Raw genomic sequence first — 144,179 nt, 5'->3', positions numbered from 1 at the left:
ATCATGAAATATCCGTGTTCTAAAGTAGTAGAAAATCAGAGGGTGGTTGGAGGTAGTCGACAGGAAACCCTGGACCCGGGTTTCGTGCTACTTGGCACTCGTCAGCAAGGTGTACCTGTAATCTTGATGGAACTGGTGCTCCCTGACGGATTCGATCTCGTGTCACCCAGCTTCACAGTCAGAGACGTTACCACTGAGCTATCAGGGCCGCGACTGACCTGTTATATAATCACAATTGGTTGATCACTGGGTGGCGATCAACGTCATGTGTGTCAAGCCCTTATTCAGTGCAGACCGAATGCTATCGATCATGTTGCAATGTGGCCACCAGTCTAGGTGACTCGACACTGCGGGCACTATATATTGAGATTAGATGGTGGTTGGAGGTAGTCGACAGGATACCCTGGACCCGGGTTTCGTGCTACTTGGCACTTGTCAGCAATTGTAGCAAATCCTATAGTTTCTTAAGCATCATTAACTTTTTTACACTTATTTCATTGTATATGAACATCAGTTGCAATAAGCTCAAATTACTGTGATACGAAACTTATTAAGTAACATCTTTCTGGATAATATATTTTAATTTGATAATTCGGATGATTAAACTATTACAGATTTCCCTAAATTCATTAATTTCTAAAAATTAATTCATACTGGAATTTTATTATTAAAATAAATTATACAATCAAGTTAAACGAAAACTTTTCAGATGGTGGAAAAGATTTGTAACTCAGGTAGATGATTTTGATAGTTTTATTCTCTGAGCTGAAGTTTGTGCTGATGATGTCGTTCAGAAGAATGATGAACACTTCAAGATCAAACCATTCACCTCAGAGAACAAAACTCCATCAAAAATCTTTCATTTAGAGAGTATGTGGATTTTTAGGTTTTCATTTGTTTAAAATAGAAAACATTTTAGTAAGAATAACCATCAGTTGTGAGTGACATTTTTTAAATAATTATATTTTTTTTGTAAAATAAATATATCCTAAATCATTTTTATTATATGAGTTAAACTTTAAGCCTCAGAGACAGTTAAACATCAAGTTACTTCAAGTATCATTTGCAGAAATGAATAGGAAAAAGTCATTTTTAATACAGAAAATAATTGTATACACTTTGTGATTTTTAATGTACTAATGATAATCCGGTTGAAGAATTTGTAATATATATATATATATATATATATATATATATATATATAATACCCATGAAGACTGTAGCCACGCAATGTCTATTTTAATGTTAACTGAATATGGTGATAACAACCTAAATTAGCAAAATAGTATCGGTAAAAATTATAAAAGGCGACAATATACTCAGTCAATTTTTATTTACAATAAAAAAACGAACTAGAAGTAATTAAATATTTTTTTTAAAAATGAAGTTTCAGGATAAGAGTTCAGTGGAATGAAACTTTTTATTTATTATTATTACCGGATTGTTTTTGTTCTAACATAAATAGTTTGGACGCTACACATCATATATGTATGTTAACCAATTTTAACAATTATGAAATTTCAATTCAATTCTGAGATTTCAGCTAATAATGAGGGGAAAAATCACGTTCTTTATGGTTCATTAACGTTTAAGTAGATAAATATCAGTCTGAGTAGATGTGTATATGATCTCAGTAGGGCAGAATTAATAGAATAATTGTTTTTTGAAATCAGTACAAAAAACTAATAATAGCAATGTTTCAATGAACACATTATCAACATAATTACTGTTGTGTAGATTTACACTCTACTGTAGGATATTCTAAAAACGTACATCCATACATATTGTGGTGTGTGCTACTTATATTGACATAAGTAGCATATGATGTTAGTCGTGAACAGAAGGTCTGGCAACAAAGAGACAAGAGGATCGAACAGTAAAGAATGGAAACAGAATGCAATTTGTATGAAAGTACAAGAACAATGAAGCCTGAGTCATTTTAATATAAATTATGGATATTTTGCAAATTGAGCATTTACTTTATGATTTTTAGATTTTATTAACAAGTCCTGTAATTTTGTTTCGAATATATTCCATTTTACCCACCTGTGTTCTGTTCACTACAATATTAGTTAGTAAATGATTAGAATAAATGCAGTGTTAACATTGATGATAAATAAAATTTGAAGAACTATTGAATCATCCACTTTTTGATATTATTGCAGAAACTGTTGGATTGATTCCTAAATTGCGTGCACAAGTGGGAAGTGACTGCAGAATGAATGAATATGGGCTTCATAGATCGTTAACAAGCAGTAATTTAAACAATACAGTATCAGTCCTACATGATCCTTCCAGTAATAGCCGTTTCATTAACATGCCCTATGGTGGGTTCAAATCTAGTTACGCCCAAAGCAGAATGTTCAATTTGTGAATTTTCCATTTCACAGCATGACGATGTTCCTATCAAATGTTCATGAAATTGTGGAAATACCGAAGGATCAAGAAACTTAAGATTCCTTAAATGAAGCTCCATATTCAGAATTAAATAAAACTCTATTGGCCCTGGATAACTTTCAAGTTAAATTCCAGCCACCACAACTTATATTTTATGTGATATTTGTCCAAAAAGTTTGTAAGACTTGTATTCAGAAAATGATTTTAGAAGCACAATGCATACAAGTGTGTCACATGAAATTCAAAATCATTGTGAAACACATGTTTCAAATAGAGGTTGTCTTAATTGTTCACATATTTTTAGTGAAATTCCCTATAAAAACGAAGAAAATATGTCGGATGAATCAAATATTGATCGGAAATCTGATGCAATTTTTCTAGTGATTCATTATTCTTTAATGAAATTCCTAATAAATTTGAGCAAAATATTTTAGAAGAATCAAATCTTGGTTATGTCATATCAGATGTTATTTGTCCCCATAATTTATTTGTTTCTTGTGGAAAACGTGGTCAGTATGAATCATAAGTTATAACTAAATTCTAACCTAATTACAGTTCGGATGATTTCAAATCAAATGTTGTTTATCCTCATAATGCAGTCACTTTTAGTGAATCCCCTAGTAAGTATGAGAAATATGCTTTAACCAAAGCCACATTATTTGTTACGTGTGTGTATAAAGATACAAAATTGTTTCATAGGAGAGGAAAATGCAGGGAAATTGGAATTATCCATTTTTTAATCAGCATCTAACCCTATATGGGAGTGGACAAAATCATGTGAGAACCTCATCTTCCGGATCTTCAAAAAACGGTGTTATATTCGAATGAAGTATAAATGGATGGTAACTACTAGGAATTATTTATGGACCAATATTACACATATTCTTACTGGATAATTTATAAATAACTAGATTATATATATTCATATTTCTTTTATCATAAACTTTCATTTAACTTGCTGGCAACTGTTATACGATTTACCATTCAGAAATTATTCGCAATCTATTAGTTACAGTTTCTTACAATCATAGCCAATTTTTGCTCGCCCTTGCACAAATGTTATTATTTATTTAATGATGTGATGAGGTCTGGTTTGCTTGTTTATAAACTACATGTGGATGACATATATTATTCATACATTGGAGACTGAGATTGTGTTCTGGACTCAACTGGCAGGGTTAGGTGAGAAGTTACTATTTTGATGACCAATAAGGATTCTGGGTTAAATCAAGAATGCTAGTGCTAGTCGACGCGTCAATGGTTTAGTATCTACTGTCACCAAACATTATGTTACTCCACTTTAATGTTTTTAATCTTTCCCTGTTCCATAGTTCTACAGGAAATCGCTTTGGAAACGAAAAAGATTTAGCTTGTATGTCAGTTGCACAGATAATTTCCTTCCTTTCTGTCTGTCATTTGAACATACGAATCAAAGATTTCTCATCTGAAATAAGTCATTTACTTCTGTTGATATTTTTAATGGCGGATAATTATGATTGATTGCTCAATGGCGAAAAATGAGATGAGCAAAAGTCATGAGTGCACCAGCTGATCATTTATGTACAATGATCCGTATTACTTTAGAAAAAATGTATATATATTTATCCTACAAAAGTATTTTCAAATTGTTCTACCTTTAGCCTTTACATGCATATATATCCAAGAGTTTTGTCATATTTAAACCATTTAATATATATGAAAACTAACCACTACTAGTGAGAAAGGCATTATTTTACGATTGTTTAAGTTGAATGAATGGATATTCCAAGAAAATTATTGTTCTTTGAAATACAATTGAAAGTATTCTTGATTACAACAGTATTTATTCAACTTAATTATACTTATTAACATCAGTTGATTAAAATTAGGTAAGAATTTCACTATTTGTCACTTCTGTTAAACTTGGCACAATCTACGATGACTCAAATAAATTTTGCATCTGAATAAACATTATGAAGATAGTTTGTTTAACCATTTCATTTTTACACTCGAATAAGAATAACGTTTAAGAAGATGTAAAGATGATTTTATTGAAGAATTATTCATACAATGTTTTCGATATTATCGAATCTCACTGAATTAGCATACTTTGACTTACCAAACTAGATCTTAACGTTATCACCATATCCTTTATACAGTGAGTCTGTAACAATCATATTATCATCTAGTTTCAGGAAATAAAACATATGTATCATTAGATTGTGCTGCAAAAGATCTGTAGTAATGACATTGTTTTTACTGTGATGTCCTCTTTTAACTGTTAGTTTTTTATAACCATTATGTAAACTGGTAGTTGTCTGAATTGAATGTAAACATTATTAATGAAGAATTAGTGATAGATATATATCCATACTAAATATCAATTGATTGTTTCCATTAGGTACTGGTGGCCTAGAAAATAATGTAAAATGAGCTCATAATAATTTGAGCAAAAGTATTGTCAAGGCAGCCAATCAGGGCAACAATACCGCATTTCATTTGACGTTTGAATTCAATGTTTTCTCTGGCTATTAGTCATGTCTGTGATTCACTGGTCCACCCTGTGAAAAAATGTGCTAGGGTATTTTACAAAAAAAGCATTCATATCGAGGAATTGAGACTCAAAAGACTGGTAAATCTATTTATGACCAGTGATCGTTTAATAATCCCATTAAGATCACTATTGAAGACCAGAAAGCACTGAACAACGGAAAAGTTTCATACTGAAACGAAAATGGTGTCCAGTGTCTACTAATTTTCGATGGCTAAGATCAGTTCATGGTTTAAAGTTAGAGAATATCATTGACATTAAAACGAATGTACGAGTTACTTATTCACCCTAAAAATAATAATAAACATGCAAGGAGTGACAAGGTTATTTACAAACTATTAAATTAATAAGAATTATTAAGAATTTTCCATTTGATAACTATTCTTAAGTTGAATATAATGGTAAACACCTTGAATAATCGATCACGTAAGCTTTATAATATAATTTTAACGACAAAACTACTTTGCCATATAACTATAAAATATATTTAAGTAGTTTATTGAACGCTACATTATTTCTTTATGAAGTTAATTAAGAACATGTGACTAAATGCACTTTCCGATAATAAATAAAATGACATATCGAGAAAATAATTCGGATGAGAATGGTAATTTTACAGCTGACTGCTGATACCCTCTGTTTAGCACTACTATCCTAACTTAGAGGTCCAAAAGCGAAACCAAGAGGTTTAGGGTTTGATCCACATTGGGGTCGTGGATGTACGGTGTTGAAAAGTCTCCTACTAAGACGAAACAGATTTCCTATGCTTTCAGGTTTTCAGTGGTTGTCCAGCTAAAGTCGCTTGATGATATAAAACATGTGATAGATTATCAGTTTCTTTGGAAAAGGACTGACGATGAAGTTAATTCAACTGTTTTCATACTGAAGCTCATATACTTATGAACAATACAGTGGATACCCTTATTAAACGCTTCACTTCCAAGTACGTTTGTTAATTAATTGTGTAGAAATTCATCTAGATGTTCTGTAACATATCTGTGTTGCTGGCTGGAAATTGTATATAAGTACTTTGTTTGTTTTCTAAAATGTATGCAACATATATTCAAATATGATGCAGATATTAATTAATTGTCACTTACACAACGAAATATAGATTACTTATTTACCTATATTCTCACTACTGTTTACTAACATATTCTATTGTAAATTATTAGTCAGCCTAGCACTTGTGTATATACCACACTGTGATTTCTAGAGAAACCATTTATTATTTACCATTTGAACTCTCAAAATAAAACTGACATTAAAGTTTGCTTTTAAATACTTCATATTGAAATACATGAAAGCTGGGAAGTTTCAGGTACATGAAGATAAACAGAAGGAATCTTATGACTTTTCTTTTATCTCGATCAGCATCCTTTGTGGTGTGTTGTGAACGAAATAAACCCTAATTGAAGAATTATATTTATATTAGTCAAACGGTTGTATGCTTGATGATTTGGTCAAGTTGTGGGTTTGACAGTTGAAAATATACACATTGACACATGATATTAACTCAATCAAATGATGAAAATTTCGGTTGTTTTTTTAACATTGTTCATTTTCTAGCTGTCATGTATTATCCAACCACTAGATTGTTATTTATCTTACATTAATATAACATGACTGTAGATGATTCACAGACAAATCAAAATGTTGCGAAATCCACAGAAAATCACCAACTTGTATAAGAGTGATGTTTTTCATAGTGAGCTCTCGAAATTTTAGTATTAATTTATGGTGTATAGAGTAAATCAATTCTGAGTCGGTAGAGTTACTCACCCACTAACACTTAAAGATCATGAGGATCAATTGGAAATTTAAAATTTTTCGGAAAATGATGACAATAAATCGTTTAATCAATTTGCTAACTGATACTTTGGTATTTATAAGACCTGCAGGTTGTAAGCTGTGGACTCCTAAATGAAGAAATAACAGTTAACTACAAACTCCTATTTATTCATACCTCTACAACTCACCTCATTTTGCATTCAAATCTTTGAAAACTCAACTGTTTGTACGTTGTTTTGTTCGGAAAATATAATAATTTTAATTGGATGTTCAGTTTGGACAGGAAACATTATTGATAACTCAAAAAGTATTGAATTACAAAACTCATCAACTGGAGCTTTCGATGAAAATTATTTTCAGTCAACGATTATTTTTGTAAGTATTGTTATGTTCAGTTAATCGCAACATAGGAAATACTATCAACTTCCATTCTTTAGTAACCAATTTCTAACATGTTATTACACTAAATACCAAACTCTTTCAACAGTCTATGCATATTTTTAGCAAATATGGTCAGCGCTCTTTCAAATCACTAAAAATATATCAGTTCTAGTAAGTTTACAAATAAATCCTGTCGATAAAAGCGGTAGTTGAATACATATCGACGACTAACATAGTCTTAACTATTGAAATAAAAGTTTTGATGATAAACTGAGTTTATACGTAGAAATGAGTTATAATTTACAAATATGGATTTTTGACTTCAATTTTCCACAATATTTAAATAATTTTATGACCAATAGTTTTTCCTAAGTATTAAACTGTTTTCAATCATCATTTATTAATTTTGATTAATCAGTGTAAAATAAATTTAGATTGAAAATTAATTTCTACTTACAAAATGTAAATAATAGACATTATTTGTAAGTTCTGAATAAAAATGACCCACTTATATCAGCCACAAAATAATACCAATGCGTATGTGTATAAAACTGAAAACATAAAACAATTTCAATAGTTGAGACAGACAAGTTCTGAGTTCGAATCTCGCGAGGCGGGATCGTGGTTGCGCAATGCTGGGGAGTCCCATACTAGGACGAGACGGCAGTCCAGTGTCTCCAGGTTTTCCATGGTGGTCTAGCTTCAATCGACTCATGATCTCAACTATTGAAATTACTATCATATCCACAGAAACCCCTTCTGATATAAGACAATTTATCATATATATATATATATATATATATATATATATATATATATATATATAGCTTAACATAAATCAGATGATCTGGATAAGACTGGTGTTTTCTGTATATTTTGTGTAACGTAGAGCAAATTTTTCTCACGAATCGACATCACTTGAAAAAAAAAACATTAAAACACAGGAACAAGTGAAAAATTATTTTAACCTAGTTTAATACATCTCAACATTACCAAATTCGTCATTTTCAAATCTAAAATCAAGCACTATAGCTCAAATGATCTGAAACGTTGTAAATGTTTTATTTGCAAAACCGGTTATATTTTCATTCATTTAGTGATTCAGTACTATATATTAAATAAAGCGTAATTTGAATTAAATTTAATTGCAAGTGTCTGAAAGTTATGTGCAACTGACTGTTATGAAACATGTCAGTTCAGCGCATTATCATAGGGTTAATGAAAAATGTCAATGAAGTGAAAATTAGAGCTTGGTGTAAAATTATTTATTGAAAAAGAACAATCTAATAAGCAGCACTTATCTAGAAAATGAACAGGATGATGACAGAAAGTGGTGGGAGTAACACAATGAATATTAAAAACATTGAATATAGCATCAACCAAAATGATTTTGAAAGCATTCAATCACTAATATATACATTAATTTTATTCTTGATTAACTCCTGTCATGATTAAATTAAGTGAAGCGTGATATATGTCCAGAAATGAGTACAGAACATTTTAGCCAACTTTATATTAATTCCTTTTAATACTTGTATGAAAAAAGTACTTTTTAATTCGTATCTATTAATATTATACCAAAATCCATATGATCCATTTGCAATAATGATTAATGGGGGAAAAACAACAAATTCAACTAATTGAAATAGACTATAGTAATGATATAATACAGTGAAGTTATCCAAAACACAAAAGGGCTCTTTATCACGTGAACCACGGTAGTACTGGATTGTATTTAGATGGGTTATTTCCTATCTCTCTCTTTTATATATATATATATATATATATATATATATATATATATATATATATATATATATATAATTCAAAGGAATTTCGAAAAGAGCTCAAGGAAGATTTTAATTTATATCCAAGTGAATTCATTTATAAATTAATTGGATTATCAGTTACAGAGTTTTATTAACTGAGTACAAGACACTGGATACAAAACCAAGGAAAGATAATAAATCTGGTGGGAACAAAGCATAAAAAGGGACCGATTGGGTTTATGATAGCGCTTCTAGAATTTGTCTGAGTTTGTTCATCTATATTAACACAGAGATATTGTATTATAGCTGATGTCAGTTCGTGGTGAAAATTTTAACTTCAATTCCCCATCGCGACTCCTGACCAAAATTCCTAACCTTATCTTGAACTGGATAAGTGGTTTATATTTTACAAGGTCATTTAACATTATATGAGGTCTCCATATACTTAAGTTCCATCATGAACTTAAGGAAAAGTCGCTGAGAATCAAATAACTTATTACAACTCGAAAATCCCAAAAACCAAAGGATATACTATACAGTACGAGGTTCTATAGATTGCTGAATTTTATTGACACCGCGAACCGATCTAAGTTAGACAACCATTAAGAACCTTGAGGCACTGTATGGTCGTTTCATTCTAGTGTAGAACTCTTCAGCAGTGTACATCCATGACCTCACAACTAGGAATCAGACCGATGACTTTCCGACTAACGCATGAGTACTGAATAGGATATAATTCACTGAACAATTTAATACAACGAATATACTCGCGGCTGACTTGGCAAAATCCACTTTGAATCAGTGCGGAATCCAGAATAATTTCCTTTCTCTTACGTTTTATTCCCTACCTATACATGTGAGGTATTGTAATAATTCATAACCTGTAGACTAAATGTTCAAATTGCAAATAGTAACAATCGGATTCCGGTTAAATGGTTTTAAGGTATCATACTCATAATGAGATTTGAATCCCGTGGCTACTGTTCCTACTGGATGATGAATTTCCACTGAAAAAATCTACAAGCTAGTAAGAAACTAAACACCCACCAATTCCTAATTCCCAATGATTTATTCACTAATATCGACCTATATATTCCATACTAAGTTTCATCTAGGTCTTAGCTATTTATTATTTTTACTTAGTAATATTTACAACGAACGATGAATCATTTAAATGTATTCCCCTAATAACGTAGTAACTATAGTTTGAATACCCCCCCCTTCCTCTTTCTTCTGGTGGTCACTTAGATTATGAAGACTTCGACATCTGAAGGGAAGCACGGAATACAATGGACAGCATGGAATCAATAAGATTTGGACTTCATAGATGACCTGGCCTTTCTATTCCATACACACCAACAAATACATGTGAGGAAAGCCGGTGTAGCAGTAGCCTCTACATCAGTAGGCCTCAACATACACAAAGGAACGAGCAAGATCCTGAAATACAATACGAAGAACACCAACCTAATCACACTTGATGAAGAAGCCCTGGAAGATGCGGAATTTTTCACACAGCTAGGAAGGATCAGCTACAGACATAAAGGCGAGGATTGGCAAATCAAGGACTGCACTCCTACAGTTGAAGAACATATGGAACTCAAAACAACGGTCAACCAATATCTAATTCAGAATCTTCAATACGAACGTCAAGACAGTTATACTGTACGGAGCTGAAACGTGGAGACCACTACAACCATCATCAAAAAAGGTACAAGTATATATAAAAACAAATGTCTACGCAAGATAGTCAATGTCCGTTGCCGGCCGGAAACCATCAGCAACAGCCTACTGTGGGAGAGGACAAACCAACTCCCAGCTGAAGAGGAAATTGGGAGAAGACAGTGGAAGTGGATAGGACATACGTTGCGGAAATCACCGAACTGCAACACAAGGTAAGCGCTAACTTGGAATCCTGAAAGGAAACGAAAAAGAGGGAGGCCGAAGAACACGCCGGGTCGGGAATCGGAAGCAGACATGAAATGGACAAATAGGAACTGGAAACAAATGGAGATTATTGCCTAGGACAGGGTCGGGTGGAGAGTACTTATGAGCGGCCTATGGTCCTCGACGAGGGGTAACAGAAATAAGTGATGTGTAACTATAACAATGACTTCACTAGAATGATCGATCAATATAATATTGTCGGATATGTATGAATACGATAGAACTACGGATAATCTTAGTTGTTAATCTATGCATTATTACTGTCATTATCACTTTATTCTACCACTTTGCTTTATTAATAATCATCTTATCATAATATTTCAATATAGATAAATCGAAAGTTGCTTTCTTATCAACAGATATATTTTAACGAAATAATTGCCGAGAAAACGGGACACATACATCACTTAAGTTTATTGTTTCTATTATTATTACGAAATTGTACTATGAAATTCGTGAACCGTTCTTCTCGTAGGTACACTTGCGCACCTATTAATAATAAGGGGAGATTATGCTATGGATACACACAGAGTTAAATTAACTGATGTCAATTAATGGATTCTAGTATATTGACTAAGTAATAAATTCCTTCATTATGGTCATAATAAAATTGGTCGATTGTTTGTTTTTCATTAAATGTTAAGCTATAATGTAACACGTACCGGCAAGAATTAAGTCTGAAATATCTTAACTTTATCGCTGATAACTAACCCGCAAATTTCGTATCATAATTAAATGACTTCTTGGTTTGTTGTTCCGTCTTTTGATGACAATTTACTTAGGCACATTGAGCCAATAAGCATGGTTATGTAATTAATAGTTAACTGGTCATATTATTGACAGTAATCAGGAGAACTTGTCGACTTGACACCGGATGACCTCAAAATTTCTGAAAATTCGTAATCGGTTGAATTGGAATGTTAAATGATTAAATGAATTCGTCCATCATAAGGTTTCCAAGTCCATTGACTTTTTGGATAAAAAGTTTTCCTCAACACGTCAGCATACTTTTTAAATTAGGAGTTGACCTTTCTTTTTTATTCTTTCTAGACTAGCTACTTAATAAGAAAATAATAGTAATCTTACTCTTTGTAAATTTACTATCTTCACGTATTCATTATAGCTTGTTTCGCAAACTGCAAGAGGATCAGTAGGTTAGACATTTAAGGTATCTCTATTATTGTTAAATAGACTACCCTGACTCTGGAAGAAGACATAGTATGGATACACCCAGGCCACTGCAAACAATTTTAGGCCGTTTCAATCAACATCGCTGACCACACACTCATATAGTAGAACGGAGCAAACTGCATCACAGTAAACTTAACTGTTGATCAGGAGACAGACATCTTGTTCAGTGCACAAATGACGCACGTCAGCGAAAGTCAACCTAGATTTTCGAATGAGATTGTCCTAGGTCCCCAAATGCCCTGGTACAGTCGAGAGTGGGGAGAGTCCACTCTCCCTCTCGAAATGCTCTCATATGGCCACGCATATATAGCCACTGCCAGGGAAGTCCTACTCACTGCCTTCTCGCGACAGGGGTGTTGTTTACGAAATTGAGAGGATGAAAAGCGAATGTCCGGCACTTTAACCGGGTTGGTGGACACGGAGTCCACCTAGGGGAGTTGGAAAACCCTGATTCCAAACCAGTGGTGCACATGGGCTCCATTGTCCTGAGGGAACGAATGACATATGAACCAATTGTTGGTCACCGGCGACCATGGGACTGCATCTCCTTACGATGTTCCACTGCCTTGTGGGTTAGACCTTTAGGTCAAAGGCTCCGGGTGTAGCCCTAAGAAAACTGCCTGCTTCGGTTTGGGCACCCGGACTGTATCCCAGCCCTCACACAAATCGAATGACTAATGTGGCGCTCACCTATTTGATGCCTCCTTGTACCAATGTTCATGTGTTGAAATAAAGACACCGAACCCATCATGCCTGCTTAGGCTTTCAGGATAAGTGAAGTGATTGACACACTCAATTACTTCACTTCCAATGATTAGTCCAGGCATGGACTAAAACCAATTCTGGAGCAAAATTTTGCATTTTGAGGGTTAGAGAAACGCATTCCAAACATGCTAGTATTCTTGCTTGAGATGGTCAGAAAAGCCTATACATTATCAAGGTCTTTACCAAACAAGACTATATAATCTGAGTAACATAAGTCAGCAAGTGAATCTCCTGGTAGATCAACCACTGGAAAGTCAATTAAGTAATGTCCAGACTAATCAAGTAACTATGACGTTCACCTAGGGTACATAGGGTAAACATAAAGGAGGATGATACTTAAGTAACAACAATTTGGTGAGTTCCTTTGTATATTTTTAGTGAGTAGTGACTAAGTAGTTGCTTTATAATATTGTCAAATCCTCCCAATTGTAAGTTATCATCTTGTTTATTAAGTGTAGCTACATTTTTTATCTTTCATTAATTAGAGTCGATTGAATATTCGACATAAAGCTCTGCATCAAAGACGTCCTAGTGATGAAATTATCAAAGTTAATAAAACGTGATTCTCTTCTAGTTTTACATTTTACTTATTATTCTATAAAAAAGGCAATTGCTACCACTCTTTTGACCCTCTGATTGGAGGTTTAGAAAACTAGGAATTAGCACGGTGAATCGATCGTGTGACGAGTATATTTTAAGAAAATTAGTGGAGTAGGCAAGAAAACGGAATAAAGCCATAGAGATATGGTGGAATTTGGTTTGAAAGAGTATATGGGATTAGTACAATAGACAACTTTAACCGCCAGATTAGATCATTGATTTCGAATAAAAAGTGAACATCATAATGCGGAAGTAGGACAGAAAACGCCACTACACGGGAAAGTAAGACGATATCCATAGTCCCAGTACTAGAAAATAATCATAAATACCAAAGTCCTCACTAATGTACTTCAAGAAACATACCTAATTATGAACACATCCCTAAATGGTCATGAAATCTTTCTTTTTTCGATAGCCACAGTAGTAAATACTAAACGTTTAAGTGCCTTTTTAGCGTGTAAGCTGGTATTTTTGTAGCTATCATACTATAATCACATCCAGGTACAAGGGGGCACCAGATACATATGCGCCACACAAATCTCATTTGATTTGTATGAGGGCTGGGATACAGTCCGGGTGCCCAAACCGAAGCAGGCAGTTTTCTTAGGGCTACACCCGGAGCCTTTGACCTAAAGGTCTAACCCACAAGGCAGTGGAACATCGTAAGGAGATGCAGTCCCATGGTCGCCGGTGACCAACAATTGGTTCATATGTCATTCGTTCCCTCAGGACAATGGAGCCCATGTGCACCACTGGTTTGGAATCAGGGTTTTCCAACTCCCCTAGGTGGACTCCGTGTCCACCAACCCGGTTAAAGTGCCGGACATTCGCTTTTCATCCTCTCAATTTCGTAAACAACACCCCTGTCGCGAGAAGGCAGTGAGTAGGACTTCCCTGGCAGTGGCTATATATGCGTGGCCATATGAGAGCATTTCGAGAGGGAGAGTGGACTCTCCCCACTCTTGACTGTACCATGGCATTTGGGGTCACTCACTTATGAAACGGGAAGGAATTTTAAATTAATGTGTAGCCGTTTGGATGGAAATTGATACGTACATCCAAATAGCATTCCGCGAATACAACAAAATGCACCGCACGGATTACATTGCTATCCACTTATATTCATCCTACATAAGATTGTGTCATAATGGCCAAATCGACGGAATCCACACAGGACACATAAACTCCAACAAAGACTGGCCAAATCTCTTAAATCTTAGTTCGAAGGTGAGATGGAAGCGGAAACTCATGCAAACCCTTCCCATTAAATCTTCCAAGATAGAATAGGGTAAACTAGAAAGTAAGAACGACTTGAAAAAAAAGTGGATTTACTTTATTCAACCAAGTTATCACTATTGGGTTGATTATAACACAAATCTGAAAATTAGAAACAGTGCATGCACAATAATGTCGCGGTACAGCCAAATACAATTCTAAAACGGAGCATGACAATAGAAACAATGATGAAACTTGAAATAAAAGATGTTTAACATACAGAAAACTCTCGAATCAGTGTTACATTAAAAGTTGAGTAGACCTAATACAAAACGGCTCGCTTTGGAGGCATTGGTAATCTTTGATGATAGTTTGTTACAGGCATGGGAATATGATCAACCTTCTTATCCGAAAATGAGTTGGAGCTAAAATTTCCAGACGATTTATTTGCAAAAGAAAATACATTATATGCGTTTTCTTGAAGATTGTAGGAAATAGGCTCGGAAACAGACTCCTTTTTATTCCATTGTTTTCCAAACTCACAGGGAGTCAAATTCATTTCCCTTAAACTTTTACTTGTAGAAACGATCCTAACAATGGCTATTAATAGTGTAACACAACCAGCAAACACAATAGGGACAGCTGAATATGATATGGACAAATGAGCGTACGGTCCATCACTAAGCTGAGTGATACAAACACCTGAAACAATAAGAACGAAACCCAAAAGGACAGTACAAAAGCTTATGACTAAAAGAACTTTCTCAGGAGCACAGACGCTCAGGTAATCGGTTAAACATGTTCCAGAATTTCCCATTATAGAAACATCTTGGTGAGATGGTTTGAGACCTAGATTAGTAAATGCAGTAGAGTTACGTGATGTGAATGCAAGGAAATGCTAGTGAACAAAAGTACAAAAATACAGAGACCGTAAATGTATGCACATGACGACGGAGATAAATGATAGCGTCAGGTTTGCCAAACACTAACTACTTTCTGAAATAATTCTTTAGAGACCCATTAATTAAACTTTGAAGCAAACGCTTGGATGTAAAGCTTAGCTTTAAAAAATACGGGATATATATGTTGCTTGTATAAATTATCTTTCTTGTCTGATAAAGAATGATACTGCTAGGTACTTTGTAAACAAAAACAGCACTGTGAGTGTTCAGACATTTTCTAACATGATAAGGGTGTATTTGAACATCAGTTGGCCCGCAGAGTAGAGTGGGATTTGGTTTGTTGTCTAGAGAATACAAAGGCCAGTTACTAGGCTTTTAATGTTGATAGCCGGTTGAGAGGTTTTTATGTCCATCTAGACATTTAAAATAAAATAATGTACAATGTTAACACATACTTGAGATTAAGTCAGTTTAGTCAATGGTTCCATAAGATAAGCCAAAAGCTTATGGAGTCATTGTAATTTTTTAAGATGGTCTGATGTACACATATTTATGACTGCTGATTTACAAAAAAATGTTATGTGGTCTGAATGTCAAAGAAACACAATTAGTATAAAACCACTTACGTACCAAACTTCTCAACCACCTATAGAAACAAGCTGACAACTGAAAAACGCTAAGGACTACCTCGATTTTTTCAAGCCGACTTTTATGCAGTGAAGATATAGAACCTGTTGCAAAGCAACCAACGAGTCGAACATTTACGATTTTTATGTACAGGTTTCATTAAACCCACAGTCGAATCTCATTTTGCTGTACATGTTCACTGAGGATGTCAGCCTGTCCCAAAGCTGATTAAATTTACAAACGTATTAGTAAATCGTCTCGTGTTACTTTTACGGCTTTTTTCGCAAATGGCTGAAAAGTTGGTGAAATCTTACCAACATTAACGTCATTAATAATTATTAATGACGACCTCAGACAATATTGTCTGAGGTCGTTTTAGAACATATGTTCGAAAAACACCTGAAATTTTATAAGGCATCGGGATATAATCAACTACAGTTGGCAACACAAGATAACCATTCTTTAGTGTCTAAAATAATCAAGCGAGTACTTTGGGTTCCTTTTGGTACACATAAACATGGCGATCTTATATGGTTGGTTATGTAAGATCGCCACGTTTATATGTGAGGACTGAAACAGAAGAACAAGCCAGTGAACATCATTAACAATAACAAACAAGACCTAATGCATTCAACCTGACATTTACATCAAATAATGAAGCCAAATAAGAAACGACACCATGGATGTAAAATCAAATACGACCCTACGACCTTGAATGGATTTATCCAAGTCAGACGTTACGTGCTTGATGTGCTCGAGGTTGGCTAGACACATGTTAGCTTGCATGAGTCCCCATTTTTCTCACAACTGAGTAGTCTGTTGACATCTAAGAGCCCAGTTAAGTCGCGTAAAATCATTTTCAGTGTGCTACCTTTCTGTTTTAGTGTTAAGAGTAATTTTCCATCCGGAAGCTGCAGCTCTACCCGCTTCGGTGAAGATCGTATTAGATTTAGAAAAGAACGTCATACTGGTAAATAAAATGGCACGTAATCCTATGGACTGTTTATTTGGGTTGGTAGGAAAATGTCTTGCGCTGTGTCAAGCTTCCAGTTCAAATGGTTTTGGACAGAATAGAAGAAGCTTCTGTTTAACGGGCTTCTGTGTCTAGTAGCAGTGGATCATTAATACCTCCAGGCAGGAACCTAGGTATATCAACGATATTAGCGGAAAAAGAAACCGTTAAATCATAGTCAGATGCTATTCTTAGTCCTTAAGAATATTTCAAGTTTTTTCCTAAAGGACTCCTAAGAAGTCGCTTGGACTAGCTCATATGGCAGCGAATTCCACTACTTGACAACCCTTATGGAGTAGAGGTTGTGCCTACAGTCCGCTCTGTCGAGCTATGTCTTCACTTTCTGGGCGTCACCCTTAAGGTTTGTATTGGAATTAAAGTTAAGTGAGTGTCTAAGAGGATATACAGGAGTATTTAAGATGCTATAAGGCATTAGAAGGTCATCTCTAAGGCGCCTGTACCCTAATGGGCAAAGATCTAGCGATTGAAGGCGCTCTTCATAAGGCTTGAATATGAATCCCCAGACTGATTTCTTGACTCGCCGCTGGATACGCTCCAAAGTGTCCTTATACTTTTGGAATGAGGGAGGAAATACCATGTTTCCGTACTGTAAATGGGGACGAATAAAACTGTTGAAGATTGTGTGGAAAGTTCTTCCGTCATGCTATCCAAAAATGCGCTTCAATGTCATCAGTGCAAGGTTTACTCGAAAGACATTTTCGTCACAGTTAGCGTAAGACTTCAAATCGTAGGGTACCAGCACTCCTAAATCTTTTTCAACTTCGGATACTTCTAAAGGGGAGTTGCCTGATTTGTAGCTGTAGTCTTCAATATGTCTCAGATGGACTACTTCACACTTTGAAGTGTTAAAGGTAAGTCCGTTATCATCTGTCCAACTTCGAAGTCGATGCAGATTCTTCTGAAGTGCCAGTTCATCCTTTTGGTTGCTTATCCCTCTCTCTAAAGTTTCACATCATCAGCAAAAGTAATAAATCTGACGATACTTACTGTGGCGTGACGTCGGCGTTCCCCCTTGAGATTAAGGATGGTTGTCTATCTGTCCACAGCAGGTTGGTTATACAAGAATGACCCTTCCTGAAACCATGTTGTTGGGCTTGTAGCGGTAAATAAATCGCCAAAATAAATAGCTCTGTAAGTTTTCGACATCGGATGCTGACCACATTGGCTTTAATGGACTCACCTAGCTGAAGGCGCTCGTTCATGCATCCGGACCAGACCATGAATGGGAACGTCGTGCTCAACATCCCCTGCAATCGCTAGCCAGATTAGATCAGACGATACCCGATGTATTTATAGCCTATCAAATATGTCTTCGAACCTCCTCACTTCTGTCTTTTGATTTAACTTGGTGGGTACGATTCATATTAAAAGGTGTTACTATGTAAAGCATCGTCAAACTCCGAATACCTGTGGCTTCTTCATTGGTGAGCCCAACGTTATCTGGTACACCAAATTGTGAACTGTGAGTCTGTTTGTTGTATCCGGTGAAGATTAAATTACAGGTAACTTCCAAGGACTATTCATGGACTAATATTCTATGAATATTCTTATTGTATAACTACTCAACAATTACACTATGTATATTTATATTCCTTTTATGATAAGGTTTATTTTGACTTATAATTTATTATTGTACGATTTACGGTTCTCAAGCTATGCTCAGTCTATTAATTACTGTCCCCCTCATTCACAGCCACTTTTTGGCTTATTTGTGTACACATGTTATTTTCTATTTTATAGTACGTTGTGGTCTGTCTGATTGATGTATAAACCGAGTATGTCTGAAATAAACGATTCGATTCATATTACGGAAGCTGGTATTGTGTTCTGGACTCAAGTGGAAGGGCTCGGAGGACATAGGACCAATAAGGACGCTAAACTGCGCACACCGGTTGAACGTCATTGGTTGGCCTAGTGTGAAGATTCGTATAAGTCGTATTCGGATTGGTAGATAAATCGTGTGATAGAAAAGCCAGACGTCAAGGTCATAACGCTGTTCCTTTTTGGAATTCTGTATATTATTGCCTTATTTTAATTTTTTATATATTGTGATACTTTTATCCCGTGTTTTTGAAATATATATGTTTTATCACTCGTTCATTCTCGTACTTGTTATTTCACCATGACGGAACAGACACCGAAGGTACTTAAGCTAAGGACTATGTCCTCACCTTCGTTTCAACTAATGCCCTTCTGGCCAGACAACATCGACGCCTGGTTCTGCTACGCAGAAGCCGACTTCTACGAGCACTGCGTGAACGACTCACGTGCACAAGTCCTCGCAGTAGTCAAGGCACTAGTATGCGATTTTAACATGTACGTAGCACCTAGTATGTTTACTAGAGATGTTTCGGAACCTTACGAAACTCTTAAACGCGGAGACCTAACCGATAGACAAAGATTAGACCAACTCCTTGACAACATCGACCTGCAACACAATTCTGCGACGGACATGTTGCAACGAATGAGAGAGGTTATTGGCCAAAGAACCTTCGATGATGACCTATTCAAACATTTCTTATCCAAAATTCCTCAACAGATGCTAGCTGTGCTGGTCTCGTTTCAAAACAACGCCGTAGGTGGGGTGGCTGCATCTGCCGACCGCATTTTAGAAATCACGAAATCTAATGCCGAGGTTTTTTCAGTCGAAGAAAAGTCTCAAACGACCCAGAATAACATAACGGAGTTATGTCATACACTTAAACGTTATCTTATGTTCCGTAACGACCGTAAACGGTCGCACACCCCACGAAGAAGCACTGCACGTAAGCAATCTGTCTCAAGACTAAGACAGACTGATAACCCCGACTGGTGTTGGTATCATAACCAGCATGCAAGGTCCTCCAGAAATTGTAGAAAACTCTGCAATCTTCCCAACTCAAAATCGACCGACACGAAAAACAACTCGGGAAACTTCCAAGCCGGCACGCGTTAACGGTGACAGTAGCCGGCGAACATGGCCGTCTGTTATACGTCACAGATGTGATAACAAGAGTTCGCTACCTCGTCGATACTGGCGCAAAAGTTAGCGTTCTCCCTGCCAATTCTAACGACCGGCTTCATGAATCGGTGTTAAATCTACAGGCGGCAAACGGAAGGCCTATCGCCACATACGGTAAAAAGCACGTTTACCTCAACGTGGGCTTACGCAAACCCATACACTGGATCTTCGTTGTTGCAGATTTTTCTATGCCCATGATTAGCACAGACCTTCTACAACACCATAATCTACTCATCGATACGCGCAAACGGAGGCTAGTAGACGGAAACACTAATCTATCTATTTGCGTAACTTCTCTTTCTGGTTGCAGACTATCTCCAGTCACAATTAAGCGTACGATAGACCCATTTTATCAACCACTACTCGATAAGTTTCCTGGGAGGCACCAAACACTTCCGAAACTACCGTGTGTAACCAGCAACGTTACACATCAAATCACGACTACAGGACCACCTGTATTCTCTAAAACATGACGGCTAGCCCCCGAAAAGCTAAGGTTGGCGAAAAACAAGTTCTACCAAATGATAGACTTAGGAATCATAAGACCATCAAGCAGCCCATGGGCATTTCCGTCGCACATGGTCCCTAAAAAGGACAGCAACGATTGGCGTCCAACTGGTGACTATCGGCGATTGAATGAAAAAACCATTCCCGATCGTTACCCGTTGCCTCACATTCATGATTTGACAGCTACCTTGAAAAGTAAAACTGTCTTTTCGGAAATCGACTTGGTTAAAACGTATAACCGAATCCCTATGGCTACTGACGATATTCTGAAAACAGCTATCATAACTCCTTTCGGACTCTACGAATTTTTGCGAATGCCTTTCGGTCTAAGAAACGCTGCACAAACATTCCAAAGGTTCATAGACGATGTCTTTCGAGGTCTCAACTTCGTACATGTGTATGTTGGTGACTGTCTAATAGCAAGTCCGGACAGAGAATCGCATCTCCAGCATCTGGATCATGTTTTCAACCGACTACAAAAACATGACATTACTGTAAACATTCAGAAATGCCAAATCAGAACTGACTCATTAGACTTTCTAGGACACACTAAAGATGTGCAAGGCATTAGACCCCTTAGAACCAAAGTGCCGGCCATTCTGGATTACCCAGAACCGACCACCATCAAGCAATTACGCACGTTTAACGGCCTTGTAAGTTTCTATAGATGATTCATAATGTAATGCGTGTTGCTTGTGAGACCAGTTACCGACCAACTTCGTGGGAATGCGAAATCCACACTCTCCTTGTTTCACAGTGTGCTTGCTCGCTGTACGCTTGCGGATCTTATTTATCATTAACAATAAAATATCTCTACAACTGGTGTTCAGGCTTCTGAATAATCTCGAGTGAATCCATAATTCTACTAGGAGATTTGGCCTGCATTAAATACTCAGTTAACGGCAAAGCGCGCGCTTTTCGAAAGGGAAGTTTAGTCCTAACGTGATTTGCATTTATCAAACTTTTGCTGTGTTCTTACGCAACAAAAGTACCATTTCAGTTCTAAAAAATCTATCCTGAGCTATACGTTCGATAGATTACTTTTTTTTGAGTTTCACCATATTTAATAGTTATCTGTGGTTTTGACTCAGCTCACTATTCGGTTTTTTTGTTTTTCACGTATAGACTAGTTTAAGTTTATATCACTCGTTTTGTCCATTTTTATCCGTTTTCAGTGTGGTTTTTAGTGTTTTTTAAAAGGTCTTAGGCTTTTGCAAGCATCTATAACATAGTTTGCTTCAACATAGTCATGAAAAACTCATGCAAACGTCCGAGATGCCGTTTTGCTGTTACAACTGGCATGCAGTGCGATAACGGCAAAGGCTGGTTCCACGAAGCATGCACAGATCTGACAGCAACTGCTTACAACAGACTCAGCAAGTCAGACCAAAAGTGGGTATGTGTCACGTGCAGCACGGACGCTGTAGTCTTGCTGAGTAACATCATTGTCCTACTGACAGGTCTTCGGAATAAGTTGTCAGTTAACTTGGATAACGATAGAAAAAAACCAGTAGGCAAACAAGGTCGTGCGACGGATACAAAAATAGGAATGTCGACAGGTATACCACCGATGGAGCATCCATCAATACTAATGATGACGTGTCGAGGCTCAGCACCATCACTACGTCGGCGGTATTAGACTCCCTAAGCAAACTCGGGTCTGCTAGCTCAGGGTCCCTGAACACAACAGTGGTTCCCAAAAACCCTGTAGGTGATTCGACCCACGTTAAGAGAGCCCAAAAGAACCAGGCATCACCGCCTAAGCCGAGCAACCCAAGTGTTGCTGTACGGAAAATAACTGGTGATTTGGTCACACAGTCTACCCCCAAGACTGTTCGTCCGGTCAACAAAGAGCCCAAGACTCAAAAACGCCCACTGACCTCCAAGCGACAAGTTATTAAACCTGAACCCATCGTGAAACCTGGTAAATTAACAACAGTTCGTGACGATTCTCTCATTATCATGAACCTCGTTGACAATCCTGATCTTCCTCTCAGTCTGCAGGACAAAAACGACGGGATGCTCTGGGGTGAATTGAACAAGAAGCTCGAACTTCCTAGAATAGAGCCTTTGACGGTCACCCGGCTCACTCGAGGAAAGGATTCTAAGCATCTAAATCACCCGAGGCTTCTCCGAGTAACACTTAAGAATGCTACCGACGTTGGGGACGTCCTGCTAGCAAGTCACTTGTTGAAATCCGATGGTAACGTAAGGATATTGCCCGACACACCGTACTCTGAGCGCAATATCATACGGAACATCCCCAAAGAATCTCGCGAGAAGTTTTTCAGCGGAAGAAACATAATTGTGCAAGCTATACCGGAAAATGCAGACCCTACTCAATCAAATTCTGACATCAGGGAATGGAAATTCATCAAACGGTCCTTGAGGCTCAAACACATACTGACTCAGCATGTGACGAGACTAGACAAGAAGGACGGTGATCTTAGACCCCGTCTAATGAAGATAACCTTCCCCTCTTCCCACATGGCAGCTGCAGTTCTGGAAGCATTTCGTGCCAACAGACATCGATTGCCACCTGGAATCCACATGTACCCGGATAGGCCATATGAAGCTAGGACCAAGCACAAAGGCAAGTTAGAGCTGACCATTCCACTTGTGGACTGTCTAAATGATAAAAAACGTGTAAAGGACAGGGCCTACCACCTCGGCAAACCTCATATAGGTGGGCTACCTGTCCATTTACGTAAGGCTCATACAGAAAAACAGGACGAAGCTCACGCGTTCCAAATTGAAAGCATAAACTGCTTATATATGAACGCCACGAGTCTACCAAACAAACTGGATGAATTACGTGAACTTAGCAATGCTAATAAGGTCCATCTGATAGGAATATCCGAAACCTGGATATCTTCTCAGTTCTCGGACCAAGAGTTAGCATGACCTGGGATGACTTTGTTCCGCAACGACAGAAAAATAGGAATTGGGGGCGGAGTAGCCATACGCATAAGCTCTTGCTTGGGGGTGCACCAAGTTCACAACCTCGAGTTTAACAATCTTGAGGAATCCATATGGTGCTCTGTTAGATTGTCTAGTACTTCGAGGTGTCTAGTCGGAGTCATTTACAGGAAGCCAACTGCCGACATCGAGTACGATAGTCGTATGCTGGAAGGACTATCCTGCTCTACCCGTCTCGGTTTCACACACATTCTGATTCTAGGGGACTTTAATCTCCCTAGAGTCAACTTCGCGGAACATACGTACACTGGAGGCGACAACTCAATTGAAGCTCGGTTCTTCAACCCCATCGATGACTTGGGCTTATATGAAAATGTGAGGTCGGCAACTCGTTGGAGAAACGGTAAGACACCATAGCGCTTAGACTGTGTATTCACAAACGAAGAATTCCTAGTTGACAACCTCTCAATCCTGGCTCCTCTGGGAAAGAGCGATCATGCCGTCATAGCCTTCAGTTTTGTCATCAAAACTAAGCTAAGGTATCCCAACGATAATTTGCGTTGGAAATTTAAACGGCTTAGCGTGATGTTTTCACACTCGCTAAGCCGAGGCAAATTACCGGAAAATTGTAAGTTGGCTCACATCACACCAATTTTCAAAGGAGGTCGACGCAATGAACCTTCAAGTTATCGGCCGGTGGCTCTTCTGTCATTACCTTCAAAACTCATGGAGTCCCTGATATGCGACGGTTTAAACGACTATCTACTGTCCTTAAATTTCTTCTCACCCCAACAGCATGGTTTCAGGAAGGGTTACTCTTGTATAACCAACCTGCTGACTGCGGTGGACAGATGGACAAGCATCCTCGATCGCAAGGGAAAGGTTGGTATCATTTACCTTGATTTCTCAAAAGCTTTTGATAAGGCTAACCACTTGCGTCTTATCAATAAGCTCAAACGACTAGGTATCAAACTACCTCTAATCGATTGGCTTACTTCATACCTAAAAAATAGGCACTTTAAGGTTGGGGTTAATTTCACTTTTTCTCAGGCTATGGAATGTCTTAGTGGGGTCCCCTCAAGGCTCAGTACTAGGGCCTCTTCTCTTCTTGATCTACATAAATGATCTTTCTCAACAGGTAACGTCAGACTTATTACTTTCTGCCGACGACGTGAAACCTTAGAGAGAGATACTCAACCAAGACGATATACAGGCACTTCAGGAGGATCTGACTCAACTTCAAAGTTGGGCAGACGATAACGGACTTACCTTTAACACTTCAAAGTGTAAAGTAGTCCATCTGCAACATGTTGCAAACTACAGTTACAACTTAGGAAACTCCTCTCTAGTAGTATCCCAAGTCGAAAAAGATCTAGGAGACCTGGTGCCCCATGATTTAAAGTCTTACGCTAACTGTGATAAAAATGCCTTCCGAGCCAACCTTGCACTGGTAATGTTGAAGCGCATTTTTGGACAGTTTGACGGAAGAACTTTACATACAATCTTCAATAGTTTCATCCGTCCCCATTTAGAGTACGGAAACATAGTACTCCCCCCTCACTCCAAAAGGACAGAGTCACTTTGGAGCGTATCCAACGGCGAGCCACGAAATCAGTTCTAGGTCTGAAATCTAAACCTTACGAAGAACGCCTCCATTCACTAGACCTTTACCCATTAGAGTATAGGCGTCTTAGAGGTGATTTAATAATGGCTTATAGTATTCTTAACACTTCTGGACATCCTCTTAAACACCTACTTAAGCTTAGTTCGAATAATAACCTAGGGGGTAACACCCAGAAACTGGAAATACAACATAGCAAGACGGAATGTAGACACAACTTCTACTCCTTAAGAGTTGTTAAAAGCTGGAATTCGCTGCCGGCTGAGCTAGTCCAAGCGACTTCTCAGGAGTTCTTTAAGAGGTAACTTGACCTATTCTTAAGGACCAAGGACAGCATCACACTATGATTTACCAATTTCTTTTCCTCTTTTATTGTTAACATACATAGGTTCCTGCCTGGAGGATTTGGTGATCCCCTGCTACTAGACACGGAAGCCTGTTAAGCGAAAGCTTCTTCAATTCCGTCCACAACCATTTGAATCATTTGAACCATTTAGACCATCTGGAGTAACAATATGCAGACTTTTTAAATGCGGAATTCCCTTGAGTTTCGGTTGACCTTACGTCTTGCTCAGGACTTTCTTCCAAATTCAAAAAACATGGTTCTTATTATTTACTCGCAACCTAAACAGCTTGTACTATTCATCTCTTCATTTCCTGCAGCACATCATATTCTGCTTTCCCTAAGTGCTTCAGTGTTTCAGTTTTCTTCAGGAGCTGCATGTCTAGTTGAAATCTCACTTTCGTAAAGTTAGCTATTTCTCCGAGCAAAAGTTTGAGTACCACCTTAACTCCATGACAGGTTCCAAACACCAAACGGTTCCGTCAGAAAATCATCTTTCACAATCAATATCCACCATGCCACCTATTCCCTTCTATGAGAAGGGATGTTCCATTACGATCTACGGGTTTAGTGGTAAACCAGACGGATATTCTAAAACATCTGAACTGATTAGCCACGCCAGTAGACCCGAGCCATGACATACTGATCAAACGTTCTGATGTTCACTATTTCTCGCTTTCTCTGAGCTCCAAACGTTAAATTCGAATTGTCTCGGTCGTCATTTATTCTGTATCAAGGACCGTGCGGTAGAAGAATCAACATCACAACACTACTCTCCAACCAGAATCAACATGAAGTTTGTTCAATGAGAAACCAAGTGGAACTATCGCTCACCGGATGTTAAGATGGAACGAATAGGAACCCATGGGATGTTGGAAGACTGCAAAATAAATAAAAAACAAAGAGGCGGCAATCGGTCGGAAAACACGTGTAATATTTTCAAAGTGTTCCACTTCGTTCCGAACACTCACAAAATGAAAATACATGTACACATCATTCGACAGTTAGACAAACTGAATTATAATAGTACGGATTGGTTTAGTATAAAGTTGTCTGAACAAATGACATCTAAATGCATGACTATAGTCGATGAACAACCATGAACGTATGAACGTATAAACAATTCAAGTATTTAGTGCTCAAGTAAATAGTAATCGAAAAGAAAGAGAATCAATGCTGTAGCAATGTTGATATTAGCGCTTTCTTTGGTCTCTATTGGAAAGCCAGTCAATGCTTGTGCCAACATGCTGCTTGTATGTTCTGACTTCTAAGTGCATCTGCATTGTCAGGCCAACTGAATGAGTGGAAGTATCACTACGAAAGAGGAGAATTCCAACTAGTATTTCAGTTAGTTTACTGCATCTAATAAGGTTATGTAGTTACGGAGAGATTTTCTCGACTTCACCATTGCTTAACTGATATGGGATTTAATAGTGCTGCTAATATATATGAACTGTCATCAAGAATTCTCCTTATACCTGAGTAGCGTTGGTTAGTTAGTTAGTTTAACAACCTCTACTGTTTTATATGAGCTTATGTGTGTGCACTTCTTATCCTATTCATCACATACCTGTGACCTATTTTTTGGACTATGAATATATATCGATTCACGCTCGGTTAAATTAAGTCGACTCACATGCCTTCTCTACTGCACGTCATTTTGCTTCGCTCTTTTCTCTTCGCTTCCCTCACTTTGTCCCTCCGATTGCCTGTCCGGATCAGTGAGTGAACAAAATACACATATTCAAAGATCCATTCTCTTATTTGGCTTATCTTGTTCCGTTATTCACCAAGGTGAGTTAAGTAGATAATTATATGCGAGGATTGGAGACATATATTTCGACAGCAATCATGGAACAACAGTCATTCATAACATATAACTGGATACAGGTGTAGGGCCACTAAACCCGAAAATGCTGGTAATGTAAACTTTGGACAAACAACTGGCGGTAAGTCGTCGAAAATGCGTGCGTCTGCGAAAGACATGTTCAGGATTCAATGTTCTGACTTGCAATAAACCAATTATTTATGATCGTACTTACGGGTTGATGGTGCATGCAAGCTAGTCGCAAGTATGAAGTGGGAAATAAGGCAGAAATCAACTTATTTGCGATAGAGTGATAACAAGTTGTTGAATTCGCTAAAGCTCATATTATACAAATTGTACACGCTTTCACCCAAATAAGTCTTTTTAAGATGATAAACAGTGAGTGGGGTTTGTATGATCATCAGAAGTGCCATAAGTTGTAACCAAGGGGAGCACAACTCCCACCTTATGTCTAGGATGACGTCATGAATTTTTGTCAGTGTCAGTGTACATTTGCAACGGTCATTTAAGTGTATAGGAAACTTGCTTGGCTGCTTACACTGATGTTTGGCATGAATGATCTTTTCGCTAGACCTTTAGTTAGGCTGACAAGGTTCAAAGCCTTTTGGCGGGTAATAATAATGATTTATTGGGAATCTGGTAGGAAAATATACCAAAATCATTTATGTCAGATAAGGGCAACCAAGAGAAAACAATACTATTTCATGATTATTATCAGTTTATTTATCGACTGATGTTGTGAATGGTTTAATCAATTTTATCAATCATAATAAATAGTTGTCAGATGTTCACACTGCTATATGACGGTGTCGAAAAATCGTTATGATGTAGTTTATATGGTGTTTTTGAATTGTCAGCGCTCTGAAAACATTCAGCATTGCTCCAGATGTTTCGAACCGTTTACTTCTTTGCATTTGCCCTCAATAATTGCTAATTCATGATTTTACGGTGGGTTACGTGGCTTCATTGGAAGTTGTGATGCTGAAAAGGCTAGTCACTTGCTGCTTAGCTTTACGCTTAGAGATACACAGCTTAATGTGACTTAAGTGCACGAAGTTGGATAGTTACATTATGGTGTAATAACTTACTTACTTACGCCTGTTACTCCTCGTGAAGGAGCATAGGCCGCTCACTAGCATTCTCCATCCAACCCTGTCCTGCGCAATCCTTTCTAGCTCCGTCCAGTTGTAATTCATCGTTTTCATATCTGCTTCTATTATCCGACGCAATGTGTTCTTTGGCCTTCCTCTTTTTCGCTTCCCTTCAGGATTCCAAGTTAGGTGTAATAACACAACAGACTAAAGTGGATGTTTTGCGTCTGAGTATTACTGGCTTAACAATTGGATATGTATGATGACTATGATGGAGTTACAGAAGCCATTGAATGGTTTGGCAACTCATACTGAATACAAGTAAACTGAGAATGAAACTAACACCATACACGTACAGTTAAGAAGTTGAGTTATGGGCAATCCTCCGAGATAACAGTAAATGCACGACTTAACACAAGTGTAATTTATTGCCAATGAACACAAACTACATGAGACATACCAATTTACAGACAAGATCATGCATATATATATGACCACTCTGTTTAAAATGAACCAAGGAATGTTATTAAGCATCATAAACGTAGTATGAAATCATTTGATGCAATTGTGAAGCTCGCATGACTTACTTTCGCAGTTGCGTGATTAAAATTTGGATCACTCAGTTATGTAATTGATAGGACTTTTAATTGAAGGCCTGAATCGGCTTCCTAGACGCCTCTAATGACTTCAACCTAATGACAAGAGATCATTGTACTTCGAATGGCCTTGGGCTTCCAGAAGTCTCGGAGGCCATACTGAATATACCAACACGGTCAGAAACGTTACTCGTGACTCTTCACTTTCTATACGTTTCTGGGGAGCTCCTTTCCGACGCTGGTTAGTCAAAATATTTCCGAACGATTTAGAACCTGTCTGAACTTTTGCGAGAAATACTTTGGATCTCCCCAACACTAATACGAGATAAATCTTAGAGGATTTGGACGAGACATCATGTATCAATTGTTTCTTGGGTCTGTGTGGCATTGTGAATTGATTCAATATGGGTTGAAGAAGTAACTGAAATGAAATACGTAGCACGTGCTAAGCGAAAACTTTAGACGAAATCTAAGCTTTCAGGAAATTTAATATCCAAAAACAGCATAAATTTTCAGTATTCTGTTTGATCATGGAACTCGGAAACGGGAAATAAGTCTGTCATTAGACAAGTAAAAAATGTTGCAAGGGAGAGTTTCTGGCAGAAAATAGCATATAAAATGAAAAAGTAGTAGGATGAATTTATAATCGATGGCTGATTTGGTACTACTCATATGAAGTGAATAATTTACAGGCCGCTATATTTTCTCGTTGCTCTGTGGCCATACGTATGTATGGTTGATATTTTAACAGACGTAGTGCGCAAGAGCACTTAAATGCTGTGAATGCTTGTTAAATAACCATGAGAACCAATTACAATCGTAGTTTATTGACTATTTGCATCAATCGAGCGAGTTAAGTGAGTTCGAAAACTAATCGAAAATCGCAAAATGTCAATACATATGAGCATTAATCAACAGACTTACAGTACAATGTTTTGCAATAAGTAAAAAGTAGTCGACAAAGTTAAAGTGGATATGAGAATTAAAAATAGCTTGAGTCTGTTTAGTCGATCTCACCAAAATTAGAATAATGTGCATTTACGGTTATCATAAGTCTGGCCCAAAAATTGTTGATTTGTCATGATATGACAAACTTAGCCATGAGGTGGTTGTCTACACCGACTCATCTTATTGTGATATCCACCACTATGACCTTTAGGACCTCTAAGCTAAGGCCTGTTAACGAGACACAGTCAGTTGATCTACTCGTGACCTTCAACCAAAATGACGGGGAAAACGAATATCGGCTGAAGTACCAAAAGTTTATTCTCAACTCACAAGTAATCAACGGAAATAAATTGTCAGAATAATAATTGTAGGAATTGCGAAACAAACCGTCAACTTTTAAAATGCCAAACCTAAAACAGATTGAAGCCGGAAATATCTGAGTTCAAAGTTACTAAATAATAGGTTCAAAGGTTGAGTAAAGCATATTTATCCAAAACAGAGATAATATAGAGTCCATATACCAATTCTTCCTGTAACACAAGGATGAAATTATATACTCATTATGAAAAGGAAGTATTTATATGAGGTGATCACGCCTGTAGGCAGTAGCCATGATACTATGAATAGATTTTTCGACGTACGCCAACTCATATCTTTTCTGAGTATTAAATGTTAAATGCGAATCTTCACATTTATCGTGTATTCGGCATAAACGATCTTGTGGTTGAGAAGCAACACCGTAACGTGATCAATCTATGTATCATCTTGATATTTGCACCAAATATATTGTTATATCACCAGACGTAATATATTCTTTAAAGGTCCGTGAAAGCAACCTACGAGTGAAGACAGATCACTCGTAAACAGTCTGGTGAGGGTCTCCACAACCAAACATAGGTCACTAATTATTAAAAGTTGCTAGAAGAACTACGGAAATCATTTTTGTGGGATGGTGACATTATGGCTTCAAAATCTCCCAAACAAAAATATCTTATTGTTCATCGTCTTTCGAAACTTGACGGAAGAAACCAGCTTTTTGGAAAATGTGACTTCATGTACTTTATGGAATCCTAACAAATAAGCCATTTTCGTAAATCAAACAATGAAGTTTTGAAGTCTAGTTTTCCTAGATATGTTAAGACGAAATGATGTTTCACTTTTGCTGTTCAACACAGATCTAACTCAGCCACCAGTCACACTAACTTCACTCAATAACTTTTGTAGTATCTATTGTGGTTGTGTCGAATCTACTGTTGAAAACTGCAAAAGCTGGATATTCTAGATATGTACTCATATCTACTTAGTTTTCTGCAACAGTTATGTACCGATATGGTAATTGTGGGTAATAATAAATGTACTGCTGCTCTCCATCAGAGTTTGGTTTTCGAGAGTAGGCTACCATTTGACCTGCATTAGTGTGCGGTTGCATTGTTATTGTTATATTTTTCTCTTATTACAACCCAGCTATTCTTATTGTTTAGTATTCTTGGACTCCAATTTACTCGACAAGTCCCTAATTCAGAACACGATTGAATAGTTAAGAAATTATACTCCAAATAACAAGGGTAGATGGAAATAGAAAGCACAATAAAAAACCATAGCATAATTACAGTTTTTATATGAAGAGGTTCTAGAGTCTTCTCCAAGTATCGACTAGCGCTGATTGGTTACGAATTAGCCAGTCAGCATGCACCAACGCAACCGTGCATGAAGCATGCTTTAATCGAATTTAAATCCCGCTAACACTTACCTTTAAGCGTTTAAAAGTACTCAGGCTTCCGACGACAGACTGATTTTCCTGCTCCCCAGACCTGCAGAAGTATAGAAGAGAAATATATTTTAATGTAAGAGACGGAATATGCTCACTGAGACACAAAATAAGAAAGATTGGTTTAGCGACTAGTTCTTTTTTCGGTTAAGTAATTCTCAAAGCTGCACATTCACAAGCACATACTTAGTTTTCAGAATGATAATAATTGCAACAATAGTGACATCAAAAATTTGTTAAACATGGTGACAGTGAGGCAGAATAGACGAAGACACACAAACACTATTTTTATTAAGGAGGCTATTACCAATTATGTTGTTTACCACTACTGGTCCAAATAGGCAGTAAGCTTGCTGATCATTAATACTTTACCTATAACTTCTCCTCAGATGGTGGTCTAATGGGCCTAAACCTGATACCAGAGTTTCATTCAAGTCAAGAAATGAGTTTTTACGACATGAATAACTCCTAGGAATTAGTTTTGATCGTTCCAGACCGTGGGAAAATCTAAGACTAATAAACTCCAAGAAGATATAAAGCAAACCTGATAGGAAGCCTGCTTTATTGAACTCCTTACTTGTGAATTTTCCTTGTAAGTTTCGCGTTGATACTAACCTTGAGTAATTGGTCTATAGGATATCATAACTCCAAGGAAAACGAAAATAAAAGAATAGATAACTGGGTCATAAGTAGTTCGATTAATTCTATAAAAACACGGATATCATGAGAGCGATGGCTTTCACGAAGTTAGCTTGAGATGATTGTGTTTAAATTCGTCAAGTTGCATCACAAATCTGTGCGCCTTGAATAAAGAATGGGACTTGGATTTCGTTCTTAATTTGAGAGACTAGTATTGTTTTTGTTCAGCCATGAGTGATGAAGAGAATCTACAGAAACTTTTGCTGATGGGGTTTACGGATGAGGACAACATAAGGGCAGTTTTAAAGTCATGTAGTTCAGATGTAAATGAGGCGATATCTGTACTGTCTTCTGAAGGTGTATATACTAGAAATAGTTGCGCTTTTACTCCAGATAAGGTAAGGAGATGCTCAAAATAAGTTTTCTGTTTCCGCTCGTCATATTAACATTTAAACTGCTCATGGGTCAATGTTCAAACTAAACTATTGGGATGCATGTGACTTGGCTAAAGCCCCTCAAATGAAACAAGCAGCTTATTATAGGTTTTTAATCTAGAAAATATTGATTATTATGCTTGTGTGGTGTCGTGGTTATTGAGAAACGACATAGAATTGCAAGAAACCGACTGTTTACCTATCTGAAATGTACCTGGATTGACAAGGCATGGAGATTATTTCCCTCTTACACTTGTTACCATAGCTTGATATGTTTCTGTAATACGTTTTGGTTTTTACCAGGGTGTGTGTAGTCCTCCATATTTCTTTGCCACTGTATACCAAGGCTTTATCAGGTTCAGTTTTGTGTAGTGAGGACTAATTGTTGGTTGTACTTGTAGCTCATTGAGTTACGCCTCATATTCATTTGATACTCGAACGTCTTCAATACAGAAATTAGTAGTTTTTGCAGGGCACTACGATATGTAAGTAATTATTACGAAGTGCGATGTGAGGTACATGCGTTTTCATGACGGGTGTCATATTGTTGGTATGTAATCTTCTAAAAATGAGTAGATTTCTATATTGCGATTTGATTTTAAGTTATGTAATAACGTCCATATCCATCACTGTTTGTTCCTATTTCTTCGTTTTTAGAGTATGATACGCAGCAAGGAAACTTTAGAAGATGAATGTTCCGGGTCAGCAACTGTTTCATTGGATGAAAGCTCAGATCCACTTGATAAACTAGTTTTGGGGCATAACATAAGCATAGGATTTTCTTCTCTTGAGTTCAGTAGACTTCAAAGTCGTGTTTTAACAGAACAATGGGATATTCCGTGTCTAAGGTCACAATCTCTTGGTGTTTGCCTTATGGGTGCTGTTTATGAGATAAAAGTCAATGGTTTGAAGACATTCGATTTATACCCTGAAGTCCAACGCTTTCTTACTATATGTTTGAAGGAGTGTGTTACTAAGGTAGTTTAATGCATAATGAATTGGTGGTATTTTGTTTACTTTCACTCCAGCAAAAGTTAATTTTACGGTTTCATGATTTTTATTATCCTATTTTTACAGTCGTTTGCCACTCATTGACTGATGTCTCAAACGTATAATTAGATATCATTTTAAGCACTGCGATTTCCATGAAGCAGGCGCCATACATTACAAAGTGAAAGCTATAAGTTTAATTGATATACATCATAACCTACATTCCGTGTAATATTTTTGTTCATCTCAGTGATTTTGTCTTACTTGCGTGACTTATCTTCCTTAGAAGTAAAACTGAGATTTCTTTAGGATTCATTTACATAAAAGTCACGTTATTGTATGTGTCTCAGAGCTGATGCATTGATTAACTATTTACGTTTCTTGAATTTTTGTCATAACACACACTTAATGTCTGAATAAAGTGAGAGATTCGAAACAGTAGTTAGTTTACTGGTCACTTATGCATAAACTAATATACTGTATATCTCTGAAGGTTATAAATAAGTCAATAAAATTTTTACTTTCCAAGAGTAAATCGCCTTTCAAAATTGAAACATCGCTCTACAAGTGTATTCATTTTCCATAATAATATTATACTAAATCTAAACGTGAGAACAAGGATTCATGAAGATCAATCTGTACCTGAGCATGGATGCATAGACCAAATATTTGTCCTTCATCAGGTTCTCGAACACGGATATACCTCTCAATTTCCATCCATAGGTGTATTTGTCGACCTCATGGCGGCGTTCGTTTCCATAGATCGACAGGGTTTACGTATCTGTCATTGAAAAGCGTACTAATGAAGTATATTAACCTTGTACAGGATCTCTACTGAATCACTGCTGGTTAAGTTAGTGCTTATGTCAGGGTAGTTCACTTTCACCATTTTTACTTTGTCATAGATATTCTTTTAGAGATAACGATCTTATCGTCTGACTTTTCAGCAATCGATTTACCAAGAGATTCTTTTGTCGACTTATAATCCATAAATGGTAAAAACTGGTTTGGTAAATACGCTGACGGAATACAATGTTGTATTAACACCTCAAGCAAGAATGCTAATATGTTTGGAATGCGTTTTTTCCATGAATAGTTATAATAACTGTTATGTCCTCACCTTGTAGGATTACCACGAATACGATTGCCAAATTTAGATGCGCGAATTTATACGACCAAGAAATGACTCATATATCTGAACGAAGGACACTGGAATTCCGACTGATCCTTCTCCCTGCCTGTTAAGTTTATAACACAAATCTCAAACTCCGCGATATAAATCATGTATTTCAAGCATACTGGGTTTATATAGAAACCTGACACACCACATCACACCAGAAATAGAAAATAGCATTTGTACGAGATCGAGCCAAAAAGTGGCTGTGATTGAGATTGTAATTAATTAATTGGGTATAACGTAAGGATAGTAAGTCGTATAATAATAGTCTGTTGGTCAAAATAAAGCTCATAATTAGAGGAATATGGATACACATAAACTAGTTACTAGTTTTACATTAAAAAGTATACCTATAATATTAGTCCATAAATAGATCTCAGCAGCTACTTTTCGTTATTCTCGTTGGGATATAACAAAATCATCTGTAGATGTTTCCAGTCATTGATATCACTTTAGTCAGAGTTGGAAATCATAACTGGATGACTGTTTATCTCTTAAACGTCTGGTGGAAATTATTTAATTTTCGGACATATTGTGTTGTACAGTGGTTGCTGCAAATGGTAACCGTTAAAGTGTCGGGCACTGGTTTTTTATTTCAGTTAATTAACATTAAGTCTATCGTGGTGTTTAGGAGGTGAAATATCCTTTGTCTGTAAACCAGAAGTGAGGTGGAAAGACTGTCCAACAGTTTACTTTTAGTAGTCTTTCAGTCAGTGTTTTCCTTCGAATATGTCCGAAAAATTTAATGCAATACCTAAAGTAATATATTACTACTTTAAAAACTTTCAACTTATTTTTTTGCTAAGAAATTTAAGGAAACAAATCGGTGTTTTTCTTTCTATAAAGCTAATGACATCGCAGGCTGTATTCAATTGGGATCGTGATACTTTGGAAGGTGTACATAACATGTTAGAGTTAATAATTCGTCTAATTTGTGAGTATATGAGTACATTAAAAGTGGCCATTCTTGGAGAGATCAAAGAATACAATGGTAAAGTAAATGACAAAGAAGATTCTGTTGAATCACAACCTTTGAGAGATAAACATCTTCAATCTATTGGTGTTTTAGGCTGTGGAGCATTTTTATTCACTGAACTATTTCATATACTTTCAATGATTTTTGACTGTGAGACAAATTACCATCAATTATGTCGAGATAGAAATTGTAATACTGGAACCTATGCGTAAGTCAATCATTGAACATAATACCTTTACCTTGAACTTATATCTAATACACTTGATATTTACTTATAGTTTTAGATATATAAAGATTTAATTATTACTGAACTAATAGGTCAATAGTAAATGATGTCAATATTAATCTCGTTGTTAGCAAGAATTTAATCAATTTCGTAGATCTATTTACCTGACAAGCTCGGATTATCATCAAATTAAGATCCTGGATGACTTGCAAACCTTAAACAATAGAACTCCGATTTGAAGGATCGACATTATAACATTAGTTGTCATGCTTCTATGATGACATATTTTGCTTTTTTTACGTATGAAATTACTCTCGTAATCTTCATGATTATTACCATATTACGGTCTATATATTCCATCATAAACCGTGGCTCCAACTGTCTTATTTATGAATATCATTCTTTTGTATGCGTTTATGACTTTTCACGTAACCTATACTAATCAACCTTGATCCTCTAATTTGAAGCCTGCAGCCTATAAGTATGAAGTACTCTAGATTTAGCGAAATGATAATTAATGACTCTTGGTAACTTGGTTTTAAATTAGTTAAACTGGTATATATTTGCTATTCAGAATTTAAATAACCCTCATCTTACAATTCATTATTTTGTCAGCCTTTTATTCAAATCCTTTTGTATCAGGATCCAAATGCCCATTTTTCATTTGTTTCAAGGTTTAGCCAACCACGAACTCTTTAAGACTGGTGTAACTTTTGAGCTAAGTGAAGTAGCTTACACGTTCTTCTGTTTCGCTGTATATGTTAAGACTAGGCGTTGGCTCTAAGTAGCCCTAAAATATACAGGCATCATCACCAAGGTTTGACCTAATAATTCCAAATCAATGGAGCATCTGTGGATTGTTACTAATAAAAATAATGTATTTGTAATCTTCCAATGAATAGAAAAACTAAATTTTCTGACGTTTCACGACGCAGTGTATGCTACTTTTCCAGAGAATAAATAAGCAAATTAAATTAGCCCAAGTTAAAATGGTACAAAAGAACAGCAAAAATATTTAGTACGATCAATCAAAAGCAGGTCTGACCGAGTCAATGTTCTGTCACTCTAGTCAAGGCGATTTATGATTTAATCCTAAATATTATTTTGTACCTAGAGTAGGAGAAATATATCCCAAACATTAGGGATTGTTGTTTGAGATGTGTACAAGACTGAATTTTGTCAGCATTTTTGTATACTCAGTCCAGGTGAATTATAGATCAACTCCTAGAAGATTTTACAAAAAATATGTTTTTACTGTCTTGTACACTCCAATAAAGCACTGATTTCAAAAGAAACGGTATCACTTTGTGTTGTAGCTTCCCTCTACAGTGACGTGATATGGGTTTATATATAGAACAAAGAAGTAGGTTTTTTGTGGATCTTAGCTCTCTTTAAAAGTTTTCTTTATAACCTTTTTTTAAAGTGATCCATTCAATGACTGGAGTCAAATCGCTCATAAACATTTGGAAAATATCGTCTTTGCTGAGGCATTACCAACTCCAAGGAATTTTTATCTTGTCAATTTGCTCAATTGTTTTGGTGTTTACAATGGTTTCAGTCTGCTTAGTTGGTTTGCAACTCAATCCTGGTCTAATATAAATGTTAGTTAATGCTTTTAAATTCATACATTACCAGTGTGTTCGTTACTTTTTAGAAGCACTTATAATGAATGCTCTGTTTAAAATAATCACCATTTTCTTCAGTTACGAAGAGTTCATATCTGCTTTTTAGAACTGCTGTAAGCTTAGTATAGTTTTGTAGGCTCAGTCTTCTAGTTTCAAAATCACGACAGCTTTTCATTTTTCACACCGAATCGGGAATAACATATAGACAATTGTTAGCATTCCAAGATAAATAAAATAGTGTTGTAGTGTGGCGTTGAGTCGCCGTTGACTATGATCACCACTACAGGAAGACTACGTGCCAGTTAACCGACAAGATCCCCCCTAGGCCAAATATCAGAAGGCAGTTGGTGGCTTTAGTAGAGATGTATTTGTTGGCGATCTTGTGGTATCAAAATAATACCGAGATCGTGCCAGGTTACAAGTGTGGTTACTGAGCGTAACCGAATTCGTGCAAGGTCACAAGCAACGGAAGAATGTATGTGTTTTGGTACAGTTAAACAAACAAGTACGGTAAAACAATCCCCGGTACAATTGGTTATAATAATAATTGTTTCCATTACACCAATCGCGTTCTCTTGATAAAAGTAGGTCAATACAATGTAAAGAAATATCTTTGAAATATTTTGGTTGGTAGTTGTTAATGTTTTATTAGACAATGTTGACGCGTAATATAATGAAGTAGTAACATAACTTATTTACATGTAAAAATTTATATACTCCGGTTTGAACCCCACTGCCACTAACCTAATTTTATAAAAGTCGATTAACTTGAAGATAGTTTTTGTTTCGAGTTAAAATAATCGATTTATGCCGTAATCAAAACGGCAGTAAAGTTACATAGATGTTTCATCTTAGTGTAAAACAGCTTCTGGATATACCGTGCATTCATTCCCAAATGAATACTGAAATTAAGCTAATTAGTTATCACCAAAATTATCCCTATGAATCCCAACTTACTGACGGGAAATTGTCTATCCTATGTGAATTGAAAATACAGGAAGATAATCACAAGCAATCTGGATTCAGGAGTACTAATCCTGGAATCTCGATCCTGTTATTCAGTAGTAATGTTTACTCTGACTAGTTCATAGTTTTTTCCTCCTCTAAGTGTAAAAAAACTAGACAAAAGATTTCAACTATCCATGTATTCACATTTTTCTGTTTCTCGATTCACCTGTGAAGGAAGCAGATTTAAAAACTTTTCGAAATCGTTCATGTTTTCATTCCTTTCTAATACTTCTCTTTTTTCAGTCTAACCCAAGACACTTTTGTGCGCATCCATTGATTTTTTTAAAGTAGAAATTTCATATTTAATAAATGAGCTAATTAATTTCTATCGTTCACTAATTCACATTTACTAATGTCTACCATTCACATCCTTAAATTTGGTTTTTGATCCCGTTTATTTTTCTATTTCCGTTACTTGGTTGTTTGATTGTTTTATTTTATCAACCATATTGGCTTTCTAATGTTTTCTTGCTTCTACTTAGCTTACATCGATATTTCTTCTTCCAATGGCTAAATGCTGTGATTATTTAACTTTGTATACTCTGAAAAGTTATGCAGCCAAGGTTATGTATCGTGTTATTTGGCGTTTATCAAATTTATGTATAGAAGATTTTAAAGATAGAGTAAGTTAATTCGGTGATAAATAATCAATAGTTTCTACATTAAGGTATGTAACTGTACGTGTTTGATTTTACTAAAACCTAGCAGACTTATACACATTATTTTATCAGGCATTCGGTGAAGTTCAATTTGTGTTTTGTCAGTAGTCAATTTATTATTTCATTTACGGAATGATTAAGTTAGTAATTCAAAGATGAGTGGTTTGAATGGCATTAATAGTTAATTTATATTTAAACTTTTGATATCTTTTCTTGTACATATATCAGAGTTTCTTAGACAGGTTATAAATGGTTAAATCCACAAAATGTCCTTAATGTCATCTATTATTCTGCTATTCACCTTTTGCACATCTAAATATTTTTACTAGTTATTTTCTTTACATGAGCACTTCTCATTTGTTTTCTGATTACTCTTTGATGCGCTTATTTCACGCTCAACCTCCAGCGGCATTGTGAATGTATTTAAATGAGTATCTTTTCTCCTAACTCAATGTCTTTTAATCTATCCAATAAATCTACTGAGAAAAAATTGGATGTTTTTGATCAATATATTTGGAAGAGCGGAATGAATTGAATGAAGTGAGTGCTTAATTTACTGAAGATAAAGTAATCTACACCGTCTAGGTAATATCTATCGAATCCATTGACTGATTTTGTTCTGCTTTATATTTTGATCATAGGTCGATAAAATGTATGTCGTTCAATTGTCATTCTCATGTGTGTAGAACTCTTATATAGAATTTTTGAATAAATCGTTCATAAAAATATTAAAATCCACTTTCAACACAAATATTTATGAAAATGTGCTTTGATTCTAGTATTGATTTTTGCTGTTGTTTCATCAACGTGTGAAGGCTAACTTTTGAGTTTTCTTGAAGTTATCTCGAACATGAATTTAAACATTTCAAAAAACGTATGTGGCTGGTATTGTATTACAGAATTTCGTAATGATCACGGTTTGATTTGTACATCGGTTACTGATGAAAAGAATAATAACTATAGATTACTGTTATTTGAAGAGTTATTCAAATTGCATGCTATCTTAATGACATAAAATGTATAAATGTATTTCATATATCTTGCTTAATAAAACATGACGACATAGGGAAAATATGTTGCCTAAGATGCATATTGTTCAGTATCATTGTATGGTAAAGATGACTGTTCAAAAAGTCAAGTCTTTAAAGTCTGATTAATTTAATTAATAATTCAATGTTCGTTAACAAATCATTCAGCGTATTCTCCCCCTATCTGAAATATCTGGAATCCATATTGTAACGAAGCTTCTAACAATATGCATGTTTACTATTCTGTAATTGTCGTATTTCTTTAGTGAATATTAACTCATTATGAGAACAATCTTTAAATTTTGTTACAATCTTCAACGGTTCGAAAATGTTTTGATGGTAACTTACATCTTATACGCTAGGCGTCATTTTCATGTGGACTTGAATAAAGACACATTTTACAAAAACAAACTTCTGATATAAATTAAAGAAACACAATCATGTGGAACGAATGAACGTATAACATAAGATACAATTTATCCTAATCACTGAACTTCATATTCTGTTGTAAAGATAATGACATCTAAGTGATTTACATGAATATTTTTTTACACAAGTAGCCTTTATCATTTGAACGGTTTAGTAAAAGAAGAAGAAAAGTTTTATTTGATTTTTCTAAAGTTAAATAATATTGATATGTTCAGTTATTTTTCTGATGTCTTATGTCTACTGATCTACAGTTGTGTTGTATTTCTTGTTCTTTTATTTAAAAAACACAGGATTCACGTATATTTGAGCTGATCACCAGCATTCGAGTTTTAACATATCGTTTGGTAGATTTAAATGTTGCAGATAATCTTGGTTCTTTATTGACATCAGAAGAATGTAGTTTTTGCTTAGGTAGTTTAATGTTCACTGTTTTTGAACCGAATTGGGATGATGTTATCTTACGATATAAGAAAAACAATTTTAATCAACAATTAAACGATCAAGTATCATTGTTTTCTATTCCTGTAATTGATAAATTACATTACAGTCTGTTGCTTACAGCTATATCACCACCACAAGGTGTAGGTGGTGCAACGTTTAACGGACGTATGATGGCTTTAAGAGAACTTATCCAACAATTGGAAGTATCAAAACAATTTGAAAATGTTAATAATTCATCTAGTAATTGGAATAAAAATAATCAAAAAAGATCACGTCCAATTGTTTCACTTACATCAGCTAGTTTATTAGCTACAGAAAATGCTGCATTCTTAGCTAAACGTCAACGGAGACGAGTTTTACGCTTAGATCAGTTAATGTTTTGGATTCAAGATAACGAAGTGATATCCAAATCTCTACGTAAGTATTTTCAATAATATTGAATATTCATTATACTCAATGAATAACCTTAAGTAAGTGTTATGGCTTTAGGTTGCTGTCGATTTTTACCCTGTGTTATCGATCGATTACAGTGACACGTAAACACGAACGGACGGCCTAGAGTCTCGATTGGTCTCGCTCCCCTGTCTAGCCCAGTCAGTTGAGTCCAGAACACAAGCCACAGCCTCGGAGATATGAATCATTATATTTCAAACATACTCTATTTATATACTAACCAAGCATACCACATCGTACCATAAAAATAGGAAACAACATTTTGTACAATACTCAACAAGTGAACAGATATCGACCAATAGGAAATGTCCATTTAAAGTCCAAGGACACCATTGGACTTAACATGATAATTATTGGTCTATTCCTCCGCATCCACAACAGTAAGTAAAGGTGTTTTTATATTTTAGCAGTTCAACTAAGTGTTGTCTATATAGTATTTTGGTTCTCAGTGTCACTTTTTTCTTACCATATACTTGGGTAGGTTTGCAAATACAATTGTTTACAAAATTCCCGCTTTCATTCATATTGCCTCATGGAAATTGCTTACCGGAGGTTTCGTTATGATTTGAACCTTTCAAGTTATGCAAATGTACTAACCTTTGACTGTAAAACAAATGACATTTTATCCAAGTTTGGTACTTCTTTTCATTTGATCAGTAATGAGATGAACTTAGTTCTTATGATTAATATTTTCTTTATTTCCTGTCTAAACGTTTTTTTAAAATATTTTTAGACAAATTGGATAATACAGCGTATATGACTACTTTAAATAACTTTTTCCGTGCTCTTGGTGAGCGTATTACAAATGATGATTTAACAACTTTGTGGCATCGAACATCACATCAAAATGGTGCAGCAGTAGATAATATATTAAATTTACTCACAGATTTGGCATCGTCTCGATTTACTCAATCTCAATTAAAGCATTTATTTTTTCTTGTTGAACTGGTTAGTTGAACGCTTTACATTATTTATAGGCTTTATTTAAAGTTCATTTTTAAACTAATCCTCACGAGTTGACATTAACTGAAATAATGTTGATGAATACAGTGAATCATCGAACAGCTTTTGTCATAATTTGAGATTTATCAACATTACAAGCCGAAAAATGTGCGTGTTATGGAATATACAACCTTTAGATTTTGCAATGAGCATGATAACATTGGACAATTAAATTGTTACCTACCGGTTTTCACATTTGAAACTCAGTCCATTTGCAGTATAGTGCGTTCTTCACGTAATATTATCAGTAGCCCGTGGTTTTGATGTTTCTTTAGTTGATGCTGGTTAATGATGAAAATTCCCTTCAACTTGTTTGTAATGTATCCAAATCATTTTTTACTATCATAAATACTATTAATTTTTAGTTTGCAATTTTCAAACACCATTTTATCATACTTCTATTGATGTCATCTGTTCTTGTATTGTTTGATTCATTTTCATGGTGACATTTTTATTGAATAGTATATTTGGAATTTTCATATCTTGTTTTATAAATTTTTTCAATTAACGTTAATTTTATCTAAAAAATTAATTATTAGAATAGTTAGAAGTAAGACTGTTCAAAGTAGTGTTTTCAATGTTCTTGTGTATATTAGTATTAACTTAAATGTTTTGTAGTGCACATGTCTCTTGTATATCATATTGATGTACAGTTAAATTTAATTTTACAGTATCTAAGCTTAAATAGACTGTTCCCCAAGTAATCTACAAACGTATAAGTGACTCATAGATAACCTGGCTACGAAGCTAAGAATTTTCAGATATTTATTAGAAATACTTTTCAAATTTTCACCTTTGTTATAACCTGGTCCTACGTTGTAGTTGACTGACTGACTGACCTAAGAAAATATATGATGTTGAAATTCATACGACAGGCTACACTGAAAAGTCGTTCATGGAGGACATCTAACCCATGCATTCCAGGTGAGGAATGGTTTCAGACAAAGCTGCTTACTCTGATTTTTCCTTTTTCTTCTGGTGGTTGACTGGATTAGGAAGACCTCCACATCTGAAAGGAAGTATGGAATACAATTGATAGCTTGCATGAAACTAGGCTATTTGGACTTTGCAGATGACCTAGCTCTTCTATCCCATACCCACCAACAAGTACAGGTGAGGAAAGCCATTGTAGCAGCAACCTCTGCATCAGTAGGTCTCAACATACACAAACGTGAAAGAACACATTGCATCAGGAATTGGAAGCAGATATGAAATTGATGAATAGCAACTGGAAACAAGTGGAAAGAATTTTTCAGTACAGAGTTGGATGGAGAATGCTAGTGGTTGGTTTGTGCTCCTCCACGAGGGGTAACAGGCGTAAATAAGTAGTCAAAGTAATAAGTACAGCAACAGAATAGCAATGAACTAAATCTATCTTTCCATTCACTCACATGTTTTTACCAAAGTTGGATAGTGGTTAGTGGTGGGATCCAGGGCTCACCTTTCTTCCTACTTGCGATTAGTCAGTCGGGTATACCTGCGTCTTAGTGAAGATTAAAATTATTCACAAATTTCTCATATATATGGCGTTGCCCGTTTCTAGAGAATTAGTGCGAACTGAACAGTTATTTATTTAAAAACAACATCATTGTTTTCTAACCATGCTAAACGTGAACATGTAACGCTAATACAAAATGCATTACGGTATAAATTGTAAAAAGTTCATTTATAAAAGTGTTCTCCAAATTATAATTGGAAGATTGCACTTTATTCAATTTTCATGTGATAAACTGGTTATTATTGATTTAAATTATTCATATCTGCTAATCAGTCTATCACCTAGTAACCCAATTTTCATCGATCCACATATAATAGTATCCAAAGTTTAATGCCCAAGTTATAAAATACCTTCGTCATTATCATACACGTTTGAACTTGATGAGCTTTCCCTTTAGGTGACATGACTAACTCATAACTAAATTGATAATAAAAGCAGTTTAGATTAAGTACGAAGTTTCCATGATTTTTAATAATTACATAACAGGTAGATTATAGGTATTATCTATATTAGTCATGCTTATTTAATTCTTCAACTTACTTAAATTTCTTTAGAGCTGGATGAATCTAGATCTACAAGCAATTTCACATAACTTTCCTGATATTAAATCTAATAACAATCGAAAATCTAAAACATCTCTTATTCAATTACCTCCTCCTGATGAGCCATCTACCATACGTCATGCACGTGCAAGACTATTGAATATGATTGGTAGAATTGGAATATCTTCGAGAGATCCTAACACAGCTGATATGTGCATAGAATTATTATGGCGTTTAGCTCATTCAGATTATTCAGAAGAAGCAAAAACTTTTTCCAGACAAAATTATAAACCAAAACAATCATCACCACAAAAGATAACTTTTGTAGATCGTATTCTTGTTTCACATGGGCACAAAATGGACACAACAGATCCTACTGTAGCGTTGGAATTCTCAAAATATATGCACCCTGAACCGATTGAAGCAGCTTTAGCCCAACAGTTAGTTATTATTCGTGAATTTCATTGTTCAGGTGTAGAGCAAAGAATACGAGCGATGCGCTGGTTGTTAGAAGCTGTAGGTCATATAAGCAGGGTGAGCTATTCATTTGTAATTGACATGTCAGCTGTTTAGAGTATAATATGTATATTTTTGCGTCATTATTTATTTACTGTCATTTATTGCGTTTACGTCCTATCCTAAGAAGATGAAGCTTAAACAGCTTTTTTATATAAATAGTATTACGTATTCTGTTATTGCAGTTCTCTAACAAAACTGAATTTCTGATGTTATTATGGGTAACGTTTACAGTGTAAAAAACAAATCATGTGTAACTAATAAACAATCTGTTTAAAATAAATAATAAAATAATTCTTAGTGTCCTATTTCATAGAAAATTGAATTTCTGACTTTTCACGGTCATTACTACAGAAACACAAGTTATAAAGTGAAATAATCTTGGTGATACTTATAAAATATTTATTTGTTAGGTATTATTTGTTAAGTGATCTGTTTTTCAAATAAATGAGTTTTTAATGTTAAATAAATGGAATAAATAACACTATGGAATTAACCTTAAGTTGTACCTGATAGTTTATCTTGAACGCGTAAACATAAAATGGAAGTCTTATTGCTTAGACAATATGATCCTTTAATTGTTTTTAATCTATAGTGTATGATGTACAACGTTTTTATCGACAATACGAAGAGTTAGTTTCTCGGTGATTAAATAATCTTTCAATTTGATGACATTCCTCTAGCTGATATCTCCAAGATACAATTCACCAGTATCTGCTAACCGTCCAATTTGAAAGCTATTATAGCGATTATTTATCTAACGTGAAAATATTGTTGATCAAATGTAAATTCTGAAACATATCGAGTATCATAGAATCTCTTTTTATTGTTTAGTTTGTGCAGAGAATATTGAAAAATACATATCTAGTGTTACAACGCACTACATATTTTACTTTTGACTTGTAAAACTTAATATATCTAGTAATTAACCTATCGAAAAGTTATGTTTTTCAACAAATTTGATTTTTTTGATCAGCGTTAATCAACAAAGGTTATAGACAATGTTAACCGTGGTTAGATTTTTTTTAAGTTCACTTGTTTGAATCTCTATTATATCTTTTACACAAAGATTAAATTTCGGACACTCAGTTTCATCTTCTGTTTGGTTTTGTTTTATATTTTAATTGGAACGGTATTTATGATCAAAAAGATTGTAATATGAAACACTGATAACGTTTTTTCTAAACTCACTAGATATAAGTTCAGATTACATAACGAATTCATATTTGATCTCAGCTGTATTTCAAATAATTTCTTAATTTTTTTTCCATTGTTTCTTTCTGTAAAATCTAAATAATTTTAATTGTCTTTATTTACAGAACTCTCTGACATTTTTTATGCTAGCCTATCTAAAATCCTTATTGGAATTCATATTGAAAAATTTTGTTGGAAAAGCTAAACGAGTAAGTCATCTTTCGTTTAGTTATATTTACGTACTGGTTCATCTAGCGTTTCTCTACAGATTGTTTATTTATTCCTTTGTTAATTTAAAACTAGAAATGTATAAGATTTGAGATAGTTTATCTACACAACAGTATTAATGAAGTGTACTATTCTATAATTGAAATATTTCCAAAGATTAAGCTCTTGTACATAACTTTCACGAAGACCTTAAGTATTTTCAAATTAGCTATTGTAAATAACATTAGGATACTATTTGATTACAAATAATTGTAAATATAATTGTCGATAAAAATTAGGAGATTTGAGCAAAACTATTCTATTTGAAGTTATTTGTCATCACGGACTTGTTGGTTATTTTGTCCTCGATTGGAGATGAATTTTAAAGTTCTGTTGAGAAGTCGTGACTAGCAAAGTCCATTCACATCGAGATTGAGATATATCTGCGGCCAATGGAAAAGGGTAATGGTTTCTTACTTTTACGAAAATGAGAACTATTAAATTCTGCTTCATAGGTTGTAGTGTATTTTGCTGTCTCGGAAGCATCAAAGTTGTAAATTTTGTTCCATGTATGGTCCTTGCCAAGCCATGTTGAAAAGTTTCCAAACGAAACTTAACATTTTTCTATTATTATTTGGTTTACAATGCTTTTCTAATTGATTTCATTTTCTTATGAAATAGATCTTAAAACTAAACAGTCTCTACACAGCTTTTTGTTTTAGTAAATTATCAACTTTTTAAAAACATAAATTTTCCATACCCATTGGGCAAAAGTAACCGTAGTCAATTTTCATTTCTACAAAATTGGATTGCAAATCTACAGTATTTTTTGTGGTTAAAAGTTCCATACTTTGTAAAATCTATTTTATTTTAACGTCAGTTAATACCTATCGATTATTTATTGTCAAAATATAATTTTAATTATTATTTATTCGTTCATTTTTAATAAAGGATCATCTTCATGAACTTAATCGTTCACATGAATTGATTACTCGCGTTGTCGATTCTTTACTGCATTATGAAAAATGGGCGATTTCATCTCATGGTGATCTTTTAACTGCAGATAGTTTGGATGCACTTGGTTTCAGGCATAGTGATGTAAGTTATTTTTGAATCACAGTAATTTACTAATTTCTGTGATTACCTTTGATTTGTGCTATACCTATCAGGTTTTTCTTATGTTTTCGAAAAACTCAATTTTTTATTCAACAGTCTTATATTCGTGTATTCGAGAAGGATTTGTATCTAAGATTCACTTGCAAATATCATCTATTGAGAAAAATAACATTTTCTTCATTCATGATTCTACTTTATTAAATGGGGGAAGAGGGGAAATTTTTCAGTGAATGTTACTTGTCTGAAACCAACATGATCTGCTTGAACTACTTATAGATATGTTGGGAGCATTGGCTGTGTGATAAGTGATCGGATAAAGTTTCCAACCTAATAGATAGGTTTGTAACCGATTTTAGATTGTTGTCAACATTGTACCATAAATAAATAGATTTATGGAAAAAGGTGTCAGATGTATAGAATCTCAAGCAAACTAAACTGACAATTAGCATAGGACTTTGTGATGGTTGAATTTCTTTTCTATCTGTACATAAATACATAATCTGTTGTTTCCACCTCTAAGATATAAGAGAAAATGAACACGTACTTACGTTGGTACTTATTATTTCTGTTTTCCTGCTTATGAGTCTCGATTGTTTTGATTTACAAAAAATTCAATTTATCCAAGTATTTACTCTTAACTGGTAATAGTTTGTCTCAAATCGTTGCAGTTAGGAAGTATATCAGTCAAAATTGTTACAAGATCTCTACGTTATGTTAGTTATGGTGATCCAGACATTTGAATAATGCATTTTAGATTATCTCATGTTTATAAGGAATAAAATACTTTAAAACTGGAAAAGAAGGTTGAGCTAATGCCTGATACCAACTTGCCGAAGCTAATCTGTCAAAACACTCGATGTAATTCAGTGTGATTTCGTCAGCGTACAAAGTACCTTTATCGAGTTTACTTTCTATTTACGCATAGTTCTACATCAGATCTGTTGAATGTTTTTCTTTTTAATATCCGTTATTTATCTGTTTTTCGTATTCAGGTAATCAAACGGCATTTTGACCTTTTGAATTTCTTACTTCGAAACGCTGAACTAACATTGAGCGTTGAACGTGCGAAAGCTTTATGGGAAACATTGATTGGTCAAACGCGTGCTGCCCCATTTGATCGTGAGGTGATGTATTATTCTACAACTATTTTCTACTGTTTATGTGATTTAAAGTATTATTCAAAGTCATTTCTTAGAAGCCATACTAATTGCATTGTATCTAGCAATGCAATTCACCATACCTATTTTGTCCCACTTGGCAGTCATACCCTCATACCAGTGTTCACAGTGAGATTGAAATTTAATGGTAATCACTTCAAATACCAAAACGTTATTCATTAAGCTGTTGAGTCTAAATAACAACGCCGTTGTCCAAGACGTATGATATTATTTGTAAGCGTTCGTATTTCCCTGTTGTCAAAATTCAGAAATTCATTTAACCAGTCTTTGTTGGTGGGTGTCCGACTTAACTGGATGGCCTTTTATTGCTCACAAATACGAGTTTTAGCGTATGTTTTTGCATTGTATCTACACACAAATGAGATTAAATAGGAAATATTTGGTATTTTATATGCTATGACTTTTGTTAAGTACGATGTTCAGATTATTGGATTTATTTAGAAAAGAGATATTATGTTGTAATGTCTTATTCATATTCTACTAATTTACTATGTGATCATTAAATCCTACTAATGTTTTTGAAGTGAGATTGGTTAAACAGTGAAGTTAATACACTTTATTTGCTAACAAAAAATCTTTGTTTATTTTGATTAATTTAATGTTAGATGTCAGATATCTGTTTTTGTTCATCCTCATATATGACTTTATCATTTATACAAGTCGATTTCGCAAATTTCTCTTCACTTTAAATGTTAGATTGCTGAAAACTGCAGAAATATTGATAACGAGCGAGAATTCAGTAGCTTTTTCTATTACTACCATGTATAATGAATTTAGTGGAGGGAATTCAGAATTCAGGTTGAATGTTATATCATTATTCACTTGTTTATAACTATATGTATATCGCTAATTCCAGGAAAGGCAATATATGATATTTGAAATTCCCTTTTGTTGGTGTTAGAGGCGGACTTCCGGTCAATCTCTTTTTCGTATGTGTGTATCGTTGTCAGATTACTTCGATATTACTATGACGTGACAAGCATTTAAGTAAAGATGGACAGTGGCAAACAGTAGAATCAAGAACTCACGATCCCATTGACAGATACTACTCATCTTTACTTCAGACAATATATGCTTATCAAAGAGTTTTTAGTTTTAATCAGAAATCTATATTGATAAGTTGAGCAAACAAACATGAAGCAATTAACAGTTTTTTCGCTCCATTATGGCACCTCTTTTAATTTGTATAGAAAAATTCGTAGTCTCACAAAACACTCATGTCCAATTCATTTACTAGGCGTTTTTTTTAAAAAGTAGAATATACGTCTGACCATGAATTATATTCCGGAATAGTTTTATATTGAAAGAAAACCACTGTTTGCGTACATCTACTTTTCCAGTTGTGATATGAGGCAAATCTTAGTTTAAATTTTGACTATTTGAACTTATATTTCGCTTAAAAAAAATGTTCTAACGTTTGAATAAATTAATTTCTATTTCTTTCCTTTGATTGTTTTCTTTTAATTTATCGAATTTAGCAAGCATTTATTTGGTTTTCATCATGTTTAAATTTTCTTGATACTGATGCTCAAGCATTTGTTTTTACAAAAGTGATTTTAAAATCAAATCCTGCTTTATTTCGTTCAATCGCTGGTAAGTATGACACTTAGTCTTTTTTCTTTTTACAAATTGTTTTCTTATTCTTGTATAAACTGTGAATATTATCAGTGAAAAGTTTTAAAACAATCTTCTTTAATCTAATGTATTTTTATGATGAAATTAAAGAATAGTGTTTTTAAACGGAGCAAGAATGAAGATTGGTGCAGAATAATATGAACTCATTTTATTTTGTTAGGTTCTCATGTGTAGTTTGAATTATTTTTTCTGGTTAGTGTTTTTTTAGCGAGTTAGTTTTCTACGGGAAGACTGTCAACATTATCCAAAACTCATACAACGGACTACAGTGCAAAGTAGTGCATGGAGGACAGCTGACAGATGCATTCGAAGTAAGGACCGGAGTCAGACAAGGCTGTCTACTCTCTCCCTGCCTCTTTCTTCTGGTGGTCGATTGGATTAGGAAGACCTACACATCTGAGGGAAAACACGGCATACAATGGACAGCTCAGAACCAATTAGACGATTTGGACTTCGCAGATGACCTAGCCCTCCTGTCGCATGCACATGAACAATTGCAGAAAAAGACAGCCAGTGTAGCAGCAGTCTCTGCATCAGTAGGCCTCAACATACACGAGGATAAAATCAAAGTCCTTAAATACACCACGGAGAATACCAACTCAATCACACTTGATTGAGAGGCTCTGGAATAGGTGCAAACTTTCAAGTAGCCTGTCAGCAGCATCATCGATGGACAAGGAGGATCCGATGCAGACGTGAATGCAAGGATTAGCAAAGCAAGGGCTGCACTCCTACAATTGAAAAACATATGGAACTCAAAACAACCTTCAACTAATATCAAAGTCACAATCTTCAATACGGACGTCAAGACAGTTATACTGTACGAAGTTGAAACTTGGAGAACTACTACAACCATCATCAAGAAAGTGCAAGTATTTATAAATAGCTGTCTTCGCAAGATACTCAACATCCATTGGCCGGATACCATCAGCAACAGCCTACTGTGGAAGAGAACAAACCAGCTTCCAGATGAAAAGGAAATTAGGAAAAGACGATGGAAATGGTTAGGACATACTTTGAGGAAATCATCAAACTGCATCACGAGGCAAGCCTTAGCTTGGAATCCTGAAGGGAAGTGGAAAAGAGGAAGGCCAAAGAACACATTACGTCAGGAAATGGAATCAGATGTGAAAAGGATGAATAACAACTGGAAGGAGCTGGAAATGATTGCCCAGTTCAGAGTTCTATGGAAAATGCTTGTGAGCAGCCTATGTTCCTTCACGAGGAGTAAAAGGCGTAGGTAAGTAAGTGTGTGTATGAAATAGTATTTTTAATATTTTTTTATGGCAAGAAATAGAAAACAGGATAGTATGATAAATTGTATCAAATAACTTCTGATTGATAATAAGCACGTTGACTGTTGTTTAGTAAATTAATCTGTCATATTATTAGGATTATTTTCATGCATAAAAAATCATTTGAATGTACTTGAAGTTCAAAACAGATTGTAGTGTTGGTTACTATGTTAAGCCCATGTACTTTATTCTAACTTCTGGACTGGCCAATTCATCCATTCTTCTTGAGTTACGTTCTGACCTTGTTAATTGTTCACTTATCAACCTTGACTGTTTTCACATGAGCACATATGTGTGTTCACTTCTTATTCTATTCATCACATATCTGTAACTTATTTTTATCTGGCTATAAATATTGATCAACGCTTGATTAAATGGCGTTGGCTCGTCAGCCTCCTCCACCGCGCGTCACTTTGTTTCGCTCTCTTCTATCCTTCTCATTTCTTGTCCAGATGAGTGTACGAAATATATGTATTCAAAAATCCATTATCGTATTCGACTTATTTAATTCCGTTATTCACCAGCGCGATTTAAGTCGGTGATATTATACGAGGAACGACGATATACATATTTCCACATGTATACCTCAAATAGCAATCAAAACCGACCAAGTTGCAGTCAGATCCTGTCTATTGAAAAGGCCGTAAATAAACAATACTAACTGACAATATTCTTTTGGACAGACAAAACAAAGAATTCAAAAAATGTTTTATCACATAAATGGATAAATATGTTAAGATATTGTCAATCAACTGGGTTAGTATTTTTCCACAACTTCTGACATACTGTGGTATTGGTCACTTATATCCACATAAGTAGTATATAACGGTGGTCAGGCATGGAATGTATTTCAGCAGAAGATCGATAAGGAAAGAACGGGACCGGAACGCAATTAGTATGGAAATGCATGAACAATGAAATCTAAGACAATGGACTGATATTTGCAAAAGAAACGATCAGGTTTGAGACGATAGATTGATATTTTGCAAATTAACTTTTACTATATGGTTCTCAAATTTTAGTGAGATGCTCTGTAATTCCGTGTCTAATACATTCGATTGTCCCCATTCGTGTTCTTTTTCACTACAATACCATCCAAAGAGTTTGGATGGTCTTCAGCAAATGTTTGTTCCGAAATTGTTCATAATTTTGTGAATTTATCAAATTCTCATGAGAAAAGTTATAGATGAATGGCATTTGTCAGTCTAATATTTTTTCAAAATATGAATCTGCTGATATGTATATCTGTTAAACATTTCCCAAAATAAAATGTTTATCTTTTTTGCATCAATCGTACTATTGTTCACATTTTTTGAACAAATTTTGTTTTACAATGCATGTTTTTTTCAAAAAAAAAAAAGAAAAAAATAATAAACTCTAGCTAGATGCACTTTTTCAGATAATATTTTAAGGAAAATAATTCGTTCTCGTTTACTTTATGCATATTTATGATTATTGTGATATGCTAATTGATTAATTTGGGTAGATAAACTAAAAAGTATAGGAATGTGAATGATGCACAAAGTGAAAGTTGATTAGTTGTTGCGTGACTTCTTTTTTGCTGTAAATTATCCATTCTTTTATCTATTAACCTTTATCGTCTAGGTTGGATAGTGTGTACAGTATTGACAGTTTTTTGGATGTTTTTGTAATAAATCTGTTTGCTTGGGACTCGAAAATGATCTCCTAAGCGATGATCAGTTCTCCTATATAATTCATAGAAGGCATGATGAAAAAGATGAATTCCTACTTTTTGTACAGGTTATCGCTTTAAGAAATGATATAAGGGTTTAGTAAAGATTGGTTTATTTTGTAGATAGTATTTATTACGATTTTGCTTATATTTTATCCATGGGAGGGGTCATTATTACGTACTTTTGAGTCTAATGCTAAGGTGAAAATAGATTACCGATGTTCCACAATCTTTCAATAGTAGCCCCGTTAAGGAGAATCTGTGATGCGCATTTGCTACATTTTTTAAGTCATGTCAATATTGACACACGTTTAACTAATTGAATAGTGAATCTAACACACAATTTCGATTTTTTCCAATATTTGTCTTAATTCTGAACTGTAAAATGGAAATCAGAACTTTCAAGTTATTCATCTATTCAGTTTGAAGTAATTCAATCTCTGTTAGCCATAAGGTCGAGTTGTATGTTGTATATCATTGCTTCTTATAAATTACTGAATGTCAAGTGCAATCATAAACTTTACTTCTTCATATATATATATATATATATATATATATATATATATATATATATATATATATATATATATATATATATGCACTGATATATTCAGCAACTATTTATACTACATTTTACTAAATGATTGATTACGGATTACTGAATTGTATATGTTTATACAGTGAAAAAGTATTGAACTTATTTATTTTCCATTTCATTTATTTCAGACGTAATATAAATCCTGTTTATTCCTCTAGGGATGAATTCTCTCAAGTTATGATTTTTTTTCTTCCAAATAATCAAAAATATACTTCATCTAGCAAATATAGTGAGAAGATAACAAAATGAAGAGAAGTAAATATTTAATCGCCTCATTAGTTTGTTTTTTATATAATACAATATTAGGACATAAACAATTGATGATTTATTATGTAATTTATTTAAATGAATATATAAAAATTCATTATATTTATATTTTAGTTTACTTTTATTTCTTCGATATTATTGCTGTTTGTTGTGGTTTAGGTTTTGAATGTTTCAAAGGATTTTTTGAGAAAGTCAATTTAAATGAAGGTCGTATGAAACAAGTGGCAAAATCGTGGGTACGTGATTAAATTACAATATTAGTTATAATTTTATCCTGTATTATAGAAATTCCATTTAAGAAGTCTGAATATACTGATATGAAATGGAATAAGATGTTATAACAGATGGCATTTATTTTGTATGAAGAAACTTTCAATACGAGATTGGTAGAGTTGTAATTAAATCTGATTTATAATCTAAAAAAACAAAGTGATCTATATAGTAACAGTGAAATATTTCAGATTGTCTTTTATAGATATGGATAGGATTATACCTGATACTTATTTTCATTACTGCTAACTTTTAAAAGTAATTTGAACTTTATATAGCATATGAATGACCACTTCGGATGAAGCAACAAGTTTTGAGTCTATTATTTCGATAACTTTAAAGTGTACTAAATCATGATTACAGATGCTCTTATCTAATTGTTTAATCAAGAATCAGATATTAAGACCAAAAGTGTACTAAGTCATTTACAACAGAAAATTAGTCAGTTATATATGATACATTATGTTTGTCCTCTCTCTCGTTAGCCAATCACAGGTAAATTGCCTAAATACATCTGTTGTATAACACAGAACACTTTAGGCACTGAGTTGATATTCAGTGATTAAACACTGTCACTTCATTATGAAAATGATCCTAAAATCATTAAAAAAAGTTTCTGTGAATGCATAAAAGTGTTATATGAACACTTTTATTCGTTTTTGCAAACAAATTTTCAAGATAACCATTGTTTAAATGAATATTTACTTGTTTTATTTTTTGTTATAGCATGTTGAAAGACCAGATTTAATTGGTTTAGATTTTCTGTGGGATTTATACCTTGCTCTACCATCAAGTGATGCAAGCTTAGATGGTGGACATTCAAATCGTCTAGTAGATCATGAAATATATACCAAGTCGAACCCGGCTATTGATAAGCCGTGTGAAACTAAATCAAGTGTTGGTGACTCATCATCAAAACAACAACAGATTGGAGCATTCAAAGTGTCAACATTCTCGTCATCAAAGTCACCTCTAGATGCTGCAAAACCAGCTAGATTACTTTTATTAAATGTACACTGGGGCCAATTAGCACCAAAGTTAAGACGAGATCCAGAATCATGTTATCGTCGTTTCTTTGATACTTGTAGACGACGATTAGAAGTATGTTTTTGTTAAAAAACTTAATATTTATAATATGGTTTCCAGAAGTTATATGTACATATATATTGCAAACTATCAATAAAACATAAAGACAAAATAAAGCTAACGATCGGGTGGCCGTTATGAAATTCATCTGTAAATTTGAGTCTGGAATTTTATGTTCTAAATGAGGAACCGGTATTGTTCTACTATCAACGTTATCTGAAACAAACGAATGAGCGAATACAACAATTTAGTGAATCAAAAAGCCCGAAAGTGGGTTGCAAAAGTATATGGGTTTGAATGAAATAGAAAGATATAGTCTGTCTTCAACCAAATCTATAAAATTGACAACACGATCTAAGTGTTGGTTAAAAGCTATGTACCGAATCAGTGTCGGCCACCAATTAAATTCAAGATTGAATTAAATGTCTCCGTTGTCAAATACAAACAAGTGAATTGTTACATAATTTTGATCGATAATCCTACATTTGGATAAACATACTTAAAGTTTGGGTCATATAAAAGCCGGTTGGCAGGGTGCCACTACTGATTTTTCGTGAAGTGTGTGTTTTGGAATTGAAGAAATTATTGATTTTGATATATAGGATAGAACATCATTAATAAATCTTTCGCACATTTTAGTATTAGGTTATTTCGATAGTTTTACAAGATATTCTTTATCCATTATTAAATATTTTTTTATAACTCTTCTAAACAGCTTTCACTATGAAAATAATATGTAATACAAGTTTAATTTGCTTACAATCGTACTAGACTATTTGTGTTCAAGTAATCTAACTACTTATAAGTAGATTGTCTGTCTCTTAGTTAAAAGTTTTGTGACGATGTCGAGAATCAGAAATATTTGAAGACCGCTAAAATACATAAAAAGCACAATATTTCATAAAAAATTAATATAGACAATCTAAATAATGTCGGAAATGGTTTTATTTGTAGAGCCAATCTAAATATACACTAAGATTGCTTTGTTTTTCTTCGAAGCCTGATGTCTGTTGCTAGAGTAGGTTGTGTGCTTAAGAAAACTCTCAAGGTCACTTTGACGCCACTGAAAGGTCGTCCATAAATTATAGTCACCACCAAAACATAGCGTCAGTTCACGATGTCATTTGCTGTTTGTTTGAGCCATTTCGATAAGTGCTCAATACCCGTTTAGAGTCCATGCAATCACTGTGACTAGTCATTAAAAGTTTTGTATGACATGAACCACAATCTGTTATAAGTGCGAACATGGATTCACTTTTCCTTAAGGTTCAGAACTTTGAGACTATTTTTATGCATCCGACCATTTCAAATTACATTTTCATTGCTCAGTCTCTTTTACTTCCATGGGATAATGGCACTTCTACTACTTTAGTACTCATCTAGATAGTTTCCTGTCATTGTTATGATATTCCGTGGTAATATTTGTACCAGTGCAAATATGTGGCAGGTTCTAAGTTGCTTTTAACTTAATGCCTCTAAGTTGCCAGCCTACATGATGAATTATAAAGCCACGGAATTAAGTTTTTACAACTCTAATTAAAGTTCCTTTCTTATTTTATTTATGTTGCGATTCATATGATTATTTCACTGCTTGATTGATTGCTTTGTTGTATCATTCTGTTTTGATATTTGTAAGAGAAAGAATATTGTTATATAACTTTGTTTTTGTAAAATAATTATATCACAAATGTTTGTCGTTGAATATGTAACTGTTAAAAAATTTGAACTATCCGTGACGTCAAACCTTTCGCTTTGTTCAGTTTTAAATTTGTCAGCCAGTTGTAATGATATTCTGGCATTCGCAGTCCAGATACGATTGTGTTTTCATAATGTAAGTTTATATTATCAAGGTTCTGAAGGTACAAATCGAGGTGCACTTTGTCTATGAAAGGGATTTACAGTTAACCTTTCGGGAACCTCTAGGACTTTAGCGTTAAGTCACTTAGATTTGTAACTATCATCAGCTATAGGGACCAGACGAAATCTCAGTCCTACAGTAATTTGCTCATGTTTTAATTAGTTTGATGGTACCACCTCTGATTTCATTGCTGGGTAGCGCGTATATAGGTACTAAATGACATCAGTCCCCTCAGGATTCCAGTTATACCTTTCTGATGCATCCCAGGTATCAAGAAATACAGGACCACGGTTTTCTACTGATTTTCTTTAGCCACCTAAAACCATATTCGTATTGTGAACATTTGGGCACTCTCCAGGTTACAAGACTGAGTAGTCACTCATATCTATACTATAAAGGAATATGTAAATATATTTAGCATAGTATTGGCATAATACCAGCCATCTATAAAATGCTACTAAGCTACTCGTTGTTTTTTTAGACCATCATTATCTGAAAAAAATATATTTTTAAGGAAGAATTCGAATTGACAAAGAATTTATTAGTTTAAATTGTTTTTATTACTTGCCTTCGCAGTTATCTTCTGCCTCCTCACTTTCATTTTGCTTATTTTCACAGACTAACTACGCTTTAGGTCGCGGTTTAATCACTGAATATGGAATCACATCAGTTTTGGCAGAGACTGGCGAATTACTGGCTTCATTGATGCTAGGACTTGGTCCTGCGACTAAAGCAAAACATTGTACTCGTACTGCAGCTAAATTGGCTATACGTCGTTTATTAGGTTTAGTTTACGCATATATTCAATCAGTTGAGGTAAGTGTGTCACTTGTTAAGTTTATCTGTTAAACACTTCTGTACTATAATAATTTTGCTGTAGCATATATTGAAATCGTAACTACAGTTCACTTAATAATTCACCTTCAGCATACATGTATTCAATAATTTAAACATTGTTAGTTATCAGTTACAATGACCTTTGAGTTTGTTATCCATGGTTTTTCCAGGTTTCTCATTCCAGGTATTACGTTGATTAATCAGATGTGTTTCTTGAGTATTTTTTCATAACTAAATTGTTGGTAAGAAAGCAATAAAAAGCAAAACAACTGTTATTTATATAACATTGCTTTAGTTTTACATCTATAAGAAATTATATTACTGATCGCATTGTTATGTGACTAGAGATGTACGTGTTTCACACTATAAATTAATTTATATATATATACTAAGAACGGAGTGAATAGATTAAACTGTAAACAAATACATGTTTTGCCTTTCATTATCACCATTTGTTGTTGCAGGTAAGTAGCTTAATAAAAAATAGCGTTTTTAAGAAAACTTTTTAATTAACTTATTATCACTAGAACCAATGTCATGATTTTTTAAGCCTTGCCATCTTGCGTTGAAACTAATTCATTTCTATTTTTAGAAACTTTCCAGAAAATATTGAAATGTAGGATTATATAGGAAACGATCTGTTGACTACACTTTATTAGTAATATTTATTCACTGTCACTTTTATCTATCTCCCTCTCTTCTTCATCATGTTTTATGAATTTTCACATCTGCTCTCTGTGCTACTTGTTACATATGGGGAACAACATCATACCTTTCTGATAGGCTAGTAGAGTCAAAATATATCGAGTGCATGTGATCACATACCGTCTCGAAGTCAGCCTACAGGAATCTTATATATCTGAAGCCAAATTGTATCATCACGGGATGTAATGCTTCTATAAATTGTACTTTCATCTGTATATTAGGTTTGTAAAAATCTTATTCTTATACCGAATTGTTTGTCAAACCACACTGATGGATTATGGTGTATGTTGTGCAAAGAAGGAACATCTTTGTGACTCAAAACTTTCTAGCCTTAACTTGTCAAGTTTTAAATATTCTCGTTGCTTTGATATGTGATCTGAAAAAGGATGAAGAAATATTCATCTCGAGGTTATTACTTCTGCCTTGTTGTGTTAACACTGTGACATCTTTAGTAACAGTAACTGTTTACTGTTAGACTTAGTGAATATTCAAACATCACATGTATGAATTATTTATTCTTTTTATTAATGTTACAACGACTTAAAAGTCGATAAGTTATTCTCTGGTGTTGTTAAATCAAACTAACTATTTAATACTCAATCGACTATGACTTTTTGATTGTTCAGTAAACTTAACTGTCAATGAGTTCGTAAAATTGACAGTTAACTGAACAACGATTTATGAATTATTCTCAAACTTCTTATAGTTTTACTGTTTCTAAACATTTACTGATATCATGTTAGTAAACTATTGAAGTTTGTCAATACTATAATTAATTACTGAACACTTTACTGAAGCATAATTTCAATACCAACTTATGTTTTGTGTTGTTGAATTGAAGCTTGAAATTCTTGAATACCTAATTTTAATGTCAGTAGTAAATAATAATCAAAGTTGTTTGCCAATGTTCTCAGTTTACTTTGTAATAAATAAGTTGTGTTATTGTAAATTATGGGCCTGTTTGTGTAGTTATATTTTCTTCTCTAGAAGATCTATGTAAATATATCATTTCATTTATGCTAGATTGATATAAGATCCCTCGTTTTATTTATTAAAAAAATAGGATGAAATGTTTGGTTCTCGTGCTCAGTATCCAAATTGGAAACCTCATGGTTGTACTTATCGAGGTTGGGATATGCATTTACTTTTGAATATTGAAACTATTAAACAAGGTCAACCAGTCGTATCTTTAACTAATCCTGTGCCCATAATTGGAAATCAGGTTATGAAGAAATTATCATCATGTTCATCTAATGTATCCAGTAACAATTCACAATATTTTGAAAATCATGATTCTATAGCATTGTTAGCACACTCAAATGAACCTCTTAGTTCAATTAGGGAGAGGGCCAATATTTTGTCGACTGCATATTTATTTGGTTGTCAATCTAAATCAAATAATCAACAGGACACTGGTAAATCTTCATCATGGACAATGGCTACTTTATCTCTTCAGAAAGAAACACGACCAAAAATTTCCATTTTATGTGAGTCGAATCAACCGATCGAAAAGACTATACTTTCACATGATGCACCCAGTCAACGGAATGAAATGAGATCAGTTAGTAAACATAATTCCTATGAACTTCTAGATACTGTGTTAAATCGCAAACCTATTGGTGAACTTGGCTTTCAAGTAAGTCATATTTTTTGTTAGACTTTTGTACTGTTCAGCGCAACTATATTTCAGTTTGTTTGATTAAATATTTTGTGACGATGTAGCTAATTAAATACAATTCAAAGTTGTTTGAACTTTAGTTTTACTTAAGAATAACTAACTGTTAATGTTTGAGTAGAAGCATATAACATTTATCATACTGCTGAAATGATTGTGAAATTGTTAATTTAAAACAATATGACTTGATGTTCAGTATTACCAATTAAAATGCATAGACTTTGACCCCTCTGTCAGTCTTCTTTAAGTAGATGAAAGCTATTACACAATTTTTACTTATATATTTATATAGTTTATTTTTTAAATTTTCTTTTCTTAGATTAATCGTCAGTTGATTGTTCGATTTTATACAGAATCTAACAGTCGTGTACGTAATCGTGTTAGTAACATAAGTGCTGTTTCTTCTTCTGCTATTCAAGGTTCATCCAATAATTCACCTTATAATAGTTCATTTTCATTAGCTGGCTCATATTCATCCACGTTAGAATTGACAAATGAATGTTTCAATAATTCTATATTGATTTCAAAAAATTATTGTTTATCAAATGATGAATCTTCTAGTTTTTTAAGTAATTTCCGTAAACGTCTAGAAACATCATCTACATTACAAGTAAATCATCTTATCACTAATGATACATCTGTACTCAGTCTTAGTAATAATAATAATAATAAAATTCTAACTGATTCATCAACAGATTTAAATAATTCTAATCAAACGATTCCTACAACTAATGTTAATATTATTCTACCTAGTGTTTGTTTATCAAATGATTCAGCAGTTTATGAACTATTATTTGAATTAGCTGAATCGGAACTTGCATATCTTAATTCATCATTCCTAATACAATCAAATAGTCGTAATAAAAAAGTCCATTCATCATCTTCGTCATCAAATTTATCATTTGGGGAAACACAATTTCCTTCAACATTTAGTTTTCTTCATCCTGTACGATTATTATTAGCATGTTTACCAACGTATAAATCAATTCGCCATGGAAGAAATGGTAATGGTACATATTTACAATATAGTTTAGTATGTAATCCACATATGCTTCTTAATGCTTCACCTTATCGTGTTTTATATAAATTACAAGTGAGTATAGTTTTTTTAGTTGAGTCTTACATAATAATAATAATAATAATAATAATAATAATAATAATAATAATAATAGTCCTAATGATGTGATGTACTTTCAGACACGTTGTTATTATATTTTTACTTAATTTCTCAATAAGAAGTGAAGCATTGAATCGTTTTAGCAGCTAAACATTTTTCTAACTATTATTCATCTAGCTCCATGGATATCATCGTAGTCAGATTAATAGATTAGCCTAACAATCATTGATGTTTTCTGTTTATAGTATTATGGCCTTGTAGTTTTACTAGCTTCTACAACTACTTATATCAGAATGAAATTCTGTGGATATTATAGTAATTTCAATAGTTGAGATTATGAGTCAATTGAAGCTAGACCACTAAGGGAAACCTGGAAGCACTAGATGCCCGTTTCGTCCTATTGTGGGATTTCTCGGCAGTGCACATCTGCGATCCCGCCTATCAGTATCTCTCAAACCATACATTTTTGTGATGGTTAGTCAACTTCATTAAAGTGGAAAACAAAGATTCCATCACTTGGTTTCCTTGCAGTTCTAAGTGCTCGATATATATACCAGTTGGATAGATGTTTTCACAAATAACCACATGGAAGACTGAGAATCGAAGAAACATATTTCAAGAATTTTGAATATCAAAATGTTTGTGATATAAAAAGAGAATAAATAACTATATAAAGAGACTTGGAAGAAACGAAGTAGTTATGTGAAACATTAGTCACCACGTTCATACTAAGCCAATAGTTGATTGTTAAGAATAATTTTTTTATTTTTTATTTTCAGCTTTTGAGTTCTGCGTTGATTCCTTTGGACACAAGTCCATGGTGGGAAATCTCCCCAGGATGTTCGCTCTCACCTCCGTCTTCAACTTACTTAATATCTCAACCTCTTCCGATGTCCATTATCTCAAGAACTCATAAAGAATTGGAATCTCTTTCAGTAGACAGTAATCCTAGATCAAATTCAGCTAGTAGAAGATCTCATTCTCGTACTTCACCTATAAATGGTGATTGTAAATCTAATTGGTTTCTGTCTGTTGATGCAATAAATACAAATTCACAAGTAATAAATTCAACTTCAGCACCATCTTCACCAGAAATTTCTCCACGTCGTCGTCGTCTTAAAAAGCTAACTACCTTCACACTTTCAAGTGATATTTTCTCTTTCAAGGGGAAGTCTCACAAAGATGGTAAATTTTAACTTTATTTTTTAAATAGATAGATAGATGAAACCATTGTTGATGGAGGAATGAGTTTTGTTTTACTTAAACTACAAAAGCTTATTGTTATTATTCAGATGCTGGACATGATTTCCAATTCCTTCCTAATGTCTTAATGAATTTTTTTAGTCAACGAAAAAGTCCAGTTTTATAGCTTTTCTTTTATGCTAGACTGTACTGTAAAGGCGAAAATACGTATAGTTAGCTGAAAAGTTTAATTACGAAACTTTTAGAACAATTAGTCCCTTTGATAAATTTCGATATTGCAATGAGAAGACATCCTACTATGTCTATCAGTTTACATGTATGTGTGGAAACACGTACGTAGGGAGGAGCAATCGTGATCCGCAATTAAAGGTGGGTGAATACATACCAAAATGGCTGCGGATACAAACGAATTCCAATGGTCAATTAAGATCATGGGATAGACAGACATCTTCCTCCATTGCGAAACATTTGATTGAGACTAGTCATAAGGTTGACATCAAGTTAGTATTTGTAGTGTTGTACAAAAGCTTCCAAGGACGTATACTAATATTTATTGAAGCCTTGGCTACACAGAAACTGAAACCTCCTTTATGCGTTCAAAAACAATTTGTCTTTACCCTTAACCTACCTTGGTAATACTGATTTATTATCCAGAGTGGTTATCACATTGTTTTTGTATACTTTATTTTTTTCTTTTTACGGCTTACCTTTAACCTGTCTGGTTGACCTTTTAATTTTCATATAAAAATGTCTTAACAAGTATACGTATGGTCAGATTGTTCGAAATGTATTGCGCAAATATACCACATAATTCTGATAAACTTTGTCTTCTCATTACGAAACTTTTGTTGTAATTCTGGACAACATCCTCAGAACAGGCTTACTTGTTACTGGTGGGGATGATTTCAATTCCCTCCAAAGTTGACGCTAAGAATTTTGTCTGAAACGCAAAAGAAAGGTCTTAAAATCAAACCGTCCTGCGTTAATATAATAGAAAGAATTGAACTAGAACCTGTAAAGTACTGAATTCAAGTTGAGGTTAGAGCTAATGATGTCTCAAATGACAGTGAAAATTTTCAAACTCAGTAAAAACAACATATTTAAAAAAAAACATTCACTTGAACCGTACACTTGCTGATTTCATTTAACAACTTCTAAATGACGGGTTAAAGATATGTACTCTTTACTCGTAAGAGAACCACTAAAATTCCGAAATTATGTCTTTATGAACAAATACAAACTGAAATTATAAGCAGAGATGAATGGTGGCTAGCAGTAAAATCCAAGACGCGCGTTTGGTTTTATATGGGACTTGTTAACTGGAAATGCCAGCATCCCAGAGTTGAAGTTCAAACAATTAACAAAAAAATGAATTAAATACAAGCTGACTTAATCTCCTTTACTTAATTCTAATACCTACTTACTTACTTATGTCTGTTAGCCCTCGTCGTGGAGCATAGGCTGCCGACCAAGATATCCCAACCAAATTTTTCTTGGGCTCTCATTTACAGTTGTTTCCATTTTCTATCCAGACTTTTGATGTCTGCTTCCGATCTCCGGCGCAACGTTCTTTGTTTTTCTGCTTTTCTGTTTCCCTTCAAGATTACAAGTTAACGCCTACCTTATGATACAGTTTGATGATTTCCGCAACGTATGTCATATCCACTTCGATTGTCTTTTCCCAATTTCCTCTTCAGATGAAAGCTGGTTTGTTCTCTCCCTCAGTAGGTTGTTGTTGATTGTATCCGGTTAACGGACATTAAGTCTCATGAGTAGACAACTGTTTATAAGTACTTGTACTCTCTTGATAATAGTTTTGGTGGTTTTCCAAATTTCAGTTCCATACAGTAGAACTGTCTTGACGCTCATATTTAAGATTCTGACTTTGATATTGGTTGAAAGTTGTTTTGAGTTCCATATGTTCTTCAACTGTAGAGATGCTGCCATTGTTTTGCCAATCCTTGCCTTTACTTCTGCATCGGATCCTCCTTGTTCATCGATGATGCTGCTGACCGGCTACGTGAAAGTTTGCACCTGTTCCAGAGCCTCTCCACCAAGTATGATTGAGTTAGTATTCTCCGTGGTATATTTAAGGGCCTTGTTTTTATCCTTGTGTATGTTGAGGCCTACTGATTCAGAGACTGCTGCTACACCGGCTTTCTCCACCTGTACTTGTTGGTGTGTATGGGATGGAAGAGCTAGGTCATCTGCAAAGTCCAAATAGCCTAGTTTCATGCAAGCTATCAATTGTATTCCATACTTCCCTTCAGATGTGGAGGTCTTCCTAATCCAGTCAACCACCAGAAGAAAGAGAAAAAATCAGAGTAAGCGGCCTTGTCTGAAACCATTCCTCACCTGGAATGCATGGGTTAGATGTCCTCCATGAACGACTTTTCAGTGTAGTCCATCGTATAAATTCCGGATGATGTGGACGATCTCAGGTATACCATAATGTTGAAGAAGTTTCCATAATGTTCTCCTATCCACATTGTCAAGCGCCTTCTCATGGTCAATGAAGTTAATATGTAGTGACGAATCCCATTCAATTGATCGCTCAACGATGATCCGTAGTGTCGTGATTAGGTCTGTACACGACCAATCCTTACGGAATCCAGCCTGTTGGTCTCGAAGTTGGCCATCTACTGAGTTTTTCATCCGGTCCAGTAACATTCTGTTGAAATATGTTTCTGTTACAGACAGTAGTGTAATGCCTCCGTAGTCCTCACATTTGCTCAGATCCCCTTTCTTCGGTATTTTGATGAGGTGTCTTTCTCTCCATTCTATCGGCACTTGTTCCTACTCCCAAATCTTCCTTAATAGAACGTGAAGCATGTTTGCAATTGCTTTCATGTTTAATTTCAGTGCTTCAGCTTACATACTTTTTCCCACTCTTGATTCGTCTGATGGCCATCCTGACTTCTTCGACGTTGATGGAGTGACATCCTCTCCGTTTACCCAGCATTGTGACCGGCAATAACCCTAGGGGAGCTACGGGCGGAGTTGGTTCTAATCTATGTTACTTAGTAAAATTTCGGTAGCATATAGATATTTGTCAGTAAAGAACTATTATTGGCATTCTCGTATATTTCAAAACAGAAATAATCTAAATCATCACACGATTAAAAAATTAACGTGTGATTTATGACTTCTTTTTTCTTTTTCTGTGTATCCATAGTTTACTGGATAATTTGCCTATTACAGTAATCTCTGATTCACTTAAGCAATTGATTTGGTTATTAAAAAAGTCAAACTCGTCCGTCTAATTAATAACAAGTAGCTTTTCGTTTTGAGATGGTGGAGTAGTTTGTGCTGATGATGTCGTTCAGAAGAATGATAAAAGCTTCACGATCAAACCATCCAGCTCAGAGAACAAAACTCCACCAAAAAGCTTTTTGTTTATTGATCAGTATGAAAAAAATAGACTTGTTGATCTTGTAATCACACATACAAGTTAAACAACATATCTATTTATCCACATATTTATAATTTGAGTAATTTACTCATATTTATTTGAATATTTATTTATATTGTTGGTTCTCACTCTCTAGTGCCAAAAGATTTAAATCTAGTAGCTGACGCTCCACTTATTGAATATCTTGAAGCATTAGTTCAATTACTTGAGCGAAATTTAGTTCCCTTATCTGTCGAATCACCTTATAAGTCTACGAATTCCGTCAAAAAGCATATTTCTGCATTTCCATTTGTATTGCGATCCAATCATATTCGTCGTCAATGCATTACTAATGAACATGAATATTTAGCATCTAATATTTCACAGAATACAGCTAAAGATAATGCTAATTGGTGGAGGCGTGAAGTGAGACATTTGTGCTTACAGTTGTTAGCTTCTTTGTTAAATCCAATTACTCTAGTGAATAATGATGAATTCACAACAACTGGTAAGTGTTAGTATTTTTTTCATTGGTTGATATCAGCGAGAGATTACTTTATATATAAGGCATTCAACTTTTAACCATTCTCTAACTTGGCTTCACATATTTTCAATTTGTATACTGGGTTTTATTTCTGGCTCTCGCATGCATTAATTGGTAGATAATTACACAGTAATTTACCTATTTGTTAACGTTTTCGGTAGTCAGAACTGTCGTTAATACGAATTAAACTAAATTCACTGCTTTACATAGCATGTTTTGTTTAGTAAAGATAGGAGTAAGATGAAACAATTGTGTCATCAATCTCTATGTTAAGCAAATAACAATCGATATATGTAGTGGAGCAATTAAGGAAATAATGAATCTCCTTCAACTGAATGTATTAGGATATATGTCACAGATGCTCATTAATCTGCTTTCTAACGGCTTAACCTGCTTCCAGGTTTTCAGTGGTGGCCTAAAATTCATCGGTTCATGATCTCAATAAAAAGTAAACTCAATAGCATTTATAAAATCAAACGAATTCACTCTTTTTCATGCGTCTTTACCAACTATAAACTGCCTAAAAATTAATGAGTAGTTATGCAAGTAGTAAATAAAAGATTTGATATACTTTAGTCAGTGAATTCGAAATTGATGTTAGAAATGTAACTGAAAATTACAATTAAAAAATAAGATACGCAAAATCTTATTGATGTCTAACATATTAATTTGATGATAAGAAGCATCGAATTAGAATTATTCATTTTCTTCTGTAAATTTTGTTATTCTTACCCTATTTAAATTTATTACGAAATAAATTTACTTAGAATTTACGGTTGGTGATTTATATTAGAAATCTAAATAGTTCAAATGTCCTAAATAATTGTTGCTCTTCACCGACACGTAATTAGACCCTGAGAAAAAAAACCATAATTTTTTTTACAAAACATGGAAAGCGGCAGTACAGCTAAATATGTTATTTAATGTTCTTTACTAGTGTCTCTAAAAAGTAATTAGTTTGATTGTAGTATCGGCGGTCTTACTGCTTATGCTTGGAAATGGGAATCATTTGAATTTACACTACGCTAAGAGAAAATATAAAGAAAGATACAATTGAAGATTTATTGACTCTCCAAAATGTGATGTTGAAACAGATAGAATAATTTATATACTGGTTTTACACACAATTGATGACTAGTTAATAAACATCATATAAGTGTAAAGATACATGGGATAACTGTAAAACATGTACAAAGTTCACACAGAATAATACAATGAATGTAACTGTCACACTGGACGAAAGTTCATACTTGTCAAACTGAACAAAATTCACATTCAATTATTACAAAATATATTCATCTAAAACAATGATACACTGAAAAACAGAACTAGAATATCGTGCTGACTAAAATATTACACTTCTAATAAAATCATTGTCACACTGGAAATGGACTAATATTATATTCAATAAAATGTTTCGTTAAGAATAAATGCAATGTCAAACTGTTACATTGTAAATAGAAATTATCATGAAATATCACCCTAATTTAGCGAAAAAAAGCTGAAATTGCCCTTTTGTCCCAACTTATCACTATCTAACTAAACTTCTAAACTTTTCACTAAAGATTGGATGTAAATATTGTCATTACATAAGTATTATTTTATTCTTTCAATAATGTTCACTACTAATTTATCTGTTGTTTTCTTTTTAGTTCATAAGTCGTACAATCAAAATATAATGTCTGAACCAATCTATACTATACCATCTGATTCAGTTGTATATCAAATAACTCCTATATTAGCATATAATCTATTGAATAATTTATTAGATACTGCATTAATCGATGCTGGTATCGACATTGAATTACTTCATTCTAATAATTCATTTACAAAACAACACTCACAAGAATTACTCAATAATTTTTACTATTTATCTATGCCTAAATCGTACATGTTTTCACCACATGTTGATAGTAAATCAGGTATTGCTGGTGTAATTGAAGAAATCTCTTATTTTGGACGAAAAATTCTATTTCAAGATGTTGAAGTAAGTTAATCATATACCATACATACATATGTATATCAGATAAATTTATCTTTTAACAAGCTCATTTTAACTGCTTGCATATTTTTCTTCGTTTCTTTTTATATCAATCCTGTTTTTCTATTTTACTTTAGATCAGTGTACAGTGTATACGATTATATTTTCAATGTATCATAGCCTATCCATGTATATTTGTTGATGCTTTATTGAAGTCGACGAATTTGGAGAATAAGTTTATACAACTGTTAGTGTACTCCTCATCTACAAGGTAATTTAAAAGAGAAAAATTCAACTTACTGTTAATTTATGAAATTTTTTAATAATATTTAAGGCAAAAAGCTTTTCATATAATTTTACTGTACAACTTTTGGAATGACTGTTGAAATTAGACAATTATGGAGTTTTAAACTATTAAGGTTGACGTTTTTCATTTTAATTTTTCAGATAATAACAGTTTGTAAACGCTGGTCAATAAAGTGTTCTATTAAGCATGGAATGACATCATTTTTCTATTTGACCCCTTAAACATAACAGTCTGTTGTCATTTTATTTCCCTCTCGAATCTTGGTTCATTCTGCCTTCAAATTATTTAGTTACTTCTAACCATTTGTTATTTCTTTTTATCAGTCAAGTGAACTCAAGACAATATCAAGTTTACTATTTGTTTTGTATATTGAGCTTTTGATACTTTGGTTGATTAGTAAGAATATGCATATAAAATGGAGCACTATGCGTATATATGGACGTGGATATGATCATTTCTTTATTATTTTAATTTATTTTAGAATAAGAAATGAAATGGCTCGTCAACTGGAACAGTTGTTCATTCTTGTATCACCTTTCCTTTTCACTGGTCCTTCTTGCTATACCAGAAATAATTCATTATCTGTTTCGCATACATCTCACTCTTCGATTTGTTCACTTCACGGTTATGTTCGTCATCCTGAAATACTAAATCTGATTCTTAAAACCATACTCAATACACGGTTACCATTTTTTGATGTGAAACTAGACATTATGTCACTACCGGCAGTAAATATTTTAATTAGCCAATGTGCAGAATATTTTCGTGTACGTGGCTTTTTACTCGGTCAAACACCTCCTCAAATTCTTAAAACAAATTTCAATACTGATCATATCACTATTCTTCAAGTAAGCTTTACTTAATTGATTATGGGCTACGTTTTTTTACACAAGTAATTGCCATGATGAAACATTGATTTCGTATGTAAATTTAAAGAAACATTGTACAGTTGTTGAACAATTGGCTTCTGTAGTGTAAATTGATTTATGATAGAGTTGCATGGTAGTGAAACTGACGGCTTAGTTGTTTATCATCCATATGTTTTTACACATGCTTCTTTCCAAAAAGACATTTTGTAAGACACTAGAGGTAATATTATTTAGTGTACAAAATGTCTATTCTAATCCTAAACAGTTATTAATATAATTTTATGTGAACATTAAATAAACAGATACATTACCTGATATATCCACTTTACCTAACTAACTGTGGGCTAAAACTTGTTGGTTGGACACAAAATGTTTAAAAATCACCTCGGTAACAATACAGACTAATTTACAATTGATTGATCCCTTGGTTTGACCAATGACATTTGTGTCAGGTCCTTCTTATTGCAGGTCGAATTCTATTGACCAAGTTGTAATGTGACCACTAGCCTAGGTAACTCGACAGCGCGTGCACTATGTTGGCTAGAGGTAGTGGACAGGAAACCTTTGACCTAGGTTTGGTGCTATGTGGCACTCAACAGCAGTGTGTACGCGTAAACTTGAGGAAACTGATACCCCTTGAATAGCTCAGTGGTAATGTCTCTGAATGTGAATCTGGTTGACACGAGATCAAAATCGCCAGGGAACATCAGTGTCCTCAAGATTACGGGTATACGTTGCTGATGAGTACCAAGTAGCGTGAATCCTATGCCCATGGTTTCCTCTCGACCACCTCACGTCTAAATATAGACTTGTAACATATTCAACTTATACACTTTACATGCGTTGAAAAAATTCAATGAAATTTTTGTGTGATTAAGGTGGTTCTTACAGAGGCAATATTTATCACAATTGTATAAAAGCGTGTGGTGATTTCGACCTTTCAAAACTGTTTGTTTCAACCTTATTTTGAAAATGACGGAATTTAGTCACATTTAGTTAGACGTGTCTTGAATAAAAATTGAGAATTGTTTGCGACCATAAGCGAAATCACCGTACTTTATTCAAGGTGTTTATAAATAAAATCATTTGTAATATGTAACCGGGGTAAATTTTAATTTGCACGAAGCAACTATCCGTTATTAAAATGACAATATAGGAGGTGCGTAATTGTTCCTTGTGAATTCGATATTTTTTTCCCCACATATTTTGAACTGTGATCAATTCAATTCGTGAAAGATGCTAACCGTTTAACTAACACTGTTCATATGTTTTGTCGTAATAACTGAAGAATTGAAGGCCAGTATGTTTGCACAGTAGTATAATGAATGAAGACGGTTTATTGTTCGAAACGTAAGGAATACCAGATTTTTGTCTCTATTAATTGGTCAATATTGGATTGTGTAAATAAATCTAGTAGTTAGAATTGTAAAAAAATCTAGTTTTGTAAACTTTTCTTTAGAAATTTCTCAATAAGTTGTTGTCATTTTGTAAGTAATGTGACATTTTTTTCTTTCGAATACTTGCTTTCTTCTTACAATACACTTTTTTTTGTAGAATGATTTACTATGGTTTAAAAAAATGATGGATTTTGATGATAAAAATATGCAATACTATGAAAATCAAATACTCAATGATTGTCTACTAGCTGGTCATTTGAATTCAGTTCGTTTAATTTGTGCTCAATCAATAGCATGTGTCACTAGTCATTGTCAATGTACATTGAATCATCATTTATTATCCAATGGGGGGTTAACACCAATTATAGATAAACCAGCATCTAAAATAAATAACCGTAGTAATAATAATAGTAAATTAAATTATTTGAAAAATGGATTTATTACTAACATTAATCATTTATTACCACCGATACAGTTATTAAAAGCAATGAAAAATCCAGATATACTTGTAATTAATATGAAAAATGAAGAAACTAATTCACAGACAATGTTAAATAAAGAATTTACAGAAAACAGAATACCTATTCACTCTTCTGTTGCGTTAAAATTAGCAGTTGATTGTATACAAATAACAAGAGATTTTATTTATTATCTTATTGTAGAATGTTTATTCCCAGCAGCTAGATATTTACTTTCAGATCAGAATGCTAAAGATTTATCACTGTACGCTCCATCAAATGGACAATTTTCTAAACGTGAATGTTTACGAAGAAGTTTATCAATTTTATTTAAAAACCGTAATCTTCCACAATTTGATGTTTTTAAAAGCCTCCGACCTATGACTAAAGAAGTATCATTGTCATTTTTGTGTTTTGTATGTCGCATAGATTGTCAAAGTTTAGAAAAGGTAATTACTGCTTTGATTCTTCTCAAACAGTTATTTTCTTTATCAGTATATAGGGTGCTTATATAATCTTATTTGTTAGATTGTAAAAAAATAAACCGCTAACTTGGGACACAATGTATACTACTGAAAGCATTATAACTAAATGCAATCATGCGTTACCTCGTCTTCGATAAAAAGAGCTTGCTGTTTAGTCTTTCAAGTTATATGCAGAGTGTATCCAGGTGACATGAACAATAATTGTAGATAAGGAATATCTCTGTTTAATCAATAGGTATCATTAGTATGTTGGAAAAGTTAGTATTTTGGGCGACTTATTTTATATTCAATAAGTCCTGTTTTTTCTTAAATCAAGGAACTTATTTTTATTAAAGTCCACTAGGTGCATTGTAAAAATATTATAAGAGTGAAGTGTTTCATTTAGTGTAGGTGGCCATTGTCACGCAAACTCACTAATTTTGAGTAGGTACTTTGACAAAAATTACTGCTGTTTAGAAAAGTGGCTGTAAACTATCTAATAATGATTTTATATACATTCTATTTAAAATAACTTGAGAATCAAAATAACCGTTTGCTTTTGTTTTGTCCGCATCGATAAGTAATTTCTCTCTGCTTAGTTCTTTTATTACGTAACTATGATGATGAAAAATTATTTCGTTCTCTTACCGCAGCAACATAATCTCTCACTTGAATTTGGCGATAACTACGGCTTGACCATAAAACTATCTAGGTTCTATGAAATGAACGCATATTCAACCAATTTATCACTAGAAAATCTTTTACTATGAGAACTACTGGCTATTTAAACATACCAATTAATCAAAAGTTATAAACACGACTGAAATCTCATGTTTACTTTAGAATATGCCGACAAACTGTTTTACAATAGATCACTTGGTTTTTTTTTCCTATTGAATACGTTGCCCATTTTTAATATTCTCGATTGAATTGATTAATAAATATTTTTTATTTTCAAAATCTATGACAGTTTGTGATTTTTACTTAACTCATTGGTGCTCAACATTTTCTTTTTCAAGAATTTAATTTCTCTTTTTTATTTTTACTAGGTTGTTAATCTACTAATTTTATTACACCATTCACATAAATCAGATCAGATTAGTTCTGAAATTGGTACACATACTTCGATATTGCCTAATTCAATTCAAACATCATCTGAAATGGTACTTGATCATAGTTCATTTAAATCTACTACAGAAGAATTGCTTCATAAACAACATAAAGTTAATACAATACCAAATATAATAGGAAAAGTAAGTTGATAATAGTATGAAGTCCGCTATTCTTATTGATATTAAGGACTGATTTTTGATTAATCATTATTTGCTATTGTATATCCAATGTGCATCTCATTTATATAATCAAAGATTAATCATTCTACCGTAGTAACAATGGATCATTCAAACACTTACTTATAATGATATTAACAACATACACAGTAATTAACCTAGTCTATATTCAGAGTGAAAGATACTGGCTTCGACTTGTGGAGTGAACATTTGGATTGAAATTCAGGCCCACCCAGCTGAGTTCAAAATTAGTCAAAACGCTTGTCCTGGATTATACTACTAGCTAAAATCTATCTTTTGTATAAATTTTTAATTGTTTTAAACAGTCGTTTTACTTAATTCATAGATAAGTTAACTGAATGAGTCATAAATAAATGTCAAGTGTCCATCGACACATAAGCCATGAGATGAGTACTTCAGAGAATAGTTTTCATTTCAGTGATTGCCCTTGCAGAATTGCACAATTCCACTTATATGTAGGATTACAATAATAATTTTTAATATGTTTATTTATACATCAGAATAATTTATTGAATACAGTAACTAAAAATAACCAAACAAATAAATATACAATAATGTATTACTCTTATTGAATTTTTGGTCATGAAATAGAAATTTGAAAAGCTTATCCAAGGATATTACAAAAGGTAAATATCAAATAATAATTGTAAATATGGATTGGAGTTCAGTATTGCATAGGTTTATTATGTTTATTTATTTGTCAATGTTTACTGGTTGAAGCATTTGTCGCGTATGGATCTTATAAGGCAATAAAAATTGTAAAATAGGTTACCAGGTTGTGTATTAATTACTACTAATGAACTTTTGAATTTCCGTTTTGTTGATTGATGGATTATTTGTGAAAATTGTTGTATCCTAGTGAAGATTAAATTACATGTAACTTCCGAGGACTATTAATGGACTAATATTCTATGAATATTTTTATTGTATAATTATTCAATAATTATATTATGTATATTTATATTCCCCTTATTACAAGCTTCATTTTGATCTATAATTTATTATTATACGACGTACTGTCCCTAAATTATGCTCAGTTTATTAACTACCGCCTCCCACGTTCACAGCCACTTTTTGGCTTTATTGTGTACAAATATTATTTCCTACCTTATGGTGCGTTGCGATCTGTTTGTTTGATATACAAGCACAGTATGTTTGAAATATATGATTCATATAGCAGAAGTTGGTATTGTGTTCTGGACTCAAATGGACGGGCTAGGAGGACATAAGACCAATAAGGTCGCTAGACTGCTCATACCGCTTGAACGTCATTGGTTTGGCATAGTGTTAAGATTGTATAAGTCGTATTTTGACTGGTGGATAAATCACGTGATAAAAAGCCGGACATAAAATCATAACAAAAATAAATTTATAGATCTTTATTTCTGTCATGAAATCTTTCTGTCAGTGCTTTAATATTATCTCTTGTTAATAGGGGGATCTGAAATCAAAGATTTATGCATTTCATTGCTTACTCGAATGACGATGTTATGTCTTGTCAAATTTCTTTGCTAACCATCATCAATTTATTGATTTACACAAGTCTGTATTAATTTTGATTTTTCTTTAAATACATTTCTCTTCATAGAATTTTAATGGTTTAATATTCTTAATTTATATAAACATAATATTATAGGCTGGTGTTCATTGGGATGTTCAACCTGTTGTAGCTGGACGAGCAAAATGTGGATTTGTTGGTTTACGTAATGGTGGTGCAACATGTTATATGAATTCAGTTCTACAACAATTATTTATGCAACCTGATGTACCGGAAACATTATTAGCTATTACAGATACTGATGATACCGATGAGAAAAATATTCTGTTCCAAACTCAACAAGTCAGTTTAAAATGTAGAGTATTTAATGTTTGAAACTGTAATTGATTAGTCTCGGTAACATCATTTAGTCACAAATATTTTAATCAGAGATGGATGGTAGCTAGCAATGGAGCCCAGGATGAACATTTCATCTTATTTGAAACTCACTGTCAGCTGGATGTATCTGCAATTTCATTATTTACTGTTTATTGTTTTAATATTTCATTTAGAGTGAAAACAACTTTATGCTAAAGTAATCCCATCATTAATATATAATAACGTTCTATCCAAAATGGTTAGGATAAGTCATTGTACATAAATTGTAAGATGATCTGCTAAAGATTGATTTCAATTATGAAATAACAGATAACAATTTTTTATCTCTGAATACTTGTGGTTATATGGAATAGGGTTATTGTACATAGAGTTATTTAAAATTGTTAGCATCTTAATCCCCTTCATTTTTTAAAAATCATTTAATGTGGTATTACACCATGCTAAGATTTCTAGATACGTAGACATATATATCAACATTAAAACCTCGCAGTGCAAATGTACATTACTTTACACACTATAATTGTAATGCTTATAGCATAAAAAGTACATGATAAATTTACTAATCAGAAAGGGAAGACGAAATTTTATATTTTTCAAGGAAAGTTTTGTGCAAACAAGAAGTAGTGATTAGAATTCTCAAGATATTTGTGTCGATGGTGAAAAATTGATATATAGTCAATGTATTTGTTTTGTTGTAAGTAATCACTTTAAAAAATGTAATTAAATACAGTAATTATACTCTTAATACAAATAGGATATTTTATTTACTGGATTTGTATGTAGGTGTAGGTTAGTTATTTCTGAATTATCAGCCATTATCATTTTTAGCATGGCAATAATTTGTTTTATATTACTTGTCTAAACAATATTATAAGTTACTAACTGAATTTATAGGAAAAAAATAGAGGAAGATGTTTGGGTAAATACTTACGGAAGTAAAAATTTCAGTCCGTCCAATCAACATATTTAATTCATACTTCATGTCGATGAAATTAAAAGCGAACATTATTATTACACTAATGATTTGTTTTAGAAGACGATTCTTCACTTACAATCTGTGTTTAATTCTTTTTAAAGTTTAACTTGAAACAAACTTTGTTTTTGTTTCCTAATTTCAACGGTGGTGTGAATATTAAAAGGGAAAAATGTATTTGTAAAATCTCAGAGAAAGAATTTGAAGTAAATTTTCCTTGAAAAATCTTGGACCAGATTGCTAGGCGAAACGTTGGATTTACTTCAAATTCTTTCGCTGAGATTTTACAAATACATTCTTCCTTTTTAATGTCTCACATTAACTCGGCGCCAAAATATTGTGAACCTATTCATTCAAATTTAGATGAAAGTTCTTATTGGTGATGTGAATAATTAGTCGATCATTACATGTACCTTTTTAAAAGTTATTTTCAGTTGAAAAATAATTCATAATATGATATGACTGTAAATATCATTATTAATGTCTTAGTTGATAATTTTAAATAAATTAACTATTGAGTAGGTTGTTAATTACCAATAACAGTAAGCTTACAACAGAAAAAGTTAGTTATATTCTTATGGAGATGACACGTAAATCAACTGTGAAGATATTTATCTAGTTTTTACTGATATAATGCTGAGTTATGTTTTATCATCACCTTGTCAATTCAGTAATTAACTTCTTTACGAATCTACGGTTTTTTTGTTGTTTCTGTTATTGAACGAACTGTAAACTCAAAAGCTAATGATTGTTTTTTTCAAAACAATATATATTTAAATAACACAAATTAAACACTAATTTACTCTATTTGGACACTATCGTAAAATCGTTTTTGTAAATTATTAACTTAATCATGAAATACGTTAAATAATAGTGTACTGAACAAGAATACGAGTGAGGACAATCGAATGTTTTTGACATGAAATTACAAAGCATCTCACTAAAATTTGAGAACCATGTAGTAAAGAGTTATTTTGCAAATATTAGTCCATTGTCTCAAATTTCATTGTTCATACATTTTCATACGAATTGCGTTCCGTTCCGTTCCCGTTTTTTCTTTATAGATCCTCTACTGAAATGCATTCTATGTCTGACTGCAGTTATATACTACTTATGTGGATATAAGTAACCTACACCACAATAGTATATCTGGAAGTTATAACGTTATCACTAAACAATTTAACGCAATCATTGTTTATCAGATTGTTAAAATTTATGGTGTAACATTAAATTTTGTTTAACGTTAAGACTAAATTTACTTTATTCGTTAAGTAAACAAACATCAGTTAAATATTGAGGTGGTTTTTTTTTCGTTTTTTTTCATGAATACGTATAACTTGGATTTATAGTCCTAAGAAAAGAAAATTTTAAATAATGCTAAATAAATTTTAAGAATTTATTTCAAAGTTAGTTGACATTGTTTAAATGAAGAAGTTATCATATTGAAAAGTTACGTCACGAAACACTTCTATTTGCCGACATCAAATCATCAAGTAATTTGAACATTAATAAAGGAATTTCCAACATTCGTGCATTTTGAAAGCCACCACTCATGTTAATCTATCGCATGTTCACAAGTAATTATGTATATACTTGTATGCATATAGTCAGGCCGATATTATAAAATCTATTTCATCTCTACCCTAAGATTCTAAATACAAGATATGACTGGACAATTTGTTCATTTTTGTTTACTATACCTTTTCTTTCTTCAAATGATATTATTTTCATCTTTATTTATTATTAATGTGGTCGGAATTATATATCGGAGGTGAATATACTGGAAAATGGTTGCGCAGCATCACTAGTTGATGGAAGTTAACAATCTGTGGGATTATGAGTGTGTACTGTCAAGAAGTCGCAAACTAGTACGAAATAATCGTCTAGTGCTTCATAGTTTTCAATAGTTATCTAAGAGTCAATCCGTGATGTAAACATGAAAACTCAACAATCTCTACAAACCTCTCAGACTGATATAACTTCCAATTTTTTTAAGCAGAGATGGATGGTAACTAGTAGTGTGATTCAGAATGAGCGTTTCGTCCGATTAGGGAAGCATCAACTGGATGCTCCTTGATCCCAGAGTTGGTGGTAACTCCTGGACTTCAACGTAGTACCGTTCGTCCCAAACATATCCATTTATATCCCAAAAGAGACTGATCAACTGCAGTCCTAAACATCAGTGGGAAAATTGGGACAACCAATATTATATATATATATATATCGACCTACATAAGTAGTATGTATCGGCAGTTGAAAGTCGAACGCCTGGGGGCAGAAGCTTGAGAAAATCGAAGCGAAGAGAATGAGAACAGAGAGGTGTCGGTATGGAAACGAAGGAACGACAAAGTCTGAGACAATTAATGGATATTTCGGAAATGAATTATTTACTATATGGTTCTTAAATTTTACCATTATATTCTGTAATGTTTTGTAATGCACTTGGTTGTCCCACTTGTGTTCAGCTTCACTACAAATATCAATTGGTTTGTTGTGAGTTTATTGTTCTTTCGTTTCTCAACTTCTAGTTATTTGGTCACTTACTTGAATCTCAAATACAATATTATGACCCAGTTGGGTTTTGGAAAAGTTTTCGACCATGGTCAACCGACGTTGAAGTGAATCCATATGAACAACAAGATGCGTTTGACTTCTTTCAAGCTTTAATTGACCAATTAGATGATGAATTAAAAGTAACTATCTTTTAAATATTTCCTTATTACTATTATAATTGGTTTTATTTATCTTGTTCAAAATGTTTTAAATTTCGCTCTGTTAGTTTACATAAAACGAGTTTTGTTAACTTTCGTCAGACAGTCGAACTAATTCTGTTTAGTGATGAGTTATTTAATTTATCCATTCCTCGCTCTTAGTACATGTGTGTGTAAATCAACAAAACCTTAATATCCTTTTCTCTACTATTAATGTCTTCACTATGGTTAACTCATATGTGTTCACAGTAGTTCCAAATCTTCACACACTGATTGACTCGTACGTTTTAGATTGAGTTTTCGAATTATTTAGGGTTTCTACCATTTTCTTGGTTTCTAATGTTTTTTGTAGACACTTTAACACACTAGATATGAGACTGACCATTACTGAGTTTCAAACCCAAATGTCATTCAGTACATGAAATCACTGTTACAATTACTTTCTAATTTTGTGAACTTAATAAAGGTCAACTAGTCAGTTATAGTATAAGAATAAATATCATTTTATAATAAATAATAAATGATATGAATTCAAGTTCAAACAAAATATTCAATACACGTTTGTAAGTTCAACTAACAAAAATTTTACACATACACAACAAATCTTTGTTTAGTAAGATTAATTAAATATAAGCCTGTTCGCTAAATAGAATGTCATAGACAATAGACAATTATAACAAAAAAACTATTGTAAAACGTATGCGAACTTCGTTTATAAAAGAACACGACAATAGTTATATCTGACAGTATATTCTCCATGCTTTACTTCACATTGGACATGTGACGTAATAAATGAATAATAGCTCAACTGTTAGTATTTCTGATACTAATTATTATTCCTACTAAATTAGAAATTTATAAAGATGATTCAGTTTAAAGAAAGTTTACATCGTGAAATGAAGTCCGTACTGTTTGTTAGTTCGGAAACCTTCGACAATTTACGTTCATGGCTCCACATGATATCTGACCATTCACCTAATTTGTAGTGTTCATTCAATAGAAGTGGCGATATCTATCTAGGACTCTCGTTGGACTTTAAACAATCACAGCTTAAAATATTTTGTTCATTTCTATGATGATTAAAGGTCGTATCTATTTAAACAGAGTTTGTTTACTTTTGATAAATCTCACTTGGATCTAGTCTGTATGTTTTTTTTAATATGACATGTATCATTTCATCGGACAATATAATAAGAATATAACTCAAGTACTCATGCTTGATCCAATTTCTGTATTACAATCTAATCTTACACATCCCTTATAAACTCACCAAACAATTTGTTGTCATTTGATTGAAATCCTGGAAATTCCGTACACTTTTTATATATAGCATGAGTTCTCAATTTTAGCTCTACCAACCTTTCCTACTAAGATTTAATTGAAATTATAACTGATAATAAAACCTGCTTGATATCCAAATGAAAATGATTTTTGTCCACTATGTACAATTACTTGATTTTATTCATATTTTATCAAAATAAGCACTAGCAGTATTTTTTTATTTTCTGTAGAAAATGAGAAAGGAACCATTTTTCCAAACTTTATACCAAGGTATATTTCTTGACTCTAAATTTTGTGATGAATGCGATCATCGGTAAGTGAATGACTCTAACAATTGTGTCTTAAATTTATCATTTATAATTGCGATATAACTGGAGAATAAAAATATTCTTTGTTTGCTACAATATACCAGTGACCGGAGATTTTTGAATGCCATTAGCTACTCGATGGTTATGGTACACACAAACTGGATCATGCTATTCTAGATACAAAATTCAGGATTAAAAATTAAGAACCTGAGCATTGACTAGACCATAATTCATTTAATACAATTATGAACATTTTACACTTAGTAAGGAAGAGAATCACATATTTAATAGTAAGTAATCTGGGTGTCTATTTGTCCACACTCAGTGTCTAATTACATCTTACTTTCAGTGGCTATACGTCAAATTGTTTTTCAGTTGTTAGTTTTTGAAAACACACCTAACTTATATATTTAGATGAAATGCGATATACTACTTTGTATTCATTCTTAATGAATTCACGTTTCATGGCTTGACATTTAGTTTCTGTGAGAGAAAAAAAATAACTTAATTTTGAGAAAATATTTCATGATATTGAAAAAATAAATAAAGTCTATATAAACATTCTGTAGATTCACTTACAATTATTTACCTCACTCTATATAAGATTGTCAAAATCGGTTGAAATTTCGTAATGTTAAAAATAAACAAAGTATAACAATTTTGCTTAACTACCTTACTGAGAATTTTTAAATTGTTCACTGAAACAATAACATAAAACGATTCAATACTGTGGGATGGGACAATAACTTTCTTTGTCTGTATTTTAAACTACTAAAGTTATGAACGAACATAAATGGATTGTCCTTCATGTTTTTCTGAGGTTTTCTGAAATAGGTAATGATAATTTGGGCTTCTTGAGACTCTTAAAACCGTTACAGCTGTGATTCTGCTTACAAAGAGAGATTTCTAGACAAATGAAAAAAATTAGTAGACCTTGTTTCTTGATATTTTTGTTTTTTATTACTGTAAATTTGCTGTTCGCCGCACACATACATAATCGAAGTCCTATTCAAATCCAGATGTCATATTGTTTTTGGGGGTTGTCATAGTGTCAACACTAAAATAAAATTGACTGGAATCGTCATTTCAAAATCAACCTTGTATAGTGAATACATTAGTTAGTACTTACAATGTTCTTACTATACTTTAATCTGTAAATAATGTATATTCCTTATCCATAACCTATTTTCTAATTCAGTTACGATCGTGAAGAAGTATTCAGTGCAATTAATTTAGCAGTTAAAGCTAACGATTTACATGAAGCTTTAAATCAGTTCGTTCGAGGTGAAGTACTTGAAGGTGATAATGCTTATTATTGTGAACGTTGTTGTGTTAAACGCCGTGCAGTAAAACGTTTATCTATTCACTCACTACCTCCAGTACTGTGTTTACATCTGAAGCGTTTTGATTTTGATTGGGATCGACAAATACCTATTAAATTTTCGCATTATTTCAAATTCCCAAGACAGTTGGATATGAGTCCATATTTAACTGGTTCTACACTGGTAAGTTGTATGAGGAGCTTTTTTAATTAATTCTTATAGATATAGTGTGATGTCTTCTGTACAATATTGTCATACTATTATTACACAAGTTAATAACCAGTTACTAATTACTTTATTCATAAGCCTACAACTGAAATCTGTAATCTAATGGCTAACGATGTTATTTAATACTCAGTACCTTGACAGATAAAGCTGGGGTTTAATCGGTCTCCCGTTATTTGAAAGTCGAATACGGACACTAATTATATACAATTTCGTAATATAACGAATGGAAAATATTTCTACTTCAAATGTTTACCAGATTATTAACTTCTTATTTTTGTTATTTTCCCGTTTGATCAGTTTTTGAGTATGTGAACAAAATGTTTAGACGGTGGATTTTACTCTATCTGTTGATCAGTAACTGTTACCTACAATTTTCTTTTTTTACTCATATACTTATTTGATTACTGGCATCACTGTGTAATAGTGGTAGTAGTTATTACAATAATAATATAGCAGTACATTAATATATTTGATTGATTGTTTTATTATTATTATTTCCATTTTGACAGAAATTTCGGTCTTCTGCATTTTTTTCCTCACATTCATCAACCTCGGCTTTATTACAACGTGAAGCCAAAGAAGCCACATTTGCACCTAGCGCAGCAAATAAACGACCTAACGATGTAAGTAATTTATCAAAACACATTTATTCGGAAATATATATGTTGCACAATAAAATGGTCATTTATTACTTAAATATTCAAGATGTTTGGGTTTGTTAGTAGATGGCTTAAGCTCAGGTCTTGCCCATTTACATGTTTCTACGGCCTTTATGTGATAATTTGTAACCCTGTTGTGTATTGCATTGATTACAGTAATCAAATAATCTTTCCTGTTGTGATATATTTAGTAGTTTCATTGGAGCTCACGGGAAATAATCTTAAACTTTATATTTAACTACTTGGGAAACAGTTAAACTTTCCCGGTCAGAAAAGTTAATGTTCATTTCACAAACCTTCCCAAAAATGTTTTGATATTTGTATAAAATATATATTCTGTATAAATACTTTGTTCAGACAGTCATATACTTTTACCACGTGTTCATTGAATAACAATCCATAGTTTTTTTTTACCTGCTAAAACAACTGACATGTACGTATTAGTTTTTCCTGTTTCGCCACGCGCAATCAAAATTACATTATGATCTCTCGAACTGCCCTTATCCATATATAATTCGTTTGATAACAAAGTATTTATCGAATAGTAATTTACCATGCATGCCAACTTTGAGAAGTGTAAATGCCAATGACTTCCGATCAGTATGAATAATCGTAATAATGCTGCAGTACTGAAAAACTTATTTTATTTTAACATCTATTTGTGTCAATCAGTTCCTGCACATTTAGCACTACTATTTGCCATCGTACACAAGAATTTTGTTGATCAAAGTATTGTCTGATCTAGATAGACTACTCACAAATCATGGTCGATTATCAAGACCGACATCACACTTCCAGTCATTATAAATTTATAATAATAAGTATGAAAGAAAAATTATAGAATAGTATGGAACTAGTTAACGTGATTACATACAGTGTACTCTAGGATGGCTGCAATACCAATTATACACCAACCACATTCTCTTTGAAAATGCATAAGTGATACATATAGTAAAATTACTGTTATTTATTTATATGCATTAATACATAAATATAACAATACTGAATACAATAAAAGGAATGCATTCAAGTCTATTCAAGGGTTGCTCTAAAAAGAGCCTTTATCTGGCGATTAGTTCTCACTCAGTATATAATCTTTGACTACGAATTTACGTTTACCGATGACCATATGCTTCGTGACGAATCATTCCTCATAACGAATCTGAGTACACAGTGTTTCTCGTCAATCGGTAGAGTTTCATAATTGTGCGTTTCGCCTCCACGAAATTGGCATTGTTTAGTTCATGAAATGTGAGTATATGGTTGTAACACACTTGAGCATTTTCGCCTCTACAGTAATAACTGATCTTGTGTGTATCGATGAAACGTGGCATCTGACACTGATAATAGACGGATAGTTTTGTAAACTAAAAATTGCATTTAAGTACAAAAATTCATCTGTCCATGTTTTTATTTGTCATCTGACGGAAGAGCGAATTAATAGTTTATCAGATTGCGACCTCTTTACTTCTCGCTACAGTTGGCAATTCAACGGATAATGTTCCATGAAAACCAATTTTGTCTAAGAGAACAATAGTCAAAATGAATTGATTTGTATTAGCCCAGAAAAATTACTGCAGTTCATTATCTTCATCCATTTGATTCTCTAAGTCCAACAAGGGATGTATGTGACGTAGCAGCTTACCATTTACATTTCATTAACATCGATATGCATTGTTTTCCTGGAAAATCGGACCGTGGGAACACCTTTTATGAAATTGATAAACTTACATTCATCACTTAAGACTGTGAGACCATGTAGCTAGTGGAAGGTAATTTTTTAATGTTCAGAGTTTAGAGAAGAGGTGATTATCGAAGAGATCATTACTTTTCATATTACTTTTCAAAAGATAGTAACCAATAACATACCTAAAAACTATTCATTTTATCGGACTAAACGGGATGGACAAAGTTTTAAGATGGGGTAACATTAAAAAAAAATTACGATGTTGTAAATTGCGTTTATGTATTATGAATATTCATCTCAAGTCTATTAATTAGAAATCTTATCACTACTGCCAGTAATACTGTAGTGAAAAAAATCAGGTGTAGGTAAACTAATTTCATTATTTAATGCCTAATTACAGAGTACCCTTGTAATATATGAGAATCATACAATAAATACATTATTTTCATGTCTTCCATCAGTTGTCTTCCACATGCTCCACGATCCTTCCAATTCTGTTGTTATTACAATTGCTTTGTGTTTCCCTTTCTATTCTCTTCAATTCAGTCTTTTTCTGACAGACTTTCTACTTATATCCATCTGCACGAGCAGCATGCACCACACTATCACACCTATCTTCATAATTTCAATTAGTACTCTTTACCTGTTATATGTAGTTATTCGATCTATTTCATTGTGATCATTGCCTTGACTAGCTTAAAAAATTTTCATATAAATATCTATGTATATTAAAATGAAACCTGATGATGATCTAACTGAAAACACCTTTGTTCGCTTCTATGTGTTGTTCTAATTTGTTTAGTGTTTGAAAATCAATTCGATTGATTAAGCAATTTACATTGTGAGTGTTGTAAACCTTTAAATCTAGGAATGTTTTGCGTTATCTAATGAATTTGTCTCTAATCTACTTATCACCTGTTGATTTGTAATAGGAATGAGATTTCCTATAAATTAGTTTAGTACTTCATCAATGTTTTACATCCGATCCTAATGTCTAAATGAAAACAGAAATTACAGTGTGATATTTGTCTGTACTTTTATATCTGTCTATACAAATTGTATAATATGCTGTATATGTTATTTATGTTATAATACAATATTATTGATTTAATTTTTACTTGATTTTAGAACGATATAACTGATTTCACTGAATTAAACACAACTGATGAAATTGTCAATGTAGAGAATCCTGTAACATTTTCCAATTCTCCACTATCATCACCAACATATTCAACCGATCAATTATATGATGACTCTGATAAAATAATCAATACAACTAATATGACAACTGATGAATTGACGAATATGAACTCAAGTAATACATTAACTAATACATCAACTTTAAATATATCTTTATCGTCAACATTGGATAATCAAAAAAAGCATGAGAATTTATACAAACTTATCGGTATTGTTGTTCATTCTGGACAGGCTAACTCTGGTCATTATTATTCATTTATTAAGGATCGTCGTCATTGCAAAGGGTTAGTTTGTGTGTTCTTTTTGATTGCATGTAGATATGTATTTATTTATGTCTGTGAGAAAATGAGAAATTTATTACAAATATATTCCCTGGAATTCAAATATTAACATTTTCAATGTATAACTGTAGAACTAAATATTTTTCTGAAGCATTCAATTTATTTGTGTAGAATATTGTAAATATGTTCGTTTAAAAGTATAATAAATTTAATTTTAACATCTAGACTATGAATTCAAACATGAGATTATCAATTAGCATAAAACTACACCAATTTAACACATGAGGGTTTTTATTTCTCCGTTTTTGTCTTAATGACTACAATTGATAATTCTGTATTAGCTTATGCTTGGGTTACCTTGGTATCGCCATTCACCCACAAATTTTTATAGAAGTTCTATTTTGGCTTGCAGTGGAATCCGCAACTCACGTTTTGAAATTTTTTGTATATAGTAGGTTAGAAGACAGCCCGTTGACGTTTGAAACAAAACGTATTAGGTTAATGTCTCAGTGTGAACATCGACACCTGAGTACATTCAGCTGACGAGTTCCAAATGCAACGAAACATATGTATTAGATTCCACTCTTAGCCAAAATTTAACTTCAATAAAATGGCAGTTCAAGGTCGTAGAAATTCAATTTTTTTACATCCTGCAATTTCAGCTCAAATTTTATTCTGCATACAAACTAAGTGAACAAGTTACAAGCTGAATTACCTAAAGTTGTGGCAGAATTTGCGTATGAGGATTTATTAATGCACCATGCTTAGTGTAACGCTTCAATCATTAGGTCTTTGCGACACCACTAACTTATAGATCCTAATTAAAAAGTATATCTGAATATTTAAATTTTCATTAGCGATTCAACTAAACATATAAACATTTCATTTAATAGTTGCAAACGGACTTTTTTGGTTTACTGCTAATTCCACGTCTGTTGATTGAATCACTCCCTATTCTAATGAGTTGTAAAGATAATTGACAATAATCTTCAGAAATTTGTCTCGTGTAATTATCCACACAAACATATCTAGTTAGGAAAACCGTCAAAAGTTAGTCGACACTGGCCAGGTCAGATTGCGAGTCGCTCACTGAATTCATATGTCATGACAACAGTGATATAATTGACCTACTAAGCTGAAATTTGAATTTCTTTCCGAGAAATTATTAGGTTAACAATTCTTTTTTTAAATGCAATTTTAAAGTGGTTTTCAGCTAAACTGAGTAGTTATTGTTTATCTGGAAGTGTAATAAATGCTGTTTAGGAACATTAATAAATATACACGCCTATAACCAGTCATTAAAGCGAAAAGAACGTGTAAACATTGCAGTGAACATACTTTGATTTGCACACACTGTTTATTCATCGAAGAGTAATTAATTCCTTGTTATTTATTCTGTTTGATGCTAATCAGATTCTATCATTCATTTTGCACAATATCTACCAGTTTAAGTGAACTGACATTATGGTTCACTTTATTTGATGTAAAGTGGTTGTAGACTATCATTAGACGATAGATTTTGACTTAATATTTTATTTCAATGGGTAAGATCATGAGTCAGTTGAAGCTAGACCACTATGGAAAACCTGGAAGCACTGGATGGCCGTTTCGTCCTATTGTGGGACTCCTCAGCACTGCGCATCCACGACCTCGCCCCCTGCGAGACTCGGACCCCGGACCTACTGGCTTCGCGCCCGAGCACTTAACCACTAGACCACTGAGCCGGCATCCAACGGTGTTAATGTCTAACTTCAACTAATCCACGAAATTGAGCGACACATTCACCATTGTCTTCAGTGAGTTCCTATCTCACAACAGACCTGGTTGAACTCCACTGACTCATAATCTTACCCATTGAAATTATTACAATCTCCACAAAAACCCATCTGATATTAATATTTTATGCTTCCTAATCTTTATCAACAAGGCAAATGTTTACATTTATAAGGACATCGATGCTTTCAATGTTGTCTCGTTACTCCTAGTGTTATGGTCTCGAGTAATTAATTATTCGCATTATCAGTCCACAATGAATTGCTTACTTAATTGAGCCTATTTATCCTCGTGGTGGAGCACAGGCTGCCTACCAGCATTTTTGTCTTAATGATACTTGATTAATAGTCAACAGTTTTAATTGTCGCTAATTGTTTTTCTTCCATAATTAAGTCATCAATTCAACTCAATGAACGCTTATCAAAACACTGAACAATTATTCAGTTCATCAGTGATAGATCAACATTCTGATGAATTTGCACAAAATGTTACAAAATCTAACTTAGAAACTATATCTGAAATCAAAAATGAAGTAGATAACGGGCAAATAAATACAAATAATACTACAACTAATAGTAGTGATATTAATAACAATAAAAATAAACTTCTTATTACTGATCATGAAATACAAGATACAGAACATTGGTATCGATTTAATGATACATATGTTGAACCTATTGAATTAACGGATGATTTACTTGAACATGAATGTTTTGGTGGAACCTATAAAGTTACTGGAAATGACGGTTTGTTTTGTAAAATTTAACTTTTTATTGTTTAGTGTTTTTGAAATTTTACTATTATTATTATTATTATTATTATTATTATTATTATTATTATTATTATTATTCGGTTAATGGAAAGAAGAATAGTAACATGAGAACACTTTATCCGGTTAACGAAGTCATACATTTTTACTTTTATTGCCCTGGTACGCTCGAAAGTGGGGGAGAGTCAGCTCTCCATCTCGAGATTCTCTCACAAGACCACGTGCATACAACCACTTTCAAGGAAATCCTACTCACTGCATTTTCGCAGCATGGATGTTGCTTACGAAATTGAGTGGATGAAAAGTGAATATCCGGCGCTTTAAACGAATTGGTGAATATGGAGGATCCTTTTATGGGAGTTGGAAAACCCTAATTTCAAACCAATGGTGCACATAGGCTCCAGGGTCCTAAAGGAAATAATAATGTATGAACCTGTTGTTGCTCACCGTCTCAGTCAATCAGCTACAACGTAGGACCAGGCACATATATGCATCGGTCCAAGTTGCCATTCCTTATTAGCACAGTAAGACGAACATCGGATTCATAGAAGTAGTTAATTCAATGGTGGTAATGTATAAAAGAAAAATTGCTTATAAGGATATAGTACAAGAAGAAAGAAAGATATGAAGTAATTTTAATCTCATATTTTAGGGGAGGACAAATAGTGTATACACCAAACGCCATTGTGATCGATTCTGAATTATGTCACCCAGAGTTTCCAGTTATTGGTTACGATGAATTTTACAGAAAGCTGTCCGAACTTTCTAAACCACTCAGAAAGACATTTAGGTGAGTATTTTAGTATTCCGGTTCAGCGAACAGATAATAGTGATCGTCTGCTGTAACTGTGCTCAGACAATCGTTTATTTTTGGCAAACACTAATTTTAAGCATCAGGAGAGACATCGTCAAACATGGCGACCCGCTGCACCAAACCAACAATGGACTCTAATAGACCATATTGCCATCAGTCATCGTTGGAGAGGGTCAATAGAAGATTGTCGCTCGTTCTGGAATACCTGCTTGAACTCCGACCATGCTCTGATACGGGCACGCATCTGCTTGCGCCTCACTGGACGCAGAAAAGTCATACTAAGGAGACCCATTAGAATTGAATTGAGCGACGAGAAAACCGAAAGTAGAGTCCACGGGGCTGCATCTCCTTACGTTGCTCCATTGCCTTGTGGATTAGACCTCGGGATGTGACTCCCTAAGGAAACCACCTGCTTCCGTTTTGGCATCCGGGCAGTATTCCAGCCCTCACACAAATCAAATGATTTATGTGGGACATATCTGTTTGGTGCCTCCTTGTGCCAATATTTATGTGCTTCAATAAATAATAAAATTTTTGGGATAGTCTTTTGGACGTATATACATATATATACCGAAAATATGGTTTTTAAATATAGTTAAAGGATACTTATTTTTAATCATTCAGCAGTGTCCGACACCATGGCTTCGGTAGAGATAATAGAATGAATTTACAATCAAGATATGTTGATCAATGTTTACACAAAAAATTAATAACATTCAGTAACGAAATTCTGATTCTTCTACTCGAATTTAAATTGTACTATTTGGATCAGAGCTAATAATTAGTATCAGTTGTTTAAAGTTAAAATGTAGATGAACCAGAGTCCAAATTTACAAAGTGATGGTTGAAAATAATGTGATTTAATAATCAAGCAGTTTTTCCACAAAGTACATGAAAATTCCTATCCGTCTCAATATCTAAGCAACCTATCATCTCCCAGTTACTGCTGTCTGCCACAATCATTTGCATATATTTTCGGACATTCTTGTTTTGGGCTTCAGTGGGTTTAAAATTAAATCCAGCCTAATGAATCATATCAATCATAATTTTTCTAAAGAATTTATTTGTATTGGTAGTTTGGATCTTATTGATGTTTAGGACTGCAATTCGTAAGTATATTATCAGTCTATGTGCATCCAGTGCGGATTACCCTGATATTGCTTAGATTCACAAGCATTTCATGGATGGTAACTATCTGTGGAATTCGGGACTCGCATTTCTCACAGTATGTACATATGTCAATGAGAGACTGATCAATTGCAGTCCTAAATATCAATGGGAAGATTCAAACAAACCATATAAATGAAATAAACTTTACCCCATTGCACAAGCCAGAGGTTATCTGGACTTGGTAGCTAAATGGATAACGCGATGGCGTTTGAAACGAATGGTATTAGGTTGGAGTTCCAGAGTGAACACCAACTCTGGGATGCATGTACATTCGGCTGAGGAATCCCAGATAGGACGAAATGTACTCTGTATTCCATCGCTAGCCACCATCTCTCTCTGCTTATAAAATAAAAATTCTTTTCACACTATTGCTTAACCGAATTTACAGATGAAATTTTGGAAAACACCCTTGTGGTATCTTAACTGTCCTAGGCAAAACCACATGATCATGAAAGCTTAACAATTCAGACATTTTTTTATTTATTTCTAAGTATGTTTACAGCTAAATGTATAAATGTAAATCAAACTTGATAACTGGCTAACTAACTAACCAAACGCATCCAACTAACATAATATTGTCACAAAACATCTAAATGAACATAGCTAGACATAGAAATAATAATACTAAAGATGAAATCTCTCAAGACCATTATTATTGTAAAACCTGTCGAATATGACAAATAATTTCATATAATTCTGTTTATGAATCTGAATAAAGCCAGAACAACAATTCGAACAATTTTGATTTTGCTTCTTGGTTTCTATTCATTTGCCTACAACTTTATTTGTATGACGTAATATAAAATAACAGACAGTGGTGTTTGAAAAAGTGAAATGAAAAGATTATCAGTAGCATATATCCTATCAATTTCCGAATTCTGGATAAAAGCTCACTCACCTTCATTATGATTTTGACATCATTTCGGATGAGGCAATAAATCGGTTAGATAGACTACGTGATAACTGATCAAGATTTGAAAAGTTTAAGCAAGTTAAAGACTTGAGTTAGTGGAGATCATTGATGCATGGAAAGATGCTTTTAAAGCGGATGAAATAGAATTTAGCTAGTCTAAGTTCCCACAAGATAATAATGGAAGACATAATAATAATGTTAATTACTATATATATATATATATATATATATATATATATATATATATATATATATATATATCACTTTATGGACGATATATACTTATTATTATGGTTTTTTTTTTACATAAATTGAATTCTGGTTGTTAAAAATTCAGGACGAACTGTTGAAACTCGTACCAGATACTGGAGTGCATATCTTTTGTTTTATGAACGAGTCAATATGAATTCTTCGTCTTCTTCTACAGTGAGTAAACCGCTAGAAACGGAAAAGATAACAACCAGTAAAGATCAACCTGATTTTCAATTGATTGTTGAATGTGGTAAAGAAGGCAAGTTGCTATTTCTTTTTTTAAGAAGGATTTTTTTTGTCGTTGAATGACGAAACACCAGAAAGTATTAACATTTCATAACTCATTGAGTGATATACGCTGATTAAATGTTCTTTTCATAGCGTATCTCTGTTGCATTTGTATTTCTATGAGATCATTCTTACTCTTATGGAACGCTTTGGCTTTTAGATAGTGATAGTGACCAATAAATGATCTAAATCATATATACAAATTCAAAACAAAACTGAAACATACTGCAAAATGGAATTAGCGCAAATGATGAATGAGAAGTTGAATGTATCGTTTTCGTACGCAGATTTCAAGCTTGAATTGGTGGATGACCAACGCCTCAGTTTGGTTTTTATAAGAAGAATGCAAAACTATAACCAGCTTAATATAGAAGCAATTGTTCAACTTTGGACACATTGCTCCAAAGGAATCTTTCTTCAAAATAATCTACTCAGTGAAAGAAACTGGATCAAAAGGAGGCCGAATCAAAAACTTATGCACTACTGAGGCGTTAGTGATTCAGCAACTCAAGCCTGCATGGAAAAACCATATATCCTTTATTGACCTTAATTCCATTCTGCAATATGTTTCAGTCTTGTTTCGTTTTTATTATTAGTTGATCATTTTAAAGTATAATCAATGTTTTTATAGTTTGCTATAATTATGATTTAATTGTTGTTATGACCTTCATGTTTTTCATTTTTCTTCATATGTGTCAAGTGGAAAATTATCCCTCATAATTCTGACCTGTAAATTATTTTCGTTTTCCTATTCTTCTCTAACCCCTTGATTATTACGTAACCTCAATTGATATGTGAAATCTCGAATCATAATTTTTGCTATCTAAAGACATATATTTATAAAACAACTATAAATACGAATGTACAGCATAAGTAAAGGATTTCATCGAGAAGAAAATTTTCTTTGCTGAAGCTTTTTTATTTTTTATTCAATGACACAATTAGTTACTTTAATCACACATGATAAATTTTTACCACTGAATCGGTGATGGATGTTGTGTTGTATCGAGAATCCAAGGGTATAGTAGTAATAATATTATATATATATATATATATATATATATATATATATATATATATAACGCGATTCGCAAACAACTATAGAATATATAAACCTTATCCACTTCACGTTAGTTACTTACTGCGTACTTAAGTAGTAAGAAAGTAATATCCATTTCAAGTTAGCTACCTTTCTATATTACATCCGAAATTCATCTCTCGTTCAATCTACTGCAGGCACATAGGGACTCTGGACACCTTAATGAATTTGGCACCTCGTTTTTAACTCATCGAACACTTTAAGGTTTCTTTTGAATAGTTTTCAAGATTTCCATTCATTGTTATGATGATAACCTTAATACAATTACTTATAATTCTATAAACGTGTATATCACATGTATATACATATTGATAATAATATAATTTACTTTTACATTGGTAGCTCCTAGAATATCATATTTCGCAGAAATAAAAATTGTGTAAATGTAGCCAAATACTGGAGTAGTATTACTAAGCGAATAAATTTTTATGATAATCATTTTTATTTTTCCACACACTCGTATGGCAAAAATCTTGATTGTTTTTCTTCTTTTGAGTGTAGTCTAAATCATTGAGTGAATAGTTACACATAAATGAATAATCTCTATATTTTTTCCGCATGTTATTAAAATCTAATTCACAATTAACTAATACTAATCATTCAGGAGTAGTTCGTAACTCATCAACTAACCTAAATGAACAAAGCTCAGTGGTGACTACTAACGTGACAACAACCACTACAGGAACTAAAACTACTAGTATTCCTAATATCATGAAATCCATTTCAATGCCTACACGGATTGCTCAACAAATATGGACAGAAAATATGACATTTTTACGTGATCAAAACATTTACTCTCATGAATATTTTGAATTTGTACGAGAACTATGTGAAGGTATATTGGTAAGTTTTTCTCTTTATTTAGATTGCTGAGATTCAATTTTTGTATACTTTAGCAGAATTAAATCTACCGCTTATGTTTAGAGTTCTCGAGCAATTAGAAAACTTGATTTTGTGAAAAGAAACTCCGTAATCTAAATATATTAGAATTATTTCACTCAATAGTCAATTATTCATCGAAGCAAAAAACTAAATGTTTCAAGGTTCGTCTTGAACTGTGACTTAACCATTGCAAAAATTTCTTCGAGGGGCTATCATTTATAAGGATATTGGAGAACAATAAGATGATAACCATCGAATCATCTTTAGGCATTAATTCCTCGACCTTATAGCATCTACGCACTAATAATGTTTGGTTTGGATGGAACTGTCTTTGAACTTAGAAACGGTCTTAAACTAAAATGAACTGAAGTCATATTTATGAGTTTTTGTATCGCACCTACTTTGATTTTGAAACTGGCTAACCTATTACAAACTTTAATAAGTTTATTAATCATGTAAAACATATGTACTTTTAATTTTTTATTTATCTCTGATAAATTATTCATTTATTTTACTGGCTCTCCGAATATCTAAAATGTTACTTAAGAGTGTCCATAAAATTCGGTATCAGCAAAAATTCTTATATGCGCAAGGCCTAAGTTCGAAATATTTCTGTAATAGCTTTGATTTATCTGTTTTGAAATTCAAAACACCATAGTGGTTTACACCATATTTCATAGTCTACACCACAGTCTCTGTTATGATTCGTTAAACGTGAATGCCACTACTGATTCGTCTACTCGAACGGAACGAAGGATCAATGATTCAGAGACTCGATAGCTATTCTGGTTCGTTGTCCCCGACTCAGCTAACTCGATCAAGAAGTCTGGGTGAGGCGTAGAAAGTGTATTCTACAGGCAAACAGCAGATACCAAGTCAGGTCAAACACACAAATCAAGCGTATTTATACAAATATTTACAATCGATATTGTCATGGAAAATTTTTAAACATTAGTCAATAAGTTCATCAATTGACCGTTATTTAACATTTAATCGATAAGTTCATCAATTGACTGCCATTCAAACATTTAATCGACCCCCATACAAATATTTAAACATTTAATCGATAAGATAAAATAAAAAAAACACGAGTTTAGGGGATTTATCGTCCCCAACAGTTTCATAATCAGTGAAATAATCTTATTATTAAGTTTCTTAGTATATACTAAAGTTAATTATGCTTTACAAAATCTCATTAATTTACTCAAACCCTACACTGATCAACAGAATGTTGCTAGAAATTCACGTTGTTGATAGTCAATAAACTTATGGAAATCTCTAAGTTAATTACTATTGACTACATTATTTTGTCTATGATTCCATTAAGAGAATGTCACTTGTTACATAATCCTAGTTAACTAAATATTGTATGTCTGGTTTTTTTCCATCTACAGGTTGATGTCAGCAGTTTACGTCAAGAACCTGAACGTGGTGTACTTGGTACAAAATTACTATCGCATTTCTTATTTAATACTTTTCTATGCCTTCATTCTCGTGTTAAACTCAATATGGCATTAAAATCAAATGAATCATCATTAAATAGTTTATGTACAAGCGATGTGACAGAACTGATAACAAAATTAAATTCTGATTTACTTAACTTATTAACTCGTTTAGCTACAACACATCCTAGTGCAACACGTTGTTTGATGCATTTTCTGTATATCAGTCCAAGTCAACCATGTTTGTAAGTTACCTTTAAAGAATAATTTGTTTCATTGGTGCTTTAGATGTACGTAGTAAATAGAATTGTATGTATATATTTGTGTATTTAAGGTCTTTATGTTTTTTTTCTCCTTAAAAACGTTTCACAGGTGAGTGAATTTGTTTAACTCAAAAATAGTTATGATGTATCATTAGCTCAAATTCTCCTCTTTTTTGTTACTTTCAAGAATAAGAAGTCTTCTATTACATATTTTATGTCACATTACAGGAAAGTTAGACAGATTTATACAACAATACTTTTCTACGTAGCACAAATGAAATTCGAATTAAAACACACTGCAATATCTAAGCAAAGATGGGTAGTGACTAGCAGTGGAATCCAGGACGGATGCTTCACCCTATTTGGGACACGTCAGCTGGATGTACCTGCATCTCAGAGTTGATATTCATTCTGGGAATCGAACCCAGTACTGTCCGCTCTAAATACCATCATGTTTTCCACTTGGCTACTGAGTCCTGATATTCACTAGATTGTGCAATGGGGTGAAGTTAAAATTCACTTGGTATTGTTTACTTGAATCTTCACATGGATGTTTACGACTGCAATTGATCAGTCTATTATTGGCATACGTGCATATGTACACTCATCTGCCGAGTCTCAAATAAGACGAAACGTGCGTCCTGAATTCCACTACTAGGCAATATCCATCTTTGCTTATGATGCTTGTGAATGGAGACAGGGTTTCCTGTCGATTACTTTCGACCACCACCGTACATCTCAACACAGTCCCCGCGTTGTCGAGCCACTTAGACTATTGGCCAGATTCGAAATTGATCGGTAAAATTCTATCAGCTCTAAGAAGGACTTGACGGACATCACATTAGTCCCTATCCAGTGATCAGTCGATTGTAAGTAAAATAATTTATACTTTGAACTGGAGCATTAGAAGCAATTAAGAACATAGAAAAAGTACTACTCCATCCCATTCAAAGAAAGTATGAATATTGAATCAATAAGTCGATAACATAGCACTAACTATAGCACTTTTTCACATATAATGGATATCATTAACTTAAGATACATAAAGCATACTGAATAATCACTCTGAAACACAATGCAGGAGTAGACAAATGATTTTCATGTTACCAAAATATATTAGTCCAAAATATGCAATGATAATTAATCCTACGTTTCAAACACTTGTTACAACATTTTTTTTGGGGCTATTTGAAGCCATTGCTCGTTATATGAAAGTTTACGTGGTGCAAATCATTTTCTTTTTATGTAATGTTTACAGGGTTTCAATGCTTTTGGATCCCGATCCAGTAGCACGTCAACAAACTGCAAATATGATTCTCGCTGTGTTACAAGGATTCTATGGTTTTAAAGAAACAAACATTGTAAGATTTGCTAATGTGTTGATGTATGTACAAGATTTGATCTCTGGCGTTGGATTTAACGAAGTTTATAAGTGTACTGTAATACTATTTTTCGATAAATATCACGGTCTATAGTCCCAAAAATTTGAAGCGCTCATTATGAAAACAAATTTAGCAGGTGACATGTTGCTTTCCCCTTTCAAGAGATTGGTTTATTTTTAATTTCCCAGTTCGAACATATTTTGTTTTCCTGTCATGTGGTAAATTAGAGTCAAGCATGAGTGACCTATTTTCAGTAAAATAATTATTGATCGGTCATTCCCTGAAATCGTCTTGTCAATCTGACAACCTTTTAATATTCATTGGCTGTGAATATTATTATTCATTTTTATGTCACTATGAAAGTCCTTACAGAGTTTTGGTATTCTTTCTCTATACAACTTGACTATCAGCATTGAGGAATGTGATAGTAATGGACTTTGACTTTAGAAAGTATCTTTGTAAAAGATAGAAGACATGAAGTCCCGGATGTAGTAAGAAAATTGAGCGAAAAATATCATACGCCATTTGTGGCCACCTCTTATATTCACCGCTTTATCTCACCTCCGTTCAAATATACTCACGTTGTCTAATTTATTTATATTATATGTACCTTAAATGAACAAATAAATATAATTAGATCAACGTTGCTGTGAATGGTTAAACTTGAAAATAACACAACAATCAAAATGGAAATACAATAAACATGAACACTTACAAATAGAGTAATTTAAATCATCATCTAGTTAAATCTGTAGAAAGACAATCATTTCCTTATCCTAATGAAACCTTAGCATTATTGTTACAACATTACATAGTCGACCACTGGTTCGTAAATTACCTTATGAATTTCATTCAGATCTGGACGGTTTTGTGTGTTGGTTTGTTACTTTGAGGAATCGATGCCGCTCTTGGTCTTAAAAAGTTTGTAGTTTCTTTATAACCACTGCTAACATGACCAACATATGAAGTCAAACATTAAAGTGCACTTTGCTTATCATAACGGTTAACTTGATATGGTATTCGTAGTTGTTAATCATGATGGCCAAATCGAGTTATAGAGGATGAAAATTTTGTCCTCTGAGGTCCTAAAAGATCAGGCAGATTTTTTGGGTAACAGTAAACCGAAGGGCGGATTCACATTGATAGTTGTGCAGTGAAGTGCCTGCGGTTCGATTTTTCTCGCAAATAACTACAATTTCCACCAATATTTCATTCTCACAGACAAAATAACAGTTCACGAAATGTCAGCAGTATATGTAGCATACCCTTATTTGATAGATTTTCGGGAACTGTGATAATTTTAGAAAAGTATGGCTTTACCATTACAAATAATTCATGCAAAAAACTTTGTTTCATTGATCTCAAGAAGTTGTCCCTTGATCTCCGCGGTCACCCCCCCCTCAGTATCATTAATCATGGTTTTTTACAGTTACTAAACCATCGGAACAACTTTGACGTATGTTAGTGATTCACTTCACACAACACATTCATTAAATAAATTATTTAACGTGTTTATCTTCTTAGACTTGAATTTATGCTTTTATCAAATATTAATTGGAAGTTAATTCATAGATTTTCCTAGAAAATCTAACTTTATTGACTTGATCTGGTACGTTTTCTGTCTGAAAACAAGGTTTCCTTACTGGAACTTGTTCAAGTAGTTGATTTTAATAATTATTGTTTTTTACATGGAACAGTGAAAGTTTGATTCAATTTGATGTATTTGTCGATTTTATTGTATACATATTCGATGTCAAATAAACCATTATAATTACTACTTGTCTGGTGTATTTTTTAACAATGATTTCATTGATAATTATTAAAATATTTGGTTTGTATCTGTGTAAAGTGAGAAAATTTGAGACAACACGTAAACTCTCATTACACTACCAAATTTACATTTGGTCCAGGTTTCATATTACTTAGTACTGATTGACAGAAAATTACTTGTTTCTTTTCCTTGGTGTATATTTTTTCCTTTATAGCTTGATGGTACATTAACTGGATTGATTAACAATCTACTTGGTTTATTCGATAATGGTCAAATAGCTGAACATTTAACAGAAGCTGGTGCATTATTCGGTTTACTTCGTGGTTATGCAGAAATGTGTCCGCATGCCACGGTACACTTATCTAATTTACGAGCAACCAAACGAATATTAAACTTTTTCATTGAACCAAATAATGTCAATTCATCTGACTCTAATCAACAGCCTGCTTGTTGTACATCTTTTACTGAAGATGCACCAAATTGGGTAGGTTTTAATTAATGAAGAAAGAATATTATTTTTTCTATTATTCTGTCCAATACAACGGGTTATACTACTGACAGATTACTGTGTAGGCAGTTATTGTTATCAGTTAAAGTTCCAATGAACATGGTACTTAAAAGTATCTACTGATTATGAGTCACTTAGTTCTATATTGAAGTTACTTTCTCGATTGAATAGTATGGCAAATATAACCAATCTACATATGTACCAGGATCTTTGTTACTTAAGACTGACTGATTCCGATGACTGTGTAAGTTTTGGTTTTTCTGAGTAAAGCAAACTTTGACGAATTGTAGTGAATCTTTAAAGAGTGGATTTATTGTTTAAATGGGCTCTGTACTGGCCAGAGAATGTTTGACTGCCTATTCTTCAGCTGTTTCACTCTTTTGAAATTGACAACTATATAAGAGAATATAATTTTCCAAAATAATTTCACTACATAAGTTAGTTCCATTTAGTTTATTTGACTAAAATACTTGAAAAACATATTGATATCGATTTGTAAGTAGTGTATTCAATTATTAAGAAATAATTACTGATTTTCCTCAGAATTTATAGCAATACCATGAAAGTTTAAGCAAGCGTAGAATTGCCTTCACCATCTTTTACTGTCGTGTCTGTTAGTTATGTTTTCCGTCTTGATAGTCTTGTGTATTTTTAACTACTCTTGTTTTGACACCACTATGGTTACCTTTATATTCACCCAAACACCAAACCATATGTAGTCTAATGTAACAAACAGTATTCGACACAACACATTCCCATACTTTCTCCCAACCTTTAATCACTAACTATATTTTAATATATTAAACTTAATCATACAAGCTTTGTTCTGAATGTTTTCCGTTTAAAAGAAGCTTAATATTTCTTATATGATAATAATAGCTTTTTGTTTTCCTTTACAATCGGTGAATTTTTTAAAAGTTGCATATTTACTGTGTTAATTCACCTGTCACCTTTTGTATTCCCCACGCGTTGAATGTATGTTAATCTAAAAAATTTGTTCGTAAAAGAAATATTTTCAAAATCACTCTAGACACGAACCGAAACTACCCTGTGAAATTGCTGTAAACTAAAAATGTACTGGGGTAAATTTTCCCTCTTTGTTAGGAAGTCAACCATGTCAGAAGTTATGTAATTAATTACTCGTTTATATCATTGCATATTCTCTAGATTGGATTAAAATTGGCAAATCCTGACCATTGAACTATAACTCAATAATCCAATAGTATCGTGTTCACTGCGAGGCCTGAATTTCCTAGGATCGTTCTCGTGTTATATATATGAATAATGCGAAGCCACACATCAGTATGAGACAGCTATTTCGTACTCCTTAATTTTCGGTAAATCAATGCTCTATTTCAACTCGTGTTGACAATAACCTTAAAATCACTAGAGTCAGTAATTCACTTTTTCACCTTATTTTGAAACGGGATATTCTTAATTAACCGATATTTTACTTGTTATTTTGGTTTCGTAATGCTTTTTTAAATAATCCAAATAAATTTATGACCATCTAACAAGTTTATTTAGTTATATGGTTTTTACAATTTACAATAACATGTAGTGATTAATAGATATTATATTCCATCTGAATAACTGAATTACGATGATTATCATTTTTATCATTTCTGTTTACACGTTACTTTATTTTCAAACAACTGGTTGGCTAGTGGTAATAGTTAGAATAATAATGCTTATCATTTCCCACTGGAGCAGTGTCTGAATGATTAAGTCGTTCGACCTTCATCCTCTAATTTATAGATTTAAACCCCGTTATTACTCGAAGTTAAACACATTGACCTGTACCTGGTAAGTGAATTGAAATGGCTTGGCAATAATAATGATATATCTTTGATTACTCGTCTTTTTTTATCTTAAGAACAAATAAAATGTTTATTTTATTCTAGCCATCAACCATACTACTGATTTGCTGCATATTCTAAATTTTATACTTTTGATTTAGTCGCACCAGTTACGTGTATGGAGTCCGATCCAGCATAGAGAGATGGGTAATCTATATCACCTTCTTACTATTTTACTACTTCAAACATCGTTTGATGCATATAGATTTTCAGGTACGCGTTTTTTTACATGCACATTCTTATTAATTACTTTGTTCACATATTTTCGTCTGTAAGCAAAGAAAAAATTACCTTCCATGGTTTTGAAAACATTGTTTTCTTCTCTTTCAGTGTGCTATATTTTTCTTCATACGTTTTTCCTGTAAATATGTCGCCAAAAAAATGTTAACGAATTATCTTCATTTCTCATTTCTATCAGTTAAATATTTTTGAGGATCAAAAAATTAGTATTGTCATTCATATTTTAAGCCTTTCCGATTGTTATACATAAACATAACACCAAGAAGAACCATTATATTTTTATTCTATTTGTGGCATGATATGACTATTGTTGATTGTTATTTGTGGGTATTCATTCTCAGTTTTTATACATGCTAGGTAGACTACACATAGTCTCTCCCTTCAGTTTATAAGGTTCAGAAAAATAATAAGGTTATTAGTATGGAACTCTAGAGTAGACATACTTTACTAGAAAAATTTTCATTTTCGATTACTGCAAACCTATACATATATAAATTACTGAACGGAGAATATTCTTTCCAGTCATTTGTTAACACGTTTTTAATTTAAATTTATTCACAAACTAAATGCTCAAACTAACAAACCTGCTTTTAAAAAACAAGCTTTGATGCTGAATCGTTAGCCAATCATTCATAAGACGTTAAATACAAGAAAACTACGACTGTTGGTTTACGAACTCCAGTGTTCATTTCGAGGTGACAATATAATTGTTCTAACCAGTTTTTTGTTGTAGTCAATAATTCAACTTCCGCGTAGCAAATGACATCCAATTTTAACGGAACTAATGATTTTTTGTTAGTCTAAGTGAGAGTATAGTTAACAGGGAGAACAGTTCTGTCGTGGAGTACCAAGTTTAGTCGAACCATAAACCAAAAAGCAGTTATTCTTTTTAATAGTGTATGTTGTTTAAAGCAATCGCAAAAATTGTTCAGAGTTCGAATCCGTAGAATTACATGGGCAATAACCATTTGAGTAAAACTTGTTAACAATAAACTTCAAATGAACCTATTTAAACTATTTTAATGGCTGGACGTCTCCAGACTAATACGCACATCTTCTATAGTCTGAAACTGTACAGCTTAAATTTATTCTTTTCGTATACATATGAGCAAGTTGTTTGATACTTTCTCCAATTTGACTATATGCCATGTCATGTCATTTTACACAACCATTCGTCAAAAGTTTGATAAATTATCAGTTATGTAATGATTACTTTCCTTCCTACATTACCTTAATTTAGCTCCGGTTATTAATTAGATTTATTTGATCAACAATCTTATTCAATTTATCAATGTAATTTGATTGAAATATGAAATGTCGATCATTGGATTACAATAGAAACTTATAATTATCGTTCTTGGTGGAGTTTTGTCCTCTAAGCTGCATGGTTTGGTCATGGAGTTTTCATCGTTCTTCTGAACGACATCATCAGCACAAACTTCAGGTAGAAGTGAAATGTTCTAGTTTCTCCACAGAGGACTCACAACTTGTCCTGTCGGCCTCGATCTTGATTAGCCAAAACTCCACCAAAGTCATCCACCTGAGCGATAAATGTTCTCCACCATCTTCAATTTTCGTCCTCCTCAAAGGATTTTGAACCTATAAAGACATGAATCTGTCCGCCACTACTTAGCTAATAAGGTTTTCTCGAATTTGTAATATCAGTTTCAAATGAAAATGACCTCAGAATTATTATTTTATTGGACCATCATATAGTGTTATTGTTGATAAAATCTAAATGAGTTAGCATTTTTGTTGCCGAGAAATTTTATATCGGAATTTTGATCTTAATTTTTTTTAATCTCCCATTTACTATTTCGTTAATACCCTTGCTTCCTAGACTTGACTAGTTACACTTCTGACCCGCCCAGTTGTCCTTGAGCCAATGTAAGCTATGTTCCTGTTAGTTCTCTATCCATACACTTTTCTCGATCTCTCACTTTGAGTCCAGATAGCAGTCGCTAGCCAGCTTCTGGTACTATTATATTTGAAGCATACATGGGCTTGATTACAAACATACTGGACCACATCATACCATGAAATAAAAACCCCAATTATACATAATAAAACCACCGGCGGCTATTAACAGGGCAAGCTTGGAATGATCGATTAGCAATGAAATATTAATAATAAGCAGTTCAGTAATAGGTGATGAGTCAAACGAGAGTTGATGATAAACGGAATATGTAGACATACTAATTCAGTTACTTGGTTATTTATACAACAGGAACATAAGCGATACTAATGATAATAATATTTCGAAAAACAGCTTCAACTTTCGTACTATTCGTCCTGTTAATTTGATTTTAGAATTTATTTCTTTAGTATAATATGTTATGAACTTTAACGATTATTATTATTATTACTATTATTGTTATTATTTTCGTATATTTTAGATCCTCATGACAGTAGTAGTACAACACGTGCACCATTAGTATACCGTCAAACATCACAAAGTCGTTTATTACTTCGACCACAAAAAGAAACAACACTTTGGCTTGGTCTATCTACTCCACCCTTATTATTAAATCCTGTTATCAAACCAGTTATTTCAAATATTAAAACAGATAATACAACAACAAATACAATATCTAATAAAGTCAATTATTATTCTACTCAACTAGTAGGATTATATAGATTGTGTGAAATTGTTTTAAAAGCATATATAGAAAATCCTATTATACCAAATTTAACTTCATTTAGTCTTGATGAACAAGGTAATCCAAATTTTACTACTTGTAATAATTTGACTACAGTCAATTTAACTGGTGGTTCGTTAAGTTCAACAAGAGTTAATCCAAATGAATTATCCATTGTTATAGGAAATGAGCCAATATCACTTAGACAACGTATTCGTGAATTAATGTTACATATATCAGCAAGTTCATGGGATACATCTCAATGTTTTATTATATATGTAAGTGACAAAAAAATATTTTGCTAAAATTCATTTGTTCTACATTTTTAAGAAGACGATTTTGTATTAATAAATTATAAGGTAATTATTATATGTTCTTGTATGTAATTTATGTTGTGTTTTATAACTATTGTTATTATTTTATTTTTCAAGTTACTTGATCGTATTCACAGTCGACCACAATGTGAACTAAGACAGTATTTTGATTTGCTCAGTGAACTTTTACGTCTTACTGATTGTATTCAACCAGCTAGAATTATAGCAGTTATTGATGGATTAGTTGATCAGAAAATTCATCTAAATAAAAATGATAATAAATGGATTTGGGCACCACGTCCTAACGGAAATCGACAATTATGGGCATGGAATGAAGCAGAAATGAAAAATGATATAATTCAATCCGAGAATATAGGTAATGATGATGTTAATCAGAATATCAATAAATACGGACCTCCTGAAGTTCTTGGCCTTTTGGGTAAGTGTTAAAAATCAGTTATTTCATTCACAGATTTCTTAGTAACATGTTAGTTTTCTTTACGTTTTCTAACTTCTACAGACTTTTCAGTATTCGATTCATTAGAATAATAAGATGTTGACAGTATTCATTATTATTAGAAGTTTGTGTTTTCTAACGAGTGACAAAAAAAAAAAAACTAAAAATAGTTTTTATTGATATTTCGCTGTTCAAGTATTGACAATTTTATCAAAGTAACGGTAAACTAGAATTTATGAGAATCTTAGCACAGGTTTGATAACTCAATCAGAGTTCTTCTGGATAAACTAATTCTGTGATGTTGAGTAAATAAATTGATAATAACAGATAGATGTAGATTGTTACATTTGATAGTAGTTTGGATTGTAAAAAAACCATGTTTGTATGAAGAATTTTTATTGTCACGTTTGTGTTGACAGTGCTAGTTTGCAGAAGTGTGGTGTTGAAATCAGGCAAAAGTTTTTCTCCACCCCTCATTTTTATTCAAACAACGCGAATTCCATTTTATGTAAATCATTTTTGTTATAAGATATTCTTTGTGATCTTAAAAGTCTTTCTAAATGATTTCAGTATTATCAAAGTCAATTTTGTGGCCTAATATTGTAATGTCTAGATCTATGGCTAAAGAACTTCCAAATTTTTGAAGCTCTGTCGAATTTCTTGGTTGATTTCCAGAAAATGTTGTCCGATTTTTACTCATTGGGAATCTTTTTCAGAGAGTCTTATCTGACTCTTACACTACAAAATGATATCAATACTTTTGATAGTAGGAATGCTTGTATATAATTAGTTAATAACATGTCTTATCATAAGCAAAGATGGATAGTGGCTAGCAGTGGAACCCAGGACGTGCGTTTCGTCCTGTTTGGGACTCGTCGGGACTGATCAATTTCTGTCTTAAACATCAGTGGGAAGATTCAAGTAAACCAATACCAAGTGAATGTCTTACCATAGTTTCACTTTCGTCAAATCAGTAGTTTGCCTTTATAAATCTTAGGTCAAATGAACCCGTAATTATTTGTTGTGTGTGTTTTTGGAGAGATTGTATGTTGATGAATTAGTCAATTCCACCACCGGTCTTAGCGGAATGGAAGGTTTGTGTATCTCCGTTTGACCGTAGTATCTTGGGGATATATAAGATTTTGGTGTTAGTCTAAACCAAAAGTAGCTCCTTATTTTGAATTTCCGGTTCTTGAAGATATCTGTTTTTATTGAGTTTCATCCGTTTGATTTCAGCGGATTTCTTTTGTTCACTAAGTAAATGTGGTACATTGAATAAGTGTTCAAGTCCTTCATATCATAATCAACTCTGTGCATAATCACTGTTACATCTCTTTTATCCACTTTAGTCATTACAATGTTATGTCATTTTCCAAGTTTTAAAAGAGCTTTATGTCTCCATTTAGTGATAAAATATATGTTTTTGTCATCAAAATATGTAATATTTTTGACTAACACTTTGTGTTTTTTTTCATAATGCTACAGCAAGTTTGATATTCGGTTCTATTTTCTGAACTATTATCCCTTTCTTCACTCATCTTCGTTTTGGAAACATTATGATAAAGTTTCTATTGTACTGTAAATCGATTCTAAATGAATATAAACGTATTAAACGTAGTAAGCTTTGATAGATATCCATCGTTGCTTTTAATTCATGTTTAGTAAAATTTCAAGCTTTATCAGACTGTTGTTAATATACATGATGTATGATTGGTAGCCAGAGTAACTTAACGAGAATGTTCGTTCCACAGGCTTATATTCATAAAAATATGGAAATAACTTAATGTCAGTAAAAACTTTTTTCTCGTTTTTCAACTTATTGGAAAGTATAAAGTTTTAATAATGAATATTACTTACTCAATACCTAGTTTTTTCTAATTTATTCATTGTGAACTTGATTTTAAGCACCTATATGTTAATAATACATCGAATGTTGTGTGACTATTTTTATAAAACAGCGGGATAAATCAATGTCTTTTAATTGTACAATCAGTGAAACTATCTGTTTATTGCAACATAATTGAATCCAGGGTATCAGAGTCTTTTTCTGTTTATCCTATCATCGTATCAAATGAATGAAGCCTCTAGATTTATTTTCAACTTTTGTCTAGTCAATTTTTTTTTTTTAAATATCATATTTAATCATACTTATATTCAATAGTTCTAAATTTCATTGAAACAATTTATGATCAAATTTATGTGGATCATGTAAATGATGAAATAAAGTGTTAGTGATTTAAATGCTTATGCTTATGATAAAATTATTATTTTTCTATAAAATTCAGTCAATTTTTTTCATGGTACACAGTTTAGAGTTTGTATTTTTTTTAAAAAAAAAATAATCAGGACATGAATTTTGGTGTCAATCAATTGACAGTAATATATAACACATAATCTAACCCGAATCTAATATCACTTTGAATTGATACATATCCTTCTCATCATAGTAATAGAATATTAGGAAAATGAACAAATCTATATAGTTAAAATAATAGTGTACTGTGTGTGCTACTGATATAATTAGTATGGATCATCAACCGAAAGTGGGATGAATAACAGCAGAAGGTTGAAACAATTGAAGAGAAAAGAACGAGAACAGAGATGGATTGGTATGGAAACGAAGGAACAACAAAGTCTGAGACAATTGATGAATAATTTGAAAATGAAGTATTTACTATATGGTTCTCAGATTTGACCATGATATTCTATAATGTTGCATTAAAATACATTTAGTTGTTTCTACTTTTGTTTACGTTCGGTACAATAGTCCTAATTGAAAGTAAAACTCTGAAAACACTGAGTACAGTTCGATAATGTAATTTATCAATGCGAAAAAGTATGAAGTAATGTTATGATTTAAGAACTAAATAGTTATAAAGATTGAATGTAATATGCTACCTGTTATCATACATGACCCATGTTACTTACGACCTCAAGCAATAATAAGTTACATAATTCTAAATCACTTCTGGAAAGTTTACAGTTCCCAATATATGGTTAGTAATTTGATTTAGCTATAATGTAAATTTTTGTCTAACCTGTCTCCATTCTAGCTAACTAGTTATTATTTTTCAGAGTAGGCGTTAGTCTCTATAATTTATTTCGGTTTCTTTGTTCTTGTTTCTTTTTCGTCCACTAACTTTCTTCTTTGGAAAAAAAATGTTTTTGTCCTTTCAAAATACATATTATATCATTTTTGGATTTAAAAACCAACGAGAAAATACCAAAGAATTTTTTAATGTGGTTATATAAAAATAGAATACGGTATATATATGCATATATATAGCCTATTCCGTTTATATGTTCATTCTATTTACTTGTTTAATTCTCTGACAACTATGAATACCTTTCAGTGAATGCTAGTTTGGTTCATTCGTCGTAGTGATCATTGAGAATGTGCATAGTTTGATTTGATTGTCAATTATTATTGAATTATAAGTAGTTTAGTTATCAATGATACAAGATATATACTACAGTGTATAGCCTAGTTTAAAACATTTTTTTTAAAAAATTTTAACAATTTTAAGTTGCACTGTTATTGGAATAATAAAATACCATGTGATTACACCTGAATGGATTGTATGGTGAAATATGGGGAGGACATGTGTTTTGATAGGAAATTATTTTACCAAAAACCCATATCTTGGGTTTATAACAGAAAATAACTGAAAAATGAATATTATTTGGATTTAATTCCACTCATGGAATAATATCTACTAAGTAACCATTAAAAATCAAAGTCACTGAATAGATGCATTCCTTAAATATGAGACACTTCAGCATTAAACACGCACAACTCCATACACGCTCGTACCGGGTATCCTCAATTTTTAAACGGATTGCGATATCCTTGTTATTAGACTGGTATTCAGTGAAAATTATCGCCACAAAATCGTTCATATATAAATCATAAGATTTATTTACACTAACGTTTTTTTTGCATAACTGTAACATTTGTTGTTAAATACATCCATTTACAGATGACAGAAATGGCAAACTATATGTAATCTATGATTATTAGTCACTAATGACTAGTAGTATTTCCTCGTAATGGGAATAACCTGTCAATTAAATAGATATCCATTAGAAATGATGCATTGATTAACGTCTGGTTATGGCACATAAAAAAGGACTTTTTTTCATTCTTTAATTGTGCGACATGGAATATCCCGTTTAGTACTTTTCATGTTGTCGACGTTACGAAGTCCTATGTTTCGAATTCAGTGTTGACATACTTGTTTCCACATGTCGACCCCTCTTTGACGATCCTTCTGGGTTATCTATGCAATTTTTAAAATACTCACCTTTCGACTATTAGATGTCAGGTTCGATTTCAGCTCCGCTTACTTTAATCTGACCAACCAGTTATTATTGTTTACTTTTGAACAAAATTTAGCTTTAAGCCACGTAAAATGATTGCGTTTACAGTGAATGTATTTTTGTCCTATCTCTTCAATAATTCTACCTAATTTCATTATTTATTTTGTTTTGCAGAATTTTCCTATTTCTTGGTAAACTGTCACTAATAGACAGTTTTTTTCAAATATAGCATTCATTAGATAAATTGATCTATCCTAATATTTATGCCTCTTTATATCATACTAAAAACACCGATGATTCCCTAAATATTTATTTAAATATTCTTAATATATGTTGTACACGTTATTCTATTTTTAACCTCTTTTTCCACTTATCTATTTGTTATGTATTTGGTTGTAATAAAAGTTAATCCTAGGAATCATTTGTAGGATTTTGTTTTGTATTGATCAAAAACTCTTAGCTTACAAGTGTAATTAGTTTTTCTAAGATCCAAAGTGAAATGTTTACAATTTACTCTCTTAAAAATCAATTTTTTTCGTTCTTCTATAGATTTAATTCATACAGACTATAATCGAGATCCTCGACGTGCTTATCAATATACCAAATTCATTGTTGAATTATCAACTCAGAATACTGCTGTATTAAAATACTTATCAAATTATCCAGAAAAATGGGAACCTATTGTAAAATGGTTAAAATCTCTTATAGAGTCTACATCAGATGAACATTTTAGTCGTAAAAATTCACTTGATTTGCCTTGCTCACATTATCTTAATGACAGCTTAGATAGTCGTAGAGATATGAGAAAAAATGAATCAGAAGGAATTTGTATTGATATTCCGACAGGTTAGTTAAATAAATATTAATTATGTGCATTTGAAAATGAAACTATTTTGCTCTTTAATTCTAACCACCATATATCATATGAAAATTAGATTTAAAATCATGCATTCAATAACAAATCAGAATTATTTCTCTTTATACCTTTTAACGAACTTAATTTTGTCTTTGAACTTCAATTTAAAATTTATTTGTCGTTTTAATTAATTGACCATAAAACCTAATTTGTACATATTATCCATATTACTAGCCGTTCGCTTAACATAACGCATATAAACATGTATCAAACCTTTTAAGGAGCGCTTGAGCTGCTCTGGTGTAATAGTCAATGTTATAAATATTCCTATAAATGTTACGGATTTTTTCTGTGTACAAAATTATTTTAATGCAGTTTCTAGTTTGTTTTTTCTTCTAGTTTTATGTAGATAAAACATTATAAAGTTAATTGTTATGCAAAGTATGTTTTCGTCTATATGTGTCTACATATATCGGTTATTTACTCCATATCTTCATCTCATCAAGCAGGATTAGTGTTTGAAGAGAATTTACCTTGCCTATATCTAGAAATTATCATTAATTTACATTAAAATTATAACTACATTAAAAGATTATTAACTATCAGAATGGGGATTTGTAGCGGTTGAAGTAATTTTAACAGTCGAGTTCATGAGACGATCTAAGCTAGACCACCACTGAAAACTTAGAAGCACTGGACGTCCACCTTGTCCTAGTATTGGACTCCCCAGCAGTGCTCATCCAGGATACTGCATTCTGGACTCGAACCCAGAACCCTCAGCCCCGCGCGCGATTACGGATCGATTGAAGTTAGACATTACCACCGTTGCATGCCGACTCAGTGGTCTAAAGGTCAAGCGTTCACGCGCAAGACTGAAGGCCCTGGGTCCGAATCCCGCGAGTGCGATCGTGGATGCGCGCTGCTGAAGAGTCCACAATAGGACGGAACGACCGTCCACTGCTTCCAGGTTTTTAATGGTGGTCTAACATCAATTGGTTCATGATCTCAATCAAAAACACTCCCTAACAAAACTAAAAAAGCATAATGTGGGCTATCCACTGGAATAACTTAAGATCACTTACGCCTGTTACGCCTTATGGAGGAGCATAGGCCGCTTACCAGCATTCAACTCTGTACTGAGCAATCCTTTCAAGCTGCTATTCATCCTTTTCATGTCTGTTTTCAATTCCCGACTCAGGGTATTTCTTGGCATTCCTCTTTTCCGTTTCCCTTCAGGATTCTAAGTTAGCACTTGCTTTGTGATACAGTCTGGTGATTTCCGCAACGTATGTTCTATCTACCTCCAACGTTTTTCCTGATTTCCTCTTCAGATGGAAGCTGGTCTATCCTCTCCCACAGTAGGCTTTTCCTGATGGTATCCAACCAACGGACATTGAGTATCTTGCGTGGACAATTGTTTATAAATAATAATGCTTTTTTGATGATGGTTGTAGTAGTTCTCCACGTTTCAGATCCGTACATTGGAACTGTCTTGACGTTCGTATTGAAGGTTGTGACTTGGATATTGGTTGAAAGTTGTTTTGAGTTCCATATGTTCTTCAATTATAGGAATGCAGTCCTTACTTTGGCAATCCTCGTCTTTACTTTTCCATCAGATCCTCCTTGTTGATCGATGATGCTGCTGACCAGCTACACGAAACATTCCACATCTTCAGGGGCTTCTCCATCAAGTGTGTTTGGATTTCTGTTCCGCTCATTGTATTTCAGAATCTTGCTTTTTCCTTTGTGTATGTGAGGCCTACTGATGCAGAAACTGCTGCTATATTATCTTGACCTGCATTTGTTGGTGTGTATGGGATAAGAAAGCTGGGTCATCTGCGATGTCCAAATCGTATAGTTGCATCCAACCTGTCCATTTTATTCCGTGCTTCCTGTGAGATGTGGAAGTCTTCCTGATCCAGTGAACCACCAGAAGTATGAGAAAGTAGGAGAATAGGCAGCCTTATCTTACTCTGGTTAATTATTTAAGATACTGTAACAAAATAAATCAGAATTTGTGGCAGGATAAATTTCTATGTCATTAGTCAATAATTATTATCAATTCTTCTGATTGTATATTTAATAATGAGGAAACAAAGACAATTCAGTGAAGATTTTTCTTTTCGACAACCCTATTTACTCAAGCTGTACAATCGTATGTATAGTTAAATAACAAATAAAACTAGTCCGTTGTAAAAATAAGACGTTTACATCATATCATTTGTCAAATAAATATGTTTACTAACCGAAAGATGTTGGAAAGGAATAATAAGATGAAATCAAATGTACTGTCCACTTGAGAAGTATGTGAAGTGTAAAGAGTAAATTTTAAAAAAATGAAGGTAATAATAATACTATGGAGAGCAACTGGAAGGGGATCAAAGAAGCAATCACTTCAACATGCCATGAGGTCCTGGGTCACAAGAAGCACCATCACAAGGAATGGATCACTGTTGATACACTGGATAAGATTCAAGAAAGGAGGAACAAGAAGGCAGCGATCAATACCAGTCGAACAAGAGCAGAAAAAGCCAAGGCACAAACTGAATACACAGAAGTAAACGAACAAGTGAAGAGGAGCATCAGAACCGACAAACGTAAATATGTGGAAGATTTAGCAACGACGGCGGAAAAGGCTGCAAGAGAAGGAAACATGAGACAACTGTATGACACGACAAAGAAACTCTGAAAATCTCCGCAAACCAGAACGACCAGTGAAAAGCAAGGAAGGTGAGGTAATCACCAACATTGAAGAGCAACAAAACAGGTGGGTAGAACACTTCAAAGAACTCTTGAATCGACCAGCTCCACTGAACCCACCCAACATCGAAGCAGCAATCACGGACCTCCCAATCGATGTTGGCCCACCAACAATTGAAGAAATCAGCATGGCCATCAGACAAATCAAGAGTGGCCAAGCAGCAGGACCAGGCAACATCCCAGCAGAGGCACTAAAAGCAGACCTAGCGGCAAGTGCAAGGATACTCCACATTCTCTTCAATGAGATTTGGGATGAGGAACAAGTACCAACAGACTGGAAAGAAGGACTTCTGATCAAAATACCGAAGAAAGGCGATTTCGGCAAGTGTGATAACTACAGGGGCATCACTCGTCTCTCAATACCGGGAAAAGTCTTCAACAGGATATTGTTAAACAGGATGAAGGACTCCGTAGACGCCGAACTTCGTGACCAACAGGCAGGATTCCGCAAGGATAGATCGTGTACAGACCAAATCACAACTCTACGGATCATTGTGGAACAATCAATTGAATGGAATTCATCACTCTACATCAACTTCATTGACTACGAAAAAGCATTTGACAGCGTGGACAGAAAACACTATGGAAGCTTCTTCGACACTACGGCGTACCTCAGAAGATAGTCAATATCATACAGAGTTCTTATGATGAATTACACTACAAAATCGTGCATGGAGGACAGTTGACAAAGTCGTTCGAAGTAAAGACCGGTGTCAGGCAAGGTTGCTTACTCTCACCCTTTCTTTTTCTCCTGGTGATCGACTGGATCATGAAGGCGTCAACGTCTGAAGGGAAGCGTGGGATACAATGGACATCTAGGATGCAGTTGGACGATCTAGACTTCGCAGACGATCTGGCCCTTCTATCCCAAATGCAACAACAAATGCAGGAGAAAACGAACAGTGTGGCAGCAACCTCAGCAGCAGTAGGTCTCAATATACATAAAGGGAAAAACAGGATTCTCCGATACAACACAGAATGCACCAATCCAATCACAATTGACGGAGAAGATTTGAAAGGTGTGAAAACTTTTACGTATTTGGGCAGCATCATTGATGAACAGGGTGGATCTGATGCAGATGTGAAGGCGCGGATCGGCAAAGCAAGAGCAGCATATTTACAACCGAGGAACATCTGGAACTCAAAGCAACTGTCAACCAACACCAAGGTCAGGATTTTCAATACAAATGTCAAGACAGTTCTACTGTATGGGGCAGAAACCTGGAGAACTACGAAAGCCATCATCCAGAGAATACAGGTGTTTATTAACAGTTGTCTACGCAAAATACTTCGGATCCGTTGGCCGGACACTATTAGCAACAATCTACTGTTGGAGAGAACAAACCAGATCCCAGTGGAGGAAGAAATTAGGAAGAAGCGCTGGAAGTGGATAGGACACACATTGAGGAAAGCACTCAACTGCGTCACAAGACAAGCCCTCACACGGAATCCCGAAGGCGAAAGGAAAAGAGGAAGACCAAAGAACACATTACGCCGGGAAATGGAAGTAGACATGAGAAAAATCAACAAGAATTGGATGGAACTAGAAAAGAAGGCCCAGGACAGAGTGGGTTGGAGAATGCTGGTCGGCGGCCTATGCTCCATTGGGAGTAACAGGCTTAAGTAAGTAATAATAACGAATAGTTTAAGTGAAAATGATTAAAAACATCACAAGGATGTAATAAGATAGACTTATTATTATTATTGTTATTATTGTTATCATTATTATTATTAATATTATTATTGTTATTAACATTCAGTGTATTATCTAAGCTTAAGAAACCACGAATACATCATTATTCTTCAACGTTGCTCATAATTCTTGAAATAAATGTGGGAAATATATACACACCTCTCCCCTGTCACATCCTATTTTAATTTTATTTCCCTTTTTGTTATTTATTGAGTAATTTGATATAATAGTTTTTTTCCAACAAAAAAAGAAGTCTTTACTGATTATTTATTCGACTTCATATTATTCATTAAACAAATAGGTTTATCAAATAGTCAAAATGTTGGTTCTCAATTATCAAATAGTTTTATTCAGGCTTCTAGTGAATATGGTGAAAAACCAACTGGTTTTCAACGGACAAAATCAGCTCAGGTTAGATTACATCATACTTTTTGTATTATAATTTTTTTCTGTTTCAAACAATGGTATTACAACTGATAGGCATAATCTCAATTACAATATGTCAATGTATAAAACCTGTAAAGTTAATTCATTAACATTTCTAACCAATTATTTATGGAGTACTTCAATTGATTTGAACATTTTATTTCATTACATCTATTATTGATCAGCAAGGATCATTAGCTCGTCCTATAGTTTTTAATGAACATGTGCAAATCTAGTATAACGGGAACTGGTTTCTCATGCATTCGCTCTTGATAAATATGTTATGATTAAAATCTCTTTTCGAAAACTTCAATCTAATGGAAGGCTATGAAAAATAGTTTAGTGTTCACTGTGCATATCATTCACCTATAAATTTTTAAACTACATGTCTGGAATGTCATGGCTAACTGATTTTTCTTCTAAACATTTTCATATCAAAATTACAACCAATGATATCTACTTGCTTTTAAGATTACTACATGGAATACACTTTTTGCGTATCAAGCGTTAGTTTAGTGGTTGAGCTCAACTCTAAGTCAATATTACCCCGTTTTCAAAACTCATTCCACTTACTGCAATCTGAATTAAAGGGAAATATAAATAGCTGTGATATGTGCGATATATCTTAAAGCCTATTCGCTTTTCGGTTATTGGGTTGAGTTAATTCATACTTAAAACCATAGGTCACTGACTGATAAATCCAAACATTTTGATTTATATTACGAGTAAATTAACTTTGAACATTACAAATATTTCTGTGTCTGTATATCACAATAGTAAAAATTACAGGCATATAATATCAGAACAAACGCTTTTGAATGTGATATACGTTCAACATTCTATGCACGAATGTACTTATATTAAACCTCAAATGTATAAGTGCAGCTTCATTTTTACTTTATTAGGTTTTGTGGATAGTTCTTTTAATGGATCGTTTTCATTTATTGTACAAGACAAAATCAGGTAGAAGGTGAAACATAAAGATCTTTTGGGTCTAAAATGCGTGCTTTTCAAGAGACTTTTAGGTTCTTAATTATCGTCTATTTTTGAACAATTTATTATGTAAACCTTATAAATAATTATCATGTCATTTTTATCTTTTTATTTTTAATCACAACAGAAAACACTAAGTGAAGCAACTCGTTTACTTTTTTCTATGCCACGACCTCAACATATGAGTAGTGATAATCCAGAACTAGAACCTACTGGTTTATCATCACCACTAACATCATTAATGATGACACCATTAATTAGTAATCGTAATGATGATGGTGAAGATGGCGATAACGATGGTAATAGTCAGCAAAATGACAATCTTTTTCTTAAACTGTCTACCTAAATCTATCCTTCTCTTTTCCATTTATTTCCTGTTACATTGCTTTCAAATCCACCATTTCTTATGATGTATCATTTAAATTGACTACGTAATCTAGTATGCTTGTATATGTAATTTTTACATATATGTGTGCTTGTGTTGTTTGTATACATCATGTATGCATAGAAATGTTTAAAACATTATATAAGAATATTACAATTCATAAAGTTATTTGTCTGATTTATATATTTCCTCATTGATTTAACCACTATTTTTTAATTATACAATAACTATTCAATAAAATCTCTTGTCATTAGGTGATTTATTTTCAGCCTATTTTCATTTCTTTTCTTTTCTAAATGTAAATACAACATAGAATAGCATACTAACCACAGTTCATTTTCTCATTTATATTGTTTTTTTTTTTACAATTATCATTAATAAAGTTAAAATCTTGACTTTTTAACATAAAATATTGCATATTTTGTATAAAAATAATTAATGAATAATAAGAAGATAAGAAAACTTATAATGTACTGCTTATTCAATAGAGATCTCTATCAATAATCCATGTCTGTAGTCTAGTCATTTTATTTTGTCTTATTCCCTAATTGATATTCTCATACTAACCCTTTCACATGTCCTACCCAATACATATATATATATATAGACAATGTATTTTGTTTACCTGTGCAAAAGATTAAATTATTGATCTGTTTGTGATTTTCCCTAAGTTATTTACTACTTATTTAGTTTATTAACTCATTTGTCACTTTTTAAAAAAAACACACAATCATAATCAACTTGAGGAACATGATGATTTATTAATTTAAAAAATATTTTTTTCATATTCCAACTATTTATTTATCATAACTAATCAAAATACACAATGATCTTCTGTTTTACATACTACTATATATTTCTCCTTTAGAATTCTTATATATATATATATATATATATATATATATATATATATATATATATATATATATATATATGTCTTTTCCTGTCATTTAAATTTCATTTGTTAGTTGTATGTCATTTCTAAATAGATTTTATAAAAACTTAGTAGTGGGTAAGAATTGGTTGGGTTTGAAATTATCTTTAGCTTTGTAGGATATGACGTTGTTACTTGTGAATTCAGTGAATTCAGTCAAAATTATGTCTTCAGATTTCAGTTAAGATGACTAGATGAGATTCATCAAAATACCATGTTTTTTTTTTTAAAGACGAGTTAGTTTCTAGCTGAAATGTATCAATAATATATTTATTCATGATAATTTCTGTAAAGAAGTTGATATTTACAGAAGACCTGAAGACAATTACCAGTTTATTTGCAGTTTTATAAAACTATTAAACACTATATCAACGTAAACGTTTAGAAAGGTACGCTCATTTAAACATTCAAGTTTCATTATGAAGTTTGATTAGGAAGGATGCATTTTCGCAAGAGTTTTTATCATCCCGTTATTGACATCTGGACTCAGTAGCTTAGTGTATAACGTTAGTTTTTATTGAAATATGTACGAAATTGGAGGCCCATTGAGAGTTTCAACAGCTGGATACACATCCATTCAGCTAACCCATGATACATAGGAATAAATTCACGTCTGGAATTGAACTGTTAGTCACAATTTAAATATATTATAGCCTGGCACAGAAAAGCCTTATCAATCCCTCTGATCACTCATGAATATTAATAACGTAATAATACCAAAGCCTTACGAATACAATCATGCATAATTCTTCATAAAGCATAAGTTAGCCATTTTACCTATGTATGCATCATATGGATGAACGGTTGTCTCCATATCATTTATGTATTTACTTTTATAACCATATCATTGTGTAACAAATTTCTTTATAGTTTCAAGAATATCTGAAGTTCCATTGTTGCTTACCTACTTTAAACGTGGTTAACATACTACTGGATTTAACCTAAATAAACTTATAGTTGGCGGAATAGATAATAATTTCCTAGTGGATTAAAACTCGTTAGGAAGGTGATTAAACGAATTTGTTAGTGAGAGACTTAAAATAATATTCGTAACTGATAACTTCTTCTGGTAGATGTTGACGTTTCCTAAACACTATAAACTTTACGAAATTAAAGAAAAAAAACCAGATGCTTATTTATTGATAATAAAAGCGAAATTATTAAAAATCGATTTTCAGGACACTCAAGTATTTGTCGTTTTTTTAAAAAAAACTTATAAAACCGATCGTATTCTACTTGACAATTAAGAGTCGCTTTTTGATCCATTACGACAGTCAAATGTATATTTCATTCTCGAATTCTCGCGAACATAATCTTAGAAATTTATTACATTGAAACACTTTTTGACCGTTATTTCTAACATCTTTTCCTTGATTTCTGATCTGTTTACAAATAAAAATGTACTACTATTACTACTACTGTCTTATGATATTTATGTACTTTATCTGATAAACAAAACGAAATTAACAGGCTGCCATATTACGTGTGATACGCTAGTTAGTATTTTTTTTAAAAAAAAACGTTTACGAGTAAATATAACCTTCAGAAAACTTTTAAACTGTTTATCTAATACAATCTTAAAATAACGAGAACATAACTAACGGTAGCTGCATCATTTTGAATATAAATTAATGATTACATTATACTTAATAATATTATAATAATAACTTCATTTCATTTGTAATCGTCTTGAAGACTAGTGTATTCATATAATATACTATTAAATACCAAGTAAGAATATGGAATTTTTAAATGTCTAACAATAAATAATTCAACTTCGTGATTACAACTAGTCATTAACTGATAACATCAGTATAGTGATTAAGAAATTCATATTTCATTATAGAATTAGGTTTCTGTTACTTATTCAAAGTTCATATTATTATAAAATACATTAAAAGCGGCAACAAGCTGGTCAACGATACGTAAGAGTCAAGTTCGTGTATCTGCGTAGTTGTGTGAGTACTGGTTGTGGCGTGACAGATGAAATTACCCTACGTATAGGGTCATCTTTGTTACGGTCGTGATGTTAGCCTGACTGTAAAATTTCATATAATTTTGAACCAGTGACTGCTAAACCTTTGGCTTGTAACGCGTCAGTGAGAGAACTCCTGTTATATTCTTGTGGTATCTGGTCATCGTTTTATAACATCCAGTGGCGATGTCATATTATTAACTCTTAGTATCAGCAACGTATGTTCAGTAGAAATTATGATAATCTAGTTAAACATCATCCTGAGTCACCGATGTCGATGGCTTCAACATGTTTTACGAACTTCATCGAACCGACTTTCACAATGCTCATTATTTGATAATATCGGGACTGGTTGAAAAAAACGGAAAAGTGGACAGTTTATAACATGGTACCGTGGTATGGAAAAATGCTTTTTAGCACTGGTGTCTGTTGGTCCATTATCACTTTCTGGTTGATTTCCCATAGATGGTACAAATCGGAAACTTGAGATGTCACAAAACATAGGTTAGAATAGAAGACATTGATGATCATACTGTAGTTGTTTCTTACATTCTTCACAAAAATGAAATAAGATTCCGTAATTAAAATAAATCTTTCTTGATTATAGTTTTAATAAAATTTTATTACTCACTATATACCAATCTTTTTTATTCATGTATTTCGCTTCTCTCCCTCAATTTTTTTATAACACTTTTTGTTTATATTTTGTGGAACGTACTATTTTTGGTGCCCAGTTGTACCGAATTTTATGTGAATTGGATAGTTAAAATACATAAATAAATTTTTTATTGATACTACCGACTAGAATGGGACGGTAAACCTAACTTGATAAATAGTTTATCATCAACTTTTAAATACAAATTTACAATTACCTCTTAATTTGAAAAAAACTTGAAACCTTCAGTGAATTAACCAATGATTACTTTCATCATTTATTATGTTCAATTAAAAATTCAAAAGTTACCAAACCGTTTGAATTGTTTCTCAGGATACGTTGAACTGACAAGATATTTCAGTTTGATTAAGATCAGTTCTTTATTTGGTATGATCCTTTGAATATCTTCAAGTAAACAACTTATTCTCAATATTTTGAGACTGTCTATTATTTTTTACATTGATTTCTGTGTATTTTAAAATAATTGTTATAAGCTTTAAACGTAATTGCTAAACTCTACCTGTTCACATAGTTTCATTGATTATGAATAACGTACTTTCTCCTTTGTATACTGATTATTATTTTATTGATTGATTAATCAGCGTTTATATTCCGATTATTAGTCTACATTATGCTCGCTGTTTGTTTTATTCAATACATACTTTAATTTTATTAAGGCAAAGTATTGTACAATAGAAATATGTTTCCTTGTATTATATTGCTAGAAAACAGTTCTGAATATTGATGATTGATTCTCTTATGCAGGTGATTTCTAAATTTAATTCCCTTCATATGAATAGTTTTGAAACAATCAAAATGGTAATCTTAAAAATGATTTTTCTTATTATAAACTATTGTGATGGTGTAAAATAGTTATACCCCGACCAAAGCTGCTACCTTGACGCGGTGGTCGGGCTTGCCTATCGTGATGACCCAATCGAGCTATATTGGCTGGAACATATGTTCCTGTAGGTTCTACCATGCCAGGCAGGTCGATTGGAGAACGGTAAGACCAAAAGCAGCAACTCAAGGTCTGAGGGCGAAGTCGTACTGCTGACTGTAGAGGGGTGTGACCGCAGTAAGGTGTTTCCCTCGGACAACCAGCATCTGCAGCGATGCTGCCTTCCGACAAGGAGGGGTGGGGTTAGAAAAGGTTGACGCTAAAAATGTCACACCTCACCCTACCTCACGGATTTCCGTCTCCGGCGGTAAGGCCCTTTGAAGAACGGAGCTAACATAATAAAAACCTTCCACGAAAAGGCCGTGCGCGACCGGCCTCAAGCAGTTGTCCCTTGGGCTCTGCGGTCACGTTCCCAGGTCGATAAGACCAACACTAATCCAATTTCCTTTTCAGGTTCCTCAAGAAATACCCTTCCACGGTGTGGGCAGCCGAGAAGTGATATCAGCCCTCATACCCGTAACAGCACACGAAACCAAGTTGGTCACATTCAAATCCTTCCTACACCTCCTAATACTTCTCTTATCTCCATGACTAACCCTCCTCACATCTCTTTATCACCTCGCACCGCTAGGGCGAACGATTCGAGTACGCGGAACGTTATTCCTGGTCTCCTGAAACCACGCTCTAAACTACATGTAGGAGCTTTTAACGTCCGAACACTGTGCCAAATAGGACAGCAGGCTTCCTTAGCTAGGACTTTGGAATCCCACACCATCGATGTGTGCTGCGTCTCCGAAACGCGCATATAGGGTCCGAGTAGCGTCATTCATTTGACCTCACCATGCTAAAATAAAGAACCGACTCGATTCACACTTCGTATATCTGGAAGCCCTGTTTCTGCTTCCCGTGGCCTCGCCGGGTTGGGTATGGGATTGAGTCCTAGGGCAGAACTAACTCTCTTAGACTGGATCACAGTAGACAGTCGTTTGTACGCTGTCCGACTGAACGGAACAGTAAGGATCCGAAAAGATAGGAACACTCGTCGTTGCCTCCTCATCATCTCTGCCTATTCTCCCACTGACTGCAGCTCAGATGATGTAAAAGATGAGTTTTACAGAAAGCTTTTGGACCTTCTCCGAAAAGCTAGGCGCTCTGATGTAGTAATAGTGGCCGGTGACTTTAATGCTCAAGTAGGTAAACTAAGCGATAGGGAAAGACACCTAGGTGGATCTTATAGCATCGTGTCTCAAAGAACAGATAATGTCGACCGTCTGTTGCAGCTATGCTCAGATAACTGCCTGTTCCTTGCAAATACTAACTATAAGCATAAGGAAAAACATCTTTTAACATGGCGACCCCCTAATTCGTCCCAACGTTGGACCCAAATAGATCACATCGCTATCAGCCACCGATGGAGGGGCTCGATAGAAGACTGTCGCTCATTCTGGAGCACATGCTTAGATTCAGATCATGCTCTGGTACGAGCGCGTATTTGCCTGCGTCTTATTGGGCGTAGGAAAGGCGCTTCAAGGAAACCTCTTAGGGGCCTACTTAATGATAGTCAAGCTAAGAGTATATTTCAGGAACAACTAGAAAAACAGTTAAGCAGCCATGTATGTGATGCCCACCCCGAGGCAGCATGGAATGATATCCGAAAAGCTGTGGAAACAGCAGTGACATCTAGTAAGGTAAACCACAAGGTTAAGAAGAAACATTGGATCTCAGCAGCATCTATCGCACTGATAGATGCTCGGAAACTCATTCCATCTGGATCTGAACATAATGAAGAGCGGAGTCAGCTTAAGCGCAAGCTGACAAGAAGTCTACGCAATGATCGTGAACAGTGGTGGGTAGCGAAAGCAAGAGAGATGGAAAAGGCAGAGGCAATAGGTAACAGAAGACAATTGTTCAGACTTGTTAAGGAAACCGGAATTAGGGACCCGACTGTTAGCGAAACAATCTCAGAGAAAGATGGACATATTATACATTCTCAATCCAGGAGATTGGATCGATGGGCAGAACACTTTAGGAATCAGTTCAACTGGCATTCAGCCACACTTCGGTTTCCCACGATCTCCAGTCAACCTGAATGGCAAGTTAATGTAGGTCCTCCGTCTCTTTACGAAGTTGAAAAAGCTATGGGAAATCTGAAGTGAGGGAGAGCAGCAGGCCCTGACAGGTATACTCCTGAGATTTTTAAGGATGGTGGTCCAGTATTAGCAGTGAGATTAACTGAGGTCTTATGTAGAATTTGGGAACTGGACGTAATCGCATCTGACTGGTCTCAATCACTGATTGTGCTAGTCTATAAGAAAGGACAAAAGTACTCTTGTGACAATCACAGAGGAATCAGTTTGACTAATATAGTGTCTAAAATATTAGCCTCAATAATACTTCGACGCCTAACTAAAGCTCGTGAAGAGCAGATTGGAGAAAACCGGACTGGTTTTCGACCTGGACGTGGTTGTATAGATCAGATATTCACACTACGTCAGGTTCTAGAACACAGACACACATTCAGATGCCCCACAATGGTAGTATTTCTCGACCTTAAGGCGGCATTCGACTCTGTTGATCGTGAGGTTCTATGGCAGTGTTTGTCACTGAAAGGAGTACTAAAGAAGTACATTAACCTTATAAAGGCTCTCTGCTCGAACACAACTGGTCGAGTGAGAGCTTATGGCGAACTGTCATCAGAGTTGATTACCTCAAGTGGTGTTCGTCAGGGCTGTCCACTCTCTCCGTTCTTGTTTAACTTTGTCGTCGACGTACTTTTAGTGATAACACTTTCCTCATCTAAATTTCCAGGGGTTGAACTTCTACCGGGAGGTCTCGCTTTCCGCCTAGCCCAGCCAGTTAAGCCTGGAACACCAATCTCAGCCTCTGAAATATGAATCATTTATTTCAAGCATACTTGGTTTATATACTAACCAGACAGACCACATCGTACCAATAAAATATGAAACAACATTTATACAAGATTTGGCCAAATTTGTCTGTGAATGAGGGAGGTAGTAATTAATAGACAGGCCATAACTCAAGAATGGTAAATCGTATAGTAATAGTTTATGGGTCAAATTAAAGCTTATAATAAGAGCGACATGAATATGGACAGTTTAGTTACATAAGAAATATACGATAAAAATATACGTTTAGTATTGGTCCATAAATGGATCCCAAAAGTTACCACTCATTATTCTTATCGGGATATAACAGTAGTAAAAGTATTTCTTTTTATCACAGTTCTTAGTAATTTTCTGTAATCATAAAACTGTGTGAAGTTAGTAATATATATATGAAATATTTTACAAATAGAGATACAATTATCTTGTAGTTAAAAAGAATGAAACATATCATAGTCAGTTACAAGACATATTTACAATTTTGAGGCAACTTATGTTCCCTGAAGTGATTTGAACTTGTGTCACTCATTGTAAGTAATTAAACTCAGAATATCTTGATAACTGATTATAATCTTTTTATAACAATAAAGAATTTCTGGTTTATCACAATTGATTGATCACTGGGTGGTGATCAATCTCATGCTTGTCTAGTCCTTAGTGCAGATCGAATGCTATCGATCATGTTGCAATGTGGCCACCAGTCTAGGTGACTCGACACTGCGGGCACTATGTATTGAGATTAGATGGTGGTTGGAGGTAGTCAACAGGAAACCCTGGACCCGGGTTTCGTGCTACTTGGCACTCGTCAGCAAGGTGTACCTGTAATCTTGAGGAAACTGGTGCTCCCTGGCGGATTCGATTCTATCTGAAATTTCTGGTTTATGATTCATGACCAGACTTCATAACATAAAACAAGCATACGGAAATGAGTAAGTTACAAGTCATATTTACTTAAATAGGTTTTCATCAAATTATCATAATATTTACAGTTTATTGTACATGTCAAATTATACCAATATATCTAAGATACATGTGATGATCATAAACTTTAATTAGATTCCCATTGTGTAGTATGTTTATATTAATTTTATTAAGTGCATATATGAAGTAGAGATAAACTTAACAACAAACAAGATGATTTTATATTCAAACATTTCCATCTATTATTATTATTTCACTAGAAAAGCTGTAATAAAAAAGAGGTTAGTTTATTTATAAAATATTATTGTTTATGTCTATATTGGCCTAATGAATACAAATAATAAATAGTTATGATAATTCACTTGGTATTGTTTGGCTTGTATCTTCCCATTGGTGTTTAGGACCGCAATCGATCAGTCTGTTATTGGCATATGTGTATACTGTGCGTATGCCTCGATATTGCCTTAATTCACAAGCTTTTTGTAAGCAATGATGGATAGTGGCTAGCAGTGGAATTCAGGACGCGCGTTTCGTCCTGTTTGGGACTCTCGCAAAAACGTACGTCCTGGATCCCACTGCTAGCCACTATCCATCATTGCTTACAAAAAGTTATAATACTTATTTTCTAAATACTTATAAATGATGAAATTACTATATTGTTCACTATTAAATCAATCATATCTTTCATTTAATTATGGAAGATAAATTTGTTTGTTGTAAATTTCACGTTATTTCTTGATATAATTATGGTAAAGATAAATTATTAAATAAAATTTAATGTTTGTTCTAGAACCTTAGATATAGTAATATATTGAGAAAATAATTGAATTGAATTGTTGAATTCATGAGTCAATTAAAGCTAGACCATCATGGAAAACCTGAAAGCATTGGACGTCCGTTTCATCCTAGTGTGGGACTCCTCAGCAGTGCGCATCCACTATCTCGCCTCGCGAGATTCGAAAACAGGACCTATCGGTCTCGTGCGCTAGCGCTTAACCACTAGACCACTGAACCGGCCGGCATTCAGTGGTGTTAATGTCAAACTTCAACCAAACCACGAAGTTGCACCACCGTTCACCACTGTCTTCAGTGAGTAACTGTCTCACAACGGACCACGTTGAACTCCACCAGTCACTGCTTCTCACTAGAACTCTAGGAAAATATCTCTTGGAGACCGCCACCGGTGAGCGTATGATGATTTTAATCAGAGAAGGGTTTTGTGGATAATATAGTAATTGAATGATGTATTATTTATAAAGATAGTTTGTGCTAGACATTAACACCGTTGAATGCCGACTCAGTGGTCTAAAGGTTAAGCGTTCGCGCACAAGATCAAAGGCTATGGATTCGGATCCCGCGAGTGGGATCGTGGATGAGCGCTGCTGAGTCCCACAATAGAACGAAACGGCTGTTCAATGCTTCCACGTTTTCGATAGTGTTTTGCCATCAATCGGTTCATGATCTTAATCAAAACTTAATAATCTCCACAACCCTATACCGATAACCCCTTTTGGTTCTGAATTATCCTCTAACTGGTCTCAGTTTATGATAATCAGCTGTTTCCAAGTTACAAAAATGTTTACAAACCACATATTCAAATCGTAATTATGTATATATATTCTGAAAATAATAAGTGCAGAATTCACGCCACTTTACCGATATGATCAGCTTGATATAAATAGTTACATTAAATGGAGAGAAAAAACATGTGATATAAGATTGTTTTAAGTTTACTAGTTCAAAAATTGTTTACGTAGAACATTTATGACACGTATTATAGCAATGCAATGCATCAGCCGGGAACTTTTAATTTTTCTTAAGTGGATATCCTGTTGATTTATGAACGGTACATTTAAGGTCATTTCCTGTGCCATAACGAATTAATTATAATAATCTACAACTAGAGAAAGTAAAATGGAAACAGCGAGCAGGGAACAACAAAGCAATAATTACCAAAATATGTCAATCAGGTCTACCAAAATACACGTGGCATGTAACACAGTGATATACTGTTCATATTAGATATTCAGATTAGCTAGGGTTGCCAGGGGCGGTGTTAACGTGAAGTAACAGCAGGTAGATGGTTTTACTTAGTGATTTCAATAACAGGAATGAATAGACATTTAAAGTTTCTATAGTTCCACTTGTGGAATATGATACACCTACAGATGACCGAACATTCAATGCATTTTCAGAGGAGCAGTATGCATAAATGCAGCGAATAAAGGAGGGGAGTGATTTTATATTACGGATAGATTGTGGTAGATTATTCCAGAGTCTGGAAAATTTAACAGGTAAAGTAATTCATATAGAGAGATGATTTAAAATGGGTTTGTTTCACTGGTAACAAGGAGTTACGGATGTTATTATTAGAAATTTCTGCATATTGAATTACTTGACTGAACGTAAAGGACAGTTTATCAAGTATTTTGAAGAAAAATATAAGATTTAGTTTGAGTTAACAACCAGAAAAATGTGTCGATGGTATTCACGAGATTATTGCATGAGAAAAGTTATCCCAGTCTGATAATTTAACCAGGAAGCGCAGGAGGTGCCAGTCAACATGCTTATACTCTATATTGGTGGGTTTTTTACATGGGTCGGTTATATGAGGGATATATAGGAACTACTACTATTTCATGGTCTCTGTTTTCAAATTCATTGTATACTTGTGCAGATAATGGGATGACATCTCTACTAAATATTAGATCCTGTATATTGTCACCTCTTGTTGGGGTACGAACACACTGTGACCATCAGTGCATGTTAATGGTTGCCGAGAATTCATTATTACATGACTGACAACTACCGATATTCCAGTTTATTCCAGGATATTTGAAATCTCCTTTAATAACTTTAGCATTGTAGTTTAGAGCAGATGTATATTTAAAGGGATTGATAATAAGATCATTCACATTATCCGAAATATCAGGAGCACTGTATATACATCTCAGAAGTAGACTATGATTTAGGGTGTTGATTGATATCCATACCGATTCAGATAAACTGTTCAGGACACTGTTTTCAACTTTATCAGTTGTTAGGGTATCCAAAGCATATATAAGACAACCACCTCCTCACTTAGTTTCTCTGTCACAGATAGAGTCATTAGTTTTGGATATTTAATTCTGAATCAGATACTGCTTGAGAGTGAGATGTTTCAGTGATAAGTATGGAAGAAGGATTCACTAATAAAGCTAGGGTTCTTAAGGCTGAAATGTTGTTTAGAAGTGAACGTGCATTGATAAGTAATAAGTTTAAAAAGGAAGTATGGAGTGTAAAAAACCGAGAGCTTCCCTATTTATATTATGTGTTTTAGATTTGCCTGGACTATGGTTTAATATGTTTGAAAGATCGTGTGCGATATAGCTTAAACAAACTGTATTGTTAAGAAAGGCATCTGCTCGTTGGGATTGAGTTGATGGTGAGTAACTTAGTAGTTCATCTTGCCTATTGAGGTAAACCAGAATATTGGCTAAAATGAGATAGGTTAGCCGAGTCAGTGGGTCCAGCTGCTGATGCAACGGGATTTTTTGTAATATCACCAGCGTTGTTTTCGTTTAAGGTACGCTTTTGCGGAAGTCTGACGGGAAATTTAATCTGAGACTATATGAGCGTTCCTAAACTTCGTAAACGCGCAGATTAGCCGCTCGAATTCTTTGAATTGTTCAGCTAATAAATGTGAACCGAATCTAAACAATATAGGTCACGAGTATTTCTGGTGCATTTTATTGAGACGAATGGATTGACATTGACTATCTTGAAGGTTAGCTGCTTTCAATATCGAATTCCTTACAGATTTAAGAGCGATCATTTCAGGTATAATATAGATAATCACGTTATTTAGAGAGATCATTCGCTTAGTAACTTCGTTAGCGATAAAATCGACTACAGATTGTACTTTGATAATGTCATCAAGTTCCCCAGGAACCATATCCTTTGACTATAGCAGTTTATGTGATGATAGAGTCATTATTTCTTGCCTAAGATCATAACGCTTTGATAAAGAGCCCGCAAGTAATCCAACTTTAGAACGCATATGGCTTGACTGCTTATAGATATTTTTTAATTCACTCCTAATATTATCTATGCTTTTTGATCTTGATATAGAACTCATTATTAAATAGGAGTTTGAGTTATCCAGCAGCAGGTGTGGTGTAATTCCACCCCCAACATTATCCTATTCAAAAGGAGTTACAGAGCATGAAGTATAGATAATAGCAGAGTTGTTATTATATGAAGGATTAGGGCTTTGCCGGGCTCATATTTCTGATAGTCTACCCATTTTCCTATAAGTGTGAATACTAATGCTATTTATGAGTTATACAATAGGGTTCAAAGATATTTAAACACTTTATATTAGATACCGTATTATTTTAGATAAATGAATAAGCAAAGACGGATAGCGGATAGCAGTGGAATCTAGGACGCGCGTTTTGTCCTATTTGGAACTCGTCAGCTGGATGCACCTGCATCTCAAAGTTGATGTTGCGCTAGGACTCGAACGCAGTGTAGTTCGCTTCAAACGCCATCGCATTATCCACTTAGCTATTGAGTCCTGATAACCGCTTGTTTGTGCAATGAGGTGAAATTTAAATTCACTTGGTATTGTTTACTTGGATTTCCCCATTGATGTTCAGGACTGCGATTGATCAGTCTCTTATTGGCATATATGCATCCTGTGTGGGTTGCCTCAATATTGCCTTCAGTCACAAGCTTTATAAACAAAGATGGATGGTAGATAGTAGTGAAATTCAGGAAGAGCATTTCGACCTATTTGAGACGCATCAGCAGTTCTAGACGTCAATGGGAGATTCAAGTAGACAATACCAAGTGAATTTATATATATGTTTTGTGGGTATCCACGAAAAATTTTTATTTATTTATATCATCAATAAACCTATATAAAAAAAATTAAAAACACGAAAATACTTCTAAATTCTACTTTGTTTTCTGAAAATTCTACCGGTTTTCTATCAAATTTTATCTGGATTCAACAAATGTGAAGTTAATACTGGTCTCACCTAGAATAATGATCTTCTAAAATCGAATATTGTGATTATTATTATTATTAATTCGATCATTTGTAAATTCGATCATTGGATATAAATCTCTATATGAATGAATCATAATGTATTACATTACAATTGCACATCATTATTCTATTTTAAATATCCCAATAATCAGTCATATTGTATAAATAATAAACTTATATTTTGAAAGATATAAACTAATAAATATTTAATTGAATAGAATAATGAAGTTCTTGTCTGTTTGTTTGTTTATTTGTTTTGTTTTTTCAAACTTTAGTTACCATAATCCTTTTGATGTCATTTGTTTATTCATTTCATTTGTCTATATCTATATGTGAATATATTTGAATAAAACAATGAACTGATGATACATAAATAAATCCTTGATATGATACAATGAAACTGACTATTATAGTTAAATAAACATAACTTTTTTTAATATTTTTAATGATGAGAAAAGGTATTTTCAGTTGTTGTTGTTTTTTTTTCTTCTTATTTACACGCTATTTGATATTGATTTCATAATAACTAATATTAATTAATTGACTGATAAGTAAACAGAAAAACAATCTTCATATATCTAAACTATAATGATGAGGTAAATAAGAGTATTATTATTATTATTATTATTATTATATTTGTTACAACATAGAATTCTCAGCACAAAGAATTTCAACAAGTTGCCGTTTCTCACTTCTTGGCCGATCATAATGTTAAATAATAAGTGATCTTCAGTTAGAAGTTAACAGTCCAGTCAATCAACATCTAAATAATGTACATTCTTTTCTCTGCATATCGTCAGCAAGCACGATATCTCTGATTGGGCGTTTTGTAACTTCTATGACGAAAGGTTATACACTTTAGAGAAACACACCTGATGAATATGTTATGCGATCAATAGCCATAGTGATGTATTAAAACAAACAAAATTAGATGACTTGCTGAAATATCTAGATGGCAGAAACAGGTAGCCTAGATGTTCATGTAGGCCGCCGTTGATAATATTCTGAGTAAAAATTTTCGTAAATGCATACTGAATATTACACAATACTTTCCCTAGATTTATTTTACATCACTAGTTATATCTACTAAACCTTGTACATTTTTACACATTTTCATGTAATTTTTAAAATCTATATTATATGTAATTATTAAGAAATTCAAAAAAAAACCGTAGATGTTTGTATTTTCTCTTCTTCTCTATCTTTTGGTTAAACAAGAAGTCAACAATTGTATTATAGTAGAGAAGAGTCACCATAGAAACAAGATTGATTGGCAACAATCAGAGATGAAAATGAATGGCTACTATTCACCATCTGTATGTATTTTTCTGGATATTCACAAGCAAAAAGCTAAAAAAAGAACCAAGAATTTCATGGTAATATTACATATTTTGTTCTGAAAATACTTTATTGTGATCAAACATTTGACATTGAATAAATCGAGTTTCCTAATTATTATAAGATTAGGTGAATTTGTATAAATATTCTTTTTGGAATTAAAAAGAAAATAAGTTTTGAGTAATGCATGAATTGTTATAAATGCTTATCCTAGGTTCAGTTACTACTTACTGTTCAAAGTATTGTCAACTTTCAAACTCAGATACTATTCATTTAAATGAAAAAAATATGTCAGAAGGGTTTTTGTAGATACTATAGTAATTTCAATGGTTGAGATCATGAGTCAATTGAAACTAGACCAACATGGAGAACTTGGAGGCACTAGACGGCCGTTTCGTCCTATAGTGTGCATCCACTATCCCACCTCGAGAGATTTGAACCCAGGACCTATCAGTCTCGCACGCGAGACAGATCTGATTTAATATCATAATTTTTATCATCAATAAGTGTTATGAAACCTATAAACAATCTCCACCTATAATTATCGCATATAAGATATGACTTATTTAGTTCATATTGTAAGTGAATTTTAATCTAGTAAAAAACAGTGGCTTATAAGATTCTAATCGTGTTATAAATTTATTATTATTTTGTTTGTAAATATAATTCAGCTCCAATACGAACAATCAAAACAGTTTTATTTTTAAGTGATTTCTCATGGTCGAGGAAGTTGACGTATAGCCACAAATACAATCCAATTGACTATTCAACGATGATCGTAGCGTCGCGATTCGGTCTGTGCACGACCGATCCTTGTGGAATCCAGCCTTCTGATCTCGAAGATCGTAGTCCACCGAATTTTTCATCCGGTTCAGCGACACTGTATTGAAAAAATTTCCTGATACTAACGGTCGTGTGATGCCTCTATAGTTCTCACATTTGCTCAGATCCCCTTTCTTCGGTATCTTGATAAAGTGTCTTTCTTTCCACTTTATTGGCACTTGTTCCTCTTCCCATATCTTCCTGAATCGAACGTGAAGCATGTTTGTAGTTGCTTCCATGTCTGATTTCAGTGCTCCAGATAATGTGTTGTCAGGTCCTGCTACTATTTCCCACTCTTCACTTGTCTGATTGCCATCCTGATTTCTCCCATCGTTGACAGAGGGACAGCTTTAGAAAGGTCTGTGTGTGCTGCATCGATTTCCTGTGGATTCAATCGGGCTAGTCTATTCATGAGTTCCTCGAAGTAGTCTACTCATCCGTTCCTTTGCTCTTGAGTTTCACTGATTCGCTTGCCTCCTCTGTCCTTAACCGGTCTATCTGGTTTACTATATTTCCCTGACAGTGTCTTTATCGTACCATGCAGTTATCTCACATTCCCATCTCTTGTAGCTTTTTCCATTGTCACTGCCACGCATTTCTTCTTGTCAGCTCTAATGTTCCTCTTCACTTGCTTCTTCGTTTCTGTGTATTCAGATTGTGCCTCAACTTTCTCTGCTCTTGTTCCACTGTTATTAATTACTGTCTTCTTGTTCTTCCTTCCTTGAATCTTGTCCGTAGTTTACATAGAGATCCACTCCTTATGATGATGCTTCTTGCGGCCCAGAACCTTCTGACACGTTGAAGTCAGTGCTTCGTTGATCCCATTCCAGTTGTCCTCCATAGTTTTCTTTGTTTTTTCCTCTTTCAGTAGATCCTGTAAGGCTTGAAACCTTTTGTTGAGAGTTATCCTGAATTTGTTGAGTTTGTCAGTATCTGGAATGAAGGTTATTTTGAACCTTTGTAATTCTGTTTCCCCAGTTGTCCAGTGTTTCTTCAACTTCAGTTTCGTCTTGTCCGCAACCAGTTGGTAGTGATCTGAAGATATGTCAGCTCTCCTCCTGGTTCTCACATCTTCCATTGTCCCACTGAATTATTTATTGATACAAGAATGATTTATCTGGTTCTCTGTGGTATGTTCTAGTGAGACCCATGTAGCTTTGTGTATGCGTTTGTGTGGGAATATTGTGCCATCTATGATTAACTTGTTGAATGCACATAGGTTTGCAAATCTCTCCCCATTTTCATTTTTCTCTCCCAATCGAATCATATCGTCCCATGATATCTTCATATACGGTGTTATTCATTCCGACCTTCATGTTTAGGTCTCCCATGATCATGGTGAGATTCTTTCATGGGCACTTCTCTATGATTGATTGCAGCCTCTCATTGAACTGATCTTTATTGTCATCGTTACTATCATTTGTGGGTGCACAACACTGGATAACATTCATTATGATTCTCTCCTTCTTTGTTTTGAATTATGCTTTGATGATACTGTATCCATGAGATTCCCATTCAATAGGTACATTTTATGCTTCTTTGGACAGCATCGGAGCAACCCCCTGACTATGCGGAGCTTTTTCGTCTCTGTGGCCAGAGTACAGCAGTATCTCTGTCGAATCTATCCTTTTCTATCTAGCTTGAGTCCAATGTGTTTCGCTGATTCTGATTACTGCCAAATTGTATTGGTTTTTAGAATGAGTATCGGTTTCGTGACATCCGTAGTATTCGTCGTAACTCTTCTGAATTATAATCCGTGAACTTGGAGGACAATGTTGAAATGGTTTAATTTGTTTGTTACGGTCAGCGTTTATTTTAACAAGATCTTCGTCCACAGCATGGGGTTGTTACCTCTATATACAACCTTCCTCCTTTACCGGGGTTTGGGACCGACAGTAACCCTAGAAGAGCTACATGTGGAGTTATATATATATATATATATATATATATATATATATATCCATGATTCATAAGGTCAGATTGTTTCAAACCTAACTATAGACTGAATTGTTTTGAATAACTTGTGAACCAAACTTTAATTGGTAATTTCACTATGTTTATTCCATGCCTAACTGCTTCAACCACCGAGTATCTGTGCTTTGTATCAGAGCAAAATGCAATAATATCGTTGTTCACTACATTAATTACTTTGAATAAAAGTCAGTAGTTGATTGATCTTTCAATAGTACATCGGTATGTTCTAGAAAATTTATTTGGATTCAAGTATCGATCTGAACTCACCTAATGAAACTAATAATATATGAACTATATTTCAAATTCTTCCACTTTTAGTCGAAATTTCTTTCTACCTATTGTGAGATCAAATGTATTTCATTTAAAGTTTATAATAGAACCTTGGTGATAAGTCATACTGTTGTATTCAGTTACACGACTAAATTTAATAGATAACGCATCTAACATATTTATGTTTCTTGATTTTAAAAAATATGATAAAAATTTATATTCACACAAATTGATACAAACTTTCTGGAGCCTAAATTTATTAGCTTTATATTAACCTATTTAGTACATGGGGGAATATGTTTTTATTCACCTACTTATCTATATCTAAATTATCACTGTATATGTAGATAGTTGTTTCACATACTAATTTCTTTTCGCTATTCCTCTTTCTTTCTCTTTCAATCACTTTTCTGTCTGATTTCACCCTTAGCATACTTCTCTCATTAGATATCAGAGACTAATTCATTAGCTTGTTATGACATAATCTAGTCGTCATTTATACTCTGCTTTATCTAGTTTCAATCTGCTCTAATAAAATTTACTTAAGATGTATAAATTCATTTTTTAAAAAAACATTTTAACTGTTCGAAATCATTTTCATGCTTAATAAATTATGGATTGTATATTATGACGAATAAGGCTTTCAATCAAGTAGATTAAAAACATGTTACATTTTTATGTTAGCAATTGTAGTAAATTTCTAATCACTAAGAGGAATCACGAACAATAAAATGTTATCACGGACTATTAAATATCGTCAGTTCACGAGAAACACTATCAAGTAATCATTCATTTCATAATATGTAGGGAATTAATGAATTCTGTTGTCAATATTAAGGACAGAATTTTAATCATTATCTGTTATGTTATGTAGATCCTATGTGGATTACCTTGATATGATGTGGCTATCAAAACAAATACAAGATGTATATCTTATCCTGTATGTAGCTCGTCAGTTGGATGTATTCACATTCCAGTTTTAGTGTTCCTAACGGGACTCGAACCAAGTATCTTCAAAATTCTAATGTAGACGCTAAAATTGGTTGAGAGCACATTCGAATGACGAATCGCAGTAAGGATGAAAAGCGCATCTTAAATTCAGTTGGTAGTTATTATTCATTGCTTGAAATGAATTATCTTATTCATAATAATCTGTCATTGTATTTACATGTTGATCTGAATAGTTTTCTTCAATAAAAATGATTAATTATATTACCTAACTAAATATTAAAAACAAACATTTATATGAATGTTTATGAAGATTAGAAAAAATTTACACATAACCAGTATTTTCAAAACCCACAACATTGTGTACGTTGAAGGTTAACTGATTTTAATTACCACATAAGGAATATATCAACAGATCATTTATTATTTATTATTTCGGTATGTATATAGTTTGAAAAAAAGAATTATTTTGCCTATTTCTTTTATCGATGTAATGTTTCCATAAGTTACACATACGTCATACTTTTGTGTTAATACAACTAAGTTATCCTCATTAGTTAGTCATATGATAGTACGATCAACCTTCAAATGTAAAAGTTTTTATATTCAGTACATTATTTAACTATAAATTGCCTATGCAAAAGACTATTCATCAACTATATACAGACGATTTAGAAGTTATTGCAAGCAAAATTGTAGTTACTTTGACTGCATGGTTGTTCTTTGAGTTTGTCCTCTTATAGAAAAGTTTATAAGAACGTTGAGCTTAAGTGTTTGTTGGACAAAACCTCGAATCAGTAAAATCATAGGCCTAACACAATATCCGTCGCATGTTTATTTGCTTGGATATTCGTGAACATAAGATTTAGTAAGACCAATTTTCTGCATAATGTACTCATTCGATAGATAATTGGATAACTGACTTGCATCCTGTGACGAATATCAGAAACATTCCCATACGATATGATGTCTCAATCCTAACACAAATCTGAATCAAATAATATAGGTATATAAACCTTCAGTAAACTAAGATTCCTTTTATGCAACATTTCCTACAAGCAATCTCGTTCTGTTTTAAACTATTCTGAATGAAAAACGCAAATGAGAAAATTCAGATAAACATTTAGAGTCTTACATTCTATTTTACGACTCTATATTAATCCACGTGAACAAGTGAAGACACAGATTTGATGTAGATTATATTGAAAGTGTGAATGGTTTAAAAACTGAACATTGTACAGGATTTTTGGTAGCTTGGTACTGAAATCATTCAATGGCCAGATAATATTTATCAGTCGACGGTAAAAAAAGACAAATATACATTTAAATATAAGATCTGTGAACTTCTTAATCAATCACAACCCAAGTCGATAGAATACAATGGTAAGTTTCTATGAAGGAGTTTGAATAGCTCAAAACATGTGCTGCCAACATCTTTCAGATAGAAGGTGAAAGATTGACGATTGAACCATTTGAACCAAAGAACTCAACATTATTGAAGTTCTTCTTCAGGATCGCTAAACGTCCCACAATCTTCTACAATTATGTAGAGAACAAACTAAGGAAAAAAATAATCACAAACGTTATATTCGTTATTAAATAACACTGTGTGATTAAAAACAAATTAACAGTATAAGTCATTAACTAATCTTAGCTAGACGATATAATTTTATGGATTATCATTTAGAAAGTATGATATGATTATACATTTTGATTAGATCACAGGCAAACTATTATCATCCGGAAAATGTATGTTGTTTTAACTAAACTACACCGTCTTTCAACAACAGACGCCAAAAAATCATTAGTTTCTTTGAATTTCTCTCCATTGAGAGATGATTTCGTGAAGTTTGATCAATCTGACTTCATTGAGTTTGAATTTCCTACCAAAATTATTTTTCTTGAAGTTTTTCCAAGTAGTTCACATATTGATCATCTTTAATGCAAACATCTTCATAAATATATTAATATCAAATTGATCTTCAAATAAAAAATATTTTTATTCATGCCATGAATTATTCACTTGTTTTCGTATATACTGAGATAAAACAATTTCTTATCTTTTATTAAGGTAATGACGGCAGTGAAGGCGTCAATTTTATATATGGTTGAATTCATGAGTCGACCACCAGTGAAAACCTGGAAGCACTGAACTATTAACATTACTACAATCTTCACAAACCCTAATTCGGATAATAATCATGCGCTCACTGGTGAGTAGCTTCAAGATGTAGCCCCCGGAATTCTAGTGAGAAGCGATGACCAGTGGAGTTCAGCTGTGTCGTATAGAGATAAGTAACTGCCTCAGACGATGGATGAAGGGTTGTGCAAGATCATAGGTCGATTAAGGTTAGACATTAACATCGTTGGATGCCAGCTCAGAGGTCTAGAGGTTGAGCGTTCGCGCACGAGACGGAAGGTCCTGGATTCGAGTCGTGGATGCGCGCTGGCGAAAAATCTCGCACTGTGACGAAACGGCCGTCGACTGTTTCCAGGTTTTCAATGGTGGTCTAGCCTTAATAGACTCATGAATTCAACTATTAAATTACTACAACCTCCAAAAACCCCTATTCTGATAATTTTACATATGTCAGCAAAAGTTTTGTCGAAATCATTTACAGTATTCTCTTCAGCCGATATGGTTGTTCATCAATTTAAGATCACGTGAAATGAAATGAATGGTTGAAATTTGTTTGGATATATGTGAACGGTTTTCTTTCATTTGTATAACTACTCAAACTTGCAAAATGTTGCGTGTCACACACACACACATTCTCTCTCTCTCTCTCCATATATATATATATATATATATATATATATATATATATATAATCATTAGTGAATATGAATGTGATCGTTCAAGCGATTAAAACTCTAAACACACTTACAAAGAAGATCATGGAAACATGAGAATAACTAGAAGAACATCAGAATTTTAGTTTTCTACCTGAATAAATGTAATTGTCTTTGAGTTGTTTATAGTTTGAACTTGTTACATGACCTGAATAATTTTATTAAATTTTCTTTAATTACTAAAGCAAATAAAACTAACTTATCATCTAGTTTAAAAAATGTTTAGTTTATATGATTTGACGGAAAAATAACTGCTTTTGCATTGCTGAAATAATAAATTTATTGTCCGAAGTTCATTTTCATCACAGACAAATGTAAGCTGTTGAATCATCGCAAATCAAAAGATATATTGAATAGATGTTGCTATCTTAGAATCCTATGAAGTGTGCACTCAAAACCTAGTAATAGATCGAAATTGAGATATTCAAATTTTGTCACGAACAAGATCGTACTTGATTGTTACGTAAAAATCGAATAGTAGGTAGTTTTAAAATTGTTCAGTTTACTTAGGTGATAACTCATTCATTTTTTTATTGTTTATTAGAATCTTCCCATTGATGTTTAAGGGCTGCAATTGATTACTCTCTTATTGGTGATAACTGTCTAATGTAACCAATATTATTTGTCTCACTTCTGATATGATTAAACAATAATAACAGAAAATTTATCTAGTGATATGAAATAACTAAAAACTGATTAAATTCCATGCTCACGAAAACCCGAAATTCATCAAAATCTGGAAATTTAACGAATTGTATCTTAAAGAGATACAGATAAAAACATTTGACTAAACTGACCAATATTTTGACATTTAAAATATTCAGACAAGTATTGCCTTAAAGAATAGTCGAAAGAAAAATGGTTATTTCATCAAGTAAAAACTAGTATTCTAATTTTTTGTTAAAAAAATAGGTATTGTAATCAATACTAGTGATAATGCATTCTGGCAACTAATGTTAATATTGATACAAATTTAACGCAATTCTTATCTACCAAATGGATAATGATACAAGAATACTTTAACGGTATCAGACAAAGTACACAGGTTTTCAAAGGAAAAATTTTCAACACCTTTCCCCCATAAAATAACATTCATATGGATATCATCATTAGTTATGCCACTAATTATGGCGAATTTGTACATCATTATATCTCTTTAAGTGCCACCTGCTTCATTAATTTCGAAATGCAATTTATCAACCTTTGAGATAAACGATCCATTTGAATCAGCTAAGTCTAAGCACTGAATGTTCATTTCCTAGTAGGAATTTGCAGAATAAATGAAGTAGTAAATGGTAATTATATTACCGAAAAATGTGTACCACTTTAGTTGCGTGAAACAAAAAAAAAACGTTTGCAAACCTATTAAAAACTTTTATTGGTTCAGCAAGAAAAAACTAATTTTACAATTTCGAGTGTACTATGCGACAGTTTGTTCTGTTTTAATTTATGACTGCGAATCATGAAGATTGAGGGTAGAAGATATTCGTAAACTACTAGTATTTGACCACAGATGTCTTGGAAATATTGCTGGCATCTGCTGCGATCACCGGGTAAGTAATAGTTAGGTTAGACCCAGGGTATTAGGGAATGATGGTAAATCAGTTGATGAGGTTGTGGATCTTCATCGACTGGGATGGTTTGCCTGAACACCGATTACCACGACGTGCAATGCTATCCGGTGTTCTGGATGGTTGGAAGAGAATTAGGGGCGGCAAAACCAAGACGTGGCATCAGTGCTTGAAGTTAATAACTTCTAGTCTTAGCCATGTTGGTAGATGCAGACTACTTTGTCGAGGTCCGTGTGACTATCCTAAGCAATGGTTGGAGACTCTGTTGGACAAGAATCAGAATCGATCACAATGGCGTCGGTGTATACAGTCCATGTCTTCCCTTAAACTATGAGATTAAAATTACTTCATATCTTTCTTTCTACGAACTAATTCTTTCTTCCTGTACTATATCCTTATATGCAATCTTTCTTTTATATATTATCACCACTAAATTGACTACTTCTATGAATCCAGTGTTCATCTTGTGGTGCTAATGAGGAGTGGTAACTTGGGCCGATGCATATATGTGTTTGGTCCTACGTTGTAGCTGACTGACTGACTTACAATTTCGTGAACTTTTCTTGTAAGTAATGATTATTGAGCTGAAGCTTTATTATAAATTCAAAAAATAAGATTCTGTCACTATATTCATTTGATCATTTGAAAAGTAGAACGATGTGGCTTACAAGTTTACATAGATTTGTTTGACATAAAATACTGTTCAAGTCCATTCACATTCATTATACTAAGGTTGTTGTGTCTGGATATTAACCAACTATACATTTTTTTGTTTTCCAAACAAACATATTTTATCAGAAGGCGGTTTTGTGGAGATTATAGTAATTTGATAGTTGAATTCACGAATCAATTAAAGCTGGACCACCATGAAGAAACGGGAAGCACTGGACGGCCATTTCGTCCTAGTATGGGACTCTCCAGCAGTGCGCATCCACGATTTCGCTCACGGGATTTGAACTCATGACCTGTCGGTCTCGCGCACAAACGCTAATATATATATATATATATATATATATATATATATATATATGAACATGGTTGAAGAATTTTGTAAATCACGAGTGAAAATTAGATAGCCATTGAATAATATTGTAACATTCTATTAATAAGTAGTTTAAAGTAAATAAGTAAAAGTGTTAATGAATTTTTTTAAACTATAAAGTTTAATCTACTTTCGAATTAATTATTGTGTAGAGTAGAGAATATTCTTAGGTTACTAGTATTTGATCATAGGTGTCTTCGAAATATTGCTCGTATATCCTGGGACCATCGAGTAAGTAACACAGTTGTTAGGAAACGGGTACTAGGTAAGGATGGCAAATCGATTGGTGAAGTGGTGAAACTTCATCAGTTGAGATGGCTAGGACACGTGTTACGTATGCCCAACAACCGACTGCCTCGACGTGCGATGTTCAGTGGTATACGAGTAGGTTGGAAGAAAGCTAGGGGCGGACAGACTAAAACATGGCACAAGTTCATGAAGTTACTGACAAGTGGACTGAGTCATGTTGGTAGGTGTAGACTACCTGGTTGGGGACCGCGAGATGATAGCAATCGATGGTTAGAGACCCTGAATGACTTGGTTCAAAGTCGTTTGCAATGGCGCAGGTGCATCCACTCTTTGTGTTCTCCCAAATTTTAATCTCCTGACTCCTCTTTGTCACTTTTTTCTCTTCCCAGATTTATTTCACTGTATTATACTCTTTAAATAACATCTCCAAACCCTAATCTTCTCGATCACTGCTTATACTTTTACTACCTCTACTACTCCGGGATTTGAATCGACCACTGCATCTCTGTGCTAATGTGGTGTGGCAACTCGAACTGATATACGTATGTACGAAGTTCTACGTTGTTACTGACTGATTGACTGACTGTGTATTTTTAGTGTTACGTTAAACAAAACAAAAAAAACAATACAACCCAATTAATGACCATTTATTTTTGATTGACCCGTTTTTGTAAGTTCAAAACCATTTTTTTAAAATTAGTTATTCTGTAAAATGTAGTTCATTCAATTCACCTCATTAAAATGTTTACAAAAATACTTTTATTTAGCTTTTATCATTGATATAATGTGAATTGTTTCTTTTATTTATTTTTCATATAACCTTTAATTTACATATTATGTACAATGCTCAATTATTCAGTTAGAACTAAGTAGTTAGACTTCTAATTTTACATATATATATATATATATATATATATATATATATATATATATATATATATATGCTGTTATCATTATACAGATGTATAATATCTGTGTACCATTTCTCATATGTGATCACTTTATCAAAATGGATAAATTTTGCAATATTATTTAATTTTAATTTATTTATTTAATAAATAATATAATTAATTAATGATTTAATTATTTTTGTTTATTACCAATATTATTGATTAATCTAAGAATTCTGTTCTAAATTAAAGACACGGTTCATTTTTAGATAGATAATTCATATGAACAGGTATAGAGATATAATCAACTAATGATAAGTCTATAATGTAATTGCTATTTAAATAAGAAAGAATTAAATATATATCATGTTTTTTGATTGAGATCATGAACTAATTGATGTTAGACCACCTTTTGGAAACCTGGAAGCACTCGACGGCCGTTTCGCCCTAGTATGAGACTCCTCAGAAGTGTGGATTCACGATCCCACCCCGCGGGATTCGAACCCATGACCTTCAGTCTCATGTGAGAACGTCTAACCTCTAGACCGCTGAACCGGCATCCAACTATGGTAAGGCTCACGAAATTGAGCCAACCGTCCTCTATTGTCTTCAGTGAGTTACAGTAATCGAAACTACCAATTTTCGTATAGGCTATGAAAGAATCTCTAGTAACCCCTGACACAGAATAAATGAGATTGAAAATGACAATTTCCACTGTTCATTTGCATGGATTTTACATTTCTCATCTTACAGTGTGCTTGATTATATTGTAACTGCCAAGTACACAGCTTTTTGGATTGCATTCAGCTTATTATATACTTAAGTGTTTTGACACATTTTGAAATCAATAGGTTGATTATTCATCTGAGTAATTAATCAGTAGGTTATTTATAACAGTGTAATTGAACCTCTCATGTAATTTAATATATCCAAACAACCTTTTAGAAATGCTAATTTTTCTGATTTGAATAGTATAGTTGTAAGACTTTCATTGTCCTTTCGGGACAACACAGTCGGTGCAAGATGTTTGTTTCGGAATATTTAATAATGCAACTGTCTAAAAAACATTGAGGGCTTCACTACTAAGAGGTTGAGCTCATAGAGCACTAATTCCCTCTAAGATCTCCATCCTGAGCTAGAAATATTTTCATTGACGCAATTCATAATTTCAATGTAAGTTTACAGTTTCATGATTGACATCAATTAGCAAACGTAAGTTTTTTTTAAAAAGAAAGGTGTATATAAGTAATAGATTCCGTTTTATGATGTAAACTGGAGAGTACATACCTATTCGGATAAAGCATTCGCCTCTCATCAGACAGATAACAGATCCCAATCCCACTCAACCTACTTTGCTATGGTCATCTGTATAGTGCCACTAGCGTTTATGCTAACATTATGATACATAGCTTAAATAATAAATCTGTACTTGAAAATTGGATCACCAAAGGTTTTATGACAATTATATGTACGAACTTTTGTTATGAAGTAAAATTTAGTATATTATTCGACGAAATAACAGTGGTGTTGTAGTAAACAAGAACACCAGTGGGGATAATCGAATGCATTCGACACGAAATCAAAGAGCATCTCGCTACAATCTTAGAACTATATGGTAAACAGTTAATTTGCAAAATATCAATCTAAAGTCTCAGAATTGACTGTTCCTTTGTAAATACCAGTCCATTGTCTCAGATTTCATTGTTCATGCATTCTCGTACCAATTGCGTTCCGTTCCCATTCTTTCCTTCTTGATCTTCTACTGAAATATATTCTATACCTGACCACCGTTATATACTACTTATGTGGATATAAGTAACTCACACCACAGTGAAGATAAATGTTTTAGACTTTTAAAATTTAATTCAGATGTGAATTCATAAAGATTTATTTTTATATGTTCACCTTCTTCTTGATAAATTCTACTGAGACCAATAATTCGTTAGAATAAACTTGTAAACGAAAAGTTTGCCATATTTACCTATTTGTACTCTATAAGTCGTAGTATTTTTGATCTATACAATTACACAATCATA

General features: G+C 33.4%; 2 protein-coding genes across 2 annotated transcripts; one reads left to right on the top strand and one right to left on the bottom strand.

The window, feature by feature from the left end:
• Positions 1-12,680: 12,680 nt before the first annotated feature.
• Positions 12,681-16,837, bottom strand: MS3_00003952 (uncharacterized protein). The gene has a single exon (XM_051211827.1). The coding sequence runs from the start codon at positions 15,401-15,403 to the stop codon at positions 14,909-14,911; it is 495 nt and encodes a 164-aa protein (XP_051071934.1). The 5' UTR covers positions 15,404-16,837; the 3' UTR covers positions 12,681-14,908.
• A 15,802-nt stretch (positions 16,838-32,639) lies between these two features.
• On the top strand, positions 32,640-116,823 carry MS3_00010431 (uncharacterized protein; the record flags this gene model as incomplete). The annotated part of the gene is made up of 42 exons (XM_051218796.1): positions 32,640-32,807; positions 33,501-33,821; positions 35,857-36,194; positions 37,636-37,813; positions 39,328-39,468; positions 41,252-41,819; positions 42,589-42,803; positions 44,910-45,431; positions 46,733-46,816; positions 47,766-47,912; positions 48,923-49,054; positions 50,587-50,701; positions 54,756-54,832; positions 55,593-55,967; positions 58,429-58,626; positions 60,416-60,988; positions 61,347-62,120; positions 62,924-63,329; positions 66,896-67,246; positions 68,935-69,269; positions 69,401-69,534; positions 70,052-70,418; positions 71,994-72,743; positions 73,808-74,011; positions 75,705-75,908; positions 79,446-79,610; positions 81,140-81,222; positions 82,416-82,722; positions 83,277-83,390; positions 86,242-86,597; positions 88,761-89,113; positions 92,371-92,544; positions 94,277-94,515; positions 95,949-96,241; positions 97,518-97,620; positions 99,627-99,896; positions 101,881-101,992; positions 104,416-104,936; positions 105,090-105,411; positions 110,299-110,595; positions 115,360-115,469; positions 116,605-116,823. 42 exons carry the CDS (start codon positions 32,640-32,642, stop codon positions 116,821-116,823), a joined length of 11,715 nt encoding a protein of 3,904 aa, XP_051071933.1.
• Between the last annotated feature and the right edge of the window lie 27,356 nt (positions 116,824-144,179).

Source organism: Schistosoma haematobium, chromosome ZW, assembly GCF_000699445.3.
Source record: "Schistosoma haematobium chromosome ZW, whole genome shotgun sequence".
In the NCBI taxonomy this organism is placed as follows: domain Eukaryota; kingdom Metazoa; phylum Platyhelminthes; class Trematoda; order Strigeidida; family Schistosomatidae; genus Schistosoma; species Schistosoma haematobium.
The sequence above is the reverse complement of the archived record's forward strand: the minus strand, read 5'-3'. Positions and strand labels throughout refer to the sequence as shown.

Bases quoted from the DNA above. Each gene is read 5' to 3' on its own strand.
- MS3_00003952 (XM_051211827.1), bottom strand. From the start codon at position 15,403: ATGGGAAATTCTGGAACATGTTTAACCGATTACCTGAGCGTCTGTGCT.